This window comes from Pelmatolapia mariae, linkage group LG5, assembly GCF_036321145.2.
Source record: "Pelmatolapia mariae isolate MD_Pm_ZW linkage group LG5, Pm_UMD_F_2, whole genome shotgun sequence".
Classification (NCBI taxonomy): domain Eukaryota; kingdom Metazoa; phylum Chordata; class Actinopteri; order Cichliformes; family Cichlidae; genus Pelmatolapia; species Pelmatolapia mariae.
The window spans coordinates 28,896,085-29,017,980 of record NC_086231.1 but is presented as its reverse complement, the minus strand read 5'-3'; the positions used below and the strand labels follow the sequence as shown (position 1 = coordinate 29,017,980).

The window sequence follows — 121,896 nt, the reverse complement described above, 5'->3', positions numbered from 1 at the left end:
ATGATAGCCGTAGGTTGTACCCAAGATGCATTTTAAAATCCGGCTCACGTACAGGGATGACAGCTGTTGATTCTTATTTTTTTTTCTCCCCCTTAATCGCTGTTTATAGTCGGTGACATAGAAGAACATTCAGCAGCTGAAGAGACAGATTTTTCTAATTATCCATTGAAGTTATAAACAAAGGCAGAGAGAGTGTAAACACAGGATTTAATTTAATCCGGTGACCAAAAACATGACTCCCAGAGAACAGTAATGATGCTCTGTATATGCTAAATGTGTAAATAGACATTTGATAACACCACCAGCATATAAACTTTAGCAGGTCATGTTTCGTGTCATGTTTGGTGTTTACAGCTTGTTCTACTACACCTAAGTAGGACACTGAATAGTACAGGAATATAAAACCTGGAAAAGTTACTGCTGCTTTATATATAGCTAGAAAAATAATCAAAGAAATCTGCAAGATTTAGACAGACACTTCTTGATGCATGCTCAATCATCCAGGGAAGTAAATCTCCAAAAGTTGATTCTGTTCATCTGGACGTAGCGTTTTGTGGGAGAAACGTTTCGTCACTCATCCAACTGACTTCTTCAGTCTCAGCTGACTGCAGGTCAGCTGCAGGACCAAAACGTTTCTCCCACAAAACGCTACGTCCAGATGAACAGAATCAACTTTTGGAGATAGACAGACACAGTTAAACCAGTACCAGTCTTTAAAAAAAAAAAAAAAAAAAGCATAATAGTAACAGTCTCTCAGCACTGTTAAACATTTCTGTAAATTGTACAGATACCAATTCAATTTTGCAGTTTTGCAGTTGCAGCTTCTCTTCTGTATTTTCCCCATAAATCATAAATGTAATAATAGATTGCAGTGCATCATAGGAATTTAGCGTGATGTCACGCTCTCAACCCATGTTAAATGTGTAATAACGATGATCGTTTATTTTTTTTACTTTATGAAAGCGTATTTCTAAAACCTGCGGAGTCGTATGTCATGAACCACTCTGCTTCTAGTTCAACCTGTTCAATCTGTTTGGCAAATGGCACAGAAATGAGGAAAGTTTGCTGGTTAGAAGTCACTTTGCTCCAGTTATGCAAGCCTTGAAGCCATTCCAAATTAGTCGAGACGTCTGTGGGAGCTGCTTGAAAATGGAACGCTACTGAATAGATTTTTTTTTTTTTTTTTGATTAATTAGAGCAAAAACATCCTTTCCTTGTGCCTGTCCATCCGCCGGCTGGCTGGACCGCTCTCCACCTGTGAGGTTTTTATTCAACCACCAAACTGAATTGTTTTGGTGAACTGGGCTTGATTGGCTTCTCCAGGCATTCTTTGTTGCTCTCCAAGACCACTGGGAAAACAGCCAGCAGGAAACCAGATGACAGCAGTGGAAAGTGTGAACAACAATGAAAAGGAAGAGAGAGGGAACCTTGCATAACCAACAGCACAGGATATTATGTGGTGACAAATTACATGGCAACAAATGAGGGAGGAGAGCATCCTTCACAATGAAAATGCATACAATTAATTTGAATGATCTGCCAAAGTTTGGGTTTTAAATAAGTGTGGCTAAGCTGAAAAGGTGTACATTGTATTCTCAGCATTGTCACTGTTAAATATAACAATCCATATTAAAAATGCAGAGTAACATTGGTCGTCCAGTGTCTTAAAAACTGTCTTATTTACAGGATAATTTAAGTGTTCAGTATTCTGATATCATATTTGGTAACTGCAGTACATTTAGCTGAGCACTGTCACATTTCTTCACAGGAAGTTCAAATATTACTGCAGCTTCTAAGTCCTAAATGCTGCAGACCTGTTCTACTTCAACTGCCTTCCTGTTACCAGTCCTCTTCAGTGTCTTTCTGAGTCTGCAGACATTATGTATGCAAACACAAACCATCTGAACACTTTGCACCTTGTTAGATCCCTGAACCGCTTTCTGTCTTTTCATTATCATTGCGCTGCTGATTAACACATCACCACGGAGAGCCAGTTGGCCGTTCATTCCGGTTTCAAAAGGAATGACGCAAATTCGTGACCCATTTGGTGCCCTGTGGTCCCAGGCCTGCTCTCTTGGACTGAGGCCTTCTTGCTTGTACACACCCCGGCTGGCACTCAGATCAGAACAGCTGAGACACAGTCAGAACATCCAAATGTACCATAGGAGGTCCCATAAACCTACCGCAGTCCCATTGAGGCTCCTTTGGTGCGTTCTGCTGTCTGCTGCGACTGGTATTTAACACAAGCACATTACATTGCATAGTTACATAATTTTTCAAGTGTTTTAGCCAGACCTCTCAGAAACCTATTGAACCAAATGCTACTCCTTTGTGGCCTAGTAGTTGGCAGTACATTAGACATACCTCTTTATCAATTCCATAAATGCAGATGCAGTTTAGAATCACAATTAAAGTAGTAGCACTTAAAAATGATACATAAAGAGAGTTGGAACACAAAAAAAAAAAAAAAAAAATTTGGCCCATTGCCCGCTTGCCGAAACCCGGGATCGAACCAGGGACCTTTAGATCTTCAGTCTAACGCTCTCCCAACTGAGCTATTTCGGCTGGCGTGTTCAACCAACGCCATCTACCGGCTATAACAAAATGGACATGTTTCGCCATATTTCGGTTGTAGTGATGACTACCGAATGCAAACTGTAATGTATACATATAGAGCGCATTTCATTTAATAGTAGTTTGCACATGTCCGTTTAAAACCACATAAATGAATTAACTGAGTAACATGAACATTTCAGTTTATGTCGATTAAAAAACAATAATAAATCTAACTTCATTAGAGGACTGCATATTCCACTTTCATATCTCACGTAGCCTGTGTTTTCAGGCTACGATATTTCATGACCGAGGCTCCACAAACTCGGTCATGAAATATCTACGTCTGCAATTTGCAACTTCCCCACCAGAGGGCGCTCTATCACAGGACATTAAGTGCCACAAGTCCTCTGGACAAGATTTGAACGCTATTCTTTCCTTTTCCTGCATCCATTAGCTATTACCAATAACATCTTATTTACGATACACTGAAAGATCAGCCTAAATTAGCGTATTATGGCATGCAGTCATACAGTGTGTCATTCAGTGGGTGGCTAGTTGTATATAGGCCAATACACAATACAATACAATATAAGCTTAAATTGACCCCAGTTTTACAATATCATGCGTCTTCCTCTTTACACAAACCTACTACATTTTCAGTTTTTTAGGTTACGCAGCGCCTGAGCCATTTTCCTGTATTCCCATATGTTTGTTATTCTCTAATGAGAACTAGCTTTAGACATAAAAGCTGCAAACACTGAGCTGAAACATGCCCCTGCTGAAGTGAGACATGGACTTTAGATGCTTAGAGCCATCAGCTCCAAAAATTCCACATAAAACCAGTTTCTACTGGTTCACATTACATCACATTACACATTACTTCACTGTAGCTTGTGATCACCTCACTGTGTGCCAGAAAGAATGCTGGTTTTTCCCATAACATTGTATCTGCACGGATATCCTTACAACTCAACACTCCATCCTCTACATTTCTTAGTCCTCACATGATTTATAGAAATTGGTTGCCACGCTGTGGGCCAAGAGAAATGGATGGTTAATTTAAAAAGTAAAAAACGAGGTACCTTTTAGGGTAGCCACTCCTGACCATTTATTCCTGATGTCTGTCCAACTAAATTAGCTTTAACCTTTAACCCAAAAACAGCACCTAGGATAGAAAAGGGCACTTTATCATATCCATACTCCGCTGTGCAATGTTAGATAATAACCCTTGAGTTTCAGTGTAAATGTTACACTCTCCATTAGTGTAAAAAGGTTATGTATTTTCCATTTACAAAAAAATAAATTAAAAATGATTTACGATTTATATGTCATTTAATTTGAACCAAAATTATGTCACTGGTATTTTCAGTGGCCTAATTGTTCTTTCGAGGTTTAAGTGCTGCTGAATTAGCCTACTTTACCTTGCAGGCTTCATCCCACATGGATGACCTTCTTTCTTTCCTATATTGCCGAGGTCTGTAGCGCCTCCCTCCCACGCAACACGAAGCCCACGCCACGTTTTCAAACATGCAAGCAGCTTTTGAGCCGCTATGAGCCACAGGAGAGCTCAGTGGGAGGGGCATGTGATGGTCACTGCCAGGTATAGGTGCCTGCATTCCTACAGAGGGCACCTTTACTGAACATGAATGCACAGACTGAAATAGCACATCTTCACATAAGAAAGCCTATAAGCAGTCCAGCACCGAGGTTTGAGTTTAGCACACCAACCAGTGGTAAGACAATACTAAAATTATCACATGTAAATGGCACTACCCACTCATTACTGGCTGCATCTGATGGTGATAAATGAACACATCCACAAACACAATGTACTGTTTGTTCAACACAGAGACCACACAAAGCAAATGTTAAAGCGACTATTCGTCTCACCAACAAATGGAGGAGTCTCTGTGCGCATCACATCTTTGTGTTTATCATACTTGCTGATGAAGTTCATTGTGGAGTTCGAGATCGGATGGATGTAGTTCTTATGTTCTGTTCAGACGTAACTGTATGCTCTTATTATTATTATTATTATTATTATTATTATTATACATTATCAGGCTGTTTTTTTTTTTTACTTGGACGAAGTCTGAGTAGCTCTGACCCCAGCCGGAAATTTAAACAATTGCAACACAGTTCACACAAACATGAGCGCGGAAGAAAAACTCAATTCATTCTTTTAATTCACTGTTTTGTGACACATTCACATAAAAACACTGTGGAGAAAACTTCTAAAGATATTCTTGGTGTACATATAATATATATTTTCACTTGTTAACATTCACTAATGCATTATTAGTGTGATAAATCACACGGCCGCTGCAATGAACGATAGCGTGAGTACAGTGTTAGAGCAGTGAACACAAGCAGGTAAAGTCAACACTACTCTATAATGCCAGGAAGCTGTCAGGGCCCGGCTGTGGTGACCGTTACACTCCTGACAACCTCTGGGAGGAGCTGACCTGTGGGACCGCATGTCTGGGTGCAACGACACAGGGACGAGGCAGCTGGATCACTCCTCTGCTCTAGGAAAGTCGTTTTATAACCACACACAACCAAGCAACTTCTGTTTCATCATGTGGGCAGTATTTACATCATTTACATGAATTTTCTTCTAAACAGCTTTACATCTAAAATGCAGTCTAAGACTATAGACCTGGAATAAACACAGTATCTGTGAATGATGATCTGTGTCTTTTCTTTCCCATCACGAGTCACATGAGAAGATTTCTCATGCTAACAGTGAACGCGAATCTACAGCCAGCGGCCAGTTAACTTAGTTTAGCATAACAAGTGGAAACGGGGGAGACAGCTAGACTGCAATACCAAATAATATATTACACCATTTGCTATAAACTGGGGGGGCAAAAGTGTTGCATTTATATCAAGAAGTGTTGCGAAATCTTATGCAAGCGCTTTAATATCTTAGCACACGATACACTCACACTAAAGCAAAACTTGATTTACTAATTTACACTTTTAACTGTCCTCTGACTTGTTCTTTATCGTCTCTCCCCAGGCTGACCCTGAAAAGTTAAAAGTTCATCAGCTGTCACTGAGCCTTTCATTTAAATATCTGACATGCTCCCTTTTTTTGTTCCGAATGCACAGTATACCATTAGCGGAACTTTTAAGGCAGAGATAATATTAAATACATTCAAAGAATTTATGTGTTTGAAGTGTATCGACATTTTTTTAAAGCCTTGGAGGCTTTAAGTGGGAGAAGGCAGATCATATCTTCTGCTGGCTAAACACATTCTTTGGAGCGGTTATGTAAGCACCACTATGAGGATGCTCTATTATTCAGCTCCATATGTAAATAGACTTCAGTGATTCACAGAGTGCAAACTATGTACAGTGTGTGTTGAATGATTCTCTGCAGAGGCTGTGAGCGCCACAGTGATTGTGACACCCTGCTTCCACTGCAGCCTGCGCTGAGGTGAGAGTGTAGCAGGAGCTTGTTGCTGGTGGTTACATTTAAACGTCTCCCCAAGGTGTAAATGTGATTTGCACATTTCTCACACTGGCTTCTCGCACCGGTGAGCTTCATTATGGAGCCTGACCTGCATGTTTCAGTCTCACAGGGCTTCTCCCAGGCAGCGTTCGGTACCTTCGCTTGCTTCTAGACGCACCTGCCTGCTGGTCTTTCGGTTGTCCACCCAGGAGTTGTGTATAACAGTCCCACCTGGTGAAGGGTCTACCTGGAGCAGGGACACCACCCTCTTTTTAACCTTGGCGCGAAGGGCACGGCGCAGTTTCTGTCGGGTGAAAGCGTACAGCAGCGGGTGGGAGACGGTGGTTCCGTAAGCCAGAGCGAGGAACCAGAGGCGTAGGCTGACGAGGACGTCGCTGGGGCCGATGCCCAGGATTAGGACGTTGGTCACTGAGAGGGGAGCCCAGCAGCCCAGAAAGGTCGAAATGATGATGAGGGACATCTTAAAGACACGTCTCTGACGCTCTCGACGATCTCGATGTCGTCTCACTGCCCGCCGCAGGGCGATGATGGCCGACACGGAAGCCTGAACGCCCACTGTGGCTGGCATGGGGGTGGCAGAGCTGACGAGCGGAGCAGAGGAGGACAGGGCATGGGGGGAGGTAGCTGTCGGGGTTGGGGATGGGATGAGGGGAGGATGGCTGAGCTGTTTGGTATTATCTGTAGTGCACTGTTCTCCTCCTAACTCCCCACCATCAGTCATAAGCCCCGGCTTCTGTTTTTTTTGTCTCTTGTGGCGCCCGCTGCAGGAGGGGCCCCTGAACCGCTGGCCCTTTTTCATGTGGGAGCCAATGCGGATGTTTAAAGCCCTCAATATTCTGGAGTAGGTAAACAACATGACTGCCACAGTGGTGAAGAAGATGGGCACTTGGAGGATAAGATGGTAATACCTACCGGGGCCGGTGTGAAAGCCCTGACCACCAACACATAGGATGGTCCGGTTACGCCATGCTGGCGCCACGGTGGAACTAATGTCATACGAGGACAAAGGCAAGGATTTCTCCTGCCCCGTCTCCCCTGCTTCTTCTTCAGTGGACCACTGCAACTCCAAGAATGGGATAAAAAACACAGCGACCGAGGTGATCCAGACGGCGATCAGCAGCAATGCCGCCCTGTGTGTCGTCAGCAGCCTGTTGGCCGGTCGTACCGAGATGTCGTATCGGTCCAAGCTGATAACCAGGATGTTGATGGCTGTGGCAATGCTGGCAAAGGTGACACAGGCCTCGTGGAAGCAGCACACCAAGGCCAGGTTGGGTCCCGGAGGCAGAAGAACAACAACCAGAGTGAGGGGCACACACAGCACGCACACCGCCACATCCAGCACGTGGAGGTTGACGGTCACCATGTTGCTCACAGAGTCCACTAAATTTGATTGGGAGCAGTAGAGAACCAGCACAGTCAGGTTGCTGCTGAATCCCAACACCAGCTCGAGCATGAGGAAGGCGGTGAGTGACACCTGGAAGCCCAGCGAGTACGGAGGGTACCAAGACGCAGGGGTGCTGAAAGAGCCGCCTCCTCCTCGCTCCTGAAGGACTCCGAGTCCCTCCAGCCCAGCCGCTGTCCGAACCCCATCAGTAGTGGCCGGGCCTGAGGTGTAGCTGCCAGTCTCCATGACGACCTCTCAGTCTTCATATATTGTTTCTGTCACACTGCTGATGAGCTCCCATGATGCACCTGGCCGATCCTCCATGATGCAGGGATGAATAACAGCTCTGTGACAGCGCTGCGGAGAAGGGAACACAATGCAGACAGATGAGAGATGAACTGTGCAGGAGAAAATCAAAACACATTATTCTCTCTCATAGCATGACAGAGATTACAACATAACTTTGGATAAAAACAGAGATCATAACTTATCCATGTTTACCAAAAGAAGAATTCTGTCTGTCTGTCTAACACATTTGCATGCATTAACTCCAGCATCTGCAGATTGAGCAGGTGCTGCATTATGCATCAATCCATCCTTCATTCTGTCTCCTATCAGTATTACCATTCTGACTCAGCCACAGCTTGAGACGTGAACACAAGCTGCCAGAACAGCAGGCCGCCGCAATAGGCCATCGCTGATGTGTACTGGAGCTCTGGGGAATGACCCAAATTGAATGGAGCTAAATAATCAGACCTGCAAGCAATCAACTACTCTCAGTGGATCAGTAAATACAACACACTCAGCAGGTTACACAAAACTGGTTATGATCTTTTCTCTGCCAGCTGTAACAGACCACATAATGCATTTAAAATAGCTCTGGCACCAAAGGGGCATATTTATTGGAAAGTGTTGGTAAGCCTTTGCCAGCTGACAAGCATACATACAGACATACACATAGCATCGGTGCCAACATCAGGGTGTAATTTGAAGAGTTACACTACTTCCCTTAAAGTACTGTAAAAACCCAAAGGAATGACTGTAAAATACTCCAGACATAACCAATCATAAGTCAGACCTTTAATGTGATCACTTTTTAAAACAGATACTGCTCATTTTAGGGCCAGGGCAAAGGCGGGTAGAGCTGCCTTTCCTAAATACCCTAAATTTATTATGTGCCTAGTGTTCATGATTGTAGTGATAGAACAACGTGAGTCCGAAAGATGACAAGGAAATCCACTTATGTAACGCTTTTAAAACCTTATTCTCGGGGCAAAGCCAGCAACTTTTTAAGCCTGTTATATGAGATTTGACGAGTGATCCTGCCGATGTGGATAAACGCTAAAATGACAGCTCAAATAATTGCCCTGATGCATTGGAAAATGTTAGACAAGGAGTAAGAATTTCTTCTGGAATGATTTTGATTATACTGACACAGACTGAAACTAAAGAAACTATTTGTGTTTTCCTTTTTTCTAAAGAACAGTTTTTACTTCACCTAACTAAAAATGAGTTTTCCAGCGCGCCATATTAAAGAGTTAACTATAGTTAACCTCGGTGTGCCCACAGACACAGCCTATCCTTACTGATAAACACCAGCAGTATGTCATTGTTACATCGACAGCTACAAGATTAAAGTCAGTGTGTAAAACACAGCCGCTCATCATTGATTGTGGAGGGGGGGCGGAAACTAATTGCACCTGCGGGAAATCAACTGAACGAGTGAAATCACGGCTTCATATGTCTCTAAATTGCTATCTGAATGAATATCTTGGCATCAGGTGCTCAAAACATTTCATGACCAGCCTCCGAGTCGAGAGCACAGGAAACTGACTCCAGCACAACAAGTCGAGCCTGAAATATCAACCTCCGCTCTGGTAACAAGGCATTCAGCTGAGTGATAGACTCATTTTCTCCTCACCTCCGTTACCACGGAAACCACGCTACAAGGAACTACATTAATGAGGGCACAGGTACCCCGGCGCTGAAGTGCGGGACACTGAGCAGTAGAGTAGTAGTAGTCAGAACATCTCTCAGCTACAAATCGGAGACCTTGAAATGCGCCGCATTCCTGCGGAAAAGACAGAGGAGACCGAATAAGTGTCATGATGGGGCTTCCTGCTCTCTGCTCAGCTTTGAGCCAATAGTGCCAGCAGTGGTAAAAGCCTTGTGCTACAGATGTTTTGAATAACGTGTCTTATAACCCATGTTACAGTGACTCTGTTGACTTTCGTGCGTTCCCTTTTTTCCCTTGGCAATACAAACAACTCAGTGTGGAAGGAAATCAAAGTCCCACGAGATTTCGAGATTATGAATTAAAATAGTTTAATCACATAAGCAAATTCTACGAAATCTAAGTTATGGCAGCACTGACTAAGCCAGAAAGTTGATGCAGGAATCTGCATCCTTTCAACTGTAAAAGTGTCCCTCGAGGACGCAGCGACAGATAAAAAGGATGAAACTGTTGGGGTCAAGGGTTCGGGTTTTTCCTTTAATTTGTCTCTTGTCTGTTCTTCGTGGGGATTTAAGGAGAATTTAAAGAGGGGCTACTGGGGAAAGAACAAAACATGGGTTTGGTGGGGGAAAAAATAAACAACAACAAAAACTGAGTGAAGAACTGATGGTGTGCAAGAGCGCAGACTCTCGCAGCCACTTTGCTGGACTCGCATTGGAGGCTTCCAGCTGTCCTGATAATCCACAGACTGTCTGATTGTAGCAATGGTTTGGATGGAGAAGGTATGAATCCATTTAAATGAATTCATACCGTTAAAAGTGTGCGTGCACTGAGAGACAGATTACAGCAAACGCCTGAGTGAGGGAAGGAAGTAGAAAAGAAGGGTGAACCAGACGCAGCGGTAAACAAGATGTCCCAGGGAGCAGAGGTGGCAGGCTTACATCAGCCTTCCTCTAACTGCGGCTGGTTTCCTGGTTGCATCCAGTCCCCAAAAGACTGCTTCAGTCCCCAAAGACTCCACTCATGATTGCCTGAGTGAAAAGCTGCGTGATGACTGCACGGGTTAGACGCTCAGCTCAGGAAAGGTGTAGATATTACAGAGCGTAAAATTACAGCAGAAAATCAACCTGCTTGAAAGGCTTTTCTGTGGGGACTGTTATCACAGGCTTTCATAGTGTTCTGCTTTAAGAGAACTGTGGCTCTGTTGTTGGTTTTTTAAACTTTGCTCTTTTGTCTTTTTGTAAAGGTATGTTTTATAGTTAAATATGATTCATCACTCTATATGTTAAAAGGCTCAGTTTCAAAGGGCATTTGTGTGATGCAGACAGGTGAAAAATCAATCAGTATGCCCTCCTGCTTGAACCAAAGTGACTCATGTCTGACCCTGGAGAACAACGCGTGGTTTCACACTGCTCTGCATTCACAAGCTGCTTATTAATAATTTGCTTCCTCTTTGAAAAATGCCAATCAGAATGAGAATGAGCGAGTCAAATTTGGTGTTTGTTGCTTGAATTCAGAAACCAACACTGCCGCGCTTTGTCACCATCTCTTTGTTAGAGGAAAGCAAGTGTGAAACCAGGTGCATTTCTTAAGATGCTTTGCTAATTAACTTGCACACCAGGGAGTTATCCAGGTAACTGTGAATGTGTGTGTGTGTCCATTTTCTGGCTCTGCAACAATATAATAATAAGGCAGTATTCTCACTCAGGCCCCGGCACGCTGAGAGCCAGGAAAAGGCCACATCGAGGTGCTAGATTTGATAAGTGGCTGGGCTACCTCGGCAACACCTTTTCCCTTCAAACCTGGGACAGGGTAATGAGGTTCAGCTTGATCACAGTGACACATTTTCAGCTGAGCTCTACAGGTAGTGCTGAGAACTGTGACATTGTGCTCTGTGTGTTCTCTAAAGTTGTAAATTGAGCCAAGGCTGTTCCAGTGAAAAGATGACTGGTATATCAATCTGCTGTAGTTTATATTTTTAAAATGATGTCATGTTATGGGACCTTTCCATCACTCCATGTGCAGGCATGGAAAACCCAAGGCAAGGACGGCAGTTTCAGAGTTAGCATTTTTTTTGGCCAGAAGAGGCACAGTAAAGTCCTATTCTTCTTCATGGAATGTTGAAAGTTTGTGAAGTAAGCTATGTCCTAACACTTTGGTTCTGTACAGGTAAAATAAAGAAGACAACAATGTGGTGAGCAAAATAAGCATATATTTTTCAAGACTTTCACAATAAAAGCCTTAGTCCAACTGTATAGTGTAGTCTTTAGTTCATAAAAATGACTGTGTGATGTTTTCTGTTAATTTTTTAAGTCATGACCACATAAAAGTAATATAAATATTTTCATTTGACCCTTCACAGTACTTTATATCACATTTGGGTCTTGAAGCATAAAATATTATATTTATATAATTATTTATTTAATTTGAAGGAGCATCTCTGTCTTGTGTTTGATGTCATTTATATTAAAATCGTTGCTCTTTTTGATTTGTTTTTTTATGTGACTGGTTTGTGGTGCTGATTGTGTCCTTTGTAATATTGTTTATGGGGCAACTTTGGAATTAACAACTTTTGTGCTTATTTAGAAACTAAATAGCTGCTCTATTAGGTTTGTTAGAGATATTAACTTTGTTTAATATAATTTTTTTTTATTTTATTTTAACATAAGCCTTCAACATAACCATACAAACAATAGACAAAAGCCCCAAACACAGGGGGGAATAACAAACTGATTGATATATCTTTTTTCTGATTTTGTCATTATTGTTTTATTTTGAAAATAGTTTTTCCAAAATGCAATTTCAAAAATAAAAAAAAAAAGTTGCTGTGTTTTTTCTGTTTGTGTGAAGTCATGTTGGGAAATGTAGGAAATGGACAAATTTTAAGCACAAAACCTCTAATCATCAGACAATAATCTGTCAGTATAATGAATATATTTCTAACAGTGCATCAAAGCCTCAGCGGGCAGGTGAATTTGCAAAGCCATGCAGCACGTTCAGAGCTAATGTTTTCCACACAGATCTAAGCGATGCTTTGCAACCTCTTCCCCTCTGGTGTGGGGAAACCAGACAGTGTGTGAAAGACACTATATGGCATGTATAATTAAACAGCTAGGCACATCAGCAATTCCCAGAAGCAGCAGGACAAAGATTAAAAAGATGAAAGTTAATCTTGCTTTTCCTCTGAGACAAGCTGAGGTAACAGGTTTTCAAAGTGACACGTCTAGTGAGAACAGAGGAAGAAACATACACGAATGGGAAATGCAGTGGAACTTTTTTCTTTAAAAAAAAAAAAAAAAAAAGGAATACTGTGGAAAATGATGTTTTTATGAATACATAAGAAGGTTAGTGGCACTGAATACATTACTCTTATGACCCCAGTGGCAGCCTAAGCAGACGTAAACACCACTGGATGATAAACATGGATGTACTGAAAGAGAAAAACTCAAAGGGAGAAATCTAAAAATAGCAGCAGCACTGAAAGCAGTCTAGAGACACACAGAAAGATGGCCTTGAAGGGGAGGTTAGTGTTGGGTCTGTGTTTCCACATGCCCCGCTAGTTTAGAGACTTATTCCTCATGAAGAACGCAAGACATAACAGAACATCTTCAACCTGTTTTTTAACTCGCTAACGAGGGAAGTTTTGGTCAAGAACCAGCTCTTGAAGCCCAAATCCTTCAAAGAGCAACTGTCCTCGTCGCCTTTTTATTAACAAACACAGTTGCAACACAACACAAGCACCTCCCTCCGTAAAACCCCCTTTGGTTACAAAGACAAGGCACTATGTGTGTGTGTGTGTGTGTGTGTGTGTGTGTGTGTGTGTGTGTGTGTGTGTGTGTGTGTGTGTGTGTGAGAATATGTGTGTGTGTGTGTGTGTGTCATGGGGGTGCGTTTGTGTGAGCTCCTGCTGACCAAAAGGGTCATAAGAGCAGGAAGCTTACAACACAAGAAACAGATCTGTCAGATAGGATGTATCTACAATAAAACCTCCCCCAGCACAGAGTGGCTGGAGAGGTGGTCAGGATCAAAGGACTGGCTTTGATCCTACTGCTTGAACTAAGACTTTACAAATTTAAGAAACACAATGACAACATTCAACAATTAGACTTAACAGTTAGAAGAAATTAAAATTAGATCTTCATCCCTTTCGCACGTATGTGGAGCCACAGGAAGTCAGCTCTTATTGTGACAGTATGATGAGCCCTGCCATGAAGGGTTAGAGAATTTACATGTGCTATTTTATACAATTGCAACCATGATTGTTTCCTATAAACAGTCCATCAAGTCCACAGGAGAGTCAAACCCGGGGACACTGGTTGACATTGCTTGGTTTGATTTGTGCTACCTTGAGGTTCATGCAACATCCCCTCTGAGGGATTTATGCATGCACCACAGCCGGGCTCATAGACGACATTTCACAGAGTAATGTGTTTCTAAGAGCTCACGTGTTTCACATGTTTCTGTGAGATTGGGCTTAGCTGAAAAGCACTCATGCACATGCTCCTTAGGATGAAGACTGTAGCTGCTGTCCTCAGGTGCAAGCTATTTCTTTAGTTTAAACACTAACCAAAGCGCATGCTACCCGATGCATGAATTCCTAATTAGTGGTTAAAACCACACGCTAAAATTAAGGAGAATCTCAACATACACAATGTTGTACACAATCTCCAACATTAGGGGTTGATGTGTAGGCTGCTCTACATCTTAAAAACTTTTAGTCAGCTTCTAGCTCAAAAAAAGTGTTTTTCCTCCAATAAAATATAAAGTTATGCAAGATACCTGAAAATCTAATCAGATTAGAAATTCCAACAAAGAAAGGCGCGAGGAGAGGATAAAGTTTCTGCCTGTGCTGTTGTTGAGTGAGTCAGTGTGGCAGCAGGAAAGAAAAAGTCGCATTAAAATAAAAAGATCATGTGATCAGTATGTGCAGCGTGAATGTAATCATGTTACATTTATGTTTTGCAATCACTGCATTGGGAAAATCATAAAATCTAGCTTCTGGGAATCTGATCATTCAACCTTTTGTCCAAAAAAAAAAAAAAGAAAAAAAAAGATGAAAGTCAGCTTAATCACAAGAATGTCACCAACAAGCTGAAGGAGCTCTGATTCTCACAAGACATTACAAAGGACAAAGCAGCGCAGAAGAAGAAGAAGAGCAGGGATGGCAGCACTGAAGTCTGCAGTGAGGGGGTGAAGAACAACACAAAAAGGCTGAAGCTAGCATGAGAACACAGAACATATACGTTCAGTCGGTATAATAAACACCCACCAGCACAATGTGTGTGTGTGTGTGTGTGTGTGTGTGTGAGAGAGAGTGTGTGTGTGTACCATGTAGACTCCTGTTGAGACATCAAGCTCTCTCTCTAGTCACCACGCGAAGACAGAGACAAAATGACACATAAGAGCACAACACATTGCTCCTCTGCAGCACAATTGGCCGGAGTAAGACACATACAATCACTCACACACACACACACACTTTTACAATAGGACACCTGCTGAGCTGACAGTAAGTGGTCTTGGAGAAAAAGGTGAAAGAAGAGAAGATGAAAGTTCAGACTGTCTCACAGTGCTGCAAATGTTTGGCATTATTTGTGTGCCAGCACATGAAACGTTAATAAATCCAAACTGAAGTCTAGATCCTTGAGTGAATCTGTCCTTAAACTTAGATTAAACTACGGTTTCCATGTTCCAACTTCATACAAAGATCATGCGTAATATTATCAAGTGCACGGGAATTTTCTAAAGGTAAACAATAAGCTTCAATGTAAATGCCAGTTTGATAAGGTTGTGACACGAAAAACCAAATTAAACACCGCCCTACCACGGCTGATTTTCAAAAGTCTAGTTCTTATTTTATGTTGGTCACTAAAATGTTTTAGTTTTTAGTTTGAGTTGTTCTGTACATCTCCATCATCCCTCACGTGTAGATATGACAGCATGGACACTGCACAATACAACTTCTACGAGTTCATTTTACAAAACCATTCCTACTCAAGATCCACTTTTTCTGAATACTTCAACTGCATCACATACATCACAATAATGGTTACAGTGGAAAGGGGAGGAAGCATCAGCAAGAAAAATGTTTTGTGGGGAATCATCAATACACCATATGACCTAAAACATCCTCTGATGTTTTTGTCCTTCCACAACATTTCTTTAGGATTAAGATCAGGACTTTTTCTTAGCCACCACAAAACATCATCTTTATTCTTCTTTGTCCGTTCTTTGCACAGCAACTTGTATGTTTTGCATCACTGTCTTGCTGCATGCATACTGTCTCTTAAATATTTCAGTTCATGTCATTTGTGTATTTTACAATTTGAGAGCACGATTCAAAACTCATCGCTCTAACAGTGCCTGTGAGCCTCGTGCAGAGCCATCGAAATATGACCAAACCATGATACCATCACCACCATGTTTCACAGATTGGATCATGTTCAGCTGAAACGTTGACACCTAAAAGTTCTATTTTCCTTCGGCTTTTCTGCCTGCAACTGTGGAGCAAAGCTGTGATAGTTGCAGTGTTGCTTTTGGAGCGTGCTGCTTTCTCCTTGCAGCCCTGTCAGGCACATAATTGTTAACTGTTCTGATGGTGGACTCATAAACCTGAACGTTAGTCAATGTGAGAGAGACCTTCCATTGATTAGACCGCCGCGACTATTAAATGCCCCGCTCCTGAAGTGATCTCTGTTGGCTGATCACTCCTGTGGAGGGTAACAAGGTCTTCAGTTTCCTTCATTTGTCTGTCGGAGGATTGGTGGAGTCCAGACTCTTCAGAGATGTGTCTCCAGCCCGACGATCATCAGCATCTTGCGTTTGTTCGTACTGTTATTCACTTCCTCGTGAGTTGTGGAGATCTGACTTTTGACAGATCCCTATTATTTTGAATAAAAACACAGCTAATCGCCATTCCACTGAATGATATTTGACCCTGACTCCGCCTACAAATTAACTGCTAATCTTGGGGGTCACTATCTGTGCATCCGCTTGTGTTCATTAGAGACCCGTCAGACTTTGATAAATGTGGCATTTCTTTTTCTGGTGACTTGAAAATGAAATGGCATGAAAATTCATGTTGGTGTCAAAATAAATTTAAACTGTAGGAATCAAAACTAGCTGATTTCTACTTGCTTGCACTTGAACAGGATACAAAACAAACAAAAGGGAACCAAACAATTTACACTGTGCATGAAGAAACCCTTTACAACATAATATTGTAAGTACTGTAGTGTCTCACCACAGTTTTCAAGCACTGAGGGGCAAAGTAAATGGTCTGCGTCCGTTTGATTGCTTTATTGATCGACTGTCTGGGCTTTTTACAATCTTTAATTTATGACCGCTGTTTAAGTTGCATCCATTTTTTTCTATGGTAGATTATAGCTATATTTTTCCTCATGTCATAAATATTTCCATTCATTTCATAATACAGCTGAAAAAAAACCATTAAAAAAAAAAAGCAATCGGGAAGGCATGAAATATGTAGAACTCCAGAGAATGCTTCAAGAGAGATATAGGGAGTATAATCAAACAATTTCAGACTTTTTTTTTCTAAGAGTAATCTTTAATGCATTCATATCTTTAAATGATGGCTGGGAAGAGTGGAGGAGTTAACTTGCACACACACTGTGAGTGCACCTATTGCCATTTCAGTTACAGACCATCAAACAACTTGGTATTGGGGAAACAAATCCATTATTCAGGCAGACTTCCCAGATGGCAGAGGGGTAATTCAGGTTTGCGCAAAGCATCCTACTGAGGGCCTTTATGTTGTCCTGTTACCTGAATAATTCATTGCAGTGCCAAAATATGGACCTGAAATAGCCAGCCATAGAAAACCTAACATGAGGGAAGAGGCAGAACAGGTGAGGAGAGAAGATGTGTGTTGTGAATGAGAGATATGAGAGAAATAGCTTCTTGGTGAAAGCTCATAAGGTTATTTAACTTGGCAAAAGAGCCAGTTAGAAAACAGTTTATCCATTTAGTGAGATGGCAACATAGACAGACAGACAGGCGCGCGCGCGCGCACACACACACACACACACACACACACTTTCTGCCTTCATGTGTCCGGCAGGATTTGCTTTCTCTCCTTCATGTTCACAATCAAAGCCGTTCACAGCAGAACACGGGGACCGTATGGTGGAGACACAGCTCGGACCAAACACTTTCATCAGACTTCTCCCTTTTTCTCTCTTTACTTTCCTCCACCTCCACACTGTTGTCACCAGCCCCCTCCTTTCTCTGTTACTCCTCATCTCGCCTGCTGCGTCTAGTTTCATTTTCAAAGTCGTCCTTTGTCCTCTGCACATCTTTTTTTTCTTGTTTTTGTTCTTTGACAAAGTGTTGCTCACGATTAACCGCTGAGACAGAAGCTGCATGACGCAGCCCGCAGATTGCATGAGTATCAAGTTATTTATTTGACTTTATAATGGCAGACAGCAAGTCTGACTCCGCCCAGAGCAAATTTAAATTGTTTGTCTTCTGTGCCTCTGAAAATAAATACATCTGGACCACTAACTGCAGCTAATAGTTTTTCCTTTTTCCATCATCAATTTTCAGATTGTTTTCTTGACTGTTCATTCAATCTAAAAATATTTTTGAAGGCAGACTTGCAATCACATCTTTTTCAGACATTTAATCACAGAAAAAAATAAGACATTTCTTTACCTAAAATGTTTTAAATTGCTGATACTTAACCAAAATAAAGTGCAGGGAGACGTCTATCTTAACTTGTTTTTAGTTTTTACTTTAGTTTTAAAGTGGTGCATATGAGGCCAAAATATGGATTTTGTGGTAACTTACCCTCATGAATAAAAAAGGTGAAGTAGGTATGGTCAGTAATAACTGTAGGCTGGCGGGCTGTGAGATTACGACTTGTGCATGTCCCCAAGGCCGTTGGAGCACACAGCAAAACACAAACTGTTAAGCATCGCAGGCATACACACAATCCAAACAGACAGCCACACTTTGATGCGCGCGGTGAAATGTTTCCAGCGGACCTCGTTGAGGACTCCCTCAGGAGCGTGGGAGAAAACACAGAGCTTCGGAGCCCGTAACTGTGTCAAGCACCCACTCCCACACACAGCCGGAGGTTCTAATAAAACCCAGATTCCTCTGCTAAATCGATATTTCGTGAAGCACTTTGTGCCAAAAAGCGCGCGGAGCGATGCGCAACAGCATCTTTAATCACACACGAACTCTGCATACAAAGCTGCATATAGCCCAATCAACACATTAAGTTAGATGCAATCGGCGCTACGTGCAGTCATAATAGTTCAGAAACATCAGGTTCTAAATTTGTGTTTAACATACGCTGCGTAAAAGTTAAACTTAAGCATTTTCAAAACATAAGCAGGTGTTTTAATATGTGAAATCTACCCATACTAATCAACAGACCTTTAATTAGTAACTTCTAATAATGGACGGTGGTTACTTGTATGCCAAATACTTGCCAAGCGCTGCGCATTATATACTGAAATGTCTCCATCAGATTAATGGATACGTGGATAAACTCGCTTTCGTGTTTTGTTTTTGTTTTTTTTAATCCATTATTTATTTATTGCCAATTAGCACTCTTACCTTTCGGAACCTTGGGCTCAACGATCCATTCCTTCACCGTGAGTGTGCTGATGAGAAGCGTCCCTCCAGTCCAGTGATGTGTACGAGCCAAGCGCATGCTCAGCGGTAGCAGCTCCAGGAGGGAGTGCTAACAGCAACACAGCCTAGTGGGACAGACAGACGGCTGCAGCTCATCCCCCTGCTGGATCCACAGAGGACTCTGCTGTCTGGATGACTTCAGCTGACTGGGTGAAGGAGGCGGGAACATCACGACCAAACACTGTACACCACTTACAAAGTTAAATGACTGATATTTGAAAATATAGTTGTAGTGGTATTTGAGGAACAGATTTAAAGCCTGATGTAGATGATTAAGAGCCTGTTTTTGTGCAAGAAGCTGCTTAAAAAAAAAAAAAAAAAAAAAAAAAAAAGAAAAAAAGTTTGAATCACTTTTTTTTACGTTGGTAGCATGGCGATCCAATTGTTTTCTTGAATCAGATTATACAATACAGCTATAATTTTACAATCAAACCTGGTCAAGGTCAACTAACATTAAAGTTGACTAATATTAAAGCAACACATGGCCAGTTATTTTTACTGGTGCACCTGTGCATAAAAACCCCAAAAATGCAGACAAGCTCCACAGCCTGAAAGAGCTAACAAGCCAAAGACATCAACATTGATTGAATCTTTGCTACTTAAACACACACACTCTTGAGTGGTGCCTCCTTGTTTCCAGACACAATGATTGTGGGACAGCAGGACACACAGAATGTACCTCATGCCTCATTTCACTGCAAAGAATTTGGAAGAAATGGCCATTGTTCATAATTGCACTGTGTATACATGAATGTGTGCAAGTAGTTCACGAATTTAGAGACATGGACTGAATTATCAAGTGACCAACCCAAGTTATTTTCTGTAGATAATTTCAAAGCAAAAAGGAAACGTATAGATAACGCTGCGCGAAACGACCACAGTCGCACTCAGTTCATCAGGTTATGCAAGACAGCGACTTAGGCTAAAATCGGTCCTGCTTTTGCCACCGCCTTCCTCAACAAGATGGCACAAGTGGCACTTCTGCTGCCAGCTGAAAACATCTCTTTCTCTGTAATGGTTTGCTTCCGTCCCCTCACCCCATGCAGCTGCTAGCTGTTTCCCGTTCCTTCAATCTTTTGCTCTGGTTTTCTGAGACAGAGGCAGGCTGCAGCTGACAGGACACTGCAGCCCAGGGGACAATTAGGGAAGCGTGGGAGAGACAGCTGGACCTGTTGCTAGTTCTGTAACCCCACTCACTCACTAACACACTCTCTCTCTCTCTCTCTAAAGTGTCTTGTGGGTTTGCTGCATTCACATTTAAATGAACTTTCAGGAATGGCAAAATAAAAACAGTTGCTTTTATTTATTATATCATCATAGGAAAAAGTTGCACAATAGTGAGTAAAAGTGATTTTAGAGGAATAAATTGTGGCATTGGTTTATACATACATAAGAGGTAAACAAATGTAACAGCAAAAAAACAGTGACAATGAAAAGAGACTGCTGAATTTATGACGTTGCCAAACTGCACTGGAAACTATGAGATGATGAAACGGACTGCACGCTTCATCTGTGACATCTACACTGTGACGTACATCTAAGAGTGGATAAGAGCTCAACCTCACCATTGTCAGTCTATCATAAGTAAGAAATCTTTCCCAGCAGCATGTTCTGCAGCTGTCTGATCCTGCTTTCCTGTGGCAGCGCCAGGCTCTTCTCCACTCGCTCCTCCTCTTCCAGCAGCTGCTCGATGTAGCAGGAGGAGCCCAGCAGGATGTGGCCTGTGGCCTGCATGGAGAAGATGGTCCATCGCAGAGCCTCCCTGGAATCAGACGCATGAGAACGAGAGTGAGGATGGTCATAAATAGCCAGTTCCCATTTACAGCGACATGAGTGGAAACCAATAGGCCCACACAAACAGCCTGCATGTAACGAGATATTAGTATCAGTCTGGTATAATTCAGACAAGTCACAACACAAGGAAGCGAGATAGTCTTGATAGTCATGACCTCAGATGCTCAATTCTGACATCAACTGCATTTCATAAAACCGATATCCACAACCTTTTAAACCACACATCCTGCAATAGGAGCATCGCATTTGACAAGTCTGCAAAATGTAATCCTCTCAACTGAAGCTCCGAGCCAAAGCTGAAAACCAGCAGGTCTCGGCAGCAATGACATAACAAAATTAATCTCAGTAAAACCTAGCTTTTGGTCTTCTAGGGTCTGCGCATTTCACCACCCACACAGGTGTACACGCTCAAACCTGAGTGCATCATTTATACACAAGGGTCTGCTTCTAATACTTTTATAAGAGAAGCACAGGAGGGAAAAAATACTAAAAATTCTTAAAAGATAATCGTACTAATTTATGCATTAGAAATTCATTCACACTGATCAGTTTTCAGCTCTAAGTGGATTAAGCTATTACTACAAACAATATGTTTCAGTAAAGATGCCACAGAGATGCTCTGAAAAAACAATAATCAGTTACATAATAGTTCAACACAAAATACAAAAATATCAGAATATTTTGGCAGCCTCCATCACTCACTTTAGCATCTTTTTGGCAGCGTAGCAGCGCAGGTCATAGGACACAGTATAAACACCATACAGCGTTGCCTTCACATTCAGGCAGCCAATGAAATCTTTGGGGTTGTTCTTGTAGAGGTCAAAGGTCAGCTTGGCCACATCTCTCCGCTGCTGTTGCTGCCTGCAGTCACTAAGGCGATCTCTGGAGATGTTGTACTGTGGGGCGACAGGATGAGGGATATGAGTCAGGACAAATGGGCACAAATCAGCACTCAACTCCACTGGCACACACTTGAACTACACACTGATGGCGCTCCTGCCAGTGATGATGTGAGTAGCAAATGACAATGAGAAAAGGTCAATGAGGGGTCGTTGCAGAAAACATTTCGGAAGGGGTCCAAATTAATGCATGTATCACTTTCTGTGAAAGTTAATTGCTTTTGGGTGAATGTTACTGCAATCTAACGAACCCCTCATGTCCAATTAGTATCACACCCCTGCCTTCCATTTTTCTCAAAAATATTGAGAGGGGAGAAACTAATGTGAGGTTCACTCTGCGTTCTGCCTTTGCACAGCAAATGGCATGTTGCCCTTCCATTTAATTTGATGGATAAAATATTTAACTGGATAGCCAATGTATCACAACACAGACTGGTCCATATTCATGGCTGCTGCATTATGCCTTTCTATCAGTCTACATCAAAGAATCACTGGCTATCAATATGCTAATATTTGCGTGGCCACAATGAAGTAAAGTTGCTGGCCAAGAGTGCCATCTAGTGGCTAATCAAAACTACATACAGGATGTGGGCTCCACTTCTGTCCCTTCTGCAGAGCCATTAGAACAGCATTTTCTGGGAGCGTTTGAAAGAATTCCTCTGTGTCCACACCAGTGCCATCTTCATCCAGCACCAACGCACTGATGCACAGTATACTCAACGAGTCACTGACCTGAGCGAGAGTAGAGATGAGGAAAAAATAAAATACGTACAGTGACCTCATCACAAAAAAAATGCCGCAAACCATAAAGTAGTTATTACACAGCTGTTCTGAAACATTTATTTCAGGAGCGGTCTCTTCTGTGATGACCCCATTGTTAAGGCAATAGCCGAACGGCTTGATGAGTAATGAAAACTCTATGAATCATATATGATAACCTTCTCAACCCAGCTCAACACCTATCGGAGACTTTACACCAACCTGTGAGACGGCACTCTCCACAGCCATCATTAAGAAGCTGATTCAGGGAGCCTGTTTTTCATCCCTTTACCAAAAGGTACAAGGAGCACTGAATTAATGCCAAGGCATACTGAAGCCATTCAGATCTTGCTAAGACACTTTAGGCTTTATTAAATTTGGCTTCTTTATAAATTAACATTATAGTCTGACACCAGCCCTTTTTCTTGTTACATTTCACTTACATGAGCTCGAAACACACTCAACCACTTCAGATGGTGCAGCAACAAGTGGCGAACCTTTATCTAATTTCAATGGTCAATACACACCACAGAATCCCCCTGATTCCTCTGTTTTTAGTCCAAATGCTTTGTGACCACCTTACCATGATTATTAGCTGCTGACCAAGTCCCCCCCCCAACACACACACACAGCATTTTTACACCTCACATCTTTCTCTCACCTTATTTGTCAGGTCTTCTAGCGTGTCTGCCATTATACCCTTTTTCACACTGCGGTCAGCATTCGTGACCCTGAAAGGCTTCGGTCGAGGAACTCGACCCGACAGGAGCTGCTGGGTCATGGAGGCACTAGCTGACACGCTCGCTGTTACACACCTGAGAAAAAGGTGTAAGACGTCAGGTCATCAGCTCACATTTAAAAAAGAAAAAAAAAAAAAAAGGCAAAAGAGCTAAGGGTGACAACCATCACAAAGCACTTACTTGGAGAGGTTAGATGGCGTGAAAAGGCTGAGTGACCTCATAGCATAATCCATATGAGAACAACTCGACCTGCAATTATAAGTATGATCAGTGTGGCAGCTAGGCTTCATGTGAAAAATAATAAATAAGAAGGAGACAGTGGCAGCTTTGAGTGCGTTTTGCAGTTTAAAACTAAAAATACCAGTAGTAAATTTAGGAAAACAATTTCAGCAAATTCTGGAACTGGAGGCCATTTTTGGCAGTCAGTCTTACACATTTATAAATATAACTTGTATGATAAACATTCCTTCAATTTCATGATTATGTCCCAATAAAAAGAAAAGACAAGAAACAATCAAGAATATTAACTCTTACAGTTTAGGAAACTCAAGACTTCTCCCAACCCTGTCTGAATATAATCCTTATGCTGATCGTTTTTGTTCCCGAAGCGCTGCTCCCAGCAGTGTGGACCACAAAAGCCTCTGAAATAAAGTACACGCTCCTCTCTTGTTGCTGTTTCTTGCAACACTTGGTCACTGACCTTTGTGCTGATGACTGTTGATCTGGTTGCAACTCGTCAGCTTTATTGAGAAATCCTGCATAAACACTCCCACTGGCCCTGGATTCTAATTTTTTTTATAATAACCCAGTATCTTAAAGAAAGCTCAGCTAAAATTAAAAATACACAGCTGCATGAAGAATCAGGCAGTGTGTTCAGCAGAGCAGCACTAACCTAATTCTAACCAACTCAACTACTTAGTGGCTTCAAAACTGAATTGAATCTGTGAGGCTCCAAAGCGGTTGAGGTGATCTGAGGAAAGATGTTATTTAGGGGAATGTACGCTTTAATTACAGCATTATTTTATAATGCTGGAGGACATGAGAACACATGTACTTTTCACAAATTAGGTCATAGTTCATTGCTCAGCACATCATACTGGTGGATTGGCTCACGCTGACGAGGTGTGTGCGCACTGTCAGGTGTTATCACACTGGAGTACACGTCATTGTCTGACATCACCTGTGCGCACCAAAGAAAAGTCCTAAAAGTCAAGAAGTTACTGTAGGAAAAAGCAGCAGATACATTTCTGTGTACTCGTTTATGGCTCAATCCAGCTAAAACGGATGTTTAGACAAATTTAAGCCGCTAAGAATTTAAAATACATGAATTAAAGGACACTGGAGTTCACATATTAAACATGGGGGATTTAGCCATTTCTAAACTAGGCTTTCTCGCCCGTGAACAAAGTGTACACCGTCACAAATAAAGACAGTGTCTCCACAAAAACAACAAAAATAAAGAAAATGCTCATTAAAGTTCACGGTTTATATTAAATCTGTTCGTGGTAATTAAAACAAATCATAGCGAAGCAAAATCCTTAAATGAACCCTTACGTTTGTCGTGTTCGTCCTGTGAAGCGCCTTCCCGCGAGCTCGCTGAACCGCTAATTAATGACACCTGCTAACGGCTGTAATTAAAGCCTGCGCCATTTTGAATGTACCTGTCTTTGTTAGGGTTAGTGTCGTTCTTTTTTTTTAAAACAACATGCTATCCAGTGGGCATACTGATTACTTGTGAAAACACCTATTCATCCAAAATGTTAAAATGGCACCTCAAAGGCTAGTGGATTAAGATTTCAATTAATTACGAAAGTAAAAAAAAAAAAAAGCAAAGAGGACATCTTGTGGATGAGCAAGGAACTGCAGGTAGGAACTTTCTGCTGTTACATATGTAACTTTACAGGGCAATTTATACATAATCTATTTTATTACAAAACATTTAAATATTTAAATATACAGAAATCTTTAATCTTCAAATGTGACCATCCTGCCAAACATTCAGTTTGGCAGAAATACCACATACAGACCACATCATGATAAGATGATGAGATCATCTGCATGCTGGTGCATCTGTGCAGTAATGACTGAACAGTGAAGCTCACTTTCGTTGATTTCTCAAGTGCATTTAGCATGAATCGGCTGCTGCTGTGAGAAAAGCTACAGGAAATGCCAGTAAACTTCCACCATCTCATGGATTGCTGACTATCTCACAAAGAGGGTGCAGTATGCTCTGTGTGATTTGGTTGATGTGCAGTACAGTAGCTCCACAGGAATCTGTGCTCACTCCATTCCCGTTCACCTGGTACACCTCAGACTTCCCTTATACCTCCTGGTCATGCTACCTACAGTAATACTCTGATGATTCTGCGGTGGTTGGATGTATTAGTGATGGACAGGAGGACTAAACTGTTTGTGCGGTGGTCTGTGAGGAATCATCTGTGAAGCAGTGACACCACCAGGATGGTGATGGACTTCAGAAGGAAGAGGTTGGCTGAACAATCCATTCCCCTGTCTGTTTATCGTTTACAGGACAGGATCTGGATATGGTGGAGGAGTACAACTGGAAGACCAGCACAGGCTGTATAAACAGGGCACGAGCAGGCTCTACTTCCTACAAAAACTGAGCTCCTTCAATGTGCAACAGAGTGATGGAGGTTTTCTATCACTCAGTGTCCTTTGCTGTGGTCTGCTCAGGGAGCAGCATCAAAGCTGGTGACACCAACAGTCTGAATAAACTGATTATGAAGGCTGGCCCTCTGACTGGCTGCAAACTGGACACTTTTATAGCTGTGATGAAGACGAGGCATCTGAAAAACCATCATCCATCATGGATAATCCTGAGAAACCTCTGCATGACTTACTGGACAGGCAGCAGAGCTCCTTCTCTAACAGACTGATTCAGCTCTGCTGTCACAAAGAAACACACGGGAAATCTTTCATACCACACGTTATCATCCTCCATAACACAATATATCTGTCTGACAAAGAACCATCTGCCAGATTTTTTTCAACAGGTTATTTGGTAAATTCAAACGAATTTCCCAAATATGCCTCCTCTCACAAGCCTCCTCTCCATCACAACTATAAAAGTGTCCAATTCAAAAGATATGGGATAAACAAAGCATTTCTCATCTCATCATCAGTGGAATAGTGAAAATTTGGAATACTCAAATAATGCTCAGACAGGCAAACGCTGTAGGTTTTGTTAGGAGGGAAAATGGTTACTTACTGACTGAAATGTTCAGTCCAAGTGTATTTCCTGTACTCTTAGCAGCTGTCTCGGCCAATGCGTGCAACAACTTGGAAGCCAAACTGAAAGGGACAAATAAAGACTGCGGTGTCACAGATGAGAGCACTCATTACATAAATCAGAGTACACTCCAGTTGTGGTTTATGGTGATAACTGCCTTGTGATGATGATGATGTGAGTTTTATTTATTTGAACTTCATAATAATTTCATATTTTAAGTATGCTTCACCAGACAGATACGTCAGACTATAGAGCTGTGCCATGGGAAACAAAGCTCCAGCTTAAACACAGAGTAAAATTACTGTTTAAAAGCAGAAACACTTGTTTTATTTGTGGTTTACCGCCCGTGGTAACTGCTACAAGAGATGCTTTTAGGCTAAAGGTTTGAATAAAACAGAGATAATACTGTTATAATATTCTCATGGCAGTGTAAACAACCCCAAACTAATGAATGCCAGCTAAGGCAACAATCTTTATTTACACAATACTATTGTGTAAATAACTGTCAGAGCATTTATTTTAATTCCAGATAGTTTGTCTGCTGCTCAGCAGGGTATTAGTGGCTTCTTTACTTATATTTATTGTATTATAATCACAGTAATTGAAGTGATTTGTTTCATTTAGTTTCTGTTATATCAGCACAATTTTTGAGGTCCAAAAGTGTGAAGATGATATATAAATCAAGCCAAAGTCATGATCAGCATAAAACAGAGAAGAAGAAAAAAGCCTCACAGTGTAAATCAGATGAGCAGTTTATTTCACTCTGTTGCTTCACATTTCTTGCTTGGAGTAAGAGCACAGATTAATTATGCCATAGATGTTAGTCTAATCCAGAGCAGATAGGGCTTCAGACTAAGAATAGCTGTGACTTGTTTGCCAAATGTATCAGTAGTGAACAAAGGTTTTTAGAAAGGGTCTCTTCTTCTTTTCAGAGGTCAATATCCTGCGCGTGTCTTTGTCCTGTTATCACCCATCAGCGCCTGCTGTGGGTGACGCAGGCTCATTTGGCTGAGACCCATTCATTTGTGCTTTATGGGCTGCTGATGCTTGTAATTATGGCAAGCGTGCCTGATATCAGTGCAGAAATGAATTAGACTTGAGAAAAAATGGATTATGATATTGGATTTAATTGTATGTTTTCTACGGATTGCATGCAAATACAATAAAACACTTCTCCGAGTCACAGTTTGGGAGCCAGTGGAGAGTATCTGAGACTAAACACCAGCATCATCTTACATTGTTTGCAGTGTCCTTGTTGTGATTGTTGTTGTTTTTTTCACATCACTGTAGTGATTAATCAGTCCATGGTGTGGTTTGTGTGTGGAATGTAATGTAAATGGATTAAATATAAGTATAAAAGTAAAGCAGATCTAAGCTCTAAAGGACAGATACTGACCGCAATGACTACTTTCACATGAACTAACATTGTTTCTAACCAGGTGTCAGTGCCGCAATGTGTTAGCTCTGTTGTGAAGTGAGATTTCCTCCATCAAGCCTTCAAACTTCTCCGGGGGGCTTTCATTTCCTCTTGCCTATTCGTGCCATCAGCTCTGCATTAGCTGCTGCCTTGGTCCTCATGTCCTGATTCTTGGCCAGGTCTATGAGTACACTGAGGATGCTGGTGGGAACATCAAGGGACAGAGCAAAACGGGACCCCTGCTGGGCTCTCTTTGGCACCTGGGAGGCAGGGCGCGGGGCTCGCCTGAGCATGAGATGATGCTGTGATCGGAGCAGTGAGCTCAACGCACCGTTGCGGTTTAAGATGTCGACAGCCAGCATGTCCCTCTCTGTGTCTTCATCGAGTTTGGCAAGAGCCAGACTGCTCCTCTGGCTCTGAACGCACAAAGGAAGCAGCAGAGCCAGACAGAAGCACGCACGCACACTTCTCATGGTCAGGACTGTCTGCAAGCAGAGAATCAGCTCCATATTACACAACTGTGACAGTGCAAGACTTCAGTGAGTGATCGCATGGAAAAACAACAACATATCCAACTGATGTACAAAAATAAAAATAGCTTTTTATTTCTTCAGCAATAAAAAGATGATGAAACACTAAATTCTTTAATACAGTTCTTTGCAAATCATTTTAGATCATCTGAATATTTAGTTTCTTAACCTTTCAATCATCCATCCCTTTGATCCTCCTGTTACAGTCTGCAGTATTCTCTGATTCATGCATAGATAAATCTTTGCAAACCTCGTCAAGAGCCAGCCAAAATCAATACTTACTCAGTCACCAATATCAAAAGTTGGTAACTTGACAAAAAGGCACTTCTCCCTCCTCTGTGTTAAAGACAGCAGCTCTTTTTATGCTCAGATGTCCTGTAATCTTGTATTTTCTGTCTCACAGCTTCTGCTTCTTCACCGGAGGAGCAATGTGCACCAAACACAGTTGGATGTTGAACTGGACTTGACGACGAGCCGCTCGTCCTTTGCTTCGTCTTCAACCACTTTAATCCTCGCCGTGACACTGCCCCTTCCCCTCTCTGTTTATCGTTTACATCTCTACACCCCATCGCCCTCCCCTCATTTCATCTCATTTCCTTTGCACTCAGTGCTATCTTATTCTTTCTAAAAATAACACAATAGTAATCACAATAGCTTGCTTGGAGTGACTTGAAAAGTTGCCCCAATTTGGAGTCAAAGCACAGCCCACCTCCGCGTCCATTCAGAAGTTAAGCATGGAGACGCTGCGAGAAAACAGTAATTGTTGGGTGTTGAAATGTCCCATAAATTGTTCATCTTTTCATCATGCTTGTTAGTTTGTGTTTTGGAAATCATCCGTGCAGACTGAGCGAACATGCAAACATGACAGTGATAAGAACACTGTGGGAGACATGCCCATTTTGGTCTAATTTAACTGAATGTATTTAAGGAGTTTGAAACATTAAGGTGGTTGGGAGCTGGTTTAGATTAACTGACAACAGTGTGAGTGAGTCTGTTCTGTAACATGCATTAGCTGGAAATCACAGCAACTAAATAAGACGTCATCACATGAGGTGAGTGAGGTGAATTAATTTTTTTTGTGTTTGTTAATACAAATTAACAACACAGAATAAAAGTTTTTCACTGGCTGCCAGTTTTTAAACTTTCTTTGACTAATGTCAGTCTTTTCGATCTGACCCTGTGCATGACAGCCCCTCCTTGACGTACCACAGAGAAAAAAAAAGCATTGACTGTTAGAGGAACATGCTGTGAGAGCACATCTTTCTTCCTTTCTACAGAGCACAGAGGAGAAGAGGTGAGTATAAAGAGGTTAGAAGGAGAAGTGACTGCAGATAAAGCCCCGTGGAGAAGAACAAGGAGGAAAAGTCTTACAGGGCCAGGAGGGCAACTCAACAAGACGAAGCCTATCTCGTTTACTGAGTCACCTCCATTCGGGCCCATCAAAGAACTTACTCTCATCCGACTAATGATATATTACGAGTGCAGCCAGATTACGATTGCTGGGTCCTTGAGGGCCTCAGGCTTACGAGCCGTTTCAGTTACCCACAGGTCACAGTAATGTCACACAGCAACAAACAGATGTACTGAGTTGTACCAGCAGCATTATTCAACATGACACAGAGCAGCACATGAACCTCAGACGATGTCATCTGTGTGATTCGAGATAAAACATACGTCATAGCAGGTCCTACTTGCCCATTCAACTGACTAATGACGTAGGCTGTTTATAATGAGCCTGATGCGTATCAGAGAGCACTTTATTTTCTGACTGTTCGCCCCGCTTAATATTCATGAAAAGTTCTAAAGACGTTGTTAATAAAACGCAGCAATTGGCAGCAGTAAGGTCAGGCTATTAGAAGACAATTGCAAATCCTTATTCACTGTGGCAAAACTGAAGTAGGCAAACTGCGCTTTGGCCACAGCCACAATTTAAACGTCAAGCCATAGATCACAGATTAACCCAACATATCATCTGAAGTCTGAGCACAGATAATACAAATGGCACATCTGGTTTACGAAGACAACATGAATGATAATGTGCTCATTAATGTATAAAAAAATTTTTCAGAAAAGTAAAAATTGCTATGTTTACAACACTTCAAAAACAGTGACAATTTAAGTTCCAGCAGAAACTTTAGATTTAAAAGTGAAGGTAGTCTAGTAACCCAATCATCAGTGCTTTAAACGTCCAAGAACCTCCAGACAGAATTATTAGCCCCCACACAGCTCTTCCAAACATCCTAGTTTTATTTTGGATGCTTACATTATTTTACTTTACAAAATCTGCCAGGGTCAAAATGATTAGGCCACCCAATGCTAACTGATAATTGTGAATCCTTTTTGATGGATTAAAGCTTGCAGACATTTGTTGTGAATTTCAACATGTCTCAAACATGCCTCCTGAATAATCTCAGCTCATTCTTCTTTAGCCAATCTGTCAAGCTCCTCTAGATTAGATGGTCTTCTAGCGTGGACTTTGCTCTTCTGTTCACCCCACAGATTTTCACTGGGATTCAAATGAGGCCAGTCAATAACTTTCACTTTGGTCTTCTTCAGAAGCATGTTTTGGGTCGTTATAGTGTTGGAAAACAAAGCACTGACCAGACTCAGTTTTGTTGCTTACAGCTTGAGGTTTTCTTCAAAATCTTCATATATCCTTCTTTCTCCAGATCCACAGCATAATACTCTCACTCCTGCGTTTCACTGTGGGGACGGTGTTCTTTGGGTTGTAGCCGCTCCTTTTTTCTCCAAACATGAGCAGCATCTTTATGGTCAAAAAGCTGTAGCTTCATCTCATGTTCTTGTCCTTAGTATGCTTCAGTCGGACTTCAAGGTATCTCTTCTGCACAGTTTTCTCTTGCTAACCTCACAATCCATTCCTGTGCAGTCCTAGTCTTGTTCTGTGGCGCACTCTTTGAATTTTTTCTTTTAATTTAAATGAGACAGCTCAAGCCCTTGCTGAAGTTTTTATACTGTCTGTAAATTTGAAGATAACCCTCAGCTTTAACCAGATTTTACAAGTTTCAAGCATTGCAAAGTTAATGTGCATCATTGCACAGCAGTGGTTTGTGCTTTGGCTCAATTAAAAAGTTTTTCCTTCTGCTGAAAAAAAATCTTATGTAGAAACACAATTGATGCTTTCTAAAGGGAATTACTATGTTTAGAAATGCTATGTTGAAAAGCCCTTGCTGTGTTTAAAAATTACTTTTTCCTTAGTGGTCTGATATTACAAACCTATGTTTTAAAAACATTGTGAGGTGTGAATGTGAGTCACAGTAAGATCAGGTTAGCTCTTTGCTTATATTGTGTTTAAAGATGTGGCTTTTGCACACGTGTACTGTTTACATTCATATTCAACATTTCTGTATTTAAATAATTTAATCATTAAGAAATCCTTTTGTATGACTAACAAAGGGACACAAGACAAATATTTTACAGTTTTTTTTATTTTTGTTGGAATGAGAGCTTCTGTTATGTACAATAGTGGACAGAAACAAATGTTACAGAAATTATAAATATACTCTTGCTCCATTTGGTGATATTCAGTACTGACCATATTATGTCACACTGATAATTATTCAATATTCAAGTCAGCCCTCTGTTCCCTTTATAAATCAGTATAAGGTGAGCAGTACCTGTGCAGTACAATCAATATGTAACCAGAATGCAATTTAAAGACAAAATATGCAGATTGGCTGCCCCCTGATGGCTACTGTTAATGAGCTGGTTGGACAAAAACGGGAAGCAGAGGTTGGATGGCTGCCTTTGCTGACACACCAACATATGGACAATCCACTGTTTACTCTCGCAGAGATAAGGGGAGGAAGGTGAAGTAAGGGTGAGGAAGAAGAGAAGCAAAAATGGAGACATATCATAACTAATCATCTTAGAACCTCAGCCAGTACATGCCACTGCGCATTCTGTTGTAGTCCGGTAACTGCTCAATGGGGCCTGGTGGAGAGAAGGAGGGACAGGTTAGAGAAAATAGTTGCAGCATGAGCTGCATCCTTGCTGCGAAGAGACTAAAAGTACAGCAGAACTCACCGACAGCAGCCACAGCAGGACACTTATCGTAAATATATTTGGAGCAGATGTCACGCACCGTCTTGGGGGTCACAGCCTGAAAGGAACGATTTAGAGTTAAAACTCTCATTCGGGAGAGACTACAGGACTAAGCCAAATCTGAGAAGGTACTGTATGATGCTGTGAAGACACAGAACATTGTGATCTTTTTGTCCTTTAGAGCAAACTTACATCAATCCGAGCATCCCACTCTGCTATAGGAATACGCCGGCCGTAGTTCAAAATGTGTCTGCCAATGTCGTCACAGATTGGTGTTGTTCCTAGAAGGTAAACAGGAGTGTCAACTTATAATTCATGAGAGTGGTGTGTCCGAGTTCATAAAAAGAGAACGTTTTCATTCTTTTTTTCTGTGATTAAAACATACTGTACTGTGTGAGACTTTCAGGGATGCAATGTACACAGTATCCTCAGGTAGTGTCATTGCTCTCAAATTCATTCTGCTGCTTAATAGTGAACATGTTCAGCTCAAAAACGTTTAGGACTTTACTTTTTTTGAAAGGAGCTTATGAAAAAGATCTAAAAATTCCAGGTTTTCAACAGTGTGCAAAAACTATATGCACGTGTATAATCCATTACAGATATTACGTACCATTGAGCTGTCCAACCAGGCTAGCCTTCAGAGCATTCCTGCCTCTGGCGACATCACTCTCTGTCACTGTGGTGCACAGATTCATCCTGCAGGGAGCAAAATATGAAAAAAATTAAACCTTTAGCAACAAATTACAGTCTCTAATGTCCTCTGCGCATCTCTCTGTCCGTGAACCATTACTGACCAGGCATTCTGGGACCAGTGCATCATGTCGTCGATGTTGTTCTTATCGGCCACAAAGTAAATGCCCAGCAGGCCAGTGTCGCTGTAGGAGGAGTGGAAGGCCTGGAAGCTGTGACAGAGGTCATCCTCCACCGCCAGGCGAGCCAGGCGGCTGCTCAGGTGCTGAAAAAGAGAAGAAAAGGAATATGTTATTATATTTCTTCATAACTAAAGAAGAAACCAAGAATCAAGTTTTTCCAGTTGAACTGATTCGTGTATTCAATAGCTGACACTCACAATATAATTACAGTATTACTAAAAAAAAAGTACTTTTTTTGTTTACATTTTAATCACTTTCTTGTCAGACATAACAAAGACTTGTTCATCTCAGCAAGATCCTCCTTTCTGAGTTTAAATCTCAAATATATCTCTGATATATTATACACTGTGGCAGCAACACTTTTTTACCTGAGAACAAATAAAGCTTAAAAGATAAAGAACCAACATGATGATGTCATTTTTGTGGACATTTCAATACTACAGTTACACTTTCATCGTTGCCGTCTTTTCTACACTGTGTACATTTTAAAAAATAAATAACATTTCCAACCTTTCCACCACCGTAGGTAAGGTCATAGCTGCCGATGATGGCGTTGGCCACCATAAGAGGCACGATGTCTGGACTAGCAGCACTAGCACCCTCCACGGCAATGGCAACGTGTGCCAAGGGCAAAGCATCGTCACGCATACGGACCTGAGGAGAGGAAGAAGACCATTTACCATAATTGTGAATGTCCCTACCATGTCTCATTCTACACAAGAACCAGGTTTTTGAAATCTTTATAAACACAAATACTGAAGAAAAAAAATGAACATGCAGTTTTTATTTGTTTTTTTAATTAACACATCTCACCTCACTGCCAGTAAACCGGCAGGGTGACAACACAGGGACAGCATCTCCCTCGTACTCAAAAGACACTCCACTGAAGTGAGACTTGGCCAAACCAACCAGCTCGTCGTGGCTCACACCTGTAGAGGAAACACACCAGATAAGCATCAAGGCTTTCAAGGAAATGTAGAACACCACAATGCACCGTAATGCGTCCTAACAGCGTAAGAGGAAGAACACCTACCTCCAGCAGCAGCGAGCACCATGCGAGGAGCTTTATAGTGGCTGTTGATGTAATCCACTAAATCCTGGCGGGTCAGATTCCTGTGAGCAATGTATAAAAGATTAGTCATTTTCTTACATAAAGGTGTAAATTGTGTGATATATTTTGCTGTGTTAGTTCATAAATTATAACAACTATCATTAGAGCTGTGCCATATCATATTGTCTGCAATAATACCAGTATAAATTTATATGCAGTATATTATTGAGCATATTTCCCTCATTGCTGGGTTTCAAAAATGGCAATTTTGATTTTCGTGAAGGTTTCGGAATCATCGAGTGACACCACTGACTAGCAAGTCAGTGGCAAACAGTCTGATGATGTCATATTTTCAGCTCGCCTAAGATCACTTGGAACATCAGCCAAGTAGGTAGTAAAAATAGTACCTGGTATCAGGTAGTACCACCTAAATGGAAAACCCTAAAAACTGAGTCAAGCTATACTGGGCCAACCCGAATAGCCCTAGTGGTCTTTCCCTTGACAGCTGTTCTAAGACATAATAATAATAATCTAGAGACATTGATGAGCAGGCAGCTTCTCCCACCTGGCACTGGTGGAGGGGCCCAGCACACTGTGTCCCAGAGCAGTCCCCTGGAAGGCTGTGGCATGCAGCAGGTCCAGGCAAACTTCCTGCAGGTTGCTCTCAACTTCCTCCAACTCACGCAGGACCACGCTCCGCTGCTGCTCGATTTCAGCCTCGTTAAGGGAGCAGCTCTGCACGACTTCTGACAGCAGCTCAACAGCTGGAAAACACAGATGTTGTTCACAACTAAGAGGAGAAATGCACATACTTTTTGCTAAGAAACAATGAAAGTTGGAATTTCTTCCCTTCATAGTAGAGAACCAAGTATAAGTGACTGATTTATTTTTATATTCTCATTCAATATTTTATCTCACTGTGATGTCTTGGCCATCACTGTATTATTAAAACTAGAGAACAATCTGTGTATTTTTTTGCCTCTCACCTTTAGGCAGGTCTTTGGTCAGGGTCTTCATATAGTATGCAGTGTGCTCCCGGGAGGTGTAGGCGCTCAAGTGAGCACCCATAGACTCCACCTGCTGCTCAAGGGCTGTTTGTGGGTGCTTCTTGGTTCCCTGCAAAGAAGACAAAACACATTTATTGAAGGGGGGATGTAATTGCAACCTCTGTCATGTTGGATATATAAATTCTACTTTAACAAATAGCCCTGTAGGATAGCAAAGGTCATGAAGTTTACCTTGAAAGCCATGTGCTCCAGGAAAAAGCCTGCTCCATTATTCTTCTCACTCTCGTAGCGACTGCCTGCACTGATCCACAGTCCAACCTGTGACAAAGAAGAGATGGCATGTGCTGAATAAATATGCTGAGGTTTACATGAGTAAAAGTGTAGCGTGTGCTTAAACAACTCCAACTTATAGCATTATTTATGACGCGTTCTTACAGTGCATGTAGCATGTCCAGTCTCCTCAGATGCAACCCTCAAACCATTGTCCAGTGTAGTAAGACGGGTTTCAGGGGCTCCTAACAGACTCTGGGCATAGCTTACTGAGGCCTGTCCACGCCTCAAGGACAGCAGGATGGGCTGGAGAAGTTACAGATGAAAACATTAAAACAACAAATTTTAAAAAAGGACTCTGGAGAACCACTTTTATATTTTATTATACTACATAACATCCCAATATAAGAACACTTATCCTACAGGTGTACCATCCCAATCATCTGCAAGTTCAAAAGGACTATCCTGCTAGCGGTGGCTTTTAATTAAAATGCTCCATTTTGTTCTGTGTTTACAACTGATTACCTGGGAGGAAAGCATGTTTTTTCTGACTTTGTATGTGCTAATAGGTAATAAATATCAGTTCATCAGCACAATCGTTATCACCTGCAGAATAAGTGATCAAAAACGAAAGGCTAACCCCAAATCCCTCTAGAGCAGTGTCTTTTTAAGACGGTGCAGCTGTAATGACATGTCAGGGGCTGTCACTAGTAAACAGAACTGTACTGTTATTACAAAATCTGGTAAAATCTTGAATTTATGCCACAAGCATAATCCAACCTGGGTGTTATAACGACGTTTTCATGTTATTTTCGAGTTGACGTGGTAGTCCTTATCCAGCTCTTCAGCCGCATCAACAACAGTCATCATGTGTCTTTCCAAAGTCGCTACACTATTGGTGCTAGCCTCACTTGTCTTTGAGGGCAAGTGAGGACAAATAGCAAATGTTACCTTGTGAATGACCAAATGTAACTAAAACGACAATAAGACTGCTTGAAAGATCTTTTATGAAGTGGACAAAGCGCTTTAGGTAGTTGTTATAAGATGTATTGATTCATAAGCCGATTGACCTTGCATTGAGTGATAGCTAACTAATGCTAACCGGTTAGAGACTCTCCATAGCTGTACAGCGGATAGCACAGCTAGCTAGCTTCCTGGCTAGCACGTAACAGGATACTTTTAGTGTTGCGGAAAATAAATCGGGCATTCCGCCAATATATTCCACATTTTTTAACAAAGTATTCTGTCCAACCTTTAAAGAGATACTTACTCTGTGGGTTTTGGCAAGAGCTCGACCCACAGTGCTCCCCACTCGGCATACGGACGCAGCCATTTCTTCGTACGGTTACAGAAAGCAATCTCGGCTGTTCGGTTGGTGCTAGATTGGATCTGTCGAAGGGACGACGCTGTGATTGGTTCCTACAGTGTGATGCCAGCACCTCTGCTATTATTGGTTTAGACTTCGTTAGCCGAAGGAAAGCAGCCAATCACAACACAATAGAGTTCCCGCTGATCCAATCTAGTACAACCTAGGCGCGCTCATGTGTCTTCTTCGCGTGGACTTCCCTTACAGTACCGTTGAGCTGTGCATGATCGCCGCCACCTGTTCACTGTCGTTACTGACAGCTTCTCCATTCTGTTTATCTTCTGTTTGAGGAATTCATTAACGAGTCACGATGTCAGCGACATTAAATAATACTAAGCCTCATTGGCTTTTTGCATTTTACCCCATTTCTGTTAGATCTCTGTTAGAAAGAGATTTCCAGTGCGAGTGAAGTGATCTCCCTTTTTCACAAATGATGGGGTGTTTCATCTGAACACAGCAATCCCAGTTCTTTCAGTCCATTTCCTCCTGACCGCTGTTGGTATATTTTAACCCCTCATACTTCTTTTCCGACCTTTTCATGATTATTTTGGGCTTTCCATATATAAAACTGTAATTAATTCAAAATCACCACTATAACGAAATCGTTTATCTAGTTTCCACACTGTTATCTTATTAGATGTTACACATCTCTTCTGTTGTCAGACATTGTTGAGTTACCATCATAGGGTGAGAGAAAGAAGACGAGGAGGTGGCAGAAACCCACTGTTGGTGTTTTTGAGCTACATCCTTTAATGGTATCTTAGGAAGAGACTACTTTTTCTGCTGAGGGACTCTTGTCTTTGATGGGGAACGGTGTTTTGGCACTGCACGGCTGGAGGACTTCAGGGGAGGAAGCGAGTAGGGGCATTTAACTCTGAATCCCTCAACACACAGGTGTTGAGGGACATACTGAGGAACTTTCACAGCTGCCTAAAGATGAAAAATGACATCTGAAGTACTCCATCATTGTCTCCACTTAAATATACATAAAGCATAACGAAGGGAAAGCTGTTCCTGACCTTTTTATATATGAGCTGGAAGTCTCCTGTGTTTGCTGTGCGCTTAACTCTCCGATCCAGAACAACTCGTAAAGTGTCCTCCTGCACTGCAGCACAGAGATGGGCTGTCACAGGGGTTGATGGAGCCATGGTGGGACTAGAATTGATTTCTAATAACCACGGATGCAAGTCACGATCTGAAAAATGAACATGTTATAACATGTTAGTTGTTGATAATTATTCTGTTCTTATAACAGTAAAAATATTTAAATGTTATTTAAATGAAATGAATGCAGAGAGTGTAATGTGAAATACAGTGTGTCATGTATGCCCATTGTACCTAGCATGAAATCAGCACCATAGAGCTCAAATGTGTTTTTGCGTGACTCTATCAGATCCTGTGCTGTCTGTAACGCATAGATGAGAGCTCTCTTCATTCCTGGGACTACTACAGTATCCCACTGAGCTTCCCGGTCCTTGGTGCACAGAAATGTCTTGAACTGGTCAGCCGACCACATATTGCCTACTGGAATGCTTCTGTGCCGCTGTAGCAAGGGCCTCAAGCGCTTCTGAATGGAGTTATTACACAAGTGCACGGAGCTTAAAAAATAAAAGACAAAACTGTTATTGGACAGAGGTAGAGATTGTTAGGCTAGGATATAGAAGAGTGTTACAGGAGACACAAATTCAGGACATGCTTCTATATCAGCAGGTCATTTTGACTATGTCTACATGTCTAAGTACACTGAGTTGCTGCCATGTGATTGACTGATTACATATTTGCATTAATGAGAAGTCAAACAAGTGGACCGAACAAATTGGCCGGTAAATATAGTTAACCAAATCCCACATGAGTTGCAACCTAGTTGGAACTCTTTGGAGTTTGCAACAGCTTAATCCCTCCTGACAAAACTCACATAATTTCTTCATATATTTCTAATACACAAATTCCGAGGATTCCCGCATTTCTTCCCCCTCAGCTCAATGGAAGCACTTACAGACTGTGTAGGCAGATGTTAGAATTTGACTATACCCAGAGGAGAAAGTTAACAACTATTCAAATGATGAACAGATGGAAAATCAAATTTCCCGCCAAAAATGACATGCAAAATAATGTTGCCCCTTTGCAGCCTTTCACTTCCTGTTTTTCTATTTTAATGTCAAACTGGTTTCATGTCTGCCCCTTTTTCTCATTTTCACCTCTTATGTTTTAGTAATATTATTCATCTCACCTGTCCATTGAATCTAGCGTGTAAGGCTGTGTGGAAAAGCGTAAGTAGCACTTTTTGTAGAACCACACGGTCAGAGGATTCCAGTCGGTGACCAGAAACCACTGGTGCACATCAAACTTGGTGTCATGGATAAGGAAGGGGCGCTCCAGGTACTTCTGTACCACCCATTTGTTTTCCTTGATAAGTTTTGGATCACCCTCCACCAGGTCGAGGATCTGATCAAGACGATTAGCACATTTGATCCCTAGAAAGAAAGTAAAACAGGTCAACCATGACTTTGTCAGAAAATCTGGGAAAGGCCTGATTGTGCGTGGCCTCTCACCTCTGCCTCTGGACTTTGCTCCAGGTTTGATGATCCAGATGTTATGGATGCCTTCTACCTCCAGCTGGGGATTGACTATCTTCATCCTCTGCAGCATAGCCTTGCAGTTCATCACTAAATAATCACTGCTATCAATCTCTGCTCCACCACTGAGCAAGGAAGCACACAACAGAGTTGTACTTGACTGAGAAGAGCATGTTGGTCTGCTAAAGCCTCTGGACAGCTCTCTAACACGCACATGGTGATGCATACTCACTGCACAACTAGATAGTAACTGTCTAAAAACTCTGCCCACTCCTGTGCAGGTGTTTGCTGTGTTTCCAAGTTAGTGTCTATGTCACTGTGCTCCAGACTCTGCAGAAAGTCCTCGCAAACTTTGAGTGCCTTGTTGATCATTTGGGAAATATTCACTGGGCTAGACTGCTGTTTGCTTTGTTTCTTCTTACCTGAAGGAAAGAACGAAAAACACCGATCGCTCTCTCTTTTTTTCTTTGAACAGAGTAATATACACTTATGTGAGAAAAGCTCATACCCTTAACAGCTTGTATGGTGTGACTTATTCTCTCTCCCTGAACATCTTGGTCCTTCTCCACAATGTACTTCAGAAGACTGGTGCACGCAGTCCTCCTGTAGTCATCTGCACAGAGATCAGAGATGTCATGGTGTGCGGGGCAAGCCGTGTGGCGTTGTGAGAAAAGGACCCAAGATGCAGGCACTGGCTGAGATGCGAGTGAGCTTTATTTACAGAAGGTGAAAGCAAACAAAAGCGAGACTGGCAAGGACAGAACTAAGACATAACCTAAACTGGGGCAACTAATAAACAAACCTGAAACGATAACATGCAGGGAGAAACATGGGATGAGAAGCAGAGAGAGACGCAGAGGACACCAACTAACGGACAGACCGGCAACCAGCAATTGCAACCCCACACTATAAATATACACACAAAGGAACACGAAATGGCAAACCGGAGGGTGGCACAGCTGATCCTAATTAACAAGACGAGACACAGACCTTCAAAGTAAAACCGGAACCATCGAAAGAACTGCCGACACCGACTCAGGGACATGAAACAGAGCATAGAGAGAGCACACCGACACATAACCAGACACACAAGGAGGCATGGGAAGAAAACCTCTCAACTAGAATATATAATCAATACTAATAATAATGATAATATTAATAAACACAAAACGGTGGGTCACCGACCCAGCACCATGACAAGAGATGAGTAAAGCAGAAATAAAAACTGAAAAAAAAAAAAAACATTACAAAGAGGTACAGTACAAGAGGTCAAGCTTGAAAAGACATAAAATGAGATCTAACCAATGAAGGCATGCCTCTCATCCAGTGCTGCTAGTCTGTAACAGCGGGGGAAGAAGGTGTCTGGGTCAGCCGAATCAAACCAGTGTAGTTTCCTCAGATTCAAACACAAGCCTGTCTGTAACGGAAAAGAGAAGTAATGATGGGGGGCACAGAGGTGGATCCTAAGGCTGTCTGAAATAACAACTGCAAATAAATGTACCTTGGTGGTCAAGTTGCCTGCCTTTGAAAAATGATTAGTTATCTGTTCCTTATGCAGGTTTTTTGTGTTGATGGCCTTTCTGCGGTTTGTCCAGTAGAAGTAAACCATTTCATTCCACACCAGGCGAGACTACAGAAATGAGCAGAGGAAAGAGATGAGATCTGAATCTGGGATTGGCTGTACTTTTAATCAGTTTAACCAAGGTTAACAATGTATACTTCCTCAACATGAAAAGCTGGTCTTACCATGACATTGTGAAGTCTGTCAGCATCTTTTTCTTTTTCAGCATCATTTGAGTTGTCTGAAAAGAACAACCAAATGTTGATAAAATGATGGTGTGTGCAGAGATACCCACGATTAGTCTTCTGAATCAGCCACGCTTCTAGCTCACCATCATCTCTATCACTACACACAGCATAATTCGAGCCGGTTCTGTCCCTACTGCTCTGATGGCGACGCACTCGACGCTTAGAGTAGACCATACACCGCTCAACCCAGCCTCTAGCCCTCAGCCCTTCCCTGATGACAGGATACCTGCCCTGGATAGAGAACACCTTATGCACCTGAGAGGACAGAGAGCAGACAAACAAACAATGGCTTCACAATCCTGAAAACACATGGTAAATGGTAAATGGACTGATTCTTATATAGCGCTTTTCTACTCTCCCGGAGTACTCAAAGCGCTCTATACAACATGCCTCATTCACCCATTCGTACAAGCACTTCTATACGCAAGTGCAAACTAACCTGCATTCACACGCATTCACACTCCGATGAACGCATCGGAGGGCAATTTGGGGTTAGTATCTTGCCCAAGGATACTAGACATGCAGACTGGGGAAGCCAAGGATCGAACCACCGACCTTCAGATCAGTAGCTGATCTACTCTACTACCTGAGCCACAGCCACCCTATGGTGGAACATGAAGGATTTGAACACATTCTGGAGTGCAGGCTTACCTTGACAGCTTTGTCTACGAGAACCCTGGCTTCTCTCAGTCTATCCAGGTCAAGAGCAGGCAGGCTGACAAAATTGCGGCAGACCTCAGGATGGGTAGCTGGCATGCACAACCATATAAACAATCACATTCCAGTCATTGAAAAGAATATATTGACTGCATTTATTGGCTGGACAATAATCCTAATATAAGATAACCTTTATAAGTTCCAGAGGTGGGGAATTACTATTGTTACAGCAGCAGAGTCGACCGGAGGGCTAAATAGATGCATCACAACCTAAAAACAATAACACTATGCAAAAAAATATATAACATAAAATATATATGAATAAATGTTTAAAAAAAATTACAACACTAAGAGCCAATTTAGAATCTCCAGCTAACCTAATGGTTGCCTGAGGAAGTTGGAGAACCCATGCAGACACAGGGAGAACATGTACCTTACATGTAGAAATCCCCCCAGGACCTTCACACCAACGTGCTGCTCATATTGCTCAGTTATGTAAACATATACTTCTTTTCCTTTGTTTTGATTTTAGCCAAGGTTTTACCATATCAAGGTATTTGTTTGGGCACATTGCATTTTACTGAGCTACATGCCATTTACTTATTTAAGCTATTTGTTAATTTTTTGTTTTGTAAATCTTCATTTTAACTGATGTAGCATTGATTTTCCCAACTTTGGGAAAATGATTCACTAAGCTGATTTCTGAGATGCAGAGTGAATCTACTTGTTTGCAGGTTGCTTTTGGCTTCCTCTTGGTCGTCTTTCTGTATCCCAGCATTCTCCATCTCGAACAAGCCTCTGATTCCCCCTGTGTAACACAAAGAGTATCCCATGCAACTATCATATCAACTATTAGACTATCATGAAAGCTGGGGGGGGGGAGAGAACCCCAATGCATAAAGGACACTAAACACAAGTGTTGTTGGCACATGATAGGTACAGCATAACAAAGACCGGGGTAGTAGTACCAGAGGCTAAAGGCTTAGTATCTTAAGTGAAGACCAAGGAACAAGCTCATGAAACTTTAATGCACAGTTTTGGCATTCAAACACTTAGCCACCTGTCCTGAGTGTGACCTCATGATTAATTCAGCATTTGTGATCTACAAGCCATGTCTGTGAAGAAAGAGGCCAAGTTGTCTTGAGGTGTGAAAACATACTGTTCATGTTTCAGTTCAACAATGATGGCTTCCTCTGAAAGAATTTCCTCTATTAAAGTTATAATCTGTACATTTAACAATAAAATGGGGTAATAAAATTTAAATAAATGTAGGATTACTGGGAATCAACTGGGTAGCATCAGTTGATGTTGATGGAGCCAGAAAGAAAATACAACCCAGTGATTTCCAGTTGCATTTGCCTGCTCCTTGGAAAGTTCAGACAGAGGCAGCATTTTCTTTTATAGTTTTGTGTCTCTCACCACTCTCTGGGCATGGAGCACAGTTTCCAGCTGTGGTCTGGTGTCCCTCCTGGTCCATGTGGACAGACCGATGAGACTCCATACTGACATTAGCTCTCATTCCTCAGGAGGATCATTGTGCTCTGCTTCATAGTTACACACAAAACGGGGACACGGTTTAATGCAGGGGTGGGCAATTAATTTCCCGAAAAGCCCACATGACAAACTGGGACGGCACCAATAAAGTGAACTAAATTCTGCTCAATATTAATTTTACGTTTTATGACCTTAAAAGTGCGGCCCTCTACAACAGTCCCAGTTTTTCATGTGGTCCGTTGGGGAAATAATTTGCCCACCCAAATGAGAATGCTCTGCTAGTGTGCAAAGGAAGACAATCATATATAGAGAAGGAATGCACAGTTGTTAGAAAATTAATGTGTACCATCAAACATTAAAACTCTGTGAACAAACCTGATACACCTGTCAGGTTTGTACCTAATGCCCCTGCAGGTTGTGATATGTCCTTCAGTTACCTTTTGAACGGAAGCCCAGAAGTGGAGCCAAAGATTTACACACATCAGTCTAGACACTAATAATATATATATATATATATATATATATATATATATATATATATATATATATATATATATATACAAACACAAACCACACCGTCTTGTCATTGCATCGTAGCTAACCACCGTAAACTCACAAGCTGCTCCAATAAAACATGTCACCATCGCCTTTATGTCAAGATAAGTTCAACTCCCACAGTACTGGCATCACAGTACAGTTTCTCCTCTCACCTGCTGAGATCCACAGGTGTCAGGAGCGCATGCTGAGCCTGAACCGTTACCCGTTTACTGTTGCCTTGGCAACTCGTGGAAAGCCGCTAACAGTTCCGTCTTTATCTATTTGCGATGTGAGCAATATTTATTTATTTACAGTTTACTTATTTATTTAGGCGTTAGCTACTCCGCTTGGTTAGTGTGTTAATGGAAATCGTTTAACATTTTACGTTTATGCCAGATATTATTTTATGGAATGCAATATATGTTTAATTCTTCATTTCCATTCTTTTTAATTATTAATTTTTACATTTGACCTGTTGCACTGGCATAAATAATTTCAGTGGTCTTAATTGCACAGTTGTATTGGTACTTTTTTGGTGGCACAAAGAAGAGCTAGGTACTTATTTATAATTTAACATTGTAGCTATCATATAATATAATATAATATTTGAATAATTATTTTATTTTTTATTTTATTCTTATAAAATATTCTCCGTACGGCCGCCATCTTGGCTCTGGCTAGATGGAAGCAGGGCCGGTGTACGTCACGGTGTGTACATCCGCGCCCGCTTCACGGCTCTTGCCCAGGCAAATCCCCGCCCTATATTCAAAAATACACCGAACTCTAACCCTCAGCTCGGACACAAACTCACAGGTTAAGAGTGGCTCAGATACAGTAAGTACAGCTTTTTCATGCACGTCAAATATACCACAACATTGGAAAAGTGGTGGGGCAAGTAGTCCTAAATAGTGTCAGCGGCTCTAGAGCTATGTTTTGGTCGATAAAAAAGTCAGGCTAACATGCTAACACGATATGTTTAATGTCGTTTTCAGGTGTTGGAAAAGTTCTGCTTCGTCTCATTTAAAATGTGTGGAAGAACAGCATGCACTCTTGCTCCTGACGAGCTGAAACGAGCCTGCTCTTACAGAAACCGAAGGGGGCAGAGGAGACGGCCCCGCTGGAGGGATGGAGACGCGGACAACTATCGACCCTCCTACAATAAGAACCCGCAGTCCATGAGTCCCGTCCTGCTGTCACAGAGGCATTTTGACAAGGTAATTATAGCGTATACAGAAGCTAACATGTCAACAATTTGTTATAGCTTAACTTATATTGGGGAAGCGATCGAGGAAGGTGGAAGATTTGACGTTTTTAAGTGAAGTGGGGCTTTTGGTAGAGGACCCCAGGTGAAGTCAGTCACTGTCTAACCTCGTAATAAAACCTTATATATTTTATTACAGTTATAGAACTTAAAAACGTGATGTTAACATTTTTATTACACATTTATTTCTTGTGTCTGTTGACCGACTATGTATTAAATATTACAGGCTTCAAAAACATATTCTGTCCTTCTGGGTTTTTTGCATTGAATATTGTGTCCGTCTTTTGTCTTCAGGATGCTCCTGTGGATAAGTATGTGTTGGCCTCAATGCGGTGGGGTCTGGTACCCTCATGGTTTAAGGAGAGTGACCCCAGCAAGATGAAATACAGTACCAGCAATTGCCGCAGTGAGAATATATTGCAGAAGAAGTCCTACAAGGTGCTTTACCTAGTAGCAAGCGATGTTACATTTCCTGTGCATCACGTGTTGCTTTACTTGTCGGTTTTTGTTACATAGGAGTGTCTTAACCATTTTACCGTCTCCTTATAGGACCCTATGTTGAAAGGACAGCGCTGCGTCATCCTAGCTGATGGTTTCTATGAGTGGCAAAAGGTTGAAAAAGGCAAGCAGCCTTTCTTCATCTACTTCCCTCAGACTCAGCCAGGACCCAGCCAGGAGGAAAGAAAGAACTCAGACTCTGAGTCAGTGCGCCCTCCAGCCAAAGCCTCCTCTGGTTTGATGAAGGTTTGCTTTGGGTTTTCTGTTGCGATATAAGCTCCACAAACATTTTTTTCATCTACTTCAAAAGTAGAGAGAATGCAGCTTAGGCGGATATTAAGTTTCCTGTGTGGGAGATGAGCCAAGACAAAAATGTGCATGTGTCCACCAGGTGTTTCTGTTGCATTGTTGAAATCCCCATTATACTCTGTATTTAACAGGGAGGAGAAGCTGCAGGTGAGTGGACAGGATGGAGGTTGCTAACTATGGCAGGAGTGTTTGACTGCTGGACACCACCAGGAGGTGGAGAACCCCTTTACTCATATAGTGTAATAACTGTGAATGCTTCCCCAAATCTGCAAAGCATCCATGATAGGTAAGAATCCCAGACCAGGAAACATGCTCTTAATTCGTGCTGTGTAAAATCATAAATCATTGTGACTGCTTTTTAGGATGCCAGCGATCCTTGATGGGGAGGAAGAGGTTAGGCGCTGGCTGGATTTTGGGGAGGTGAAGTCTCTAGAAGCTCTCAAACTGCTCCAGTCAAAAAATATTTTGACTTTTCACCCCGTCTCTTCGTTAGTCAACAACACGCGCAACAACTCTCCAGAATGCCTCCAACCAGTGGATCTCAACAGCAAAAAGGTATCAGATATAATGATGTGGTTGGGAACTTTAGCCATTTTGTACTAACAAGAGTGGTTACAGCTGAGAAATTTGACTCTTTGACTCGTAGGAGCCCAAGTCCACAGCAAGCAGTAAGATGATGGCAAGCTGGCTGTCGAGCAGTTCACCTTCAAAGAGGAAGGAGTTCCACACAAGTGAAAGTAAAGAAGAGCGAGAAAGCAAGCCACAGAATCAGCGCAAGTCTGCAGGAGGACTTCAGCAGTGGCTTCAGGGAACCAACAAGAAACCAAGAACAAAGTAAATACATGAACTGAAAACTCGACAGTGTTTGAAAGACCATTCAGGCCTTACTTATTGTACTCTGCTGCTGTATAATTGTATAAGAAAAAGTTCATTTTTTACTTGTACTTATGAATACTTTAAATGTAATTCATTGTTCTACAACAATTTAAGAGTTCATCAATAAATGTCAGACACAATAATGCTTTATTCAAGGTTTTTTATTACCCTTATTACTTGAAACAATGTAGATGCTATGCATTATCATATTAATAATATAATAATGATGAATGCCAACACTCTCCCCCCACATTTGTCCTTCAGAGTTACAGTATGTATGTCATCTTGTTTCAAAGTTTTAAAATAATACGAACAGACAGTTAAAGATCTGATCAGTTAAAAGAAATGTCAAGCACTTGAATCGTATGCCAACACGAGCATCTGGCAGAGTCAGATATGGAGATTTACAACACAACTTTATGTTTTCCCCACACAATGATTGAGAGGTCTGCAAATATACAAAGTTGCAACAGTTGACAATAAAAAGAAATGTACTAGCTAATAGTACTGGGTTATGAATGACAATTTGTACTTAAGAAAAATCTCTCCTCTAGGACTATCTGGTAGACTGACATGCTGTCTTGATTTGGTTCATGTCAAATGTTCTATCTGGAATTTTACAACCTTCATTTCCCCAACAGAGGAACAGCACTTGGACGCAGGAACTGAGTCTGTATTCACACAATGTTCTCATCCTGAGCTACAATTGTGTTTATTGTGGCTCCAAAATGAGATGTTTCAGCAAGTTTTCAGTTACCGAAGATGAAAGCAAAAAAAAAAGAATCTGTACACACTTGTCTAATGGACTTGTTATTGATCTGCCTTTCCAATTCTATACCAATTACTAAGAATCAGCAGGCAGTATGATGATATCATCTACACTTTTACACAGTATCCCTGTTTAAGTGTCAGAATTATGTTTTTTAAAGATTTTTATGAGGTCAAGTGAAACCACATTAACAAGTGTTTCAGAGTGAAACTAACATAAGTCACAACACAAATGAGTAAGAAGGGGGAGCAGTGTTTCTACTATTCATGCAGCAGCAGTGGGCTGTGAAAGTAAGAAAACCACTTAAAAAAAAAGTTTAACTTAAATTAGAAATAGAAATACAAATAACTAAAGAAGTAATGCTTTGATTTCCCACTTGGACATATTCAAATAAAAACTGTTACAACCAAAACTGGGACTGAAAGCATTGATAAACATAGAACTCCAAGTGAGATCAGCCCATACCACCACTGCCATGAAAAAGTATGAGAAAACACTGGGAAGTCATAGGCTTAATACAAATAAATGTTGTATTGTTCCCTCGAGGGGTTCTTTGGGCTAGGAAATTTTGATTTTTATAGAAAATGTGTATACATAAGGAGGTGAGTGCAGCATGTTTGTGTATACTAGTATTCTCAATAAGTGGGATGCTGCTTGTATGTTGGGCAATAGGGAATAACATAGTGAGCCATGGGAAAGAGGATATATAGACAAGGCAAGACAGGGTAGTGAGGGCATGACAACCCTCTGAAGATCTTCAGAGTCCTCAGCAGCTGCAGGTCTCTGCTGACGGCTTGGCTCGCTCGTTTCTGTCCAGTTTAATTGGCTCAGGGAACTCGTTGTACAACTCCACCTCGGTCTCCTGAAATCAAACAAGGTAACAGAGTCTGTGTGCAGCTCTACAGCTCAGTCTCCATGAAGTTGTGTGTCTAAAACTGCCCAACAGCTTTCCTGCTGACATCACCTTACCTGTTTAAGAGCATTGCGTGCAATAGTTTGGAAGGCCTGCTCCACATTGATTGCTTCCTTGGCGCTGGTTTCAAAATATGGGATGTTGTTCTTGCTCTGGCACCAAGCTTGTGCTCGCTTGGTTGTTACCTGAAACACAAAGAAGATGGTGAGGTTAAAAACATCTGGCAAAACACAAGTTATTCTTGTTTCATTAAGCCATTCGTATGACAAATTACCAACATCTGTCACACATTTTTGATAAAAGATGATGCATCACTTACATGATGTAACACATCTGGCACAGTTAAATTTGAACACACCTGTCTGTTTTCCAAGTCGATCTTGTTGCCCAGCACCACAAAGGGGAAGTTTTCAGGGTCTCGTGGGCTGGCCTGAATCAAGAACTCGTCCCTCCAGCTGTCTAGGGTCTTGAAGGTGTTGGGTGCAGTGACGTCAAACACCAGGACACAGCAGTCTGCTCCACGGTAGAATGCCACACCTAAGGACTGGAACCTCTCCTGACCTGCTGTGTCCCAAATCTAAGAGACAAGAATCTTTATGCTTACAGGCCCCAAATAAACAGAAATTAAACAAACAAAAAAACAACAACCCAACAACACTGGTTTGTATGGTTGAAATTAACCACATCTAACTTTTACCCCTAATTTGAGTTTTTCACTTTTTTTGTAGTTTTTAAGAAATAAAAATGAGAAAAAAGTATAACTAGGTTAATTGCCTTTGTAGGTCAGACGGTCACCTACATTGTCCAGTTTTAAAACTCATCTTAAAACGCATTGATACTTTCAGGCTTTTGACCCAGCATGAGACATTGATCTTAGTTGTTTTAACTGTTTTATAGTTGCCTATTTTTACTTCTTTTTTTATTGTTTTCAATGTACTTATTAATTTTTGTGTATAGCGCTTTGTGTCCGCTGCGAGTGTTTATAAAGTGCTTTATAAACAAAGTTGTCATGGTACATAAGACTTAACATTTCAATCAGTTTTTCAGTATTCTTGTAAGCATATTTTGGCAGTACCTGCATTGTGACAAGTCTGTCGTCCACCATTACTTCTTTTGTCAGGAAATCAGCGCCTATTGTGGCTTTGTACTGGTTGCTGAACTTCTTATTCACATATTGATTCATCAACGAGGTCTTCCCAACTCTAGAACAAAAATTGCAGAACAATATTTAACACACATGAGGGGAAGAAACAAACGAAACAAAATCACCGCAATGAACTCATTTGTAAAGCTTATAAATCATACTTATTCCTACTGGTGTCTAATTTAAATGAGCCATTATTCAGACCCCTTTAGTATTGAAGCAGCTGCTCAGCATCACTTACCCCGAGTCTCCGAGGATGATGACTTTGAGTAATACTTTCTTCCTCGACGTCATTGTGCCACAGCCGCGAAGACAACAAACTTTATTAGAAGAGAAGAGAAGTAAGCACTAGAAAAGCTCAAATGAGACAAACGAGACTAAGACTAAGTGCACCAACTGCTCCTGTACTTGTCTTTTCTTCACTTTGGAAACAAAGAAAACGGCTACACTGTACCACGAGGCTCAAAATATAACAATGCAATGTTGAGGCTGTTGATCTGAGCTGACATTTGGTTCTTTTTGTTATGCTGTAAAGCATTCATTTTGTTCTATTTATATAGCATATACACCATTCAATGGAATAAACTACATTGTTTCATTTTGAAGCGACCATTCTTGGAGGTTTATAAGAACAAACGTCAAAAGAAATGGAAGCATGCCCAGTTAGTCCAAAACCTAAAGGGTATGAATAAATTTTGATGATGTCTTCTCTGAAATCTGCATTTATCCAAATACAAGGCAGGTATTGCACACCGTTTAGCTTCACAATTTAGTTCATAAGTCTTAATAAACATTTCCCGTTTGTTAAATTTGAGGAAATGGGAAAATGTATTATAGTTGTCAGCCATTTTCTATTCTTTCCCCCCCCTCTCAAATGTAGTACATCCTGCTCTCATTGTTTAATCTCTGTTAAGGGGTGACACAAAATCCAAGAGCTGCAATAAACATCCCAGACCCTGCTGATCACAAGTCTAGTTTGTTTGTTTGTTTGTTTGTTTGTATGTATGTGTATAACTAAAATCCAGATGTCAAATATCCTCATCCTTTGTGCCTGCTCAAGACCTCACTGAGCATTTCCGACTTGGACCGAGTGTGCTACGTACTAATAACTACCTTTCACTGCTGTAGTGACCAAAGTCCAAACTCAATTACAGAAAGGCTTTATCAGTCCAATCGGGATTTTTTTTTTTTTTTTATCTTGGAGACAACATTACTGAAAGAAAGTACAGATCCTGCAGTGTTTCACGGATCACCCCATTATGAGAACAAGTAACCACGGCTCGAGGCAAAACTAGCATAGCGCTATGCGGCTCTCATAATCTGTGCCCCATGACACTGTGTCAGCGACTGATCACATGGTTAAAACACAGGACCAACGGAACCATGACTTGGCAAGCATGTTGAGCATAATAAGTACTTTAGCTGGCCTCGGTGCACCAAGGGGTAGGATCCATCGATAAGGACTCAACTGTAAATCCGGCTAACTGTAGTTATTTTCACTTTATACATTGTAAAACAATGTTGCACTTGCATTGAAGCAAACGGTCGTGAAGACTTTGAACGTATTTGCAAGGGGCTAGCTAGTCAGAAAAAAAATTACATTTAAAACACTAAATGCTGCATAGTTAATTGAGTAAATGCAACAAAAGGGTGAAGCTGGAAAACACTGTCACTAATAAATACAACATAATTTCAAAACAATGGCGGTTGGGGCGTTTTTCCTTTTCTTTTTTGGACAGTGTCGACTAGCTACCACATCTGTGACACTTCTGATTTTTTGCTAACGTTTCGTTAGCTACGCAAGCCTGATTGACCAATTTAAAACTTAGATAACGACATCTATACTATTATCATATGCTATCACTAAAATAAACAATCAAAGTCACCACAAACCAACCTGGGCAGTGGTCCTTCAACAAACAGATGTCAAAAGTGGACTTTTCCTTTGCTTCGTCTGGAAGGCTAACGCACAGGCTAGCGAGCAAGCTAACGGCTCCTCCAAATGTCTGGCGTAACAAAACAACACGTACACAGCGTCGACAGCTAATTTATTTCTGACAGCGAGCCCCTCAAATGGCCCTTTTTATCGAAATCAATACTGCCAGTGCCGAAGTTTAACTCCCTTTGTCTAACGATTTGGTAAAATGCTCTCTTGTCCAGTTCCCGTTGACGCTCGCTTTTCCTGTCGAGCTAACGTGCTAGCTTTTAGCGGAGCTATGTTCACTTCCTCCAAAACAAGAACCGTCATGAGCGCTGACGTCACGCGCTACCGTGACACACAGCTGCTAATGTTTGCCCATACTGTATATATAACATTATGGAAGGACTCCGACCTTTATATATGTAGTAAAATAAACAACCTTGACTACCCTTCAATGATGAAAGTAAGGAAACTTATTCTTATTATGAAATTCCACTATTTTATTTCGTTACGGAGTTTCTATAACTATGAAGCTAAAATTACCCATCCAACCATGTCGTATATGTTGTTGAAATCTATAACTTATAAGAATTGAAGTTGTTTTTGTCCAATGTCACCTCATCTTTTAAAGAGCTTCCATCAGTTCATCAGATTATTATTGTTATGATTATTGTTTGTTTGTTTTTTTTACTTAAGAATTTTTGTTAAAAGCTGAAACTTCATAACCATTGTCAGGTTATCCAACGTACTTGACAAATAGGGAAACTTGGCAGAAAGGTTTTAACTTGAGGTGATACTCCATTCGCACTAAGTCAAAAGTCATTCCTGATCTGCCGAAACCCGGGATCGAACCAGGGACCTTTAGATCTTCAGTCTAACGCTCTCCCAACTGAGCTATTTCGGCTATATATAGGGTTGGAAAAGAAATACAAACTGGCGACTGGCCAGATGGTAGAACTGAAACATTTCAGATTGTTTATTTGAAATTCAGGATCAGTCATTGACCCTAACTGGGGCAGAATTAAACATACACTATCTACTAATTGGTAAGTTGGTGCCCCAATCCCTGGCTCTTTCAATCTGTATTTCAAAGTGTCCTGAGGTAAGAATGTACAAAGAAGTGAAAAAACTTGGGATACAAAAAAACCCCTCACCACAACAAATAATGGGACACGGGAAAGAAATAAGTATTGTGTTAGTTTCTATTGGCTTGTACTGCATATAAAACACCAGGCCATGACCACAGGGTATTTAATATGTTATGCACCAGCACAAGCATAAATACACCAACGACATTAGCCACTTACCTACCACGAAGTTTAAATCACTCATTAGTTTGTGTTTCTACAACTCGCTTGCTGCTATTTTCTGATTCTTCCTCTTTTCTCCTGAGGGATTTGATACATTATTTATCTGACCCATGTTTAGAATTTGCTGTATTAGCTGCCAAAACCCAGGATTGAACAAGGGTGCTTTTTTCGTATATAGCACAGTAGTAACAAAATTCGAGAATTACCATAACCCTGTCCTGAGAATTGTGACTGTGGGTTCCCCAAAAAGATAAAAATTTGCTGGTCTTTGAGGGATGATGGGAGAACCTCAAAGAATGAAATGGTAAAACAGCACAGGAGTGATCATATGCACACGAAGCACATGAAGAAAAAAGATCATAGAGGTGAAGGATGTGTTAAGAGATACTGCTTTGATGCAGACATGTGAGTTGATTAAGTGATGCATACAATGGTTAGCATTTGGATCTCATACAATATGAAATACAGGTTCAAAGCCACATACCTCCGCATACCGCAATTACTGTGATACAAACTAAACACAGTCTACTATATGAACTGAGACATATTTGATGATGGCAAAGGCTTTAAAAGCTATCCCAAATTCTGCCGAAACCCGGGATCGAACCAGGGACCTTTAGATCTTCAGTCTAACGCTCTCCCAACTGAGCTATTTCGGCCTCTAGGTTTACATAAAAAGACAAACATACAGCTCACTAGCCTATAATATCACTAAAACGTTTAAGATCGCTTGACACTGAGAATCAGTCATTGACCCCAGCTTTATAAATTATATCTATTTATAAATTAATCCCTGCACAATTCTTTCTACGGTGGCCACTGTGTCTCTCTTGTGCTTACCTCAGCTGTCAATATATGTCCACATCTATTTATTCTAGAGGCTGTAAAACTTTGTGAAAGTAATCACAGTAATTGTAAAGTCAGTGAAGATAAATTAAATGGTAAATGCTGCTGTTTTTCTGCCGGTTGCCGGCGTTAATGAAACTGTGTTTGAAGTCGATCTAACATTGCTGGACGCTTAGTGAATAAACTCTAATACGATGTGAAAATGTAATCAAATTGTTTAGGTCACTTGAGCTGGATGTTACCTGGCATAATATCAGCTTATAACGAGCTGTTTAGCTAGCTCTCGTCAGACAGCTGATGAGAGCTAGCTAAACACAATAAGTAATTGTGTCAATATCTGGAATAAAGGAGTATGTTTAGTCCCATGTGTATTATATAATTCAGAAGATGCGGCTTGGGGTGAGGAGGAAGATGATGACCTTTTACCCAGAAGCTGGTCATGTTGTTTCTTTCCTTCATGTTTCACTTCTTTGTGAAGGTGGCCCCTTCTCAGATGATAAAATATAGGTATGATCCTTGAAGGTTCAGACATTAATTTAAAATTGCCTCCAAGGAACATAGATTAGATTAGATTAGATAAAACTTTATTAGTCCCTTGGGTGGGTTCCTCCGGGAAATTCTGTTTCCAATAGCACAGCACCGATAGAAGTTACAGAATGTGAGCAGAAATATACCATATATACACATATATAAATACAGAGACATATATAAATACAGAGTATACAAAAGGGATAAATAGAATAAATAGCACTGTTGGATATTAACAAAAAGTATTGCACAGTGAAAAGGCACTACAGCTTAGTTGTCCCCCCCCTCCTTTGTCCTCCTGTTTCCCCTCCCTCTCCCCTCCAGAGAGGAGTTAAACAGTTTGATGGCGTGTGGGACAAAGGAGTTTTTAAGTCTGTTGGTTCTTGACTTTGGGAGAAGCAACCTGTCACTGAACAGACTCCCCTGGTTGTTTATGGCCGTGTGCAGAGGATGCCCAGCATTGTCCATAAACATCCTCAGGAGCTTCCTGCAGATGTTAAAAGACCTCAGCCTCCTAAGGAAGTACAGTCGGCTTTGGGCTTTTTTATACAGGTGCTCTGTGTTGCACGACCAGTCCACGTACATGAGTGTGTACCAATTCTCTTCTCTTCTGCCTTTTGTAATGGGATTAAGACAGAATGGTATATTGATGATGGTGTGAAAACATGGTGGCTTCCAAAAAAACATCCACAGCTCTGTATATTTACTGAATTAATTGATTGTTGATTTAATGGATTCTAAGTGTATGAGAATGCATCAGTTTGTCGGAAAATGTATTACACACTAATCAATGCAGATTCATGAGTAATCATTGTTTGTTTTTTCTATTAAAGAACCCAAAGAGTTAATGACTGTACTTTCAAGACTACTCATTTTAAACTGAAAAACAGTCAATGGAGCAGACGTATATATGCCCTCAGTGATACCACTACCTTTTTCATGCTGTATTAAAAGATTATCTCAGAATCTCGGACAAACAATGCACTATGCATCCATTCAACAGTCTGTAGTAGCAACACAAATATATGAAAAAGCAAAAAAAAAGAAGAAAAGCTAGTTGAGTGTTGTAATTATTTTTGTAGTTGATTCCCCCCTTCATCTTTTAACATTTTTAAAATCTTAACAAATGTAATACCAGATATGATGTAATTACTGTGATAGTGCGCTCAGTGTGCTGTAAAACCAAAAACCAATGTGGTAAGAGAAAAACTGTGGTAACACAACGGCGAGGTGTATCTTTAAAATGTTTCCCAACTCCTGCCGAAACCCGGGATCGAACCAGGGACCTTTAGATCTTCAGTCTAACGCTCTCCCAACTGAGCTATTTCGGCTTGCTGCACTTTGTGCAAACATGCTAATCTACGTCATCACAGCCAGAAATGGCAGCAACACAATAAGTTTGTTGCTGCTCTAGTGATAAACTAAGACGACCACCATCATTATGTTTGACTTTTGCGCTGTAGAAAAAAACGACAAACTGTATGATTCCTTTATTTTGCAAAACAGTTTTTGAAAGCCACGTTAATTGACGGCTTTTCTGTTTCGCAACCGCTTCCGACGCACTGCACGTTGCAAAAGTGCGCGTAGTGACGTCATCACGTCGTACTGAATGAGGCGTCATCCTTTCCGATGTAGAGCGGCACGGCGGCCTTTCTTTGCTGCTCTACATTTCTTCCACTCTTAACCCAGTAACTACAGCATTTCAGCTCCTATCTTATTTTAACCATGACCCAAACCTCCCCGCTTTTCACCGCCTACCTGCTGCTCCTGGCTGCTCTGGGTCCGCAGGTTTCAGCGGACGGTTTGGTAAACGAGGATGTGAAGAGGACAGTGGACCTGAGCACGCATCTGGCCAAGATCACTGCCGAAATCGTGCTGTCCAACCAGGGGAACTCGGCCGTGCACAGTTTCATACTCGCAGTGGAGGAGGGCCTGGCTCCGCATCTGGCATACATCGGAGCTTCGGTGAGCTAACATCAGTGAATGAAACGGCGCTAACACCTCCGCCTGTAGCCGGCTAGCTAGCTTTAGCTTGTTAGCTATTCTGTTGCAAACTACACATGCAGTGCTGTGCACTGTCTTTACAGCTTGCAGTTTTTTCTTTTTGTGAGGTGCCAACAGCAAACCTGCAGAAGTCAGTGCCCTCCCGTAGTAAAAGGTCACGGCTTGTTCATTGAATGCATGGAAGCAAAGCTACTGGCTATGATACAGTGTGATTCTGTTGGCAGTGAGCTCTGCAAGCGGGGAGTCACATAGCCACAGTTAGCTAACAGTAGCAAGTATTACGAGCTCGGTATGGGTATGTGCAGTGCATTCACCCCAGTTCAGGAAATGTAGTTATTTATGCCCAGAAGAGCCATATTTATTTTAAAGTGCCATGGATGTGGGTAACAAGACATTGACTTCCGCAGGGCTCCACGCTCTGTCAGTGGCTGAATGACACGTATGCGCTGGGCAGCTTACTTCCGTGTGTGACTGCGCACAAGCCTGCCCCCTTCCACTATGAATGAAACCGTAACAATGCTCCTGTTTGACAGAATAATGACACAATAACAGATACGTTACAAACGATTCCCTCAAAGTCCTATAGTGTTGTAGCACGATCCTATATGCCTGTGTTTGTGGCACCCCTGCATCATCATAACGGTGTTAGTCAAGTAACAACATTGCTACTGACCAATGAAGTTAGCATTAGCCAAGAAGTTAGCTAATGCTATTAAAAAAAACTGTCACTAGCAAACCAACGACACTAACCTAAATTGGCTAACAGCAAACCTAACTCGATAAAATATTTGTTACATTTCATAAATTAATGAAGAAATTACTTGAAACGCTTACCATTTATTCAAGAAGAGACTTATCGTGCAATGAAAACTGCATACATTACACAAATATTCTTTGACTGCTGTGCTTTCACAGGTGAAGGGTGATGAAGAGGAGGATGGCACACTTGAACTACAGCAGACAACAATTCAGGGTCAAAGGTGAGAGATCAGACACTGTCTACTAAGCAGATTATAAACACCTTACATGATGAAAACAGACTGCAGAACTGGTGCATTTGAAGGACCATTTTATTTTCTGGAAGATGGTAGGGTTGCTGGTTTCTGGCGAAAATCATAGTCATGATTATTTTTGATCAATATCCAAAACAGGATTTCTTAACTTGTCTGTCTTACTCGTGCACTCGTTCATGTCCCGAGAATCTGATGTGATCCATCAAATATGTCTTACCTGTGCTCCTCTCTGTCATCTCTTCTGCAACAGTGGGGAGTTTTATAAAGTGCAGCTGCCCTCCAGCTTGGCTGCAGGTGCTCAGCTGAAGACCAAGGTGGAGATGACGTTCAGCCACGTCCTGAAGCCCTTCCCTACACACATCACCCAGGCTGAGCGTCAGCTGGTGATTTTCCAGGGGGACCACTACTTCTACTCCCCGTATCCCACCCGCACCCAGACTACACGCGTCCGCCTTGCATCCAAGACCGCGGAGAGCTACACAAAGCTGGGCAACCCAAGCAAAACCGATGAGATTATTGAGTATGGACCCTTCCGCGACATTGCTCCATTTAGCAAGGTACAACTCTGACCTGGTTTGATTAGCTTATAGCAAAGCTACAAAACAGCTGCTAAACTGATCTGCTGTTTGCTTGTGTTCTCCGCTGTCCAGGACACAATGAAGATCCATTATGAAAACAACACACCCTTCCTCACCATCAGCAGCATCACTCGTACCATCGAGGTGTCTCACTGGGGCAACATTGCAGTGGAAGAAACCATCGACCTGAGGCACACCGGAGCCATTCTGAAGGGCCCCTTTTCACGTTATGATTACCAGCGTCAGTCAGACAGCGGCATCTCATCTATCAAGTCCTTCAAGGTTTGTGTTTTTCTAGACACCCAACCACTGTCACTTGAGCTTTCACAGTTTCTCTGATAATTATATCCATTCTTCTCACCAGACTATCCTCCCTGCCTCGGCCCAAGACGTTTACTATCGGGATGAGATTGGAAACATCTCCACCTCCCACTTGCAGGTTCTGGATGACTCAGTGGAGGTAGAGGTCAGGCCTCGTTTTCCTTTGTTTGGAGGCTGGAAGACTCACTACATAATTGGCTACAATCTGCCTAGTTATGAGTACCTTTACATGCTGGGTGAGTCGATTTCTGATAACCAGTTTTGTTAATTAAACACTGAATCTCTGGATGCCTTAGCTTATATGTTGTGCCATTGTATATCCCAGGTGATCAGTATGCATTGAAGATGAGACTAGTTGACCATGTGTATGATGACCAGGTGATTGATGAAATGACTGTGAAAATCATCCTGCCAGAGGGAGCCAGGTCAGTGCAAACACACCTAAAGTATCTCCTTTGAGGAGCGTTTACAGGGCTTGATATTTATTTTCCCTTCTATATCTTTGTCTTGTCTTCTCAGAAACATTCATGTGGATACACCTTACAAAATCAGTCGCATGCCGAACCAGCTGCACTATACATACCTGGACACTTTTGGGCGGCCAGTGCTGGTGGCCACCAAGAACAACCTGGTGGAGCAGCACATTCAGGATTTCGTGGTAAGATGCACCGTAGAAGAAGACAAAAATCCATTCATGGTGTCTCAGGTTTGAGGTTATTCAGATCAGAAGTGGTCTTCTCTTTGTAACTAAGGAAGCAGTTAGAACCTGTCACTCTTTATCAATATGCAGTATCATCAGGGCGAGGGTATAATGCCACAGTAAATTTAGGCTTGGAGGCTCTTTGCTGCATCATCTTTGAGTTCATAGTTCAAAAATAGGTCTCCACTAACTTCCATCTGTGCTGATGCTAACGTGGTAGCGACGTGTTTTATGTGTACACACGAACACTTAATATTTACAAGCAGGTTTTTGAGTTGGTTACCACAAATTTATGAATCACATGTCCAAGTATGTTGAAGCTGTACAGTTTTGTTTTTTTTTTTTGTTTTTTTTCTTGGCTTCAACAGATCTTGGCAGACACCTGTCTGCACTGAAGTGTACTTCACAACAGCAACATTTTACACACTGATTTAATTATTTGATAACTTGATCATCTTTCTTCTTGCCGTAGCATTAGGTCAGTGAGCTAGGTATTTAATATCATCTGCATATAGATTCATAACATTTCTTTTTTACGATTGTAATCTCTTTCTGTCTGTCAAAAAAAAAAAAAAAAGGGTTAACACTTCACACTGAAAAAACTTTCCTGGCAAATCTTTTTGTTAACTTACCTGAGTACCTGTTAATTTGAAATAAATTTCTCAGCTTAGGGAAAAATTGTAACTTATAGGCTGACACACTGACTGGATCACAGTGGCTTTGGCTTAAGTACAGTTAGAGATCCTTACTGCTTTTCTTTATTTCTCCACACATTTTATGTTATTTTTGCAACAAAATGGAAAAAAAGAAAGGGAAAGAAAAAAAAAAAGCTTCATGCTCGATACTGTTGGGGGAAATACTGCAGCCTGATTAGACTGGCAGAAGAGTTGTGTGAATGTGCTGAGCGGTAAAATTGAGAGCTGTATAAAAATGGCAGTAATCGGGGGTCTTTTTTCCCGCAATTAATCATCATGATGTCAATATTGATTGCACAACACATTGGCTATATAATGATGACAGCGCTGACATTTAAACTGTTTCCATGTGATTCTATGTGCCCCCTCTCTCTTGATCACCAGGTTCACTATAACTTCAATAAGATCCTGATGCTGCAGGAGCCTCTCTTGGTTGTAGGTGCCTTCTACATACTCTTCTTCACCGTTATCATCTATGTACGTCTGGACTTCGCCATCACAAAGGTATGAAAACACCTTTCTAGTTGATGTTGGCCTCATTTTACCTGATCTCTCCTCATTAAGCAGCTACCCTGCACAAAAGTAGATTTATGGTGTTCATTTCACTCTGTTTTCTTGTCTTTGCTCAGGATCCAGCTGCTGAGGTTCGCATGAAGGTCGCATCCATCACAGAGCAGGTGCTAACTCTGGTCAACAAACGTCTGGGCCTGTACCGCCACATGGACGAGGTGGTCAACCGCTACAAGCAGTCCCGCGACACGGGGGCGCTCAACAGCGGCCGGAAGACTCTGGAGGCCGACCACCGCACTCTCACCAATGAAATCAGCTCGCTGCAGGCCCGCCTCAAGGCAGAGGGCTCTGACTTGGCCGACAAGGTGAGTGATTTTGGGAGATTGTGAGGAAAATTAGATTTTTATTAATGGGACGTGCAGCAGTAGTGCCTTACCTCTCTGTCCCGTCAGGTCGGAGAGGTGCAGAAGCTGGACGGCCAGGTGAAGGAGCTGGTGTGCCGCTCCTGCCAGGAAGCGGAGAGGCTGGTGGCGGGGAAAGTCAAGAAGGAGGCCTACATTGAGAGCGAGAAGAATCTGACCAGCAAGAGGCAAGAGCTCGTCGGCCGCATTGACAGTCTGCTGGATGCCCTTTAAACTGCGACACGCTGACAGGCACCCTCGCCGTAACATAAACCAACTGTTTGTATGAGAATCTGATGAAGTGACTCATGCTCACACTTTTCTTGTTTTAGTATTTTACCATCCAGACATGGACTATGAACACCGGCTCTTACGGTAGTGATGGGTTTATCCAAACACTCGTGCCTTGCGATAAACTTGAAGTCACTCAGCTCTAGAGCAGCTTCATCACAACTGTTTGGCTTTTTTTGTTTGTTTTTCTTTTTGTTGGTTTTTCAGTGGAGCTAAAACTTTGTCACAGATTTGTTCTTCCGTTCCATGTTCAAATCTGTCTCTTTTTTTTTCCACTCTGAAGTTAAGGGTTAAGGGACTTTTTGAAACGAATAGCTGAACGGCCCGAGTGTTTTCAGTCTCCTGTCTTTACTCGTATACTGTACTTTAAAACTGAATCATCTCTAACTTTTAAGTTTGAAGATGACTTGCTTTTTTTTTTGCCATCTGTTTATCTTTTTTGCACTTGCATTTTGTTTTTACTCTCCCCTGCCCGACGTGTGTATTTGAAAAAATCCAAAGCTCTGATTCTGTCATCCCATAATGCTTGTTTTAGATGTCCCTCAGTCTTATTTTCTACATTTTTCTTGGTATAAATGTTTTTTTGACTGTGAGATTAAACAATAAAAGAGATTAGCTTGTATGTGAGAAAAGACATTGAAGCTGGAAAACACATTTGTGAAATGGGCAGTAATGTGGAAAACTGTCAAATTTGAAATAAAGTTTTGAGAGACTCATTCTTGTTGGAAGTTGTGATTTTGGCATGCAGTACCCCTGGTTCATCATAAGGGGGTGTGCTTGTGTCAATAACTAGCGTGTTACTATGCTGGAGAAAAAAAGTCAAACCGTATTAAACTGCATTTTGATCCCACTTGTGCCTTCGAATACCGAGATAACTAAAATTAACACTGTGCCATCCTGACATCATCAAAACAAGAAAAAGCCACTTTTCCACACCGACTAGTTCATTTAAAACTGGCACTTCAGAGGGAATTTCCTGCTCATTGTTGCATTCCTTGCTTGAAAGTAACCCCACCTATGGCCTTCTCCTACCCAGTCAGCAGTGGAGCTGACCTGCCTCAAGCACAGTATGAGCTCAGGACAAACAGAAGGGTCAGTCTGAGGTCATCGCTTTCCCTCAGAGGTCACCAGGGGTCCTGGCAGGTCATTTCCTGCTCCATAATAACAGCCCAGTTCCCCTCACAATGATAGTGTGCGCATATTGTATGTGCCATACAATAATCATTCAGTAAATACGCAGCAGGGAGAGAGCAAAGACAATGTCTGTTAGCACTGATGCTTGGTTGCTGGTGAAAGACCACACAATGGTGATTTTGTTTGTATGTTTTTACTCGAGTGGAGATTTGGAGCGGCGCGAGTCCAGAGAGCCGCACAGTCTCATTCTCACAGCAGCGGGCTCACGTCCACCTCAGCACCAGAGACGGGGTTTTTTTTAATGTGGAAGTGTTAAATGACATTGAGACCTTAAAGACAGAACACTGACAAATACATTGATCAGCCACTTAATTAGGTATACCTGTTCAACTGCTCGTTATAGCAAATGCCTCATCGGCCAATCTAACAACATGTAGTGAAGAAAACTTGCTGAAGTTCAAACCGAGCATCAGAATGGGGAAGAAAGGTGATTTAAGTGACATGGATGTTAGTGCCAGGTGGGCTGAAACTGCTGATCTACTGGGAGCGGCGGTTCCCTGGGTGAAAATGCCTTGTTGCTGTCAGAGGGCTCAAATCTTCTCAAACTGATTCCTTGAACGTCACATAAATCTAATGGAGCACCTTTGGGACGCGGGTGAATAGGAAATTGGACAAATCTGCTGGACGACGGACAAAATTTTCTGAACATCTTACTGGATCTGCTAGAGAGGTGTAACTAATGAAGTGGCCAGTGAGCTTACTTTCTCTCTAACTTCAGAGCAGCACTTCATCATACAGAGGTGATGATGGAGACTAATATATATGCAACACATCTTTTAGAATGAATGACATCAACATAATTTATCAAGTTGCAAGTTAAACATGAACTCATTTACTAAATCTTTCATGGAGTTACGAAACTTTAAATGTTTACTTTAAATTGAAGCAAGTTTCTGCCTTAATGGCTGCAATCATGACAGAGACAAAGTTGTGTATCGTATATCAGCAAACACATACTGAACAAAATGTTTGCTGAAATAGGCCAAATTATCAGTTTATAGCTCTTTGGGAATCATTTTGTTGTTCCAATACAAGTTTATACCCATCAAACTGTTTTCTTTGGCATTTCTATAGATTCAGCTAAAGAAATGGGAACAGCCTAAAGATACAATTTAAAATGAGTGAAAAAGCAGTCCAAATAAAAACTTAAAAAGACCTTCAGCAGACCTTCACTTTAAAAATGAAGAGAAAGTCTGGCCCATCAGAAGATATTAAGAAATAAAGGGTGGCTCAAGACTTTTGCACACTACTGCAGGCTGTGTCTTTTTTCCCCGGAATAACCTACAAAAGGACCTGAAGGTATCAAAGCTAGAAATTGGAATGCTCTTACAGTTGTACTTAAACTCTACTTGTGTTGTCTCTGGTATTTTACTCTGATGGAGATGCCATCAAACGTGGCTGCACCTTAGTGCTCGTGTTAAACATGAGTCTGTTGATGCATTCGCTTCCCTACACGGCTGTTTCTTCACTGAGAGAGCATTGTCTTGTTGTGGCTCATTGGAGGCCTTTCAGTCTTTTCAGTTCTGGGCCAGGATATGATTACCGGTCACAGAGGAGCTGCGGTTTATCTGTTGGTGTAAACCGAGCAAAATACTGTTTGAACCGGAATTCGTGTGCAGCACTGTATCCTGATGTGGCAAACCGTGTGTGTGTGTGTGTGTGTGTGTGTTTGAGGTGGATGGTGGGGTTTGTGCAGGGTGTTGGACTGGTTGGGCCATGCGGTTGAGCTGTCACGGTCCCCCCTCAGGCATGGAGTCGATTATTATCTTCCTTTCCTGAAGTATAGTAATGATGCAGAGTGTGTTCATTCTTTATCTGCCAGAAATAATGAATATGCAAAAAAAAAAGAAGGGGGAAAAAAAAAGATTTGGAGTCAAACTAGATATCAGTTGAAGAGGTAATCCACAAGTCCCTAGGCTTGGTGACGTGGTGGTGATTGATTACATTGAGGGCTCACCTGCAGTACTCTCCCTCTTAATCTTTCTTGCTCTCAAATACACACACACACAACTACACACACACAAAGAGAGAGAGAGGCAGAAGTCACCAGTCAGGGAACAATATCCTGCTCAGAGGACCCTTCACAGCACACTCTCATAAATCACTGAGACAGAGCCACCACCCTCACTGTCAGCATGTTATTATGCGCACACTCTCAGGTCCACGCTCCTCATGACATACATTCATTCAGTTCATCCACTCCTCATACTCAGCCATAAAGGAATATCATCAAAAAGAAGAAATATGAGTCAAATCTAACCGCAAAACTCGCCCTCAAACACACGCCTCACCTGCACTGATTCCCTCTGGCTCCGCTTAAAACACGCTTTTTTCTTTCCTTTTTTTTTTTTTTCTTTTTTTACAACAGGAGCTCTGTGTCCCACTCTGCCGCGGCCCTCTGCACCGGCCATTCCTCAGTGACAGGGCGCCGGGATGAGGGGATGAGAGGCTCTTGAAGGGCGAGGTGAGGAGTGGATGAAAGCCCCCGCGGCTCAGGTCCCAGGGCTCTGCCTCCTGTGCAGGTGGCAGGTGTGATGTGGCCGGGTGCAGAAGCGTCAGGGTGAGGAAGAGGAGGACAATGAAGGCGTCTGTAGCCCCGGTTGCAGCTGCAGGAGGCGGGGAGGAGCGGGGCTGACAGATATGACATTCAGACAGGCAGAGGAAGGGAAGGACAGTGTAGGAGCGCAGAGATGGAGATGGGACTTCAAACAGAGGATTGGGGGTTGGGTGGGTGGGGGCATTCTTGTCTGGTATGGAGAAGGTGGGGATGGAGGGACAGTGAGAACGATGGATGGCACAAAAAACAACAACCCCCCCCATGAATCCAGAGTTCACCGTTGTGGTCCTCTTGTGCAGATGTTTACACCGTGCACGCTCACTCAAAGCCCCTGCCTATATCTCTGCGCATATTGATGTCAGCCTCCTTCCCTGTATGGATTTGTATTGATGAGACAGTAATCCTCTTCCCTTGCCGCCCTTATGTGCAACTGTCCACAGCTCCCACTAAGACCCACTGATCTCTGCCACATGGCGCTCCATCAAAGCACCGATGGTCATGCCTCTCAGGGCAAGTTTTTGGCAAAAAAAACGTGCCCGTGCAGCTCATGTCTGTCCCTCAGTGCAGGGGATAAGCTGCAGATGAAGGCCTGACGCTACTTTGTATCATCTTGGATCATACGAAGACAAGTGAAACAAAGCTGCTCTCTGTTAAAAGCCACTCTCGTCTGAGCGTGTGCACGGGCACACACACGTTTCCTACTTTCTCTATCAGACCTGATTAGAGTGACAGGGGCACTTCCCATTGGCTGTGAGAGTGGCCCTCTCCTTCCCAGGGCAGCCAATTTCCCCTACTCCAGAGCTGATAGGAAACTTTGATTGTCCACTGAGCTCAGAAGAGACAAAGAGAGTTTTCCTCTCGCAATCCACATATCACTCTATCAGATCTCTTCCTACAATACAGCCCCCCCACCCCCCTGCAAACACACACATTATTTTTTTCTTTCTCTCCTCCTTTCCTCCATCATTTCTCCCTCCTGAATTTTGGAAGCCTAATTTACATGGGCTCCACATTGTGAGTCCATTAAACTGGTACTGACTGCTTTGATGGGCAGGAAGTTTCACTTCATGTGGTGACATCTGCATCCTGTGACACAACCCTGCCCTAGGTACATGATTTACTCTCTCAGCTTACCACTATCCTCTAATAGCAGTCTGCTATTAGCACGGGTGGATGTGACCAGCAGCATTTGCATACTGGTACGTGTGCATGGTGGGTGTGAAGAGGACCCAGAATGAGCAAGGCGTCAAAACATGTGGGGAGAACCAACAGGAAACATCTCCCCCTTCTCTCTCTCTCTCCACCCTCTCTGAGAACACACTTCCTGTCAGAACTCCTCTAACTTCCTGTCCAGCCACCGGGAATCCCAGCTGGAACATTCCAGCTGTGCACTAGTCTCCCTCCCTTGCTGTGCTGCTTGAATACCACAGTTTCTTTGTTACCCAGTCTTCAGAGACTCGGAAAGTATTTGCACCCTTTCACTTTCTTTGCACAATTTAGCCTGCTTTATGTGATACATGGGAACGCGAACACATTTGTTTTGTATATAAACGTAAGTGTCATAATGACAGAGAGAAAACATTTTATAAGTTCATTTATTTATTTTTAATGTTTTAAAGAAAAAGACAGAGACATTTGCCAAACTGAACAGAGTAAGGCACGAGAGTAATGTACCCGTTATATGTAAAGCTCACAATTCACTTTGAACCACAAAGTCAAGGGAACTCTCTGTAGACTTCTGCTGGAAATTTGGAAAAGCACATTTCAAAGGTATGAAATAATTTGGAAAGTCTTGGATATTCTCAAGAAGCCTGTGAAACAACAATAACAGTGAAATAGTAACAGAGAGACTGATCCTTCTCAGCTGCTCTCCATCAAGTCAGACATTTACCCTTAGAACAGCCACCGTAACTATATAATGTTGCCACATCCACATATTTAGTAAAATACAACATTAAAGGACATTCCCTGGTCTGATGAGATAAAAGCTGAACTATCTGGGCAAAGCTCGAAGCACAGTGTCTGGCACACCCCGTGTTCATCACTTCGACTACTAAAGCCATCCCTACAGAGAAGGACGGTGACAGCGGCATCGCGACTATATGGGAACTTCTCAGTAGCAGGAAAAGGGAGACTGGACTGAACTGAGTGAAGAATGAATGCAGCCAATTACACCGAAGACCCTGAAAAAGTGATCAGAGACTGGTGCGACAGTTCAGCTTTCATAGCACAGCTTCCTATCCCGCCTGACAGAGTCCAAGGACACATACGCACAGGTGTAGCCTTGGAATGTTTTGCCCAAAGGTTTTAAAAAATATAAAAGATACAGGCCAATGAAAGTAAGAGTGCACAAAACAGGCTGATCAATGAGGAGGGTATTGGAAAATGCTGTTTAAAAAACTATACAAATATATATAAAGATGAATAATTCTATATACTAGCAGAGCAAATGATTATGGAAACAAAGTGGGGAAACTACAGGGATAAAAATGGAGCCTATGCTTTCACTGCAGATGGTTTAGTCAGCTTGTTAGACCTCAGTATTTGAACCAGCTCCACCCACAGCGTCTGGTGCAGCAGACAGGCAATTCAAAAGGTGGGAAACAAAAAACAAACATATTAATGCAATGACAGAGCAATGTTAGCCGTACGTCCTCGCCATCACTGAAGACCACAAAGCAGTGTCAAAGTGTGTATTTATTTGAATCTGGGTGCAGTGTGTGTAGCTCCAGCAACTGCAGCAAAAGCGAACTTCAAATTAGCTGTGGTAGAGGTGTGGAAGAGTGTGAAACCATAAATGTGAATGAGTTATGAGTGCAGTGTAGAGAGGGGATAAATATTAGCAAAAATTGTTATTTCAGGTGGGTGGATGTGGGTACATTCGCTATCACTCGGAGAGAGAGACACGATAGCCAAGAGCAGTGTGATAAAGTGCACTAATCCAGGCCTGCAGATTCTATGACCCAATGATTTGCTGCTGAAAACATGCTGGAACACTTTTAATGTAAAAACTAAATCCATATGACGTTTTGAACTGCTGATTTTAGAGCAGGACTGCAACAGAAGTGTTAAAGTGAGGGTGATTTGCTTTCTGAATCCAAGTACTGTACGTTTCTCCTACAGTACATCCCTTCCTCGCCAGGGGTCGCTATATAACAGCACATGGTCTCCTGGCCCGCTGTCTCTCCTGCAGAAACTCGCAGTCTCAGTCTTGGGGATAACCGTGGTCTCGCTGTCTCCTCACAAGGCTCCAGTTTACATGACTAGTTTTTGAAGCGCAGTAAAACGGGACAGTGCCATTAGTCTAATGGCATTACATCAAATGACACACGCATGTTTATGAATGTGCCCTCACGCGTGGGGCCATATGGCAGCGAAAAGAGCAGGTTTGGTGACTTTGTATATGACCTTTTCGGAAAGAGAGCTAATCCCGAGCTATAATAGACTCCGGGACCGATATGGAAAACTGCTGCACCGTTATCTCGGTTGTCTAGGAGACCATCAGAGCACCGGGCCGGTGGAGATGCCGTGGTATTAAAAGGGGGGAGAGTGTGTGCGTGCTAGTGTGTGTGTGTGTGTCTACTGGAGACTGTTTTCTTTTTTTCTGTTTTTTCTATAAGTGTCATTCTTGAATGCTGCGTCTCGTGCTCGATTAAGAACGCACAACTATTTTCTTACCACATTTACAACGAAGCCTTTTTTTAGTGGTGAAATTACAAGTTCCATTTTAAAGAAAGGTCAGTCCTCAGAATAGTGGATTGGACAGATTAAAATGCACTTTACTGACATGAATTGCAAAATTTAGACGAAGCTGAACTGAATTGTGGCGGAGGAGGCGCATTCATTCAACCAAATGCCACAGCAGTTTGTTTAAGTGATAACACGGGCCTTTAAAGCGAGGCCCGTGTTGCTGCTGTGGAGGAGCAGGCCTGCTGACCGGACAAATCAGAGAAAACTAACGGTGCATGTTAAGCGGCTTATCCCATTGTGGAAATGAAGATAATGCTATCGTGTTCCGATGTGTTTATTAGGACGGAATCATTTTCACAAGTGCAATTATAGCTGGAAATTGAGCTTTATCACCTTATCTGTACTGTAGATAGTCTGATTCCCAACCTACTAAAAAAAACAACTGAAATTATGTTTGGAAATGTGTGACAATATTGCCTCATTTAGTAAAATCCCAAAATAAGCTGCATCATAAATTCCCAAAAGATGGGATGCATTTTAAAAAAGAAGAAGAAGAAGAAAGAGGAGAGACAGATTAATCTAACACAGAGCAAAGGATGAGGCTAATCAGAGAGATAGCATCATATCGCATTGATGTATGGTTAATACGGCGTGCGGTGATATGTAAAGTGCGTGCACCAGTGTTCCGGCCAATAAACTCCTTCTAATGTCAAATAGAGCTTATATTAGCTGCAGCGGAAAACGTGTAAATACGTCTCATTCCCTGCGCCTATCTGTCTCTATCAACCTGCGGGATCCCCTCCACCCCCCCACAAATGATGCATTAGATGCATTGAATGTATTTGTTGTGCAAGTTTGAAAAGGCGGCGATAATCTGGGAGTGAGAGATAAGGAACACCAATTTATTCAGCAGCACTTTGGACCCCGCTTCCAGCCTCGGTCGGTGCTGACACCCCCAGCAGTTTGCTGATAACGATTAGGCCATTTATTATCTTCACAGAGAACAAAGATTGCGCGGTGCCGATGAAATATTACCCCTGGTAATAATCAGAAGGAGAAGGACCCTGGCATCTAATGCAGTGTGCATATAATATCTCCCTGACGAAAGCCGTGCACACACACAAACACACACACACACACACACACACACACACACACAAACGGATTAACAAAACAAATACTATTTATTAAATATTGCTAAATATTTATTATAATATTAAGTTTTTGTGAATTTGATTTGAGAGAAACATTCAACTTATTGGAAAGTAATAATAATGATGTAATTGAGAGACATCATTAAAAAAACAACTACCGAATAAATTGTAACTGTTGTTAAAAGACACATATGTGAACTCACATTTATTGGGTTTGCATTATCAACTTAATAAAAATACACAACGATGTTTAGTCCACAACAACTCGCTAAAACGACCTAACATAAGCCAACAGTTTTCAGATTTAAAATATTAAAAACAAATAAAACAAAAAAGAATGCTTTATTTCAAATCCGCAAAACCTTATACTTTTAGACTGTTAAGAGTCCAAATAATACTGAGAAAGTATATAAAGTGCTTATGTTAGCCTATTCGCTTCTATTATTCGTGCCTCCAAGCTCTTTGCTCTGACGAGTCCAAACATTAAAACAAATGTTTACCAATTCAGTCAGACTTCACATTTTATGTTCTTTTCTCTTCCCGTTTTGTTGCATGTGTGTATATGTGTGTGTGCGCACTCTGGGGAGCACGGGCCCCGAGTTGCAGAGGTCCTCGCGCCCCTTGCACCTGCCTGGCTTCGGCGCAACGCACGAGCCCAGGTCGCGTGCAAGAGATTTTAGAGGCTTTGCATGTTTTACAAAGTTGTTGTTGCTGTGTGGGATATAAAGCCCCCCCCCCCAAACACACACAGACAAAAAAAAGACTGGGTGGAGAGGGAGGGATGGGTATTTTTCTTTCTTTCTTTTTTTAACATGTTTAACTCAGTGTTTTGGGCGTGGGGGGGGGGGGGGGTCTCAAATCAAATATCTCAGTAAGTCAATTACTCAATTAGGCTCTCGGTCTATCCGAGTTGTTACAAAAAACGAGAAAAAAAAAACAAGAAAAGAAGATAGAACATTTATTATCAATAAAAAGTATCTTTTGGACTTTAATTATTGAGCAAGGAAAGCTTTAGAAATAGCACCGTGCATTTCCCAGCTATGCAATTTCTAAGTCCCCCCCCCCCCGGTCACAAGCCTCAGGTTCAGCCCCAAATTAATCATAATGACTGCGCATTATGCAGCTGGGACAAGTTGGGTCCGGGGACTCTGCTCGCTCCCTTGGTGAATCCAACATCTAGCGAACTTCTTTATTTCCCTGCATGTATGTAGACCATATATTAACTTCACAGGCTCAGGTAAGCAGCACATCAGTCTGTCAGGGCAGAGCTCACAGTGACCTTGAGGAACGTTGATATACATTTTAAAAACAAAAGGATGAAATGCTGAAAAGCAAGTGAGGGACAAGCTATCCTAAAGTATGTTGAGAACCTCTCGGGAACAGGTACCGCTGCCAGTTTTTTGTATTTAACCAGGACCCGGAAGACAGGCTGCTGGCTGACGTGCCATTACGTTGCTGTGTGCCCGCAGCCTCTCACACAGGCACACAAGTTTTTTTTTCTTCTTCATTTTTTTTATTGCTCATATTCACAGAGGTTTGGACAGAGCGAGAGTAGAGGGGGGATACTGCGCGCAGACACTCACCACTCTCCGCTCGGTGACGACACAGCACACAGAGCAACGACCATCAGGCCACCGGGTTTTCCATTTAGTCTCGACAGCATCATAAAAAACGGGGCAGATCTGGACACCTCTTCGGTTTGGGCGTTAATTTTGCACCGTTATTATTATTGTTATCATTTATTTTTGGAGGAGGAGGAGAAGGAGGGGAGGGCAGAGAAGACGCGAAGCTGCGCAGTGAATCAGATGGTTCCACTTTCTCCGGTTTGACTTTGTCTGCTGTTCAAGACTGGTGGAGGTAAGTCAGTTACTGCGTTTTTAAACTATCTGAACTTTAAAATATTATTTATGATTTTATTTTATTTTTATTTGATATTTTCTAATTATATGTGAGGCTATTCAAAGTAAGGTACTGGTAATAATAATTGCTACAGGCTCAGCATAAAAAAGAAAAACGGTTGCTTGTGCTATATTTTCATGACTATCGAGGAATAAAGTACACTGATCGCACGTGCACTCTTTATGAACTCTTTATTTATAATTATACATCCCCGCTGTCACAGATATTTGGATATTAGGCCAAATATAACCATCCGCAACATCTCTAAAGCGGTACAGTGATATTATTTTGTATGTTTGATGCAGTCATACGTTGTAATGTATTTTATCATTTATTACTCATATTATTATTCATCATTATTATTCATATTCATTGGAAGCGCGCTCTGTTTTTCTTTTAATTTCTACAGCACCGCTTGTTTTTCCCGAATGATCGACAAAAAAAAGTTCAAGATTAAGTCCGGGTTAACAAAACGGATGTATGTGTGCCATAGCTTCTTAAAATAAATAAATAAAAAATATATATCGACGAATTAATCCGTGCGCATAATCCTTTTTAATGTGGCTCACTTTTCGTGCTGCCGTGGGCAAGGAGTTCTGGTCCCGAAAGAAAAAACAAACTCGATCACTAAATTGTTTAGTGTATCATCAGCGAGATATTAGTGACGACAAAGGTATTCAATTGTCACGCTTTAAAACGCATAATGACTCGAGTAACCCTCTTTGATCAGTAGAAGGAGCAATCACATCACTACACTGGCGGAGCTGAGACAGGGGGAGGGCTGGTGGGTCTCCGCAGGCACGCAGGAGCGCCTTTCTTTTTCTTCCACCCTCTCTTACCTGTGCTGCTGGGTCTGCTTTATGTGTGCATGATTTAAGAGGCATGGCGTGATTGTGTGTGACTATACAAAGGGGGTTTTTCCTTCCCACTGTCACCAAGTGTTTGATCATGGAGGCTCTGTGTTACCACGGGATCTCTCCCTTACAATAGAAAGGCAACTGTTGTTAAGATTTGGGGCTGTATAAATAAAGCTGTGAATTGAATTGAAATGATTACAGCAAAGAACAAAGAACAGTGGCATGAAGATGGAGTTGTGAGTAAACACTGTAAGAGGTCCAAATGTGTGTTTTTTTGTATTTATAGCTCCAATAAGTGGTTTTGACTGTAAAACTAGGTTCACCTTGTAGTCCGTAATCACTTTTTCTTGAGTGTGTGCAGTCCATGTTAATGTACTACCCGCTTTTTCTGAAATGTTATTATTTTGATTCAGAAATGACTTAAATGGGAGACTGTGCTGCTCTTAGGCCCCCTCTCTCAGCAGTTATATGGTGGGTGCTTGTGTCTATAAAGCCCCCCCACCCACCCAGTGCCCTGGCTCGATCTAATTAGCCGTGAGTAAAGGGGACAATAATGCTTCAGCTGGTTTCTGTCATTCTCTTCTCTCTGGCTCTGCTTATCTTCACAAGCCCCACAGTGGCTCTTCACACCCCCCCCATCCCATCCCCCCAAAACACATACACACACACACATAGTTGGGCACACAGTCACACACCTACACTCTGGATAATGATGGATGACCGTGCCCAATGGGAACAAACAGGTAGATAAAGCCAATCCCATTTAATAACAGCATGGATCGGAATGATAATCTTGTTGTTCATTAGCCACTGTGGCTGCACGGTGATACAGTTGTTGTACACAGTTCTCGCCCAGCTCAGGAGGCGTTGTGCGAGGGGACGCGTTCTCCGCTCTTTGGATGGCATCGCCCGGTGAAACAATACTGCTGTGTCCTTGAGAAAGACAGAGGGAAAAAGGCAACAGCAACTCCCCCACCCCCGTCCTCTCCCACTAACCCTCCATCACCCTCTCCCATCTTTTTGTTCCAGCAAAGATACAAATGGGATTAATGAAGGTATAAATTACAGAGGGGCTAAATCCTGCTGAGTAATCCATTTGGCAAACATGCAAACAACAATGGGAATACTACAGCAGCTATCCTGAGCCTGACCCACTCTCCCAGTGGTTAACACAGCCAGAATGCAACACAGACCGGCAAGTCTGAGCCACAGTGTGCAGTGTCCTTTCACCGATGGCTACAAGATCAAGAGCATCGCTGCATACTCACTGAGGCTCAAACAGAGGGAGTCCTTGTTGCTTAGGGTTCAAACGTGTGACAGCAATTACTGTGCGGCATTAAATTGTGCGTAATTGGTGCAGTATTGTTGATTGATGCAGTGCAAATTACAACACAATATTTGTCACTGACAATTAATAAGCATATTAAGGTAGACTTCACTCCACCTGCCAACTGTGGCTTCTTTTCCACTGGAATGTCAGTTATTGGAGTCGCTGGCCCTCTGCTGCCACACATGTTGTAATTTGTTGATTTTAGGAGTTGACAAGCTCAAAGGGCTGAGCTCATCAACTCGCTGCCTCTGGCAACATGCCCGAGATTTAATGACTGATGACTGACACACACACACACACACACACACACACACTGGCGTGCAGTTATACCGCAGGTATGACATCAAACGTGATTATCGCCTAAATGACCTGTGCCGTGTCATCACGACTTATGACGGCTCTTTTACCTGAAGAATTTGCCCAGGTATCAGAAGGTCTCACGTGGCTACCCGGCAACCCCCCGCAGGCCCCCACCCACACTGCTCAGCTCCTAGTTAGATTTTGTGACGTTGGATCCCGGCGTCGGCGTGGCGGCCAGTCTGTTCAGGGCACCTTCCAATTACTCCTTGTCAATCACACAAACGCAGCGGCAGTGCACGTAGATCTACTTGCGCACAAATAACAGCGCATGTGCTGCTCATTTTACGCACGCTTTCAATAAACAAAGAAATAAATACAAGAAAAAATATAATTGGACAGAACCGCATTTTCCCCTTTTTGTCTAAACATTAAATACCCCGCCAGCTTTCATTTTTGTTTTTGTGGGCAGTTTGTGAATGAGCGCGTCGGGAGACGCTCTGACTGTCACCCACTGACTTTTCGTACCCTACGTGCAACGTGAGGCCTTGCGCCCATCCCCTTTTGTCTGGCCAAATTATCAACGGGCGTCATTAGAAATGCAAACTATGTTTTGATTGCTCTGCCCCCGAGACAAAAACCACTGTTTTCACAAAAGGAATGTCGTGCTACTAATTAAAGACAATTAGGCGCTCCCAACAATGGGAGGGGGGCAATTCGGGGTCATAAATCGACTCCTCCTCTGTTAGTTTAAGAGGTGCTGAAATTGTTGTTTGTATTTACATGGGGCAGACAACAACCAAAACACTTACGTTTATTGCTAGTAATAAGGATTGATATGCAGCTTTAACCGGTCAACTCTGGCAAGAGACATTCGCAAGTGGGTGCGAATTTTAAATATCACCCACAAGTATTAAAAAAAACGAAAAGATTTAAGAATATTTTGTAAATGGGTTTATAGAGAGCAAGGGGAGCTATGCCTGCATGGTTACGTTGTAAAAAGCTAACACTAGGCCATATATATGGTGTAAATTTCACACATTGTTAGGCTCTGTCTTCAGCCCGTCGCTAAAAAGGCAGATTATCAGAGGTCGATTGCTCATTTCGTTTGAGCTTCATGAGCGAAAAAAAGATCCCCGAGAAATTACACTGCTGATTGATAAGTCTTTTAGTTTTTCGGTGCAGGAAAATGAAAATTGAAAGGAGAGCAGGGACGCATTTAGCCAATTGCGGCAGTGCCCGCTATGATTGGTCCAGACCGACGCCCCGCCCCCCATGGCTTGATATGGGAATTTACTGGCGCCAGCCGCAGCAGTCTGCCCCACATCTCATTAATGCGCCTGAGCACTGCAAGGATCAAGAGGTTTACACATCCAGGGCTCTGTATACCATCAGCTGATCACAACTGCAACAGGTATCCAGAGGAGACATTTAAGTGTTTTCTTTATGCGGATACAGGATGCGTTGCTTCGACTTGGAGACAGCGATGTCTTGTTTTTTCCGACCTGTAATGGCAGGAACCCTAAATTGTGCAAAGTTTACTTCACGTGTCATCCGCTATAATTAGATAAAAGTAACGAAGGATGCTTCGATTTTGCATGGAAGGAGAGACGTGTTGTTAAACTAATATGTTGCTTTCGTCTCTTTGCAGGTATCCCAGAGGAGAAGGAGGGAGAGCGAGTTATTTAAGGATTCTATTTCTGCTGTAAATCGCAGTTCAGGAACTATATTTTAAGGAGGAATCGACTTCCACTTGGAGGCAAATAAAGCCTAAACAGAGAGGCATTCAAGGGGAGAGGGAAAAAAATAGAGACTGTCAGCTCAGACATGGAGGTCGCAGCGGCAGATCAGTCTCGGTGGATGGCGCACCATCATGCTGTGCTGAACGGTCAGCACCCGGACTCTCACCACCACAGCCTGAGTCACAACTACATGGAGCCCATGGCGCCTTTACTGCCACAGGACGAGGTTGATATGTTTCTGAACCACTTGGACTCTCAAGGGAACCCCTACTACACCAACTCCCGAGCAAGGGTCACCTACAGCCAAGCACACGGTAAGATGCGCTCAAGTTTACGATCACCAAGTGTGAGGCCAGATAAGATAAGATGTCTGACAATATAATATAAATAAAATTGCATTTTTTAATATTCCATTTATATATCCATGTTTTAAAAGAGTCGTATAATACCATCATTTTAATGTGTGTGTGTGTGATATTAAAGGCTAATGATTTTTGTGTGTAAAAAAGGCTTATTACCAGCCTAACAACAAAAGCCTGTGCAGCAATTAGTTAGAAAAAGTATTTCTTGACTTTCCTGGGTCAATTCACCAACATAAAAGGAATTTCTAACAAATGACAGCAAGAGGAAAGGGAAGTATGTCACTTAACCCCTCTCTGTTGGGGCAGGAGTTTCTGGAGGGAGAGAGGCACTTCCCGGATATAAAATAAAAAGCGCAAATTTACTAATAACAACCTTTAGTCCGAGAGCTGCTGCGGACGAAAAGATAATGCCCAGACAAGGAGCTCTGTTTATTTAACACTTTTGTAGGCTTTAATAATGCTATGTCGGCTGCTTTCATTTAATGGAAACTATTTGTAGAGAGGTTACTTAATTTCGATTAAAAAAAATCTATTATTTAAAATCAACTACGAATATTTTATCTACATCTGGAGCTAAATGTCGGATTTGAGAAATTCAGGGAATTTAACAGGTAAGATTTTTTTAACTGAGTTGTAAACTAATGATAAGACTTATGAATTACTGAGAAATTAAAGCAGAATACAGCCATATTAAATAGACTGTTATGGTTTTCAGCTCGCCTCACTGGGAACCAGGTCTGCCGGCCACACCTCATCCACAGCCCCGGTATTCCCTGGCTGGACCCCGGGAAAGCAGCTCTGTCTGCTGCACACCACCACAACGCATGGGCGGTCAGCCACTTCAGCAAACCCGGCCTTCACCCCGCCGGCTCCGGCTACCCCTGCAGTAGCAGCACCGGCACCGCTCCGGTGTCTTCGCTCACTCCAGCGTCGCATTCCAGCCCGCACCTGTACAGTTTCCCCCCTACCCCTCCCAAAGACGTGTCCCCGGACCCCGGCCCTACCTCTCCGACCTCCACCTCAACCAGGATGGACGAGAAGGAGTCGATAAAGTACCAAGTGCAGCTGACGGACGGCATGAAAATGGAGAGCTGTAGTCCGCTCCGCAGCGGCCTGGCCTCGATGAACAGCCAGGCCCCAGCCACGCATCACCCTATCCCAACCTACCCGGCCTACTCTCTCCCTACACCCCACGAATACGGCGGTAGTCTCTTCCATCCCGGCAGCCTGCTCGGCGGGTCCTCGTCCAGCTTTACGCCCAAATGCAAAAGCAAAGCCAGATCGAGCTCAGGTGAGTCTCACGTGTGTTTTGAGCCCCCCTCCCCCCTTTCTCTCATCAGATGGCAGATCAAATCGATAAGGCCTAATTAAATGGTTATGGTTTATTCAGCTGAGCGGTGAAGCGTTGCGCAATATAGGTTAGTTTACACAACCAATCATCGGTTGATGAATATTTCATTTTCTCCATGTAAAGGTGATATTAGTATTTCCACTATGGTGTGAGCATCATTTTATTCTTTTATTTTCTCTTTCATTTATTCCCAGGTGTAATTGCATTTATCAATTTCTTAATGCTTGTATTATGTAAACTTCGTGGCTCAGACTTGTTGCTCCAGTGAGTTACTTATACGGAAAAAAGAGCGATAATTTCCACATCGGACACCGTCAAGTCTTATTTGTCCCATTACACTTTTTTTCATACTTGTGTGATTCATTCACTTAAAATGTCAGTGTAATCGAGGCGAATAGGCAAAAAATAGAGAACGAAAGTGGGATTATATAATTTTTGGGCCTGACTGGTTATTCATATGTGTATGGTTTTACATATAAATAACAACTAAACGATCCATATAAACTAGTTAAGTATATGTTTTTAAAAATAACTGAAATAATTTAGCCGCTTTTTGAGCAGAGAGAAAAAAGTCCAACACTGACATTTTTACACACTAATTTTACGTTCAGACGCCACACCTTCAGCGGTGCTCAGGCAGGTACATGTTCGTGCCATAGGCTTGTTTTCTTTTAAATGTGGCCTTTATTGCGCTTAAAAAACGAGGGAGTCACGACGCCCTGGCTCCTGCCATATCCTGTATACCTCCAAGTGAACAAATCACGACCTCCACCCCGCCCACCGCTCTCCCCAGCACTAACAAAGCACAGGCGACAGAGCCCTGCTGTTTGTGTTTTTAAGCACGGCCTTGGCCCGCTGCGCTGACATGAAGTGGAGGGGCGAGGAAGTTCACAGCAGATCTGATTCTCCGTGAAGATGAGAGTGCATTCTGGTGCAATGAGCAACCATGAATTTTAAAAAAAGGACTCAAGCAGTTTCCCATTTCCCCTTAATTTTAAAGACATTAAAATGTTCATAATAAAGCGGCATATTTTCTGACTGTCTGGACAGGAACTTGATTCAATATGCTGCATGTGCTGGGAGTCAAATTTAAGGGGGGATACTTAGACTTTATGCCTGACACTAATGGGCAGACATTTGAAAAAACAACTCAGCCTGCTTAATGAGTGTGTAATTTCCCTACATTGTTCCAGCTGTGGTACACTGAGTTACTGGACAAAAGAAAGAATGGACATGAAATAACAAAAAACACAGTGTGTTAACAAATTGTTCCAAATGTAGCTTTGCAATTATCTGCATTGTCATCCTTTGTCGCCGTGCTTTTTAACACACCTGGGGAATGCTCGGTGCCTGATAATCCTGAGCGAATATGAGCTGTTGTGGTGGAGAAATGTTATACTGTGACATTTAAAAGAGCCTGACCAGACTGTGCCTGAATCAGCAACACAAACATATCTGCCACGTCGTTAGAAAAAAAAAAGGCTCTTATCTATCAAAGTCAATGTCCAGTGCCAGTAATTGTGATTGATTGTTGGACAAAATGCCACAATGACATTTTCTCTGTCAGCACGAATACCTCACGGTACCGCTTCCTGTTGAACTGGCCCCCAAACCCACAGCTCCTTCCCCTCGTGCAGCTCACCTTATGCACGGAGCTGTTTCGCCTTCCCATTTGTTTTTCGTATTTCAACACTGAGCATTGTGCAAGGCAAAAAGTTGTAAGTCATTGTGGGCGAATATGTAAAACATATTAATGAGACTGCTTCTGTGTGGTCGCTTGACTTGCGAAATTCTTTAAGGGGAAGAGAAGGGAGGTACGAAAACACAAGAGATGCATTTCAAAAGGAACCTAGCCTTTTTTTTCTTTTTGCTCAGGTCAGATCCTATTGTGGTGCAAGGGTGGGACTTTGGGTGTCGCTGGCATTATAACAGAAATAATGAGGTGATGCTCTAGGGAGAGGGGAACACTTGAATTAAATGAGCTTTGGTTTAGCAACAGGCTGTTTGAAGTCAAACCTGAACGGGGGAAGAAAATCTTGTGGGAATAGTTTTTTTTTTAAGCAGCTTTTTGTACAGAAGAGAATGCGCACACACAGGACACTGACTATTGATCCAGTCACCAAGAATGATAGAAACTATATTACAACTTGTGCTGATACAATGCTGTCTCACTGCTGTTTCTGATACCAACCAGCACGCAAGCTTCTCATCAAACACTTTCCGACACATTTAATACCACCAACACACACTTACTTTCCTCTCGTGGGTGCCCACTAAGCTGATCAATAATGTAGGCTTAATTTGATGGTGTGTCTCACTCTTCTTGTTGGACACCTCTGGACATGTTCTGGCTGTCTGTGGCCTCCCCACTCCAGATCAGTTTACATAGAGGTGTCTGTGTCCTGGGCAGCCGTGCACACTTGGTACACCTGCACACTGATATGGACATTTGTCACTACCCCAATTTTTGACTTCATATTACAAGGCCATCTGAGGTCATGCACCACTCTACTATAACTACCTGACCAGGTTGTGCTACACAGCTGCTATATGCTGCTCCACAAAGAGGGGGGAACTTTTTAATTATATAAAATTTCCTTTTGTCTCCTCCTCTTGAACTATATGCAGAGGGCCGTGAATGTGTAAACTGTGGTGCCACGTCCACCCCGCTGTGGCGGCGGGACGGTACCGGCCACTACCTGTGCAACGCCTGCGGACTGTACCACAAGATGAACGGCCAGAACCGACCACTTATCAAGCCCAAACGGAGACTGGTGAGTCCTACATCTCGCTCCATCCCCTCACTCTGAGAGAAGGCACCCAAATATGAGCACAAAGCAGATGCCGGCAGCACAATTCCAGGAAAGTTATATTTTCCCTATGATCTTCCTGGAATTGTTTGTCCCTCTCACCCCCCGATGATCCGCCTTCATGGCCTGTTACAATACTGCTACTATTGCCATTGTTCCTGCTATCATTATTGCTGGTACTTCTGATACTGTTACTGATACCAATGCCCATGCTGCTTTAGTTAACACCATGCTTGAGTAAATGAAAGGCAGCAATGACAGAGAGGAATCCTGTGGTGGCTGTGCCATGTTGCAGAGCTGCTCAGTCTTTATTCACAATAAACCTGCTAAAACGGGGCTATCTTATCTATCTATCTAGTATGCTTTATATATATTTTGTTAAAATATTTTATAGGTATAATTTGTAACCAAAATGCTTGCATAATAATAATAATAATAATAATAATAATAATAATGATGATGATGATGTGCCGATTTATATTAATTAAGGTATTAAAAAATAAGGTCTAAACTAATAAATTGTTTTGAGTTGCGTAACCTTTGACTTCGTTCACACACCCTCATTATGATGGCTCTGATGGTCTTCATTAACACTTTATGCTAAATTCGAAAAATTCCACCGCATTTTTTTCCTGAAACACTAAAACTCGTTTTTGAAATGATCGTTTTTCGTGTTGTTCCTTGACGATTTCCACGTCGTTCCTACTCGTAAAAGAGAAAAAAAAAAGTCCATTACATTTTCCACTGGGTCGGCCCATGTGGCTGTAGCTTTTGCATTTTCAGCTCAAGTGTTTTTCAGAGTTGTGTTCAAAGGGGCATCCAGTTGTTTCCTATCCGGATATCTGGCCGGCCCAGATAAGGAAGTCAGGCTCCCGGCTGTTTCCGCCTTCAACCAGCGCGCTGCATTCTCTATGGCTAGACTGACATATACTATAAAGAGATTATCACAACACTGGAGGAGCCGCTTATGTGTGAAGAGACAGACCGCGAGGGGCGGGGACTGGAAAATAAATGGATTTATGTTGTTCTCTTGTTTGTCATTATCGGTGGGCAGTGCTAGGCTTAACGCACAGTCGCTTTGCATTTTTTAAATTTTAATTATGATGCGTTTATATTTTATCCCATATGAAAATGACCTGGGTTGTTGTTGCTGCTGCTGCTCTCCAGGTAAACAGCAACGACTCCACCTGAAATGAATTAAAAGACTAACCTGGATGCTGCACGCACGGCACGGAACCGGAGGCTCCTTCCATGTGAAGCTAATGCTTTTTATTATGTGTGGAGAATCGATCCGTAATGGGCACGGCGGCATATTGTCAGGCAGGACACCGTGTCTCACACAACTCGCAGCCCATTTTTTTTCTTGGATCGTGATAAAATGCAGAGTTTACGCAAGACCTCCATTAATAGCATACTTATCATTAAATAAAATTACTAGCGGGCCTGTAGAGTAGCGTGAGAGACATCTGCGGGGGGAAAAAGAAAGAAATAAAAAATGGCTCCATGTCTTATTGCACAAATTACAAAATTTGATCATGGTTGTAGCGGTCGACATACATGCAATTGATTCAATAGAGAAGTTAAGTAATTTCTCCAGTCTGTGTGTCGCTTCTTTTGATGTTTGTCTGCACATATTTGTGCGGTCAGAGATGGGACCTCACGTGCCGCCGTTTAAGAAGTTTAAGAAAAACCTCCCGTTAACTTTCCCGTCGTGTCGCACATTTTCTGGAATGAGGTATCAGTGTTACGGCTTTATTTCAATCTAAATGATGCTGCTGCTGCTGCTGTTGCTAATGGTTCAGACGAAATCTACTGTGATGCGCCTGCGCTGACCTCTCTTCCACAAGTGAACGAGTTTAGTATTTATGATGCATTTTTCCTGCTTCCTTCAGTCCGCTGCTAGACGTGCAGGCACCTGCTGTGCAAACTGCCAGACCACCACCACCACCCTTTGGAGGCGCAACGGGAACGGAGATCCGGTGTGCAACGCCTGCGGCCTTTACTTTAAACTGCACAATGTAAGTAGCTTCGGGGGGGGGGATGAGTGTGGGGTTTGGGATGGAAGGAGGAGGGGAGGGCTGCTGGTCCTTAACTGGTTAAGTGGGCGGACAGCTCGTATCGATTTAGGAGCAGAGAAAGTGAGAGTGGGGAGGCAAAGCCTGCTCACCCTGTCGAGCAGAACCCACCGGGCGGCTTTTTTATTAAACCATCGTTGTTTCAATGGGGGGCGTTACTCCCCGGAGAGGCTGCCGGGTGGGACTGTCATTCAGTGTAACGGCGTCGGTTACATTGATGAGGATTTGTCTGCTGGCTGCTCCTTTCAGAGCCCAGCCTGGTCCTCATCCCGGTGTATTCATTAATGACCACTGTGGTTCTGTTTGGTTTGGACAATTAAACAAAAGATAGAAAAAAAAACCAAAAAAAAAACCACACGCCCCTGACTCGCTTTATAATGGAGCTATATATGCAAAACAGCTGCTCATTATTTATAGCGTTTTATGAATAACACTGAGGCTATTCATAAAAGGCTATTGGTATAGTAAAAAAAAAAAGTAATTGCAACATGTGACATATTTCTGCTAAGATTTAAAATAAAGAGGCTGTAAAGGAGCTGTGACAGTAACCTAAACCTAAATGTCTACAATGCTGTATTCACACTGTCAGAGGTGCTTTTGTTCACCATGCCTGAGCTAATGTGCCGCTCTTCTGCTCTTCACAGGTCAACAGACCTCTGACCATGAAGAAAGAAGGCATCCAGACACGCAACCGCAAGATGTCCAGCAAGTCCAAGAGGAACAAACGATCAGGGGACGGCTTTGACGAGCTCTCCAAATGCATGCAGGACAAGGCCTCTCCCTTTGGTGGTGCGCCCGGCCTCGCCAGTCATATGACCCACATGGGTCACCTGCCCCCCTTCAGCCACTCGGGACACATGCTGCCAACGCCCACGCCCATTCACCCTTCATTCGGTCACCCCCACCACTCCAATCGCTCGCCGGTCTGGGCTGAGCCTCACTGAGGCCTTTTCAGACCCAGAGCCCCCTTCGCCTGTAGGAGTCATCACATCGCCATAAACACTAAATGGCCTCCCGAGTCACGTCGACAGCTGAGCAGCCTTGTTTCGTGTACAGTGGTTGTAGGGAAAAGACTTTCAGTCGGACTTGATGACTTAAGGCTGCGTCATGCCTGACTTCACTGATGAGCCGCTGCGGAGAGCGAGACTTAAGTGGACTCTGTGAAGAGCTAATGTGAGGAGGGGTTCGTTAGTCCTTGGGTGACAGGGGCTAGCAGGATTGGAGATGTTTGTCATTCTTTTTTTGCTTATTTTTTACTAAGTCACTTTGGTACCCACCTCTCCTTGATCCTGCAACAGGAAACTCATGAGAGGGCTTAAAAAGAACCGCTGTTTTCACCTCACGACCATCTCATTATATACTGAGACACACGCGCCCTGTCCATCCCCAGGCTGTCGTTCACGACTGCTCCTCAGTGCTGGAAGTCTTCAGACTGGCTAAACAGACTGCCGCAGAAGTCATGTGCCCCAACCAACAGTACACCCCAAAACCAGTGCCCCTCTAACATGCTGGATTGTACACACCACCTGTTTTTGATAACAGAGTTTTATGAAAACAAAGCAAACAAACAAACAAAAAAACGCAGTAAATAGAGTGTTTATAAATGCTTAATTGCTATTATTGTTGTTATATTGTTATAATTATTGCTACGATAATTTATTTTCACTCTTTAAGCTTTCGTCCAACACACGGAAAACGTCTGATTTTAATTTTGTGGTTATTATGTAAAGAAAACACTGACCTGTCTTAGATGAAAAAGTCCCTGAGCTGTACGTTTTTATCATTTTTCCATCTCACACAGAAAAGGAAATAAAGTTTAATACTGAGGTAAGATCTGTCTCTATCCTTATACGCTGCACACATTCCAACTGACAAAGAGAAGAAAAATACAGCGTGACCACTCCTTGCCTTTAAAAAACAACAACTTCTATACCTGAGCCCAGTTTGTTTTTAAACTACTCCTGCTATGTTGGTGGATTTCTCATTGTGATTCTGTTTGTTTAAGGTTTGATAATGTACCTCTTTGATAGAACACATCATGTGTCTGAAGCGTTTTCACAGTATTGTGCACACAGACGGACATTATGGCCTGAACGGTCCTTTTAATGAAGACTGCTTGATTATTAAAATCATAAGTGATATCAGATGTATCAAGGGAAGCTCTGTGATCCCTTAAGCGTGGTAATGCTTTGGTCAGGCTCCTCCTCTATCTGTGATGGCTCGTTGTTAAGAAAAGGCCTCTTTGTGGAGTTAAAGCCCCAGGCTGGACCATTGTACCCAGACAACAGGCTCCAACCAAGGGCTCCCAAGTCATACAGTCATACATATGCACAGACCCACATGCTCTCACACAAATGCAAACCCTAATTCACACCTAATTTAACCAAGTAATCCATGCAAGGTCTCCTTCTTCTTCTTCTTTTTTTTTTTTAAATCTCTAACAGCCAAATTCTTGATGAATTTGCATGTGAAAAATACTGAGTCATGAGTTCAGTTCAGCAGGAGCTGCTCTTGCTCCCCGCGTCTGTCGGAGTAGCCCTCTCTCTCTCTGCCTCGGCCAGGGTGATTGGAGTGAGAGGAAGGACAGTGGGTCTTTAGTGGGAGAGAGAAGAGGAAGGAAAGGCAATCAGGCGACCTGAGCAAACACATGGGGGTCTGCTTGAACCCTTCGCACACAGATGTGCTCGCAGCTGAGGCTGCCAGGAAGCAGGCGTCAGCTCTGTTTCTCCCTCATCTCCTCCTCTTTTTCTTTCTCTTTTGTTTATCTTTTTTTCACTCTCCCTCTTTGTGCTCTCTCATTATTTTCTGTTTGTCTTCTATTCTTCCCTCCGCGCTTGTCGTTCTGCTTCTTCCCTCCCATTTGGACGATTACAGTAAAATAAAGGGGCTGGAGAAACTTTGAACAGAGCCAGCCGCTAATGAGTCTGCTCGATTAGGGCCAATTTGAGGTCATCATCGCTGAGTTCAGCATGCCCTCACACACCCACAGCACAAACCATCCGATTAAACGGTCCACGGTGAAATCAGACAACTACCCCTCCCTAAACCCTCCACCCTCTTCACATCTGCTGGACTGCTGCAGAGGTTGATCTGCTGGGGTTTCCCAGAGTCTTGATCCGTTCACATTGAAAATAATATTTATCCAGGCTTTACATATAGAGGCCATGTTGCTATCCAGTGAAGCTGGAAGGCTCTGTGGTTAGCTTATGCTACATTGTAGCAAACTCCCAACACTGACTGGCTCGACATGCATGAACACAGCACTGAAGGACTGCATGTGAATGTCTGTTTTCACTGAGGGGGTGGGATCATCTTGATCCACTTGCTGAACGTAAGTGAAAACGTAACGCTCCACTGCCAGCAAGCAGCCTAGCATCTGTGTGTAGCACAGTGTTTTTGGAGCTGGGCCTCGCACGGGCCACGACTCCAGCGAGTTGTGCACCGCTATAGTCAGCGAGCCCGCTCGGCCGGGCTTGGCCAGACTCCCGGACTGAGAGAGGGAGACGGAGAGAGCCAGCACTCCTCAATGAGGCCCTCCAGAGGGAAGGAGAAGCTCTCCCAAAAATAATACCAGAGTCTGCCAGGCCAGCAGCTCGCAAGCACATATGCAGACATGAACATGCAAGTGCACATGCATACAAGGTCGGTGTGGTGTGTGACCAAGCATCATAAACCTGGTGTGCATATTTGTAGGAAGCAGGCCTACATTTTAACTCACATGCCTCACAAGGGTTAGGTAGCATTAGGTAGCGGGCACAAGGCACGCACGCTTGCACGTGAAATTACTTCTTGGTGAAGTATTTCGGTGTCTGCATGTGCCACTCCTGCTCAATTTTCTACCCCATTAAATTGATTCAGTTTCTGGAACAAGAGGGTTTTGTATCCTTTTTACTCACTAGGTCTCACTAAACCAACAGCTACATTGAAGAAGACATCGCCTTCTAACTCACATCCTGAATTATGTGACACAAAAAAGAAAAAAAAAAAGCTGTAAAATAGGATGTTACTTATCTTCCCTATCAGAGTGGCATTCCATAGAGGAGATGAAGAGGGGAGATCTCAGATGCGTTGGCGGGGTTGAACATGGTGGCCACCTAGATCAGAGCACCGAGAGGTTTACGACTTCAACCTGGAACTGGATGTTTCAACTCATCTCGACTCCCTGCCTCCTTCTCCTTCTCCCCTCTGCTCTTCCGCTTGTACTCAACCTCCCTCGCCACCATCCCCACCACCACTCATTCCCCCCCTGCGCTCGCATATAACTAACCATCTCTTCATCCCCCCCCACTCCATCCCCCTACTACTCCCACTTTCTTCTTGTCTCCCACTCCTCCAGCGTATTTGTTTTTCCATCAAATTGAATTAGCGGAATCAAAAGGTATCCCGACCATCCCCTCGCAAAGTTGAGTTAGGGAGAGAGAGACGTAGAAGATGAAAGGAAGTGCAGTGCAGTTCAAATGCAGGTCTCCCAATGTGTGTGTGTTGCAATGGGGGTTGACCTTTGCCTGGGCCTAGCTAAAAAAGCATCCCTCCTTCCTCAGACCCCTACAAGGATATTAAGGCTGCTAGTCAGGACAGTATTTAGATAATACAAACACAGGGCATTTATTCATGCCTTGGGTCGCTATAAAGTTCCCCAAGTAGTTCATTTCTCGAGCTTGAGCAAAAACAGAACTTAAGTCATGCTATGATGAAGCATTAACTGAGCTTTTAGCTGTTTGAACTGTAATGGTTATCAAGTTAGCGTTTGTGCTATATAAAGAGGCCGACACGTGAACTTCCTCTTTTCACGGATCAAGAGAAATTCATAGAAATACCCGTCTGACTGAGCCTGACAGGAAAAAGGTGTGTATGTTCAGTAAAGCACCTGGTGAACACTATTCATGGAAACCTCTACTGATACACACCATTTGCCACTCGAGCAACTCTTCTAAAATTAATCAAGTGTAGCACGTAGCAATGATGTGATGAGCGGGGCTCTGACAGTCATAGCTGTCACTCAGAGAGCGATCGAGAGCTGACAGGAGATTATCAGCGATGACCTCTGCTGACAGGAAACTACCGCATCCTGACCCGCTAGAACACCAAATCTCACCAATGATCTCTCCATGTGTCGAAAATTATTCCGAAGAAGTGTTTTGATCATGGGTAATCTTTCGCTTTTTTATGACCTTCACGGCCCTTGACACTTTATTTTCTTCCCCTTCGTGCCGAGCACTGAAAGGCCACCAGCTAGTGACAGCTGCATACCAAGCTTGACTGAGGACACAGCTTTTTCAAAGCACTGAAAAAAAAAGAAAAACAGGAAGCGAGAAGTTCAAACAGGAAATACTTCTGTTGTACTATTAAGACCAATTAAGACCACAGAGGTCTGACAGAGACAGCGAAAAAAGAGATTGATTACAAGGGGTGCATAGTTGTACAGTATTTAAGAGTAATTCCGTGCAAAGTTTCATGCTTCAGGGCAGCTTTCAGTTTGTGGTATGAGTACCTAATGCTAAAAATCACTCTGCCACTGACTTTAGAAAAATGTTCACTATTTGTTGAATTATTTGAGGTCGTCGGGACCATTTTGTCCCACAAACTATATCATGGCATGAGAGCCAACCATGCAACTCTTCTATATGTAATATATATTTCTTGATTACCCAAGATCATGTTACATCATTTGAATCACCCCAAATAGGCCTTACAGCCTAAGAGTTAAAGAAAAAACAAGTGTATAAATAAAAAGGTAATGTGTTTTAACCCCAGGAGACTATTTCGTGATTTTTTTGGTCAGCATCAGTAAGTTTGGATAGCTTGTTAATATGAAACTTGAAAAGTGAAAGAGGGAAAGAAAACCCACCTTACTGTCATAGTTTGTGGTTAGCGAAAAGGTTTCTGGGAGTGGTGCTCTAATATTGAAAGACGTCTCTGAATTATGCATACAGTTATAGTTCTTTTCTGCTTCCCACGTCGTACTCCACAATGATTATTTGTCCTATTCTGGGGAAGTTGCTTCCATGCTAAAACACAGCGGATACAAAATTCCTACACCTTCCAGCTCTCCTAACCACAGGAAGTTTGTTGTGATTCAGCCTGAGACCTTTATAAATTAGCATCAGTCATCCAACTGCTGAACTCTTTTGTACCGATGCGTTCATCCTTTGTGTGTAATTTGTCTGTAACCTGCTGAGAAGTCCATGTCGGAAGCAGGGTGTGGACATGCAGAGCACCCTTCCCTCAGCTCACCCTGAAAAACGAGGTCAGCCTCCTCACACCTGGGACAGGGAGCATTCAGGATGTTCACCTGGGACAGGTAGTGTTCACGTTCTCATTCATGCTGTGTTATGCTGCACTAAGGCCCTCCTGCTCACCTGCTCCAACAGGCAAAATTCATCCCCACTGTCTGAGGACAAATGAGCCCATTCATCTGCAGGCTCCCATTGACAAACTGGGGGGCAAGTACAGTACAAATACCTCGGAGGGCTCAGGGGAGTGGGCGTCTGGACCTGCCATCCTCTTCCGCACCCATATAATGTCCCACACCATTCCCAGCCCCGGTCCCGCTCCTCTCGCTTTCATTCACAGGTAACTGGAGAAAGCTTCGAGTGGGGGAGTTGAGGGCATCCTGGAACAAAGCCAGGAGTGAACGGATAGGACCCAGGTGCCTACCCCTGGATGGATCCTCTGGACACTCCCACTGGAAAATGATGACCAGACAGAGAACAGGAGGACAGTAGAAGCCCACAGAGACCTGATGTGCCAAGCTCAGACTCCCAAGCTGTTCAAGTCGCTATTGTAGACCAACGATAGTTGCTTGTGAGGTGGATTAAGTGACAGAGCTGCTCTGTGGCTGCCCTGAATTTAATTTCAAGCCTCCTTAATTCTCATGGACCAACTTGTCCTTGCAACAAAGCATGGCTACCCCTAATGCACTGAGGTATTCAGGTTCTCCCAGATTACCTGCTTCCACTAAAAGCACGAATCAAGTTTGCATAAATGCGCTGGTACACCAGAGAAACCTTGCTGCTAAATTTCACAGGATCCAGATCTCATTTCGGTCTTGCGAGTCCAGTCGCTCAAGCGGAAAACACTACATCGGGTGTGCGCATTCCTAGACAACATTTATCTGTTTATCTCCAGGAAAAGATCTTGTTGTGTCTCTGACTTTGTTAATGCAGATAAGAAGACATGGTAACATATACAGGACATTTTTATTCAGCAAAAACAAATTTTTAAAAAAGGCACAATGTGATCAATGAGAGAGGTCAGAGTGTTATTTTTAATGGGAAAAACTGCACGATGACTGCTCTTAGATCCAAACCAGAGATAAAAGAAGAAAACCTTTTGGTTTCTAGACAGATTTTAACTTTTAGATGTCACAAACCTGTTTTTGCAGTCACTATATTTATCCATGACTTACTTTTGTCTTGTCTCTCATAGCATGTTTTTACTCTATGCTTTGCACTTTTCTTTTTGCTTTCCCTTCATCTTCAATGTAGCTGTGAGAGATGGCTGCCCTCGTTGAACCTGGTCTGCTGGAGAGCTCTTCCTGTTAAAAAGGAGTTCTTTCTCTTCACCACTGCCACTTCACCAAGCAGCAGTTCTCTCTTTAATATTCAAGGGAATCTACCTTACTTTATAAAGCACATTGAGAAGACTGTCATTGTGAATTGGCACTAAGAAAACAAAACAAAAACAAAACAAAAGCAGCAAATAAGTAAGGTCAGTAAGACTACAGCCTTGAACTACTTTACAACAAGAAACCTTAACTTTTGTGTACTGGACAGACAAATCTGCTTACACAACTTCTGTTTTACTTCAAACAAGTTTCAGAACAGGAGATGTGCGCAGACCTGGAACCATAACACTGCCGATGCCAGAATTCAGTGGAGACAGGAATTATCAGAGGCATCATACGTGCGCACACTCACAAATGCACTGCAGGCCTATCTGCTGACGATCGGTATGAGAAAGGTGTTGTGCTCACTCATTGGCTCAGTGGGATGTTGCAACCCCAGCACCTAACTGGTCCTTATCTCCCCTGAGCAGACTGCACAGCTTGATATGCATCTGTCATATTTGTCGGAAAGAAAGACACAGCGGTGAAAGCACGATGAGTCAAAAAAAACGGGCCAGTGACATAAACTCACTTCCCTGTGGTTTCTGCATGACCATGATCATTTGCTTGTTTGCATGGACTCCTTGGCCGAGTGGATGTTCGTCTCGAATGCAACGGATGCACCATGTTAAACGTCGCTATTTGCATTCGTACACTGTAAAGCACCTGATCGCGGACCGTGCTTGTGCTTGTAGGCCTGCACAGGTGTACATCTGCGCAGTACTACCCATAAGAAAACACACAAGAAGCAGATTGTCATCATTCCATCATGGCCATCACCATAACTTCAGATAAGGCCCTGTCCTCTTGTCGTCATAGAAGCCTTGCATCAGTTCCATCTACTGCTGTGGCTAGCAGAGGATCTGACTGTGCGGGTATGAATGTCTATGTGAGGGCTATCTGAACTGATAAGAGCCGGGAGACAGCGGAGCAACACGTTTACCACTGAGCTGCTCACGGTACTAAGGGTTGCCAAGAACATAGATGATGGTGAGAGGTTTAACTGTCACAGGGAGCTTCTTCATACATGTTCCTGGTGCATCAACACCTGCAGAAATCCAGCAAGAAACTCTCAAACAGATCCTGCATAACATCTCAGGCGTCCCGTCCTCTACTCCTCCTCCACCTAGGTGGGGCACTTAAAGAGGCCTGCGGTCATGTGGGCAGGTATAATCTCACTTCTCTTGCCCTGGTGAAGTCGAGTACATTTCCCTGTTGCTATGTTTATGCCCCTGATTGACTTCTAGCTTGCCAAACCATCATTAATTGGCATCACACATACTCTCACACACACACAAACACGGAACATCTAATCCAGCTAATCCACCCAGCCAATTGGTAACATGGTTAATCACCCGTGTAAAAAATAAAAACAAGACCAAATTGACTGATAGAATTATTCCATTTACACGTCTGATTAAAACATTTCACAACTGCCATGGTTCACTGGAGATCATCTCGGGGAAAAAAAAGGAAAAGAAAACAACCCATGAAAATTAATTAAAAAGTCAGCGCCGTAAATGGCTTCATTCAATTATTGGCGCAAATAACAAGCTCTGTAGTATGATAACTGGCAAGTACAGACACATCAAATTAGCTGAGGAAGAAAAATAGGGAATCGGGGAGCCACTTTGAAACTCTTTAAAAGGGCAGGACGGACTTCTTGAAACAGGAGACACTTTCTCCAAACAAGGGAAGCACTCTCCTGGAAAGGAAGAATGAGCATTTTACAACATGCTTTCAGGCAGCAGAAATGCTTGCTGGACACAAGCTCGTTTGACCTCGGGTCACTACCCAACAGCCTTTGCTCCCTGCGTGACATCATAGGCTGCGGCCGGTCATGGCGAAGTGTTGGTGAGACTGCTGGGTGCGGGACCGAACAGGAAAGTGTGGCACACAGAAGCAGAGAAAGTCAGAACGAGACAAAGGAAAAGTGTGGCGGCTGAGAGAGGGCTCTCTGATTTGTTTCCTTGGCAGGATGACAAAACTGTGTGGAATGCAGTGGAGAGGGGAAAGAGAACTGATCGCAAGCCCTAGAACGAAAAGAGGGGAAAATATAGTCGACAGACTAGTGGAGAGGGGCCGGGCTGACCAAGCTAAAATGCCAGGGCCTTCCATTGATTCACTTCCCCTTTCCCACCCTATTAACATTCTCTCTATCCCTTCCTCAACTATTCAGCTATTAGCTAAACGCCTTCTTGTTCTTTCAGTATTAAAAATAATCCCTATACACTGACACAAAAACACTTGTACACACTGAAGCTGGAAACAATGTGTACACAACGCAGTAAAGTCAGCAGAGTCTACAGTGATTGAGACAGATTCACAGATGCTCATGCGCACACACACGCACACACAGACACACACTCAAACGCAAACACAATTACAATGGAGAGGGCAACGGGCTGCCTCTGTCAGCTACATTTCACAGTGGCCTATCATGGCCAGGCTTACCAGGCCTGCGGCCAACCGAGGCTTGCGCACTGGGTAAACACCACCACCTCGGCCACATGGAACACGCAATCCTACTCACACACACAGCCTGGCTGATTAATGGAGTGTGAGCATTAGATATGACAGGATTAGTAAGCCTCTGTGATAAAGAGTTCCAGAAAGCCACTGTGGTTCCTTTCAACATCGCTTGCGTCCATACATTGTCCGTTGACTGTGGACTCTTGTCAAGCCAGCGAAGAAAAGTGGTCTGAAACAGCACCTTGGCATAATCTTTCGTTTTTAATTTGAAAGTGATGAAATGCTCTGCCTCGGTGAAGTATTTTTAATACCGACATTATACTTCACAGGCCGTGTACTGAAAGCTGGCAGGAGATCCAAGATCCAAGTTTCTAGGACACACATGGGCGCGCACACACACACACACATATACTATCAAAGGACAGTGAGAACATTAGCAGGTCCCAGCTCTATGGCACAGGTTCTTAGTGTTCATTAGACTTCTTAAAAGAGTGTGAAGCTGTCTGCGTCCAGCACTGACAGCAGTACATCCTCTCATATGGTGGTTTATTAAGAAGACTGAACTGAAGCCACATGTTTACACAATGCTAAGTCAGGTCATGAGTCATTTGCGCAGTTATTCAACAGTTTGAATGTAGTTTGGCTTCATTATATGCCCATCATGTGACAGTAGTCAGCCAAAGCGCCCCCCTCCACGGCTCCATAGCTCCTCTTCCCTGCTCTGTGTCTGCTCATGCCCGTCTCCCACCCTCACCCCCCTCCCCCCACCTTCTACTGGCGCCTGTACGGTTAGTTAGGGATCGCCACAGGACATCATGTGACAAACAAGCAAACACACACAAACATGCCGCGCCGCAGCGTGCGCGCGCGCACACACAGGCACACGCGGGCACGCACGCGCACACATCAGCAGATGTAGAAGCATGTAAACTACAAGCACCAACACACTCATTCGTCATTCTCCCTTCCGTTGACTGCTTTCATGTGGGCTAAGTTGAATGGGCAGTGAAGCTTCTCAACAATAGGATCCATTCTACTGGCAAGGCTGTGTGTCCGTGTGTGTTAGTCCCAGCAGTGGCCAGACACACCTTGAGGCAAAATGTTATCACTTACTCACTGCACTTATGGCCTTGCCCAATCCAGAATTTGTTACTTGTTTTTCTATGTGACAAGTCAATTAATGCTACTTATGAATCAGAGTTTCCACGCTATTTTATGCTCCGTCTTTTGACGACACCACTGCTATTAATATTTCCTGGAAAAAAGAAAATTAAGACTTCATGCACTTTGATTTATTTGGGGGGATTTCTCAATTTTGTTAAGGATGAATGTTGGAACAACATGAAATATGAAGATCTTGAAAGCATGCCATTATGAGGATAACACCCTGTTGGTCCTCAATAATCAATATCCTTACCTAAACTATCCAATCCAGCCTAGCCTCCCTTGAATCCCCCCTCCCTCCACGCTTTCCCCTTCTTGTCTGGCAGACCTCCAGTGCCTGAAACTCTAGACGTTGCTAGTTCTGCCCTTTCTACAAAATTTAGGAAGCCATTAGCAACATCAAATCATTACTGGAGGAAAAAGGAGAGAGTGAGAGAGAAAGGGAGTAAGAGATCGAACAACAGACACATACAGAAACAGAGACAGAGATATCAGATATCTCCTGTTTTCAGTCAGTCAATTACAATAATACCCAGGTAGTGATTTTACTAATACACAATTGAATGATAGACATAATACAAAGTAAAGCAAAGAGAGAACGCTGCTCCCTTTGCTCCGGCAGGCCTTGCAAATGTGCGAGCTATTTTCATAAGAGGCAAGCTGAACACTGAGCACGAGCCGACTTCAGCGATGTCAACATATTCATCTTGTGTCCACACAATTAGCATTAACAACAACAAAAAAAAGTGGAGATGACAAAGATGAGCATGAAACAATGACAACACGCAACTGATTCCTCTTTTCATGCCCTCCAAAAGTTCTGCTTTTTCTGACTCTCATTCTCAGTTACTTTCTCTCTGTCGTTACTGCACCATCACCAACGCTAATCCAGGTCAAATGTAAACAAGCTCAGGTCTTCATTCCTCACTTAAACCGTATCAAATGTATCAAAGCCGAGGCTCAGCGGCGTCCCCGACTACAGAGGGGTCAGGCCGGGGCCACACGGGGCCACACACTCTACTCAATTAGCCCAAGAGCCAGTTAGTCTGTCCGACCAACACCGTGTGCGTTTCAGCACGTGTATGTGCCAGACGGAGACGGTTGCGGAGCGCCCGCGTCCACGAGTCTGCGTGCGTACGCAGCGCGACGTGCGAGTGCGTAATCATATGTGAGTGTGTGTGACTGGATGTAAATGGCGCTCTGTAGTAGGTTAATAGGTCAGTTCACGGTTATAAAGGGCATGTGTATGTGTATATAATCAAGCGTGTGTGTGCGCGCGCCTGCATGTGTGTCTACCAGAGACATAAAGTCTCAAAGCTCCATCAACCAAAAAGGGAAAATATGTGAAAGGTTGTCTGCAGGCTAAGGACAATAATGCCGTCTGTGTCTGCACCAACATTATTTCTCTGGTTAAGTCAGAAGCCCCGGAGGAGTCCTAGATGGCCTTGAGAGCAAGTCGCCTCTTTTTCTAGCAACCCTCAATATTCTTTTATTTTTTCTCCTTTTAACACAGAATAACACAGAGTTCAATCCCTTTCCCAGAAGCTGCTGAAAGCTACATCTGTTCTTTAGTTTACTATGTTTAATAAGCATGTTCAAACAAAAAAGAAAATTACAAAACACAACTTCTTAATCACAAGGCCACAAGTTATAAAATGTAGTTAAAATTAATTACAACTTATAAAAGAGCTAACTTAGTTGATGAACAAAAATCTACCACTACAGTCTTATTAAAGCCATGCCACGCTTGGACCCTGAGGGGCGACTCTTACTGCTTATACTGAATAGTTTTCTCTAGATAAAATCCTTGAGTTTACCCTTTGACCTTTACTCCAACATGTGGTTGCATCCATGGTTGATACATATGTAGGAATCAACCACAACTAAAGCTATCATTATTAAACTATCTTGTTCTGCCCTGCAACAGCAGGAAGACACGAAGCATCCCAGGAGACTTTAATTATCAAGGTTTTTTTTCTCTTCAAACTGCATGAGCTATAAATGTTTTATTGCCTATTCACAAGCCAACTGGATACAAACAAACAAACAGATAAGTCTACCACACACAGCCCTATAAAATTAGCTGGATAAAATCTATTATAATAACCAATTTTATTATTTGTAATGAATTGTCACCAGAGTGATTTCTCTCCAATCAAGCAATCAGTATCAATCTGGTCCAAATGTTTTCTGGGCCCCGGAGGTCCCTTTGGGGGCCCTCCAGTATAAGGGATCCTCCTCCCAATCTGAGTCCCAAGCCAATCACTCTTCCTCAGGCATTCAGCTGTCAATCTGACCCGGATCTGGGAACCTGGTCTTATCTGATCCCTCAAGCCTCCCCTGAGGATGAGGAGCCGAGGTGATGGGGCGTCCCAGCCAAGCCAAGCCATGTCTACATACCTCCCAATAAGCAGTTATTGCCTAACCTTCAATCAGAGACGTACAACCTGTGAGAATGTGTCCTAATAGGTGGTTTCACAGGTCCTAATATATGATCAATATCACAAAATATATTTAAATGAAGCTGAGGATATATTAACAGTTAGACATCTCTGACAAGATGAAACTGTTGAAAACCACCAGACAACCAAAAGGAATAGAGCCACAAATGAAAAGTTTCCATATTCTGGAAAATAAATAAATTGTTATGACTAATACATTCACATTTAAGCAGCATTTTAATGTCGATGTTCCTGCACAATTACAGAAAAATGCAGCGACAACAGTCCTGGGTTTATTTTGATTTTCTTTGATTGTGCACGCAGTAAAACTTTGTTAATGCGAGTAGACAGACCATCCCTCTGAGAAAATTTGACTCTGATGCAAAGTCAGTTTACCTAGTATAACCTTGTAAAATGGAAACAAGACATTTCTTTTTGACAATGCTTTCTGTAACTGGTCCCTACACACACATGCATGAGTGGTCTTGGTGTGTTCTTGCCCCCTAGATGGCCAAGCATTTCGAGACACACAGCAATGTGCAGCTAGAAACTTCAGCTTAACTCAGGTAAGCTTTCAAAGGCTCTATGACAAGTCTGAGCTGGTAAAGGTATCATCCTATTTGCTGTTGTTTTAACAATCCTAAATTAAGACAACGACCTCTTAGATGACCAAACAGGTACAAAGACACAAATGCTGTTATCCTCTGTGATTTTGTTCAAATATCGGCACCATGGCATTGCATTTGGCAGTGTCGGAGGCTAATGTTTGTTTGTTGCATTGTGTCTGTTCTGCACTGACTGAAATGTTGTAAACTGTATGATAAGGAGCTGAAAGACAAGAAAAGAAAATATCAGCTATCAGCCAAACTCTGATATTAGAAACTGTCATTGGCAGCATCCCAGAATTTTACAATCATCCCCTAGTTTTTATATTACAGTGCCAAATCCCAAACAGAAAACAAATATTCACTTAAAAGGCTCCGTCAGTGTGACTGTCCCCGTCTCTGTGCGTCTGACATTGTACTGGTGCGTGAACCTGTCTCCTTCCCTTTATCGACAGATTCCGTCATGTAGAAATAAGCTCTGTCAGGTCCTGTAGCTAATCGTCCCAAGGCTCGTCCATCAGACACAGATTCAATTGGAGCCTTTTAATTAATAATGCCGTTTATCGAGGGGAGCATCAGGCGCTGGAAAGGGTGGAGGGAGGAGGCAGTGGGAGGGGGCAGCCATTGGGAGCTCGTCTTTGTAATGGGGACGCCTGATTAAGCTCCAGAGGAAGCTTTTTAGCTAGCAAGGTTATCAGCGCTCCTCCCTCTGCCTGTCATCATCTTCTCAATGTGGGCTCCTGTTATCCGTCTCTCTTGTCTTGTCATTTTGATTTCATTATCTTCCCCAACAGGTCCCTCTCTTATTCTACTCCCATGTACTCTTAGCTGCCTTCAACAGGTGTTAGACATGAGATCCTTTCAGTGCGCTGTCTGCACGGCGTGTTACACTGTACATCTCAGTAGATAATATTTCACATTTCAGTGGAAGCCCCTGATGTTTCAGTCTGAGTCATACCGCACAAAGTGAGGCTCAGCACTCAGAGAGCTGGACAGCTCCTGTCCAGCCTGATGTAAATAGAGACTTATTGATCCCAGCGGGCCGTGGTTAGCGCCGCAGTGCTCTTCCTACACATTCTGTTTGTCCCTCTTAATTATAGCTGCACCATAATGGATCCATACAATCCCCCTGACACTCAGTAGCTTTCTCTCTACTTTCTATTTCCCTCATTTTCTACTCCCCCCCAAAAGGCGTGCACACACACACACACACACACACGCTCACATGCACACACCCTTAGCTTCTCTGTGCTCCCTGGAGTATTATTTCTAACGGTAGGGTTTATAAGGCCAGTCTTGTGCAGGCATGGTTGATGTATTTTGGTGTGCAATGATTCAGACTGACCAATAGTGCATGGCAATAATGAGAAAACGCCCACAACTGTCAACTGAGACGTCATCCTGCTGCGGGCTTTGTTTGTGCTTTTACTTGGTAATGAGCTAACAACACTGGATAATATCACTGTATCTGATTATGATCACATCACACATAATCTTGAGCTTTAAGCAGATAGAAAAAAAAGGTGGTGGGTGGGTGGGAGTTTAATAATCAGCAACATAAATTAAATAATGAGACATCATAAAGGCATTCGAAGACCTTAATGTAAACTGTGCAGAAATTTATCGCCTGTTGACCTCTAAAAGAACGTCAGAGCTCCGCAAGGAAACGAGGTGATTGATTTAGGTGTCAAAGCGAGAGGAAAGAGAGGGGAGGGGAGATGAAACAGCAGTTAATTTTATTGTTGTGAATTACAGCTCCCCGACAGATCAAACAACATTTGTGTTAGTGTAGGTCTAAAACGTGTCTTCCTCTCTCCTTCCCTCCCGTCCTCTCTTGGTATGCTGCACTCTCTGAGGAAAGTCCCACCCTGTCTCTGACTCGTAACCCCACCTTTACCTCTTTAAAACTTTTTCTTCAAATATAATAAAGTTTGAGATTTTTTACCTCACAGAAAAAGGAAAAACACATCAGGTGCAAAGTCTCATAGTTAGAAATTCCTTTTCTTATGAAACCCAATGGTTACACATGACTAACAACAATTAGAAATGAATCATTGTGGTTAGAAACAAACCAAAATTCTTGTAATAAAACATATTAATGTCCCGTGTGAGTAATATCTGAAAGGGGGAGAATGGCGCACACGGGTTGAGCTGGGGGGATCTGTGATCCTGTTTAGAAAAGACGTGTAAATCATCAAAGAATAGTCTTAAAATGTGTCACAAGAGAGAGCCAGATAAGCGAGTCAGGGAGGGAGGGCTGGAAGGATGAGAGGAGTGCTTACATACCGCTGTGTTTATCAGTGATCGTTCAAACTCTTGAATGACCTGAAATCTCAAAATATATTTTTTTACTTGCTAAAACACACCTTCTACTTCAAGTGTTTTTTTAAAACATAATTTTATTTAATAGTCATAGTTCTTTTTCCTTTGACAGTTTTTTAAAATTAAAATTAAAAAAATACTGGCAATGACACGAGTTTTTTTTACACCACAAAAAAAGAGATTAAAAAGAATAATAATCTATTACCTACATTTAAAAAAAAAGAGCAATAGCTCCTCCAAATGTGGAGTGCTTTTCATTTAAATTTAAATTTTGCTTCACTGGTTTGAATTAGGCTCAGCTGAAAATATATCAAATACGCAGCAATAGTGAATCAGCAAGATGTGAATCATTTAATTCATGGGACCGTTTGATTATGTTATTATCAAACCACATCAGTGAAGTCCCGATAGCCATTATCACTAACTGCTCAGTGTTAAACTCTTACTTTTTCCAGCGTTAACCTTGACGTTAGCTACGGCAGTTTAATGAAACAGAAATACTACTTGAGATCCCATCTCCTGGAGCTTTAAGTACTCTCCTTTATCAGTCCGTAAATATTTATGATCCTCTGTGTGTTTCTCCACACCTTACATTAAAGAAGGAACAAAATGAAACTATAAAAAGATAAGAAAATAAGCAAAGACAGACTATAGTAAAATGCTAATGTTCTTTTATGGAAATCCCCAAATTGCCTAGCGGTTTACTCACATCCTATCCACCTCTCATTTGGTGTAGCATGGTCTTAAGTGGTTGGACCAGAGAGTTCTGTCCTGCGGCCCATCCGTTGGCTGGTTCCTAATCCAGTTAGAGCTAAGGGGGTCTGGCGTTTCCCGTCTTGGCTGAGCCGACTGCACTAAATGAGGTTTTTACTTGCCCCGGGGAGTCCAACTTTAATGGACCTTGGTTAATGAATACATGAAGAAGAGAGGCAGGCCAGTGCAGCGAGGGATGCTCATATGAGAGGAGAAAGAAGGAGAGTGACAGTAATTAACAGGTGAAGTGATCCTTCAATCCACTGATCAATCCAATGTGAACCTATCTGTCTTGCTGGTGGCGACAAAGCTGCATCCTAAAGACAAGAAAGCTAACAGAATTACTGACGTCTACCGGCAGCTATGACATTAGATGATTTAACTAAAGCCTTGGTAATGCTGTAAAGCTCTCGGTGACTCAACATGAAGGCGGCAGAGGTCTACACACCGCTCAGCGCACTTCCTCTCTCCCACTATTGGAAAAAAAACACTATTGTGCATATGAATGTATTTATAAGCTGTGGCCACTGTTGTGGCTGCTTGTAGCCCTTTGGTACAGTTAGAAAATAGCTCCGTTGCTAAACCTGCACTCTTTTTCACTCACACATACACACAGACTCACAAACAAACAGCCCTCCGCTCCACCCTTTCCCACTGGGTCCATGGGATGGGCAGCGGACTCAGGGGAAATGAGGTAACACATATACTCCCACCCAAACACACGCACGCACGCACACACACACACACACAAAGACACACTGCATGAAAAAAAACCCCTAAACAAAACACAGTGGCAGTGTAGCACCATTCAGGCCTCTGTTCATCTCTCTCCATCAAAGCTGTCAATCTCGGGGAAATTCTCATTGCTCCCCAGCACCCCCGCACCGAGACCTCAACCCACCTTTTAAGGCCCAGAATATTTGGTCCTGCCGGTTGCCATGGGAACCATCCAGATGTTGGCCTCTGATTAGCCGTCGACGGTCAAATGAAATCAGAAGAGGTGTGATAAGATCGCAGAGCGACAGAAACTGGGAGAGTGGTGGCCACAAGCGTGAGGGGGGAGGTGGGGGTGCGAGGGGTGGGGGAGTCGCAGGAAGTCATAGAAAAGGAGGGAGACGACTAGTAAAGGGTTTGCACACACACTCACATACTTGAACGCAAGTCACTGGGGAGAGCTATTTATTCACACAAACATTTCAATCTGGAAATCTTTGTCTTTCTGCTGCACCGGAGAGGCAGCCTTGCTCACCCTCGCAGTTTGCCTTCTTGAATCTGAGTGTGTTACGAACATTTTTTACTGGGTGACAGCAGGGCACCTATGGCTCTCTCAGACAGTTCACCCCGAGTCGGTAAAAATAATAGAAAAATAAAAACCAAATGGATGCATTGTAGCAGCCGGTTAATCCCAGCCAGAGGTTGAAGTGAAGTGACTGAATGACTTTGCAGTGAGGCTGATTCCTTTGAGCGATACAAGGACCGCAGGCCGCACATTCAGCTTTTAAACAAACTCCACACAGCACTTCTCTTCTCCCCTACCTGTCCCACAAGTATCTAATCGCATCCAAAGCCCCATTTCCTGTCAATGAAATTACATTTAACATTTCCCTCTAGGTCCCTGTCCAAAGTGACCCCAAACTCACTGTGACTGATAAGGGTGCTAACTAGGTAAAAGCTGAAGCACTTCCCAGTGAAAAGAGCTACAGCAGAGGGAACGCGGGGGAGCTCGGCCCTGCCCCTGCTTGCTCCATTTATCAATAAACCCTGGCAATCAGATCAGCGCTGCTTTAAATGGACGACTTGATGGCAGCAGGCTGCATTAGCCGCTGGTGTTCTCTCAATCCGATTAGACAGAGACAGTGACAGTTTCCAGCCAAAAGAAGCAGGTAACACACAAACAAACACACACACACACACACACACACACACACACAAACACACTAAACAAAGACGGGAATATACGCTTGTCAAACAAGCATGGATATGAACTTCAGTTTGTATCACACTGACACATACAGGCGGGACCTCTTGTGGCCGCTTGCAGTGCTAATTGCATGGTCAAAGGCACATGTCATTTACGCTGAGCAGTCACCCTTTTGATGTTTTTTAAGTTGTCGGGCAGTCATTTAAGCATATTAGCAGCTCTTGCAGGGCAGAGGTCATGCCTTCAGGTTACATTACGTGTCTGTGTGTGCATGCACAGATGTGTTTGTGTGTGCCGATGTGTGTGTATCAGTGATTTATGCGTGTAAAAACAACTCCGTCTCACTCTAATGACTCTCAGGCTTTTGAGCAGCGGACTTTTATGGTAACATAATTACCCCTGATTGTTTTTATTTACACAGCGGTGTACTTTTCTGCTGTGCAAAAGCCTGACATGAGAACCTGGCAACAAGCCGCTAAATGCAATGGCCAGTGCCATAAAAATGGCCGTCATACCTCAGAGAGCAAAAACCTTTTTTAGGGCACCGGGTCCTCCTTAAGATCTGCTGTGAGAGAATGGACCCTCAGTGCGCTTATCGTGTAAAATAAACCCCAATGATGGAAAGTAATGGCCGGGTTATATGAGAATGCACGTGTGAGGTAGAGACGGGAAAACTCTGCTTCTTATCACGGTGCTAGACAGAAAGGAGTGAGACTGTACTTAACAGATTTAGACGGGCAGTGAAGCCCAGCACCTGGACAGAGGGACTACGGGGAAGAGAGTTGTATCTCGAGTTACAATGCAGCCGGCTCAGCCCGCACAGATGAAACAGAGAAAGCTGGCAGAGTAGCGTCTGCCTCCTGATTCAGATCGTAAGTGTATCCCATTTGCATTCAACAACTTCAGCAGTTCCACAGTTTTGCCAAACTCACCCCCTCATGCAGCGTTTTTGTTTTTTTTAGGAGCCACACCGAAAGAGCTCGGCGGAGATGAAAAGATTTAAAATGAGTTTACTCTGCATAACTGATAAAAGCAGACCGCTGGCTGTTTTTTAGTGTTTTATGTTGGAAACACATTTGTGCAGCGCAGCGGTACCTGACGCTTTCCTGATCCCGTGGCTGATGATGGACTGCGGATCAGACAGTTAATTTAGGCCAGATAAAAGCCTCTCATCTCCGCTGAGGTAGATTACTGTAATAGCAGCCTTTCTCATCTTTTGATCTTTTTTTAAACTGCTGCGTTGCTTCATTTGCATGTGTCAGAGATACAGCTTTATTTAGGGTGCTTATTAGTGGGAACAGGAAGGATTCGAGATTCTAAAACCTGAGGCAGATTAGCACTGACCGCCCCCCCCCCCCCGATCTTGGTTGCCGTGTTTTTTCCCCACATACATTTATAAGCATATTGTTTGAGTGCAGGTACACACATTCAATAATTAATATCGTAAACACACATACATGATTAAGGTGTGCAAAGACGTAATCTAATAAAGCTGTGTGCACACAAACAGACCACAGAGAGAGAGAAAAAACCCCAAACTCACAAAGTGATGCACAAATGCATAAACAGTATATTCAGAGACACGGAGGGGTGCATACACAACAACCACAACACACACATACACACTTCAGACAAACACAAACATTCTTTCATGCCTGCCCCTCACTGACAGCACGCTGGTCTTCTAAGCGTTCTCTCAGGCCTCGGCCTGTCATCCTCCTGTCTCTCCCCGGCTGCTTCGCTCCGGCAGATATGGTCGATGTGGACGTGTACTTTGTCCAGATCATCCGTGAGATGAGATGAGAGGAAGTGGGAGGTATTGTTCTTCCTGTTGCGCTAAGCCCCTGGGCGATTACCCTGTCAGGAAGGAGAACTCAGCGCCAGTGCCGACTGCCATAAACCAGTGCTAAATCCCAACTGATCGCAAAAGAGGCCGATTTTACACTTTAGATTCCTCCCATCTCTTAATGCGGCCGATGAGGCAGAGGATCTTCGCCTCTCCCTCATCTTATCCGCCGCTGCTATCCTCCTCAGCCGGTGGCGTCAACCCCTAAGCTTGCGCTGCGGGGATAAGACTCAACGCCTTGTCAGGCCAGATCAATGTGATTTTACAATGCAGTCCGAGTGAGGGGCTCGTAGAGCCAAGCGTGGCTGAACAACAGCACGCGGCTCATTCCGCATGCTCAGGCACCGCGCTCAAAAGTGATTCTTACCACTTCTATGTATCTAGCTTTCTCAAATAAGATACCGCAATCTAACAACAATCTTGTACACAAAACCCGCCAACTGCATCTCCTAAATCTGACTACCTCACACATACCTGAACTATCTAACCCCCCCCTCTTTTTTCTCTCTCTATCTCCCAGTTTATCAAAGGGGTTGATCTCTCCGAATGCCTCATTGAACTCCTCCATCGGTTTATCTTATCTATTTTCTCAGAAACACTCCTCAGGACAGTTTTTCAAATTCCTCCTCAAGTTGTCAAAGCAATTTTTTCCCCTATTTTTTTTCTTAGAAAGATCACCCGAGGATATGCCCCTCCACACACATTCACGATCACCTTATCATGTGTGTGCCTGTGTGACAGAGGATGTTTATGTTAGAAAGGAATTAATAAGGATACGGCAATTATCCTATTGCATAAGGCAGTCAGCCATGATGTAAGTGAAATTATTATTAGCTTTCTTTATTGAATTTCTTTCTCTGAAAGACTAAAAAAAAGGGTTTCATTTGAAAGACGGTTCGGGGGGCGCACTGACTGAAGGTGAATTGAGTAATAACAGAAATATCGTTCCCCATCACAGCATCAAGCTTCGCGATGACATCCTCGTCCCCTGCCAAGTCCTCCGCCTGACTTCCTGTTTGGGTTTGATTATCATATAGCGCCGTGCTACTTTATCATCCCCTCCCTCTCTGCGCCTCTCCTCTCCTTTAGTTTTACGAGTGACAGTTGGGAATAAAGTCGAGCGTAAATCTCCGGCAGTAATAAAGCTGCTCAGGCCAGTGTTCCTTCCTAATGCTGGTTCTTCTCTCCCTAATCGCAAATTTGTACTTTTTACAAGACAAGCCCTGACTGTCTTTCATTGCTCCCACTAAGTCATCCTGAAGTGTCAGCTCTCAATCCAGGTTTAAAAGTATCGGTCTAGTCTAGAACAAACACATACGCGAGTGTAGCGGCACACACCGTAAGCGCGCACTGCAGTTTGCTCGTGTGCTGGGCACTTCACAAAAACCTCTAACAACATGTACACACACACATGCAGAGAGAGACAGACACACACACACACTGTTCCTGTTGCCTGACCACATTCCTGTAAAGGGCAATCATGAATCTTGGCCAGGAATCTGAGTCCTGAACTGGTAAAGCAGTCCGTGGCAGCACTCCTCCTATCCCCAATAAAATCTTCCTTGGGTGGGCAGGAGAACCCCGCACCTCCCTGACCTCCATCCATCAGAGTGATGGGGAGTGCTCACTTCTACTTATCCTAAATCCATCTGCCCTTCATGCAGACACGCGCAAACTGAGCACATCCACTCCAGCAGCCCACAGGTGTCAAAACATGCTTTAAGCACACAGCCCACAACTATTTAATCGGTCAACTTTTAGATAATGCTGTCAAGTGGTCAGATTTTCAACTCCTCACTTATCACTTACAAATCCTTAATTATATCAACAGCAAGGGCAGACTAATGTTAATACTTGAAGATGATTACGAGAGCAGCCCGAGTGTTACCTAAGAAAAGCAAGTACAACTCACACACAGTTCATAAAAAGTGCCATAATTTTCTATTCTAGGATGCCCCGTGATGCCTCTGCACTTACAAACACTATCTTTTTGGTCTACAGTAAGAGGATCCGTGCATGTTTCAACAGCTGAGCCTTAGGGGACTGAGATATGTCCCCAAAATCACTGAATCATGTCATTCATAGAAAACTACTGATTTCACTGTGTTCAGAAATGTGATCTCTGTTATGACAAAGCAAAGCATTATTAAACTCATCTCAAAGTGAAAGAGCAGCCAACCTAGCTTAACGCTCGATCCATACTAGATTGTTTTTGAGGCCCGTCAGAGGCAGAAATCTGCTTTTATATGTCTGCTTATATGCACAGTTTTATAGCACTTTAAGGTTGGTATATCATTTCTTACTGTGAGTTTAAACATTTTCAGCGTTGCACAAAATTGTCTCACATTAGTTTTCCTCTATTCCAGCAAAAAAAACCTATAAATGATAAGAACCGAAATCCTGAACCATGTGCCAATTAAGAAGACAATTTTCTGTCACGCTTGACGAACACTGTGACGATTACCACAGGCATTACTATATTACTGGATCAGTGTCATTTATTAGATTTTGATTAGTCAATCTGGCAAAGGAAACATTAGTACAGCGCTGTAATGAGTTGGGCTGTAAAGGAAGGTACAGGTGATCACAGAGAAGGCAGCGATGATTAAATCACACTTTAAGTCTGACTAGGTCAACCGGTTTCCCTACATCATCCTCAACACAACACTAATCTGAAATGATTGCCTGTGAGATTACAGTTGCCAGGTCTATATTTCTATTCTTGGACTTCTTTGGAGTAGTTTCAAATGATTCACAGTTCACAATTATCCTTATTTTTCTTATACTGGGCTTTGGTGCAGCCTCATCCTCTGTCTCTTATGAGGGAAGAGCAAAATATCCGCAAGCCAACTGTCTTCTGGTTGGTTGCCCAACCCAAATTGAAGGTTTAAACAGAAGGTGATAACCCTGTTGGGGACATGTCCTATCTTTGATATCAAACAGATTCAAGAACAGAGAAACCACTGGGAAACTGAGCATTTAGACCAGTGTGAAGCCTGAGCCATTGGCTAATAATTAGTGTAATTCTAATTTTTTATTCTGATCCATTGTTAACTATTTAATCCTGTCACAACCATACCAACTTGATTTCTTTCCAACACTAAACGCAACAAATTTGTTAATTTCCTGAGTAAAGTTTCTAATATTCAAGGTAATATCGAGGCCTCTTGTAGTCATTTATCTAGCACATATTCTAGTCTCACATTCTTATTAAATGACTGCCACGAAACTCAATGTCTACATTTTCACTTGTAATTCAAACAAACTGGAAGATCAGATGAAGTCTTGCACTTTTTTTCTTGCTGTCATTGTTATCAAAATGTGCAAATCTGTATTTCAACAACTTAAGAAAAATAGCATAGACTCATATTATAGTTACTCGTGTTTCTAAAACAAAATATTTTTAAGAAATGTGAAATAACTGAATGAACTTTCAAACTCATAGAGTTTATGATAAGCACCAATCAGGTTTCAGAACCATTCACAGGACAGATGACTCTTATTAAAGTCATCAATGACCTAAAGATCAACAGCGACTCAGAGTTTCAGTCTTAGTTGTTATACCCATCATTTTTCTCTGATGATCTAACCTCTGTTCACAAATAAGTAACTGCACAGATGACATCAACTGCTGGATGTCTAGAAAATTTTTAGAACTGGACATAGAAAAGGTGGAAACGAATTTAAAACCTTTTTTATTCTCAAAGGTGTACATTTAATTACTCTGTGTGCGTTTTCTTTTTGTGTGTGGCTTAGCTTAGAATTAATTTCTCTGTAAACTTGGCTTTCTTGTTTTGGTACTTGAAGGGACGGCAAACCTACGTACGTTTTTATGTTTCCATCTTTTATATAAGCACATTGAGATGATCTGTAAGGAAATGTGCTATATAAATGCCTTTATTGCCATTACTTTTACATATAACCCAACCAATACTGACTAATTGAGGATTTTTAAAACCAATATTTGGTGACCTGTATATATAGGTCATATGTCGTCTTCTTTCAAAACATAAATGATTTATCTAAGACTTTAAACTTTTTTCTTACTAAGGTAATAACACAATGAAAATCAAATAATCTTGTATTATTGTCACAAAAAGTTGTGGATTATTTCTTTATGCCCTGCTCGAGCTCCTTCAGCTGGTTCAGCTGGTTTTTCTCTTTGTGGCCTCATTGCCAGCAGGGAAGTTGTAGAGTCCCCTCTTACACACACTTTTTTCTACTTTTATTATTGGCTGTTATATTTTCAGACACTGATATATCCAAAACAACAACTAACCAATAGCTAATAATGCCCAACATATTGGTAGTTAGGCTCTACTTGTACTTATGTTAACCTTCTTAACATGAGTATCCAAATCTAACAGTATGTATATGACACAAATGAACAAAACATATAATTTCTCCCATTTAATTTAAGGCTGTAGCAACACCCTTCTAAGAACGATGTTATACATGTATTATCTCAACTTCTTCGCAATTTCTAATGCAAAGAGACAAACAGGAACAGAAACAGATTCATCCATCCATCTATTTATTTCCCTAACCGTTTGAATGAGCACATTTGAGTCTAAGTTTAAGCAAGGAGATGCTCCTCATACATAAGCAGTTGAAAAAGCCCATTTAGCATTCACGAGTAGCAAAAAGTAAGTTTTAAAACTGCTCAAACATCATTCAAATGAGCAGTAAATATTCAGCTTGTCAAATATTTCAAAACAGGAAGTGCGATTTGCTCTAATACTGTTAAATGATGCAACCGACACAAAAATATTTCAGGGAATTCCCTGATACGCTCTGTGTTCGCTGAACAGAAAACTGACTCCCCTGCTATTTTTCAGCCTTTCATCTCACTCAAGCATCAGGTGCCAAATATCATGTAAGAAATGAGGCAGATCCCATTAAAGTGTCACATCTTCTCTGAATAAACCTGTAAGAAAGAGTAATGAAAACCCCACTCCAGCAGGAAGATGAAGGCGACATGTTTTATATCTTAAAAGAGAACATGAGTTGTGAGGATCAGTACAATAATGCTGTCCTGATTATTTTCCTGATTTCTCTATTTTAATTCATCACAAATGATCTATCAAAATTACCCAAGATGTGCACCCCTTCAAATCAAGTCTTACTAAAAATTATCATTAATTTACTTCTTATTTGGGAGTACTCAGGAATGACAAGTGCCACAGTGTTTATTGTGATTCTTTTTCAAGGATGGGCTTTTATAAAAAACAAAAAAAGAAAGAAAAAAAGCAACAACAACAACAACAGAACATTAAAATATGTACCGCAAAAGCAGAAAATATCTCAGTAAATGGCTCCCATGACAATATGGTGGGTCATTCTTCAAAAACTGGGAACTCCCCTAATTCACAAAGGCAGCCATCACATTACTAAACCGCACTAAACCACCGTGTCCCACAGTGGCCCTTTTTGGTGATGAGTGAAGTATAGTAGCTTCTTAGATGAGCTTTTAAATGCAATGAACAGCCATCTGAAACCCATCAAACTCGGAGACTGACAGGTTTCTTACAGTAAAAAAATGTTTTCCTGGAATATACGCCTGAAAAACTCAAAGTCAGGTGGTCATTTGGCCAGTTAGAGCATGCTAGGTCAAATAAACACAGACCCTGAGGCTGCCACAATGTCAGAGGGCAAAGCAGGAGTGCAGGAAATCCCTCCCACACTGACTAAATATATATTCTGCAAATATATTTTTTTATGCATAAAATCACCAACGTGCAAAACACTAAACATATAGAACACAGTGTGAAAGCCAGCATGCATATATGTGTAGATTTTAATACTACTACTACTACTAATAATAATAATAGTAATAATAATGATGATGATGAATATAAATAAAAAACTGAATATATGGTGACATGGATAACCAAAACACAGATGTAAACACACACCAGTGCACTCCCACAGTGAATCAGAATCTTTCTCACAGAGGTGGGACTGTGGGAACCATGCTGTCACTTCCTGTGCCCGCGGGCCTCAGCCAATCCCCATCAGATAAGAACCACATCTCTACCAATCAGAGCTGGTCCTCATCTTTACACGGCGGGACAGGGGACGCGATAAGGACATAACTTGCCAGGGAAAAAGTCTTGATCTCAATTGTACCCCTCCTTCCTCCCGACCCTCTCCCCCTCCACTTCCCACCAAAATAGTTGTTTGGAGACAAGGTTTCTTTTTGTCTTTTGCCCATAATTACGCTCCCTTTCATCTGCCCCCCTGTTCCCCTTGACCCCTACACTGGGGTCAGTGGCCAGGATATCCCACTCTCCTCGGGCCAATAATGTGCCTTTTAGGATGGATGAAGAGGGGCATTCATGCCAGGGCAGACAGGAGAGCAGCAAGGAGAGTAATCACTCCATCACATTCTGCCCTCGTCTGTCCCAGCTCCTGCCCAAACACCCAAACAGCCCGCCTCACCCCTTACATCAAAGACCTGGACCCAAACTGCACCCTCAGCTCCAGCACAGAGAGTGACTGTGTCACCAGGGAGAAGCACAGCGGTTTAAAATGCAGTTGTGATCATCATGGAAAACCCCGTGAGATGTTTCACAAACACATCTGACGATACAGTTAGAAGATTGCTGCGATTCCAAGAATTAAGCTCACATTCGCCTACATGGAAGAAAATCTTGCGCATACATACTGAAAGATAAACCTGCATAACAACACCGTCAGACAGATGTTTAATCAATAGACATCTTGGGGACTTTTCCATATGCTATGACTGGGGCAGTCACACAGAGCTTACATCCATCTGCGCAGTTCCTGAGCAACTATCACAGGTGGTGGTCTGGCTTATGAGCTAGCCCCTAGATGCTGTCTGAGCCACACTAAACATAGTCAGGTTATGTCAACATTATGAATAAATCTAAAAGTAGAGTACGCCAAAGGAGTGTCACAGCATCTGTCTGGTTCTACTTTACTGTAAAATGTTGGAGGGCCTTTCTTGACCCTGCATGCAAAGAATAATAATCTAAGTGTGGGGCAGTATCTTAAAACACGCCTCAAAAAGAGGTGAAGAATGACTGGAATTCTGCCAAAATGGTCCACTCAGTCAAAATCCCTGCAGCCTCTCAGACACACAGATCAACTGCTACAATATGGCAGAGCTGACAAGTAATAGAGCTCAGACGTGAAAAACAAAGTTTGCTTGTCCCTACACTCTGGAGAACTGAAGCCAGTGTGTGAAATTCAATCTTTTAACGATCATATTTTTTTTAAATTTAAAGTTAGCAATTGAGATAGGCCATGAAGCTCTAACGTCATTCTCAGTGTGGCCTTGTGTAGCCACAGGCCTGAATGGGCCTCGACTAGTCTTTCCACAGCCTCCCAGCCTTTAGACTTTTACTGTGATCAATAGCTGGATTAATTGCTGAAAGGGTGTGGGGAGGAGGAGACTGAGAAGAAGGAGGAGGAGGTCTTCAGAGCCCCGGGCAAGGGAGGGTTTCAGAAAGTGGGGGTTAAGATGGTGCTGACAGGCAGGGAAAGCTGAAGAGATTTAAAAGGCAAGCAGAGGGGAGCTGAAGCTGGGAGCTGAAGAGGGAGCTTCTGCCTCCCCTCCACCCTACCCCACCCCAGGTCACCTGGCAGCGCGCAGGGCGGCGGGCGGTCAGATTAGGATCTGAGAAGGGGAGATAACGAGTTTATTGCCCCCTGGACGGGGCTGTTGGAGCCAAGGAAGGAGGAGGGCAGGCCAAGCAGGCTGGGCAGAATGCTGGTGGAGGCTGTTTCTGTTTGTTTTAACCTGGGGAGATAGATGCAGCCATGCAGGCTCTATATGAAAGCAGGGCAATAAAACACACAGTCGGCATGGTTAGAATACCAGCAGCAGCCCTCAAACAACAGTTACAGCAGCTCATCCGTCACAGCCTCGACACAGATACTTGCATATGCACAACTGCTGGGACACACATACACACACACACAAAATATAAGCTCTGTGTAAATCTCAAATCTTTTTCAGTGTGTTAGAAAATAAACACACAAATTGACTCAGTGGTCAGTGAATAAATAAGATTGGAAATAATTAACTGATGTCATAATTTGGGAATGCTGAGGGCCTGTTAGGACTTTCACCTCCTCATTGATCACCGGCGTGTACTTTTATGTTATCTCCTGAGTTATTGGAAATGGGATAAGCCTGATCCTATTACAAGCAAACACAGAATAACATATGAAATCTATATGTATTTCACACCGCTGTAATCTTTGGTCACTGAATTCTGCGCACGTACTGGGAGCCTGTATTAGCTTTGCGTGTCTGGCTCAGGCACTGGAGGAGAGATAAGGGGAGCGGATATGAGAAATATGAAAAATAGCACTGTGATAGGATGATCAGTGGGAATGAGCAATACGGGCTGCGGTGACAAATGGGACAGGGAGCCAAAGAGGAGAGCGATGCAAAACGGCGTCAGAGCCAAGGACAGAGTGATGTTCCAAGAGGAGTGGAGACAAAACATTTCACCGTCTTAGTGCGAGCGGGTCAACAATAACCTCCTGATATCTGTCATTCAGTCTTTTTCTCCGGGTTCTTATATTATTTAGCATTGAGTCACTTAGGAGAAAAAACACGGTAACACAGGTGCTTCACAGACCACAATCTAAGAAAGTTTTCATTTTTCAGTGAACACAAATTAGCTTTTTAAATAAACCACATTTAGCTGAGCAGTTTATTTCAACTTTTGTGGACACTGTAAGATGTTTGAATTGCTTAAGGAAACAATTTAATTAGACAATTGAGGATGGACAGACATCCGCAGCATCAAGAGCAATGGGATAAATGGCGCTGATCTTCCTAAAATACACAACGCCCACCCCCCCTAAAAAAACCCCCCCAAAGTTTCTCGCCAGCACTTGCTCACACTCGAAAGGATTTGGGGGCCCTGCGGAGCGGCACGTGAGCAGCCCTCTGTCAGCTGTGTTTGCAGTAAGGCAGGCGAGGGGCGCCCTGCATCTTCGAAAGAGAGTGGCGACCCAGGGAAATGGGAGAAAAGGGGGGGGGGGGGGGGCACTCTGTGGAAAGGCCAAGGCCCAGAGAGGAGAGAAAAGAGCAGCCACAAAACAGTTTCCCTCCAGAGAGACAGAGAAAGAGAGAGCAAGGGGCAGATAGACAGAGAGAGAGAGAGGAGGGGGTTGCTGGAACAATGCCCCTTCAGCTGCAGGTGCAATGGCTAAGGCGGTGCGTGTGTGACTGTGTGCGCAGGGAGCACTTTCTTTTTTGTGTTAATTGAGCTGATCTGTTGTCTTTTCTCTGCTGCAAGTTTAACTCACAGCTGATTAACATGTGGCCTTTCAGAGGATCTGTGTGTGCAGTGTGTGTGTGTGTCTGCGTGTGTGCAGGCACAGAGAATCAGCTGCACCGGCAGTAGGAGCAGAGTAATGACGCAGGGAGTGCAAACACAGGCGAACACGGAGCGTTAACTCGATTTGCACTTGTATGGAGCAAAGCGCAATGGTTAACACATCTGAATAAAGGCTTTATGCGCTACGTGTCACAATTGAAAGTGCGCATAGGCGTCGCCCAACCACTAGATTAAAAAGCATCCTCGCAGGATTAAAAGGCTTTATACCTAAGAACAGTGAAACAAGAAGAGTGTAACAAGCAGGCATTCAAGAGTGTGCTCACCTACACTAACTGCTACCAGTGTGTTTAACAGATATGTTACTATTATGAGAGTGTTTCACTTCCAACTTAAACAGAGGTTAAATAAAGCTTAAATAAAGAACTCAATATTGTTGAGTTTGACTTGTAAACACGTTGGCGACTCAACTTAATGAGGCCTGTGGTCCTGACGCCGAGGCTCTGCCCCCGACGGCTGCCCCATGGTGAGAGATCCTCATATTCAGAGCCAACCGCACTGGACGACCCTGTTTAGACAAGTGGTTCCTATCCTACGAGGTTTGGCAGCCTGAGGGCGCGCCGGGGCCGGGCCTCAGTGCTAACGCTGTGCTAGAGAGGTGCCCGCTACCACCCACCAGCTTTCGAGATGGCCCTCACCCACAAAGTGAGAGCCCCAGGGCATGTAAGACAGCCCGATGAGGAAGAAACACAGAAACACATGTATGACCTTCAAGAAGACACTTGCTTCACAGCAGAGTGTGTCCCTTGCCCCCCCACCCCATCCCACACCTTGGCCCATCCTTTTCACAGGAGATTATTTGGGGAGAGAGAGGAGCAGAGGCTAAAGATGGGGGACTGCGATATGAAAGTGAGTGAGCAAGGATGTTGAAGACAGAAACGGAGAGATTTTGCTCTCCACCCCTCTCTGCAGATATTACTGCTTAATTAAAAGGGCAGCATGTGCTAAGTATTATTCCAGCTGAGATCACTATCTCCAGCCTGTGTAATAAGATCTTCAGCAGGCTTACAGCTAAATTTTCAAGCAAATTTCCTTCCTATTCTTTGCCCTTATTTCCTCTTAGCCTATGTCTGTTTTGTGCTGTCGCTGCAGTCTTTTTTGCGTGCTTGTAGTACGCGTGGGTATGTGTGTGTGTGTGCGCGCGCATGTGCCGAGCAGGGCTGTTTTGCATGTTAATTAATGTAATATTTTGTATACCACTCGGGAGCATGTAAGTGTTCTCTTGAATGTGTTCCAATTAAGAAACATCCCTCAGGCGCAAATCGGTTTGGACGCACTGAAACCGTATTTTTTACATATTTGGGAGACAGTTAAGAACGTGAAGAAAATACAGAGTTTGCTACGTGCCTCTAAAGTGTTGAGAAAGATGTTTGGTCCCTGCGGAGCGTTAAAGAGAAGCCTCCTTCTCCCTGACTGTCAGTCCCAAAGCCATCTCTCCCCGTCTCCATCTGCTCTATATCCTGATGATGATTCACGTCTGCTGCTAATGCTGTAAATCCAGAGATGGAGCCTGGCTTGGGTGTCAGGCTGCCTGCTTTTAAATGATCATCTCCAAAACCTTAAGAGTGAAACAGCATTTTGCAGCGCGATCAAAAACCTGCTCCTAACTCTACACTAAATAAACTATGAATTCTGTGTGCACAGAAATTTAAGATAATATTAAGGGAGAACATACTGTGCCCTAATATTTTACACACACTCATATATAGACACACATGTAAACATGACTGCCAAGTCATTCGTGTATCATGGCCACTGGAGTGGTGGCCATGAGCCCCTTTTTTGCATTTATTTCCAAAAGAGTGGCTTTGGACTCGCATTCAATCATCTGGTAAATTAGTTTAATCCTGCAGCAAATCTGTCCCTCTCCTGGGACATTTCCAGAGGTGTCAATCGGAGATAAGGCCTGTGTGACAATAAAGCCAGGAGAGGAGGGGGCGTGTGTGTGCAGGTTTTTAAATCTTCCATACATTTGGTGCTATTTGATTTATGAAACCAAAGAGGAGGATGGCATTTTTTCTTCTTTAAACTGTTAAAAATAACTAAAGCAATGTTGCTGAGAGTCACTGTACTGGATACATGGGCTGATTAAGTACTACAAACAGCTGCCACAAAGTAAAGATGTAAAGTTAATGTTTTTATGAAAACATTATACATTCATGGGGATCTTGTGATGCTTTAGTTATTTGAAAATCTCACATTGTGGCACAATACTGAGACACATTTTTACTTACAATAACTTAGGGCTTATTAGTGTCCTATTAAGGGTTTCTCACGCTTTAGTGTCCAGTGCAAACAGCTGGATCAGTGTTACATAGATGTTCATCAAAGGTATAAACTCACACACAAGTGCATGCACACAAACTCTCTGTATGTCTCCGTTTCCTTACATATGCAGACATACCTCTGCAGATCACTTCTGCCCTCTATTGACTGCAAACAGGACTGCAGCTGCACAAAGACGGTACAGACTTCTGTGGCTACCATATCCAAAAGTCAGGCTATAAAAAACCCCCAATAAATGCCTGATTTTGGGAGCATAGAAAAATACTAGTAATAAATACTAGTAAATCATAGATTTATAGAGAGATTAACTTTACAACACTGAGATTTGTTGTTGGGAAATGATACTATCTTTACGAGACAGACAGGCAGCACACAAATTAATCTGGGAAATTAACTTGAAGACAGAGAAGTCTGAGGACACATTTTAAACAATTAAATAATATTATAATAAACATCAGAATCAGAAACAATGAACAATAATTTCACCATTTATTATACATTAATTACAGTAACACTCTAACTCACGCGATCTCCAAAAAAAGCCCCAAAAGTACTTCATTTTTTCATCACAACAAATAAGTACTCTGTGCAGTACCTGAATAAATAAAAATGGATAAATTAAAAATGGACCAGCCCCTGAATTTCTCTTAAAAACAATCACATTTTTTGTAACTGAACTTTCCGTGGTAAAACAAAAACAACCCTCAATGGCTTTGACTTAAGTTTTATATAAAAGTGCACATCTAAACCATAAAAATACTTTGGATTCAGTTATTTGAATGTACTCTTTAAAACTGTGAGTTTCCACAAACGTTGAAAAGAGAGCTAATGTGCTGCAGCATGGCATAACACGGAGCACTGAGAGATTTAATGTGAGTCATTTTAACTTAAAAAAAAGTGGGAAAGGAAACAAAAAGAGCAAAAGAGGAAACTTCAAAATGTTCTTTGAGGAAAATGAGATCACGGACTGCAATTATATAATTCTTGTCAAGTGATGGTGGCGATAGCCTAAGAGGAATGCGCACACACACACACACATACACACACACGGATAAATTCCAGTGGGAGAATAGCCTTCTTGACTGCATTTTTAAATGCTGAAAAGTTAGGGAGGTCACATGGGGGTCAGGTACAGGAAGAATGTGTGTGTGTGTGTGTGTGTGTGTGTGTGTGTGTGTGTGTGTGTGTGTGTGTGTGTGTGTGTGTGTCAGGCCCTGAAAACTGGGCCCCTGATAAAAGCACTTATTCTGATTTCCTCTTTTGGTTTTTGGTTTTGTCCATTTGGTCGCTCTCTTTCTAGTTCTGATGAAAGTCAAAAACCGAAGCGTTCCCAAGTTCCCTGATGCCAAGTTGAGATTTGAAGAGTGTGCCGTGCGTATGTGCTTGTGTGAGCTTTTTTCATGAGTGTGCAAATGTGCTTTGCTGTCTCGAGGCTTTACAAAAAAAAAAAAATTGGGGACAATCTTGATTTGGCTCCTTCACATGGATTACAACGCAACCGCATGATGAACACAAACATATATTAGAAGTCAGTAACGCGCTATAAACCGAACATTCATGCTTTGGCCTAAATGTCCCGCATGCTATGAATCTCCACATATCCCAGTTTGCAAAACCCATTTACTGTGCTGGGATTGGAGTACAAAGGTTCTACTCTGAGCCCTTGTTATTCATCCACACACACACTCACATACATATACTGTATACACACACACACACACACACACAAAGCGTAGTGATGGGGCCTCGGGGTCTGCTACTATGTTCCCAGGGAGCCTCACTGGTCTGATGGAGGCACTTTGTCTGAAGCCGGGGCAGACTGCAGCAGACTCCAGAGGAGATGCCTATCAGCTTCTAGCTATGCTACGGCCTCGAGGAGAGAGGGAGGGTGAGAAAGAGGGAGAGAGAGACAAAGAGCGAGAAAGAAAGAGAGAGAGGGGTGGATACAGCAAAATGCACTGTATAAAAAAAGAACCAGCATCAGTCTGGAAGTTGGGTTGAAATAGTGCTCATTTAAATACGCCAGCATGACATTTTAAAAGCCGGCGTTTTTTGTTTTTTTTCGCATGGGCCAGATATTGACATGGATGTTTTACTGCAGCAGGCAAATGATTGGAACGAATCCTCAATGGGCAAAGGAAGTTCAGGAGCTCAAATGCCCTCCATTGACAAAACTATAACAGCAGTGTGTGAGATGTTTCCGATAACAGCGGCAGTGGAGGCCATATGAGAGTGTTGGCAGGTAGAGTGATGTATGGTGAAGCTTTGGGAGACTCACCCCAGTGACACGCCAAAGGTCAACAAGGAGCAAGACCTCTCCAGGTGTGGCCACTCGCCTCAGTGCCAAAGGAGACTCCATGCTTTCTTCGTGCCCAACCCCCGCTTTTTTTATCCTCAGAAATGATCTCTGACAGTTTAAAATTATATGCAGTTCACACGTCATCTTTCACACTGACAGGTATTGTAAGGTGGTGAGCGATGATAGGAACAACAAAAAGTGGATACAAGGATAAATGTAATTCCTTTCTGCCGTCTTTTTCCCCTAATCTCTCGCTCTCTCTCTGATTACCGAGGCGGTGCAGGGTTATGAATCGGGTGGGTTAGCTGACGTAGTGGTAGACAGATCTAATGCGTGCTGTCTGCTGCATGGCGACTTCTTAGTTAGAGCGTGAGGGTGAGGAGGGGAGAGCTGAAAGGACTCGCACCGTGACCCAAGGATCTCCACGGCCTCTGTCAGCGGAAAATTAGATTACAACGGTCGTACTAGGGGGTGACTGAGGTGGGGGCGTCAAGAAGTCTAAATATGGAGGGCTCAGTATGTCCATAATCACTTTATACAAGTTAGATGAACAAAAAAGACTTATCTCCTCCTCGCTGTCCAGATTGCCTGCGCTGTATATGTGTGAGTGTTAACCTCTGTGGTATCCAGACCAAAAAAAGCCAAAAAAGAGCACAGTGGAGCACAAATGTTAGTGATATGTCTGAATGGATGGTTTTGACACAGTAGCAGCCAAAACAGGCCAATTTAGATGGTGCCATTCAAAATGAAGCCTTCTCTAAGAAACAAGCGCGAACACATGAAGCAGCATGTCTGCTTGAATTACCATTCGACACAATGAAATCATTAAAACCAAAGTGGAAAATTGATTTTGTGTTTCACAGAACTTTTCATAAACCTTTTTTTTTTTTTTTTACCAGGTCACAGGATACGTAGGGTTACGTGGCTGCATATGTGATGAAGGGGAGTACCAGCCTTCGCTTTGATAAGAATCATTTACATCCACAGTCAGGACCTGAAGATAATAGTCGACTGTATAAGAGAGAAAAAGAGAGAAATAAAAGGGGGGAAAAGGCAGGAAGGAAGAAGTCTGGTGGGCAGACACTGGGAGCAATCGAGGATGAATGGTGGCAGCAGACGGTGGCAGTGACAAGAAAAGAAAGGGAAAAAAAACACGGGAGGGGCGTGATGGACAGAGACAGAGCAGAAAATTGAAGTACATGTAACATGACACAAATGGACAAAAGTATTTAGCTAATGATTTATTATGAAACAGGGCAGGCTGCCTTCCCCAGCTCAATCCCCCAGCATAGCCCAGGCCCTATTGTAGGGAGATGGAGAGGCAGATAAGCAGGGCTGTAATGGTAGTCAGATGGCAGGTGGGCTGGCCGAATCCGGGGTTAATCACTGCTAAGTGCTGTGGAGAAGGGAGGACATGGGGCCTGGCTGAAACACTGTATCCTGGGGGGCATTGGGAGGCCAGGTAAGTCAGCCCAGGTAACTCACCTCGACGGCTCAGGGAGACAGCTGGACCCTTGCGCTGGTTGGCTAATGGTGTTAACTCAGGAGACTCGCCACAATGATACGTTACATCAACACGCTCCCCTCCATCTCACTCTCTGTCTTGCTCTTTCAAACCATGTTAGGCTCTTTTGTACGTGCTCCATCCTGCCTTATTGCTTGGAGCATTTCCGAGTAACACAAGTGATTTAATCTGTCTGAGAGGAAGGAGGGAATTCTGGGTACCAGAGTAACAAAACAGAGAGGCCTGTGGGCCTTTAAATGGCAGCCTTCTGAAGTAAAGAGAAACAACTTTTAGCTGTTTTTATTTCACAGATGAATGAGTATCAAAGGATAACTTGATGCATATTACATTTTTATTTAAAACATGATGCAGACGATTGCAAATAGCGAAGACAGGCTAAAACCGCCATCGCTATCTAAACCGTTAAATTCGGCCCCTCCAAAGTTATTTTCATTCATGTTTTTACTTAAAGTGCCCCCTGTTGGTAGATGTCGCCACGCTGAGCAGCACTAGCCTCGGGCATATATCAGCATAAATGAAAAAAAACAACAAGCAGACTCGACTGACACACCATGAAATGCAGGCCACAGTGCGTCTAAGCAGCAGATGACAAACTCATAATGAAGGCGGTAATTGGAACAACATTTCAGATCCATCGTGCACGTTTTGTTCTGATATCCCTGCCGCCATCGGGACCGTCTCCCAAATCATTCCCAAACGTCCGGCAAATCAAAACAAAACACTGGGAAAGGAACACAACTTTACAGAGCAGTGACTTCTGATGGGCCATTTCTGCTGGAGACTGAAGTCTGTGCGGAGGTGGGCCTCCTCACTAAGGCCTTAACATGAAACAGGCTGCTTACTCTGGGCTATGCTGAGCTGGAAACATTGAAGGCATCGGTGCACTGTTACTACAGCACACGAGCTGTTGTGTTTAGAAATAAAAGCTGCACAAAGGGAGTCCTTGCTGCATGCAATCTATCCTGGCGAAACAGGGATGTGAGGCGAACATGGACCTCCTCGATTTCCAGTCCGACACACACACACACACACACACACACACACACACACACACACACACACACACAGTTCATTCTAAAACACAACTATCACTTGTGCAGCTTATTTCACAACCTCCTCCAATAAAATGGAGTCATCGTAAACAATAAATGAAGTCATCTTGTTTTAGACGAAGGAAAGAGGAGAGGTCAAGTTGAACAGAAAGCCTTAGTTAAATCATCTGCTTGTAGTAAACAGTTGAGAGGAACATCTATCAGCCAGGCACGTGCTGCTGACAGTATAATAATAAGGTAGCAAGAGCTGGAGCGTGCACTGAAAACAGATAAAGAAATCCACTTCTCTCCAGAGACAGATGGAGAGAGAGAGAGAGAGAGAGAGAGAGAGAGAGAGAGAGAGAGAGAGAGAATAATAAAGAAAGAGAGGACAAACAAAAAGAGAAAAGTAGCTCATCACCTTTTCTATCAGCATGGCGGGTGGTGTTGGCACGAGCGCACACAGTTTCACTGCACACCCTGTTCATAATCACAAGGTTACTGTTCATTGTTCCACACGACCCAGTGGACATGAGTGACAAGGTGGGCAGCCGGACTCTGCGCTACTGTGGGGATAATTACCTCATGACGACAAAGTGAACTTTGATGTAGAGTCTCCTGCTGTAATGCTTTAATGACCTTAGAGCTGGTATTTCTGTACTTCTCTGTATGTGTTTGCGTGGAAAAAGCATGCACGTGCTCCACACACATACGTAGGTGCTGTAAAAGAGGACACACACACACACACACAGGGTCTCTCACGCACACATTCATACACACATACTAAGCTTGAGCTGCCAGTAGGCTTGATGTCAATCAAGTGGGTGTCTAATTAAAAGTAACAGGAGGAAGCTGCTGGGGACAGCAATCGCTATCGGACTCCCATTTTCATATGAATGGCCTTTTTTAATTAAACTCAACAGCTAATAAGCCTCAGTATCCAGACCATGTAGCAGTTTAACAGACAAAGAGCCACAAAGAAACACACACACACACAGAGGAGAATGGGGAATGAGAGGTAAAGACAGTAGGATGAATAATGGAGAGTCAGAAGCAGAGTGATGCATTGCCTTTGAACCTGTTGGCTCTCCTTTGTTTGTGGAGGCGCTTTGCCAGCAGCTATTGTTGTCAACAAAGTTTATTTAGCGCTGATGGTATTAAAGAACACAGTCCAACAGAATTTGCCTTTGCCATTAGACAGGAAGAAATGAAAGAGGGGTAAAAGCAAGAGCGCAGAGCACTATCGCGTCCTCAGATGAAAAGGAGAGTCTACAAACAATTTGGGCACGTGTGTGTGAGTTATTCTGCCTCGCAGCTGAAGGCTAATTCTAACCGTGTTTGAGTTAGGGTGACTGGATCAAACATAAAGCAGCATTAAAACGAAAACAGCTGTCTTTATTTAAGACGAGAGAGCAAAACAATAAAGTGTTTCACCAAATTAATTTGGTCGTGATAAAACAAAACATTACAGAAGTAAACTGTCACAATAAAATGCAATCGTATCCATCGGTGGATTTAGCAGCTATTGAAATAAAATGAAAAGCGTATGATTCAGCGGCGTGGTTTTATTCCTTACTATTGTAATGTTGGGATTTGCGCTGCCAAGCTCCTACAGTAACATTTACCAGCTCTAAATAACGCTTTGTTCACAGCCCAGACATAATTAATGCACTGATCCTCTTCTATAATATAATTAGCAAGCCACTCAAATCTGCTATTTTTGAAAAAAAAAAAAAGAGAGAGAGACAGATTTTCTTCTTCATCATCCCTCGCTCTCACATCAACAACATGCCAGCAATCGTAGATAATCGCGCCAGGTTGCCAAGACGTGTATGAAGAGAGAATGGGGACAAAGGGCTAAATAAACGCGGCGTATGATTCCCATACTCCTAAGATTTCTCTGTGCAGGAG

At 42.7% G+C, this 121,896-nt stretch overlaps 9 protein-coding genes and 4 non-coding genes across 17 annotated transcripts; 3 read left to right on the top strand and 10 right to left on the bottom strand.

Annotated features, from left to right (window-relative positions):
* Positions 1–2,492: 2,492 nt before the first annotated feature.
* trnaf-gaa (transfer RNA phenylalanine (anticodon GAA)) lies at positions 2,493–2,565 on the bottom strand. The gene has a single exon. It is a non-coding gene; the product is annotated as a tRNA-Phe (tRNA).
* A 2,198-nt stretch (positions 2,566–4,763) lies between these two features.
* LOC134628039 (G-protein coupled receptor 22-like) lies at positions 4,764–19,140 on the bottom strand. The gene is made up of 2 exons (XM_063474634.1): positions 18,958–19,140; positions 4,764–7,775 (listed from the first exon to the last, which is right to left on the bottom strand). The coding sequence occupies exon 2, from the start codon at positions 7,662–7,664 to the stop codon at positions 6,138–6,140; it is 1,527 nt and encodes a 508-aa protein (XP_063330704.1). The 5' UTR covers positions 7,665–7,775; positions 18,958–19,140; the 3' UTR covers positions 4,764–6,137.
* Positions 19,141–20,354: 1,214 nt separating this feature from the next.
* cidec (cell death inducing DFFA like effector c) lies at positions 20,355–23,881 on the bottom strand. The gene is made up of 6 exons (XM_063474635.1): positions 23,762–23,881; positions 23,408–23,476; positions 23,149–23,302; positions 22,311–22,460; positions 21,532–21,725; positions 20,355–20,797 (listed from the first exon to the last, which is right to left on the bottom strand). The coding sequence occupies exons 2-6, from the start codon at positions 23,458–23,460 to the stop codon at positions 20,614–20,616; spliced, it is 735 nt and encodes a 244-aa protein (XP_063330705.1). The 5' UTR covers positions 23,461–23,476; positions 23,762–23,881; the 3' UTR covers positions 20,355–20,613.
* A 3,353-nt stretch (positions 23,882–27,234) lies between these two features.
* On the bottom strand, positions 27,235–28,933 carry LOC134627224 (urocortin-3-like). The gene is made up of 2 exons (XM_063473174.1): positions 28,707–28,933; positions 27,235–28,379 (listed from the first exon to the last, which is right to left on the bottom strand). Exon 2 carries the CDS (start codon positions 28,365–28,367, stop codon positions 27,996–27,998), a length of 372 nt encoding a protein of 123 aa, XP_063329244.1. The 5' UTR covers positions 28,368–28,379; positions 28,707–28,933; the 3' UTR covers positions 27,235–27,995.
* Positions 28,934–31,852: 2,919 nt separating this feature from the next.
* On the bottom strand, positions 31,853–37,065 carry LOC134627223 (cytochrome b-c1 complex subunit 1, mitochondrial). The gene is made up of 13 exons (XM_063473173.1): positions 36,957–37,065; positions 35,852–35,992; positions 35,648–35,734; positions 35,396–35,525; positions 34,975–35,173; positions 34,392–34,471; positions 34,172–34,287; positions 33,869–34,012; positions 33,281–33,441; positions 33,097–33,182; positions 32,679–32,767; positions 32,469–32,544; positions 31,853–32,375 (listed from the first exon to the last, which is right to left on the bottom strand). The coding sequence occupies exons 1-13, from the start codon at positions 37,017–37,019 to the stop codon at positions 32,311–32,313; spliced, it is 1,437 nt and encodes a 478-aa protein (XP_063329243.1). The 5' UTR covers positions 37,020–37,065; the 3' UTR covers positions 31,853–32,310.
* Positions 37,066–37,823: 758 nt separating this feature from the next.
* LOC134628247 (tubulin monoglycylase TTLL3-like) lies at positions 37,824–43,595 on the bottom strand. The gene is made up of 14 exons (XM_063475014.1): positions 43,514–43,595; positions 42,819–42,902; positions 42,089–42,186; positions 41,521–41,692; positions 41,375–41,430; positions 41,130–41,258; positions 40,931–41,045; positions 40,137–40,241; positions 39,861–40,050; positions 39,605–39,753; positions 39,283–39,526; positions 38,391–38,650; positions 38,072–38,247; positions 37,824–37,982 (listed from the first exon to the last, which is right to left on the bottom strand). The coding sequence occupies exons 1-14, from the start codon at positions 43,593–43,595 to the stop codon at positions 37,824–37,826; spliced, it is 2,019 nt and encodes a 672-aa protein (XP_063331084.1).
* A 1,220-nt stretch (positions 43,596–44,815) lies between these two features.
* hmces (5-hydroxymethylcytosine binding, ES cell specific) lies at positions 44,816–47,142 on the top strand. 2 transcript variants are annotated; one of them, XM_063474631.1, is made up of 7 exons: positions 44,816–44,959; positions 45,118–45,339; positions 45,681–45,824; positions 45,936–46,130; positions 46,325–46,479; positions 46,556–46,748; positions 46,840–47,142. In XM_063474631.1, exons 2-7 carry the CDS (start codon positions 45,151–45,153, stop codon positions 47,029–47,031), a joined length of 1,068 nt encoding a protein of 355 aa, XP_063330701.1. In that variant the 5' UTR covers positions 44,816–44,959; positions 45,118–45,150; the 3' UTR covers positions 47,032–47,142. The 2 variants fall into 2 exon arrangements, with proteins under 2 accessions (XP_063330701.1, XP_063330702.1); XM_063474632.1 differs by having other exon boundaries at positions 44,817–44,959; positions 45,213–45,339.
* Positions 47,143–47,212: 70 nt separating this feature from the next.
* Positions 47,213–52,130, bottom strand: rab7a (RAB7a, member RAS oncogene family). The gene is made up of 6 exons (XM_063474633.1): positions 51,793–52,130; positions 50,137–50,215; positions 49,827–49,953; positions 49,110–49,328; positions 48,808–48,936; positions 47,213–48,700 (listed from the first exon to the last, which is right to left on the bottom strand). The coding sequence occupies exons 2-6, from the start codon at positions 50,187–50,189 to the stop codon at positions 48,605–48,607; spliced, it is 624 nt and encodes a 207-aa protein (XP_063330703.1). The 5' UTR covers positions 50,190–50,215; positions 51,793–52,130; the 3' UTR covers positions 47,213–48,604.
* Positions 52,131–52,647: 517 nt separating this feature from the next.
* On the bottom strand, positions 52,648–52,720 carry trnaf-gaa (transfer RNA phenylalanine (anticodon GAA)). The gene has a single exon. It is a non-coding gene; the product is annotated as a tRNA-Phe (tRNA).
* A 992-nt stretch (positions 52,721–53,712) lies between these two features.
* Positions 53,713–53,785, bottom strand: trnaf-gaa (transfer RNA phenylalanine (anticodon GAA)). The gene has a single exon. It is a non-coding gene; the product is annotated as a tRNA-Phe (tRNA).
* A 1,973-nt stretch (positions 53,786–55,758) lies between these two features.
* Positions 55,759–55,831, bottom strand: trnaf-gaa (transfer RNA phenylalanine (anticodon GAA)). Its single transcript has one exon. It is a non-coding gene; the product is annotated as a tRNA-Phe (tRNA).
* A 269-nt stretch (positions 55,832–56,100) lies between these two features.
* On the top strand, positions 56,101–61,729 carry rpn1 (ribophorin I). Its single transcript, XM_063474630.1, has 10 exons — positions 56,101–56,465; positions 57,420–57,484; positions 57,768–58,074; positions 58,168–58,377; positions 58,460–58,652; positions 58,742–58,841; positions 58,936–59,074; positions 60,196–60,315; positions 60,441–60,686; positions 60,774–61,729. The coding sequence occupies exons 1-10, from the start codon at positions 56,226–56,228 to the stop codon at positions 60,954–60,956; spliced, it is 1,803 nt and encodes a 600-aa protein (XP_063330700.1). The 5' UTR covers positions 56,101–56,225; the 3' UTR covers positions 60,957–61,729.
* Positions 61,730–71,073: 9,344 nt separating this feature from the next.
* gata2a (GATA binding protein 2a) lies at positions 71,074–84,311 on the top strand. Of its 4 annotated transcripts, none has more exons than XM_063474625.2 (6): positions 71,074–71,465; positions 75,643–76,047; positions 76,811–77,386; positions 80,075–80,220; positions 82,149–82,274; positions 82,976–84,311. In XM_063474625.2, the coding sequence occupies exons 2-6, from the start codon at positions 75,819–75,821 to the stop codon at positions 83,273–83,275; spliced, it is 1,377 nt and encodes a 458-aa protein (XP_063330695.1). In that variant the 5' UTR covers positions 71,074–71,465; positions 75,643–75,818; the 3' UTR covers positions 83,276–84,311. The 4 variants fall into 4 exon arrangements, with proteins under 4 accessions (XP_063330695.1, XP_063330696.1, XP_063330697.1 ...); XM_063474626.2 differs by lacking the exon at positions 71,074–71,465 and adding an exon at positions 75,312–75,405; XM_063474627.2 differs by lacking the exon at positions 71,074–71,465 and adding an exon at positions 75,441–75,498.
* The last annotated feature ends 37,585 nt before the right edge of the window (positions 84,312–121,896 follow it).

Excerpts from the sequence above, each read along its gene's own strand:
- LOC134628039 (XM_063474634.1), bottom strand. The coding sequence starts at position 7,664 with ATGGAGACTGGCAGCTACACCTCAGGCCCGGCCACTACTGATGGGGTT.
- cidec (XM_063474635.1), bottom strand. The coding sequence starts at position 23,460 with ATGGATTATGCTATGAGGTCACTCAGCCTTTTCACGCCATCTAACCTC. Across the intron at positions 23,303-23,407 it reads ACGCCATCTAACCTCTCCAA|GTGTGTAACAGCGAGCGTGT; the intron begins GTAAGTGCTTTG and ends CCTTTTTCTCAG. Across the intron at positions 20,798-21,531 it reads GCTGCCAAAAAGATGCTAAA|GGAGGCTCTGCGATGGACCA; the intron begins GTGAGTGATGGA and ends GTCTGATTCCAG.
- LOC134627224 (XM_063473174.1), bottom strand. The coding sequence starts at position 28,367 with ATGAGAAGTGTGCGTGCGTGCTTCTGTCTGGCTCTGCTGCTTCCTTTG.
- LOC134627223 (XM_063473173.1), bottom strand. The coding sequence starts at position 37,019 with ATGGCTGCGTCCGTATGCCGAGTGGGGAGCACTGTGGGTCGAGCTCTT. Across the intron at positions 34,288-34,391 it reads GGTGCTCGCTGCTGCTGGAG|GTGTGAGCCACGACGAGCTG; the intron begins GTAGGTGTTCTT and ends TTTCCTCTACAG. Across the intron at positions 32,376-32,468 it reads TCCTGCTGTGGCTGCTGTCG|GCCCCATTGAGCAGTTACCG; the intron begins GTGAGTTCTGCT and ends TCTCTCCACCAG.
- LOC134628247 (XM_063475014.1), bottom strand. The coding sequence starts at position 43,595 with ATGGAGTCTCATCGGTCTGTCCACATGGACCAGGAGGGACACCAGACC. Across the intron at positions 42,903-43,513 it reads TGCTCCATGCCCAGAGAGTG|GGGGAATCAGAGGCTTGTTC; the intron begins GTGAGAGACACA and ends TGTGTTACACAG. Across the intron at positions 42,187-42,818 it reads CAAAAGCAACCTGCAAACAA|CTACCCATCCTGAGGTCTGC; the intron begins GTAGATTCACTC and ends TGTGCATGCCAG.
- hmces (XM_063474631.1), top strand. The coding sequence starts at position 45,151 with ATGTGTGGAAGAACAGCATGCACTCTTGCTCCTGACGAGCTGAAACGA. Across the intron at positions 46,131-46,324 it reads CCTCCTCTGGTTTGATGAAG|GGAGGAGAAGCTGCAGGTGA; the intron begins GTTTGCTTTGGG and ends TGTATTTAACAG. Across the intron at positions 46,480-46,555 it reads CTGCAAAGCATCCATGATAG|GATGCCAGCGATCCTTGATG; the intron begins GTAAGAATCCCA and ends ACTGCTTTTTAG.
- rab7a (XM_063474633.1), bottom strand. The coding sequence starts at position 50,189 with ATGACGTCGAGGAAGAAAGTATTACTCAAAGTCATCATCCTCGGAGAC. Across the intron at positions 49,954-50,136 it reads ATCATCCTCGGAGACTCGGG|AGTTGGGAAGACCTCGTTGA; the intron begins GTAAGTGATGCT and ends TTTTTGTTCTAG. Across the intron at positions 48,937-49,109 it reads TCGACTTGGAAAACAGACAG|GTAACAACCAAGCGAGCACA; the intron begins GTGTGTTCAAAT and ends TTTGTGTTTCAG.
- rpn1 (XM_063474630.1), top strand. The coding sequence starts at position 56,226 with ATGACCCAAACCTCCCCGCTTTTCACCGCCTACCTGCTGCTCCTGGCT. Across the intron at positions 60,316-60,440 it reads TGGACTTCGCCATCACAAAG|GATCCAGCTGCTGAGGTTCG; the intron begins GTATGAAAACAC and ends GTCTTTGCTCAG. Across the intron at positions 60,687-60,773 it reads GCTCTGACTTGGCCGACAAG|GTCGGAGAGGTGCAGAAGCT; the intron begins GTGAGTGATTTT and ends CTGTCCCGTCAG.
- gata2a (XM_063474625.2), top strand. The coding sequence starts at position 75,819 with ATGGAGGTCGCAGCGGCAGATCAGTCTCGGTGGATGGCGCACCATCAT. Across the intron at positions 77,387-80,074 it reads CAAAGCCAGATCGAGCTCAG|AGGGCCGTGAATGTGTAAAC; the intron begins GTGAGTCTCACG and ends AACTATATGCAG. Across the intron at positions 82,275-82,975 it reads TTTACTTTAAACTGCACAAT|GTCAACAGACCTCTGACCAT; the intron begins GTAAGTAGCTTC and ends TGCTCTTCACAG.